Source organism: Onychostoma macrolepis, chromosome 11 (assembly GCF_012432095.1).
Source record: "Onychostoma macrolepis isolate SWU-2019 chromosome 11, ASM1243209v1, whole genome shotgun sequence".
In the NCBI taxonomy this organism is placed as follows: Eukaryota; Metazoa; Chordata; class Actinopteri; order Cypriniformes; family Cyprinidae; genus Onychostoma; species Onychostoma macrolepis.
In genome coordinates, this window is record NC_081165.1 from 18296690 (window position 1) to 18415797 (window position 119108).

Genomic DNA, 119108 nt, shown 5'->3' on the forward strand with positions numbered 1-119108 from the left:
TTTGGTCTTGGCCATGGTGGAGTTTGGAGTTGGACTGTTTGAGGTTGTGGACAGGTGTCTTTTATACTGATAACAAGTTCAAACAGATGCCATTAATACAGGTAATGAGTGGAGGACAGAAGAGCCTCTTAAAGAAGAAGTTACAGGTCTGTGAGAGCCAGAAATCTTGCTTGTTTGTAGGTGACCAAATACTTATTTTACCGAGGAATTTACCAATTCATTCTTTAAAAATCCTACAATGTGATTTTCTGGATTTTTTTTTTTCTCATTTTGTCTCTCATAGTTGAGGTATACCCATGATGAAAATTACAGGCCTCTCTCATCTTTTTAAGTGGGAGAACTTGCACAATTGGTGGCTGACTAAATACTTTTTTGCCCCACTGTATATACATTTTAAGACTTTGCCATACATCACCGATCAAAAGTTTGGGGTCAGTAAGATCTTTTTTATTATTATTATTATTTTTATTGATTGATTGATTGAAAGACATTTAGTACTTTATCCAGCAAGGATACAATAAACTGATCAGAAGTTACAGTAAAAGACATTTATAATGTTACAAATATTTCAATTTCAAATAAATGCTGTTCTTTTGAACTTTCTATTCATCAAAGAATCCTGAAAAAAAAGGACCACGGTTGGTTCCCATAAAATATTAAGCAGCACAACTTTTTTCAACACTGTAAAATGTACAAATGTTTCTTGAACACCAAATCATCATTTCATTGTGACACTTAAGACTGGAGAGTAATGTTTGCTGAAAATTTAATTTTGGCAGAATAGGAATAAATTACATTTTGAAACATTATTAAAACAGAAAACAGTTTTAAATTACTTTTAAATGCTAATATTTCACAATATAAATATTTTTACTGTATTTTAGATCAAATAAATGCCCTTGGTGAGCACAGGAGGCTTCTTTCAAAAATTTCTGAATGTTAGTATATTTACAATGAGACTATTGTAGGTATGCTAGTAGAAAAAGACTTGCTTGTAAAGAGGTATTTTGTTACTACTTACCAAATAAAAGTGGTCATTTTGTGAAACACAAAAATACATGTATGCGGTTGCATGTCTAAAAGCACATCAGTAAATCATGGCATTTGCACTAGAGTGCAATATATTGTGTTTTTTAAAAAAAAAGAGATGATAAAACCTATAAAACAAACTGAAAGCAAAGACAAATAACAAAAAGAAGATCTGTACAATTGTTTGACTGAGTAAAATGATTTAATGAAGTGGCTTCATTGATTTTCCTCAGTAATATATAGCAGCTCAAGGGAAGACTCAAAAAGGTAATGCCTTCAGCACGAGGCTACACAGGGAGCAAATCCACTTGAGGTATATTGAGATGGACGTCCATATCTGGAGTACACCTAAAATACAGAAAACACAGACAGCAACTGTATATAGCCATTATATGGCCATAAAGGGATAGTTCACCCAAAAATGAAAATTCAGTCATCATTTACTCTCCCTCATGTTGCTGCAAACCAAGTGAAGATATTCAGAAGAACGGCTTTTGCCCATAAAATGAATGTCAATAGGGTCCAAAACTATGGACAACGGACAAAAAATACTTCTTTTGTGTTCCACAGAATAATTTCATACAGGTTTGGAACAACAAATGATGACAGAATCTTCATTTTTTTTGGTGCAAATATCAAGTAAATCAGGAGGACTCCTTATAGGACATCTGCCCTTAAACACCACAGCCTGAGACAGTTTGTTTAAGACAGGAAACATGAGAACTTTCTCTGCTGGGGCTCAGTACATCTGCAGATACTAAAGCCATGTCTCTGTCACGAGCAGAGCAGGAAATCCCAGATCTGTTTATCATTATCTCCATTTAATGGAAACCTTTATAACTTGGTGCTCAGTGTGACATGATATGTGAATACAGTGAATGTTTTTTGCTTGTTTTCCATGTCCTTTGTCCCCTAGGGCAAAACACTTAAGGACCGAAGGTCCATATGAATAAATCTTATCTGTGATAATAACAGCTCCCATGGGTGGCAAGAGGTTGTGCATGCACTCGCAGGACCTTGGAATAAAGTGTCCGATTGTTTTGGAGATATGACTGATTGTCATGGAGAGGAAAATGACATGCTGTTTTGGAACAGACTGTTGGGAAATGTGAAACCTTCATTAACCTTTAATGGGTGCCAGGGATTCCATGAATGCACAGCAATCTCTTGTTCTTCATTTATCTTTAAGATGGCCTTTGGAGTCTTTTCCAAAACTGTGTAATATAACACCATCTCCATCAGCTCAATGCTTTTTCCAAACCAAGCATTTGTTTGAAAGTAGATAGGGTACTTTTTCCTCTAGTTTACAGTATCTGATTTGCAACGCTCCTCTCCAGTCTCCAAAAAAGCTTACTGGGTAGTGAACATGTTGCTCATCATACATATTTGCATGATCGTTCACCCAAAAATTTAAATTCAGCCATCTTGTACTCGCTCTCATGTCATTTCCAATATGGTCACACATTGTTTCAACAACATAGGACTGGTATTAATGACAACACATGAAAGTGGTGGAGATCCTGATGACTACTGTACTATACACTCAAATCTTAGTAATGGCAACCATAATAGACTAATGATGCTTTTAGGAAATTGTTTTGTTTGTGTTTTTACTTTATACAATGAAATTCAAGGGAGTCTAATTTGGTTTTGGACCCTATTGTCAGTTGCGAATTCCTTCAGAATTTCTTCTTTTGCAAAGAAGTCTTACAGGTTTGGAACAACATGATGATGACTAAATAATGCCAGAATTTTCATTTTTCGGGTGAACTATTTCTTTAAATTGTTTTTCAGTGCATTAAATGAGCATCTTATCTCATATTGGAAGTTAAATTCTCATGGGCTGTGAGCTGTCAGTATGTTTGAGAAGGCCCTTGATAGTGAAGTTCTCTAAGTGTTGCTGTTCTATATCTGTTTATGGGAGGGGTCGGGTCATACTAACACTGTTAGACATTTCGAGGGGTTTGTTGAACTTCCTTTCAAGTGGCCAGTTTTGTGAGAATGTTTCTCTGCAACTGCAATTATTGTATAACTTGGGAATGCTTGAGCTGAAGAGCTTGGCAATGTTCTTGTGTTAATTGAGGACATAAGAGGACATAAGTTTGTGATAAAGAAGCTGTTTGCCTCAATAACTTAATGTCATTATCTACTTACTTGTCTGGTTTCAGGAAAACATCTGGAAAGATCTCTCTCCTGATGTTTTTTGGTTTTGATAGTTGCAGTTCCTGAATACTCTTCCTTAGCTCTTCATTCTTTCGCTGCATTTCCATTACCAACTTAAAAAATATATAGAGTAAATTAAATTTACAATGTAAATAAGTGTAAAATTTTAAAATATTAATTCCACTTTAATACTCAATAATAAACTTTAATGTATATTTTTTAAATAAAAAATAATTACACTTTTCTGTTTATGAATCTCTTCCCTCATTGTATCATTCTGTGAAGCCATCAGTTTGACAATGGGAGGGATATGGGAAGCATGTTTCTGAAAATCAAACAACAAATGCATTTTTTTATGAAGCTCCTAAAGCAAAAAAAGATCTCCATTTAAAATAACATAAATCTAAAAATCAACACAGAAAAGCTTCTTTACCTCAACAACAGCAGACAGCACTTCTTGTTCTCTTTGGCACTGGCGTCTCTCCAAATTGACCATTTCTTTCTTAAAAAACAGATTCAAATCTTCTTGCTCTTTCTGTCAATTATAAAGGGGCAAATACACTACATTGTTATTGCACATTGAAGTGTTCTTATGGGAGCTGGAACCACATGTGTTTTTTAATAAATAAAGGATTTTCCTGGATATAACTTGGATTACTTTTTACTCAGTCATCCAGCAGTAAGCCCTGCTCATATTTTACCTGCTGAATCGCTTTCAGTCTGTCCAGCTTTCTTTCCATGTCTGCAATCTGCAAGGCCTTGACTGGGAACTCCATATCTTTGTATGTCTTCAGTCTGCGGAGCTCTTTCTGAGCCTCTACCACCTTCGCTTTTAGCAGATCCAACTGCTTCTGCAAACCTACAATTATCAGATGAAGTCAGCTGAAATTTGTTGCTGCAGTTTGGGGTTGTTTGTTTTTTCTTTACCATTAACAACCATTGCAGAAGCAACATTATATGGCCAAAAGGATGTTGATACCCAAACACGTGGACCTCTCTGTGTGCATAGGGGCATTACCATGCTGGAACAGAAGAGGGCCTCATTCTACATTAAATGTTTCTACATGCTTGATTTTAGGCACCTGCTTTGATGAACACTACAGTTCAAGTGAACTATAGTTCTGGGATCATTACAATTATTATTATTAATAATAATAATAATAATAATAATAAAGAAATGCTTTTATTTTGCAAGGATGCATTACATTGATCAAAAAAGAAGGTAAAAATAATTACACTTCCAAAGATTTTGTTATTTCAAATAAATGCTGTTATCTGAACTTTCTATTTATCAAAAAATCCTGAAAAAAAAAATATATATATATATTATGGTTTCCACAAAAATATAAAGCAGAAACTTTTCAATTTTCTTGTTTCTTGAGCACTAAATCAGCATATTAAAAAGATTTCTGAAGGATCATGTGACACTGAAAACTGGAGTAATGACTGCTGAAAATTCAGCTTTGCTGTCACAAGAATAAATTACATTATAAAATATATTAAAATTTTGGGCTGTGTAGTGTACATATTGTGTTTGAAAATGATGAAGACTAACTGATGAACTATAAACTAACCGCTGAGATGTGTCTGTGATGCTTCCTTTATATCTCTCAGCTCTGCTTTGGCACTTCTAATAAGACTGTCATTCCATCGTTTCAAAGCTACCGTAGATCTCTAGAAAGAACATAAAAGATCATGTTTCACTGGTTAGGGATACTCAATACTTTTGAGTTCAGTGCACAATGTGTGTACAGTAGGATCTAAAGACGCTTACCCTCTTTTGCTCTGTCTGGATGAGTAGTTCATTGGTTCTGGCGAATGAGCTTCTGTCTGTCTCCATTATGCTTCTGGCCATCTGCAGGTTCCTCTCTTGAAGCTGTTCACAGATCTCCTCCAGGTCTTTTATTGCTTCTTTCCTGGATTTGATGAGTAACTACAACAGATTGCAGCCGTTGACATGGCATATACACCAAACTAAGCACAAGTGAACTATTAAAGTCTGCTTTCCTTCCTTATAATACACACCATCAGTTCTTTGATGTTGTATTTCGTCTTTGAGGTGATCTGGTCCTGTTCCACTTTTTCAGCTGTCCTTCTCGAAGGGAATTTGGGGAGTGTTGTGAAATCATTGTGGACATGAGATTGAGATTTTCCTGTTCATAAAGCAGAGATAACAAAAGAATTCATAAAGACAGACATGCCTCACAACAGCAGAAGCTTTGATCCATACATACCCATGTTTACACCTGATTTTCCAGTCAGAGATGGTCTGATTTCTCCTTTGTTAGTTTTATGATGAGGAGTTGCCCAGAGCAGAGGTTTAAGTCTTGTATTTCGCTCCCATTTTCTGTAATCCTGGAAAAATATTTGTTAATTTTTACAGAAAGCAATACTCATACATGAAAGAATAAATGGGGTGTGTACTGCAAACCTTTTCATTATGCCAAAAAATGCCAGACCACTACAGTAACATTACAATACATGACCATAACACAGTCAGTCATACCACGGATTTGAAGTTATGCATATCTTGACCTTCCATGTTGATTTCTTCTTCAGAGCCGTCGACATCAAATTTACCGACAGTTCCAACATTTCACAAGTTTGCCATGGCAACCGGAGAAACACGCCTGGACAGCGTACTTCTGCTGCCATCTAGTGGACATTCTGAGCATGCGCAAAACTGCGCTGTACTATTATCATTATGTGGCCTAACAATAAAGAACATGTCTTTATGAACTTCTATAAATCCCTATATATTCTATGTGATTGTAGCAAAAATTGAGAGCATAAAGAATTCAGTTGTGACAATTATTTTTTCTGTCATTTGTAAAAACAAGTTCTTTTTACTGTTCTTTTTTAAAATTATTATTTAATGGGAAATTAATAAGTTTAATTAATGGCTTTGTATTGTCCAACTCTCTCTAAATACATAATTAAAAACTTTCATGATGTTGTAATGGAAATGATTTACAATATACTTGTTTTCAAAATACACTTTAATTGCTGTCATTTCTGCATTATAGATAAGATGCATGTTTATAGAAGAGAAGGTTATACAAAAAGGTCTATATTTAGTGGCACATTTACAACGCAAACAGTAAATATAAAATGTATTATAAATAGCATAACAATGATTTAAATGTCCAACTTTATAGTCAAAATATTAACATTAGGAATTATATTACTTTGTATAATGAACAGCAGTGCATACATTTTTTTCCTGCATAATTCCTCACATAAAGGTGGGATTAATATTATGAAAACATCAATATACAAAGGCATATACAGCCTTCACAGCACCAAAAAAAGACTAATATTTAATGAATAACATGTGGAATAGTCCAATGTTAAAAGTTGGTTGTTATGGCACCATCAAACTACATCATATTTGTGATCACTGCAAATAGTAAAATCTTGACATTTAATTATTTAAAATGTGTTATTGAAAAGTATAAAGAAATGAAAAACATGATCATAGTATAGCTGCAGATGTTCCTGGATGAGGTTTTGATTGGCAGTTACAGTGTTGATAAGATCATGCGGTGTTGTTGTTGATGTCCATGCGGTTGATGAGCTCTGTGACGAGCGCCTGCAGCGTCTCCGAACGCATTTTGCTCACTTCCAGCACAGCTTCATGATTGACAGACTCATTGTCCTCATAGCTTTTCACCACTTTGTTAGTGATGAGGGAGAGACCGAAGACCCTCATGCCACAATGACTGGCGACCAACACTTCCGGTGCAGTACTCATTCCTTTAAAGGCAATATAACAATATGTCTTACTATTTCTATACAATACAATTTTGCTACTGGCTTATTACATGGCTACTTAACAACTACAAATATAAATGCACTTGGAATATTGATTTAAGTTTAAGAAATTATTCTATTATGTCAGTAGAAATATTTGGCAACACTTTAGTATAGGGACCAATTCTCACTATTAACTAGTTGTTTATTAACATGCATATTATTAACATATTGGCTGTTTATTAGTACTGATAAAAACACATATTCTGCATGACCATATTTCTACATCCATAAATACCTAAACTTAACAACTACCTTACTAACTATTAATAAGCAGCAAATTAGGAGTTTGAGGCAAAAGTCCTAGTTAATGGCTTGTTAATAAGAATTGGACCTTAAAATAAAGTGTGACTAAAAATTCTATTATGACTATGATATAAACCTATAATGTCACTACAGAGTGACACAAGAAATGTGAAACTAACACAGCTGTGCAGGAAATCAGATGCTCGGCACAGCGGTCAATTATACAGTTTAATGGTCATTACAGAAAATTATGAGTCTGTGGAATGCAGTGATTGACCAATCAGAACCAAGCATTCCAGAGAGCCGTGTAATAAAGGAGCTCATTCATCAGGCAGTGAAATAACCTAAAATTCAGCACTTTCAAGGACATTAAAACATGAAAAGTAAAAACAAAAACTACGGATGCATGATATATTGGTTATTAAGTCAATATTAGATTATTATAATTCATTGGCAAAGATCGATGTTGGATATTTAATTGTGCATGCTCTATTTTTACAATTAATAAAAGACTAAAATTGTAATAATGCAATAAAATGTAACCATTAGTCAATCTCAATATAAATCAACATTAGAATGTTATTATATTAACTATAATTTCTGGTAGCCACTGATTTCCATATGAGACACCAGCTTACCAACTGCATCCACTCCCAGTTTGTGCAGAAGGCGGGCCTCAGCTATGCTCTCAAAGTTGGGTCCTCCCACCATGCAGTAGACGCCTTCTTGGACATACTGGGAGACGCCCATGCTCTTACAGATGTCGAACGCCATCTTCCGTAGGCTTTTGTCATAAACCCCAGACATGGGTGGAAATCGAGGACCAAACCTTGACAGCAACAGATAAATGATTCCATTCCTTGTAATGGTGATTCTAATGAATTAACGCTTTCCTAACTCACTTCAACATGTACATTGATACTCACTTATCATCATTAGGGCCATTGAGCGGATTCAGTCCAGCAAGTCCAGGGAAGTTAATGTGGTCACGTATGATCATAATATCACCACAGTTATAACTGTCCGCTAATGACCCTGCAGCATTAGTGACAATCAAGGTTTCGACACCCAGTAGCTTAAACACTCTTACTGGAAAAGTGACCTGAGGAACACAAGCGCAAATTCTGTCAATCCATTTTCAACATCCAGCACCTTTGTAATGAACTTTCAAAAGCTTGCGGGTGTACTGTACAGGGATACCTCCAATAAGCCATTTTAATCTAACCCTGTGTTATATAAACCACACAAAAGTTTCACTGAATAGTTCATTGTGCTCTGATTACAGCATGTGACTCAAATCAGCATGACCGGGATGGAGTGAATACACTGTGCGAGCATCCAAAAAGAAAAAATCTCCTTATTCTATCATCATTCTAGACTGCAGCATGACACAGCATGAATAGAACAGTGTTTTGGATTCACTTTTGGAATGCATTTGTGACACGTGAGAGATTTGTGAAACTATCAAGACACACAGATCCTGAGCCATTATGCAAATAAAGCCTGATGGGATATTAAAATGTGTTAGAAATTGATAAAAATGTACAATATCATTGAAAAGTTTAGGGTCAAGATGTTTTTAAAGAAATTAATAGAGTACTTTCATTCACATTAAAATGATTAAATGTTCCATAATTTATGGAAAAGAAGTGCAGCATTTAGTGCCACTGGTTTAAAAAGGTCACACCTTGCATAGTGAGTGTCCCTCATACATGTGGAATCGGCCCTGCATGCACACGCAGGTCTTCCCTTTGAGCTCTCCAAAAACCAGCCTTCCAGCATGACCCTTCACTGTTTCAATACACACAGCACATACAAGCATTACAACATAATTTCCCTCCATTTAACATCATAATAATGTCAACATTATTCAAGTTACAACTTAATTTTTTTTCTCACTAATTTAGTCAAAAATGGTGCAATGAATCTGCTTGTTGTAATTTTGTCACTTTAAAATGTAAGGCTTAAAATTGAAATTTTCTGCAGGCTAAAGATTTAACAGTGTAACGTGCTAGCACGATATACTATTTTTAGCTGATACTTTGTCTGATGCATGCTCTGAGCAGCATATTACCTGTGCTCTGAGGAAAACCAGGGATGTCAGAGTATTTGAAAGAGTCTTGGCATTTGAGCGCATCTGCCAGCATTCCCAGTCCAGAGCCGCAGATGATGGCTACTTTAGGTCTGTGTTGTGTCTGGGACAGCAACCAGTCTGCAGTTATCCGATAGTCTTCATGGCTGGTGATGAGAGAGAGAGAGAGAAAAAAAAAAACTTAATTAAACTAAAAGCCAGACTCCCTATTTAAACTCAGAGAAAATTGTGGAATTTAAAACATGATTTCAACAAAAATGAAACATGATTCATTTGCTGCACATTGTGGACTGTTCCATTTCAGGTCTATTGTGACTATTAAGAAGTATTATATTGGCATTATTGATTAAAAATGGCAAATACCCCTTTTCTTGACCAGAATCATGTTTTATACAGTAAAATGACATACAATATCCAGCATTAAACAGAGCTAAACTTTTACATTTTTGACAAAAAGTAGTTATGTATGCTATTTTCCTTCATACACACAATCCTAAGATATATTTTCAACCTTAAAATGGAAAGAAAACTTACCAGATTTGATCTTTACTATGCATGTTAGTGTTGTGTGTTCGTCTTGAAGAAAGTTTTCAACTGAAGAGTGATCCTGGATTTGAGCAGTGTGTGAATGAGAGAGCAACTCTCTCCATTTAAGTAAACCTAATGCCTGACCTCACTAACACACACAAACGCTCTGATTGGTTACAACTCAGTATTATAGTTTAGTCATGCCTAATGAAATGTTTTGTAATTTGTAGGTGTGTCTGTGTTTAAATATCAGATGCAAGCAAAACTTTCAATCAAATTTGGGGGATGTAAGATTTTAAAACCTACCACATGAGAATATCTGGCACTCGTATCAGTAGAGTTTTTTTTTTCTTCTTCTTCTTCAGTGTACTTACATAATGTTTTTGCCTGTGAATGCATTGCAAATTTAACTATTCACAAGGGGAGTTTTTTTTTTTTTTTTGACAATCATAATCATAGGACCAGAAATCATCAGTTGGGAAGAAAGCAGAAATGATTAACAAGAACAAGACCAACATGTGACTATAGATAATTTAGACATTAATTTCCTACTGCATTTGTTTCCTAGTTGTATTTTCTAATGTATGCTGAAATAGATGATCAGTATTCTTACTTTTCAATAAAAGTTTAATGCAGAATTTACATGTAAAATTAGGCCCACTTAATGCAACTCAAAAAATGTGTATAAATCCAGCATGCAGTATGATATCTGCCAATGGGTCGAACTCGAGTTCTTTCACAGGATCGGTAACATGTGAGGCCCATTACCAGAGGTACAGACTCCAACCCAAATCCAAAGCACGGGACCAGAAAAATTTAATTTGGGGACCTCACAAGATTTGTCTGATTGTAAGCAATTTTCTACTTTTAGATGCAGATCCAAAGGCTTGAAAAACATTTCATATGTATAATGCAACTTCACTTCTCTAGACATTCAGTCCCTCCAGGATTTCACGATTTTTTTGTGTGATTTTTGCGATCAAAATGACTGATTTTGTGGTGGTAATTTCCATAAATTTGTGACAAATTTGCGATTTTTTTTCTTTTCTTTTAAATTATGATATCACATTTACCAGATTAACTCAAGTGAAGTCACCTTTATTTATATAGTGCTTTTAACAATACAGATTGTGTCCAAGCAGCTTTACAGTATCAAATAGGAAAATAGTTTGTGCAGAAGGACAATAGTAAACACTAAATTTTCAGTTGAAGGTATTTCATTACTGAATTCAGTGATGTCATCATCCAGCTCAGTACAGTTCTAATAGTATTTGTGCAATCATGTAGATGATATCGCTGGAAATTAAGTGTCCCCATAGGGCTGCACGATTAATCGCATGCGATTTTGAACCAGCTGGAGTTTATTAAACGTGCAGATTATGTATTGTGTTAGATGCACAATATTCACAAATAACAAACAAAATGCATAAAGCTGGTTTATTTTGCTCTCTTAGTCAATTCTGAAACATTTTAACTTTTAAAACAACCTTAGGACCCTTTTTCCACTTTACCTATGTAAACATTAACAAATAAGTATTGTAGGTGTACATAATGCTTGTAAATCCAATTCATACATTTGGTATGGTCTCTTAATAAATTCTGATATATTGATATATTATATATTGATATTTAAAAAATAGAAAGGGAAAAAATTAAATAATTAAAAAACACTGCGTCGTCTGCGTTGGTATTGTATCAGACTTTACTGATCAGTGTGCACTTAATGCACTTAACATTATATGAAATTCAAGTTCAAATGGAGTTAACAAAGTTTTTGACCAGCGAATGACGGAGATGGAGTGTCATTAGAACGGCTGTAACTGTTGTCTGCGGCAGTAATTAATCACTTAAGTGCATCGCAACATATGCTTTCATCAACTTTTACAGGTTATATGACGTTTATTGTAGCTATATGGGCGCTTAGTTTTTCTTGTTGTTTAATACACTTGGTCAAAATCTCAAATTAAGCGCTTATGCACAGGATATTTAAAACGTACATTGTATATTGGCTAGACGGCAAATAACCTACTTCTCCGCTCTTCAAGCACACAAAAACATAGCCTTTACAGACGTAGTGTTTGAGTAAAGAAAACGCTGTACTATTCAAACATCAGTTATTTATTTACCCTTTCATTGCGAAAAAGCCGAGATCCGTCTCCTCGCCAAACCTGATATTGCCAAGTGCAACGTGTTCCTGGGTCAACATCTTTGTTGACCCTGGAACAACATTGTGATTAACCAATCAGATTTCAAGAACCAGTTTATAATTTTTGTGAAGTTTAGGATTACAATCAGTGTTTGGTGCTTGTACATCAGTGTAATCCATCTATCAGTTCCTCTGATTTTAGGGATTACTCATGGGTAAGGTTAGGTTTAGGTGTAGGAATATGGTTAAGATTATATTTTTGGATTTACATTTACATTTACATTTACATTTATGCATTTAGCAGACGCTTTTATCCAAAGCGACTTACATTGCATTCAAGTTACAGTTTTTACATTTTATCAGGTCTTTATCAGATTTAAATGTTGTTCCAGGGTCAACAAAATATGTTGACCCAGGAACACGTTGCACTTGGCAATATCAGGTTGTGCTGTCTCCTCCAGGCTGCGCGCGGCGCGTCAATCTGAATGGAGGCGGGGTGAAGTTACGAGGTTTCGCTGAGAGCTTGATGATCCAATGGCGTTACGAAGTTTTACACATGAACAACATCTGAATCCACGTAACGTAAAATAATTAAGTTAGATGATTATAATTTTATGTTATGTGAGGTCTTTTATTTATTTTTTTGCGGTTAAGTGACGAATTATGCAGGATCACAAAAAAATGCGACATTTTGCTTATTTTGCACTGTATTCAGCGATCGCGGAATCGCGAAAAACTGGAGGGACTGGACATTGCTTTTATTAAGAGTAATGCATTTCACACAGTGGTTGACCCAGCTTCTCATTGGCATGCATTGGCAGTGTATGAATTGTGTATGATACACCACTTGTTTCCATTCACTTTAAGAATCAGGATCTGTGAGAAAAAAAGAAAAGAAAAAAAAAAAAAAACACAGCAAGCATATTAACTTATATAATGTACAATTTGCAGGTCATTATGACAAAAATAAACACAGATGCACATGAGTGCAGCACACTATATTTTTCTTGATTATTATATGGCAACTTACAAAATGAATGAACAAGTAAATTAATAAATGCACATGGAATATTGATTCACAATTGATAAAATTGGTCTTTTGTGTCATTAGAGATAAACTAGAGTCATACAAGATATGTTAAACACATCTACAGCTGTGTAGGAGATCATTTGCATTAATTCTAAAGTTTAACGGTCATTACAGAAACATATTTGACTGTGGAATGCAGTGATTGACCAATCAGAACCAAGTATTCCAGATATGTAATAAAGGAGCTCATTCACCAGGCAGTGAAATAACCTAATATTCAGCACTTTAGAGGACATTTAAATATTAAAAAATATCAACAAAAACTAGGGTGTTCTATCAGTATCAGGTCTGGTATTGGTCATATTTAATTGTGCATGCTAATTTACTCTACATTTAGCAAAACACTAACCATATAAAAATGCTGTTAAGTGTAATCCAAATTTTAAAAATCTCAATATACATTTTGTATATTAAAATAGCGTATCATAATCATTAGCATTTAAAACAAATGATTCATTTTTTTTTTGTATTTTATTTAGACAAAATAGTACATTAGTTTAATATTTAGAATTTTTAAAAGAAAATAATTTTCAGCTTATTGTATCAACAAAAATTTAATAGTGCACCCCGAAACAAAGAAAAATTGAATCTGAAACGCCGTATTTTGATTTCAAGATTTCAAATATGGTCTCTCCTACGAGGAACATTCAGCTCTAGACAATAATATTTACATTTTCAGCATTGCTCTCTCACATACCATCAGTCTGACAATGTGCAACAGAGTCAAGATAGCTTTCTGGCACATGAAAACCTTTTGTCCCAAGAGGACATGGAAAAATGTGGAAAAACGCATACCGGGTTACATCTAACTAGGCTCATGTGAGTGATACAATGTAATCAGACAGATAAAGAGAAAGTCAGAGAACGACAGACAGAGAGAGAGAGAGAGAGAATCCCTCTATCTGTAACTACATTAAAAATGTTGAGTGCCAAGCATACCCTATGCATGTTGCTCTCTCTCCATCTGCTCAGACGTAATCTGTAGCATATGAGGCACATGTGATTTCACCCACTGGAATCTGATTGTCCAATCCTCTCATTATTAATGGATTCTAAAAAACTCCAAAAAACACAAAATAAGAGGAAATGAAAAATCTCGGTGTACAGTGTTAAGATTTTTTTTAAAGTGCATTCTGAAATAGCATCAGAACAGATTTGGAGAAATTTAGCATTACATCACCTCCTCACCAATGGACACTCTGCTGAGAATGGGTGCCGTAAAAATGAAAGTTAAGCAATATTATAGATAGAGGACACATATTCAGCCAGAAGCAACGGTCTGAAGTTAAAAACGTTTCAATAATGGATTTGTTCCGTACAAACAGGTACGCTTTACAAGACATTAACTAATGGACTGGAGTTGTGTGGATTATTGTGATATTTTTCTCAGCTGTTTGGACTCTCATTTTGACAACTCCTATTCTTTGCAGAGGATCCATTGGTGAGCAGGTGATGTAATATGCTAAATTTCTACAAGACTGTTCCAATGAAGAAACAAACTCATTTACATCTTGGATGGCCTGAGAGAGAGTAAATATTCAGCAAATTTTCATTTTTGTTGAACTATTCCTTTAAATGTCTTACACATAAAGTTAACTTCAACCAAAGCTTAAAGGGATAGTTCACCCAAAAATAAAAATTTGATGTTTATCTGCATACCCACAGGGCATCCAAGATGTAGGTGACTTTGTTTCTTCAGTAGAACACAAATGAAGATTTTTAACTCAAACCGTTGCAGTCTGTCAGTCATATAATGCCAGTCAATGGGCACACAATATTTGAGAGTAAAAAAAACATGCACAGACAAATCCAAATTAAACCCTGCGGCTCGTGACGATACATTGATGTCCTAAGACACGAAACGATCGGTTTGTGTGAGAAACTGAACAATATTTGTATCATTTTTTACCTCTAATACACCACTATGTCCAACTGCCCTGAGCGCGTGCACGGCATCCGGTGCGTGACGTCTGTAATTTAACAGTTCTGCAGTACAGTTACTAAAGTATGTAAATTCATTCATAAGGTACTACACTCACAAGCCAGGCTTAAAATGTAACACTAATAATTTTATACAATATGCAACAGGAGATCTCTGCTCTATCTATCAAGGTATCCTTGGCCTTAAAAAGCCTGAAGACCTCTGACCTAAACATAAAACATGAAAAATGAGCTCTGTAGGCTGTGTAATTTCTTAAACAAAAGCACAGTGCTTAGAACGTGCAAGGCATTTCTCATGCGCGAGGCATTTCACATGCTCCACAATACTCACTCTATGCTCTGACGTTGGGCTGGTCATGTGGAGGTGTGTAGTAATTCGTTTTTGGTGAATCCGCTGGGAAACTTGTGACTTGGGGAAGGGTCATGTCTGAGTCCTCATCCTAACCTTTACCTCACAACTGTTCTTTTTATTATTTGGCTTGTTATTTCTACGAATGAACACGTTTACAGTGTAGTTTACTACAATGAAGCTACTCAGTTTTCATTGATCAGTTGAAAACAGTGAAAATATTTCACAATTCATCCTTACTTGACCCAAACCATGCAAAAAGGGAACCCTTCTCCACTTTTGCCCTTTCATGGGCCATATGAAGGTGAGTCAGGGAGCCAATGTGGGCCTGAATCTTAAGCAGCTGACCCTAATCCTCTGAACACATATGGAGCAGGGTCATCCATGTACATCTGGCCCGACTGCCGGGTGCCAAGAGCCAAGGACAGCCAGCAAACATGTAGGGCGACAATCAAGGGCGCACTCTGGCCTGACTAGTGCCATACGAGGAGCTGTGACAGCCTCTATTACCATCTTAAAAGATGACTCTGTCCAACAGTAACACATCCTTCTGCTTGATTAATGTGTTGTTATAGCCTGATGCTACAGAGCATGCTATATTATGCAAATCTGATTTTAATGGACCCGCATTGATGATCGGCCATGTGAAAAGAAAGGACATAATTGCATTTCAAAGTGGGCGGAGAACAAAAGGGAAGTTAAGAGCCGCTTAATTGACCAATTGCAGAGAAATATAGTACACAAGAGGAGACCCTACAGTTGCAGATGTCCATGAAGATAGGACACACTTCACCTCTCACAGCTACAGTAAATCTACTCTATGCTCCCATCAAAATGTCCTGGCTGTAATTGCTGCTAATTGCTGCCATGGATGTCAGTCTCTCTGTTGGGGGTCTCAAAAATGGGGTGAAATGATGGCAAATATCCACCGTTATAAGCGTGACTGCTCACTGCACACACAAACAATCTCAACCGCACATCTGTGACACACACACACCGCTCAGCGATTGTGGTCCCAAACCATATGTGACCCCCTTTACTTGGGAGGGTTTCAAAGTTGACAGTCCGTCCTCATTGGGCCCACAAATACAAGAACTCGCATTGAGAAAAAGTGTTGTTAATCGGGTTGCCAGAAAATGATTACCTCTGTTATTATTCCACCCAACGGGGGGGATTTGCATTGGCGTTTGACTCGATGGGACTTCCTGATGCTCTGTTTTGGTATCGTTCAGTAAGCTGCTCTCATTGCCAGAATGTTCCCCTGAGCTGAGAGCATCGCAGCCTGGGCTGTGGATTATTCTAGATTAGCCGCGCTGGGCATAATCTCTTGCGCAGTCTGTAGATCAGTGTGGAGGTGGCAGACAGAAGGGCAGGGCTAACAAGGTCATAGCTGATATCTCGGCTAGCACACACATAAACAGGCATGTCAGGACAGTCTTGCTCCTGTGGGAAACTGCTGCTGAGAGTTACAAACTGCTAATCTAAAGATAAAAGGGTTTCATAAAAGGGCACCCTTCTCATAGATTCCTATTATTTGTCCTCAATGTACAAATGATTATAAGTAATTTGTGAAACAGTTCAAGAAAAAACTAAATATCGAGTAACTTGCATTTATTTAAGTTTACTTTTGTTTCACCAATGAGAAGTGTCAAACAAATGTAAAGCACAATCAGCTGTAGGGATTCACAGTAGCGGTGTTGACTTCCTGATTAAATATGAGTGACTTGTTAAAAAAAACAAAAACATATCTGTTGCATTCTTTAATGAATCAGTTTTTGAAACAAATTGGTTGAGTGAATGATCCAATGACTCCCTCATAAAGACATTCATACTTCATTGCTGTAGATTTGTTGTGTTGTAAAGTTAAAGTTTTGTGGCATTTAAAAGTGATTTGATCATTTCTATCCCGTAAGAAGCTAAAAAAACAAAAACATTCAAACTACTTTGTTCAAGTTCAAACTCATTAACATATTTACTGACATATTGCTCGAGACTTACTCATATAAAAGTTATATTTAAACTTTATTCGGAGTACTACTTGTGCACAATGCACATTTCTTAATATTAAGCCTAAAATGTGTTTTAGTCACAATCTATTTTACGATCTTTGAATAATCGGTCTTTAAATGCAAGACTTGCAATAGTTCCACTTTAACACAATTAAATATACTTGAGTATACATTTAGTTGGACTTCAGCACTACTTCCGCACAATTAAAGTGCATTAAGTACAAAATTATTTGTTTCAATTTAGCAGACTTTAAGTATACCAGTGTAACATTCAGTCCACTGGAGGCAAGCGTAGGGAAGAACCCATGTGCAGTTTATTTACAAACATGATCCAAAAAAAACTGTGAACATAATCCGAGACTTGAACAGACTTGACATAGCATAAACAAACTAGACTAACCAACAGCAGGTTACAACATCAATACGCAACGAGAGACAATGGCAACATGATGGCTACTTATAGCAAACAATTCCCGGTCACATGACATGAACCAACCAATGAGAGACAGGACACATGACACAATGAACAAGAGAACCCATAGCATTAATACATGAGGGTAAGGGAAGCATGACACAAACAGGGACCATGACTAAACTCCAGAATAAAAGACATGAAAACATGAACATAGAACAAAACCCGAAACAGGCGTGAAAACCAGTTTAGCATACTAAAAGTACAGTTGCAGGGTATTTTTTAAGTACATAAATTTGTAAATGTATTTGTAGCATACTTAGCATGAAATAAATACATTTCAAATACATTTTAGTATATTTATTTTTCACTAGGGAATGCCTGCTTGTTATTTGAACATTAAATTGAACATTTAAAAAACTTGTTTTGTTGCTAAATCAGTGTTTTTGAATGAATGGAATGAATGAATGGTTTAATGACTTACTCATAAAGACAGTCACTTGTCACCACCAACTGGAAAACGATATAACTAGCAGAAAGAGTCACTGAAATATCTCCACCACTTTATACATACTGTACACATATAAATTCATATTACAGTGTCGTTCCACATTGCACATATCTGAAGATTTGTTTGAATGTTTTGGTCTCTGCGGCCCCACCTCAGCTGGATCTGTGAATCCATGTGATGTGTGAGTGAATGCACCGTCGGTGTGAATTAAGAGGGGACTGCTGACACTCGGCTGGATGAGTCCAATAATGGGACCCCTGCTGTGAGGAAGGCCAACACAGGCAGAGGGGGGCCCTGCGTGGAGGTTACGCTCGGCTACACTCACAGTAAGGGGATGTGGCATTGTCGCTCAGAGATATGGAGATATTTCTCCAGACCTCTGTGAAGTCTGTAAGGGTGGCATGCAGTGTTATGACAGGACAGGTTTTGAGATGGGTAATTCTTGGTAAGTGTGCACACAGCAGCTGAGTACACCAGGAGCCTGTCAGTCCCATAACTCACAGTACTTTTTTTTTTTTTTAAGTTATACCCTTAAGCATGAATTTATACATCAAGCAAATGCTTCATGCAGGTTTCTCAAAACTTGGCATTTAATTTAGATAAAAAGTGAAGAAATTATTTTTTGTACTTTATACAATATAAACATCTATCTATCTATCTATCTATCTATCTATCTATCTATCTATCTATCTATCTAGTAAATTTCAGTAAAAAACAAAATTAAGAAATTAATACTTTTATTCTGCAAGGACACATTAAATTTAGCAAAATTGGCAGTAAAGATATTTATGTTTAATGACAGTTATAAAAGATTTCTATTCCTCAAGGAATTAAGAAAAAAGTATAATGATTTCCACAATAAATATTTAGCAGCACAACTGTTTTTAACATTAATATGAAGAAGTATTTCTTAAGCACAAAATCTGCATATTTTGTGACACTGAAGACTGGCATAATGGCTGCTGAAAATTCAGCTTTGTCACCACAGGAGTAAATTATATATTAAAATGTATTAAAATAGACAATTGATATTTTAAATTGTAAAAATATTTTACAATATTACTGTTTTTCTGTATTTTTGTATAAGAGAACAGTGTATAAATCAGTTTTTTAATTTTTTGATTTGCATGCTTGAACTCATCTCTATGCAATTACCTTGGAAACATTCACAAGCATTTCACTTCTGAGGCCTTTCTTAAACTGAATGGGCGAGTTCAACACAGGGTCACTTTAAGCAGGCAGTTATGCCTGATACTGTCATTCAGCATATATCAGCAAACAGGAATATAGTATTCAAACAGCATTAGTGTAAATCCAACAGTCAAGTTCTGTGTGATGCTACTTGCATCTGGGATTAAAGAAACATTTTGGTAGGAAGCTCTTAGTTTAATCCTGTTTAAAAGAGAGGGAGACGAGGAGAGGGATAGAGAGAAGAAGATAGAGAGAATGAATTACATTTTTTTTCTTACTCAGAAGACATTTTTTTTCAAAATTCAGAAAAAAAAAGCAAAATTCTGTAATGAAATTTGTTTTGTTGTTTGCTGGTCTTTTCCACCCACATTCACATTTTGTCATTGTATATGTGATTATTTTAACAGATAAATTCCTAATTTACATTTCCTGGCAATACTGTATTTCAGTAGCCATGCCAACGAGAGCGAGAGATGCAGAGATCACTCTGGGGAGTAGAGCGACTGTGGGGGGACCCTGGATAACTACTGACTCTAGTTTGATTCCTCTGCGCCAACTGTGCCCATTCACGCGTGGCGTAGTTCCTTGTGGCACTCCACAAATCACCAGAACCTTCATATCAGGGAGAGTCTGCTTCATTGCAGCCTACACTCTGTTACACCTGTTTTGTCTTTCTTTTAGTTTATGCTCTGCCTTACCACCATATGTTGCAGATATAGACTTATACAAATATATGTTGCATATACACACACACACACACACACACACACTTGTATCACTATCCTTGTGGGGACATTCATAGGCGTAATGGTTTTTATAGTGTACTTACTGTATGTACTATTGCCCTACACCAACCCTACACCTAAACCTACCCCTTACAGGAGACTTTCTGCATTTTTAGATTTAGTCCCCATGAGTCTGTGTGTATTCAGGTTTAAGTCCCCACCTGAATAGAAAAACAAGTATACACACACACACACACACACACAATATATTATATTATATATATATATATATATATATATATATATATATATACACACACACACTATACAGTATATACAGTACAGTATTAATAGTGCATTACTGGGAAATTATTTCCACTGTTAGACAGTAGATGTCACTACATTTTAACTTGTTCTCCAGGAATAGGGGTCACACCTGTTATACACTGAAGGGATCTCATAAATGTTCAGTACATAAACAGGATATTTTCATCATTGCTGTTATTTATGCTACGTGAAATTGCATTTTAAAGTTTATAACCTCATGATTAGGCAGTCAGACTGAAGAACTTATTTCCTCACATGAAGTACAGACACAGTGTTTTATATTATGTGTAACTGAGACTTAAACCAAGGAAGATTTATCCAATGTCAACATAAAATGTTTATCAAAAACAAACAAACAAACAAAAAAACAAACAAAAAAACAAACAAACAAAAAAAACAAAATTTTTTTTTAGCGCTAGTGACTAATAATAAACTAGCACTAGTAGTTTATTTTGGTTCATTATCACACTTGACTTACTCAAAAACATATTTATGGTTGCTCAGTTTCACACTTTGCTGTGATCTATTATTTGTCATTAATATTCATGACAGGGCTGCTATTACATTACCTTAATTTTTTTTTTTTTATGATTTTCAGATCAGTCTTTTTTCTTATTTACTATATATATATATATATATATACTGTATATATAAAATCATTACACACACTCTGATACTCACTCACAGATTCTCATCACTTTCAACATGCTTTCACAAAACCTTTACAAAGATCATTTTTACAATTGACACAATCCACTGTTTCTGAACACATAAAACTGTTTCATCATATTTACTAAGTAAAGTGTCCTTTAAAATGCTTTCAGCTGACAATATGAATCACAATTGATCAAATGCGAATTCTTCATGCACCCATGAATAATTTATCATCAAATGGGTGCTTGATGCTGTTTTTAAATAATTCATTACTCTGAAGAAGGCCAGCATCACACCAGCTATGATGATTAAAAGAAAACAAAATACATCTGAATCAATAGCGGACTGGAAGTGCTTTTAAGAGTTAGATATTGCAAACTTGGTTATGACTGAATGTGCCCCTAATACTAAGTAAGAATCCACTGCTCATTACATTATAGATGTCTGCTGTAAAGTAACTTTGTTTTACCTCTGAAGTTCTTGAAGTTGTGCCAGAGATACACAGGAAATCAATTGCAGACAGTGTCTGGCACCTGTGGTACTGCAAGTTATTTCTCTCTAGCTGACACTCTTTGGGAAACAGGTGGGTTTCTATGACAATGTCTTTTAAACAGCAGCATATTTTTAGCATGTTAAACCATATCCGTTGATTTAGTGCTCTTTGCAAACTTAAAGGAAAAGAGCAAAAGGGATGATGAAATGCATTATAAGAACCCATTTCACATCTATTATTCTTCTGGTAAGCTTCTTCATATGACTGACAAATAGTTTTGTGTGTCTGAAAGTCTCTTATGCTCACCAAAGCTGCATTTATTTGACCAAATTAGATTAAAAAACAATATTATTGCATTTAAAATAACTGTTTTTAATTTTTATTTATTTAAATTGTACTTTATACCTACTGAATTTTCAGCATTTTCAGCATCTAGTCTTCAGTGTCACATGATCCTTCAGAAATCATTCTAATATGCTGATTTGGTGCTCAAGAAACATATATTTTGTTTAAAACTAAGACAAATTAGAAACGTTCTGGTTGTCAGATGCTAGTGGAAGTTAGTGGAATTAATATGATGGACTACCTGCGTGAACTTGAACTTTCAGAGTTGATTCTGCATCCATTGTTCATCATATATCTGCCAAAAGGACGTGGGAAAGCAAGGTTAATGAAATCCGCAGTAGACTGAGTAGTCTGCAGTGGCTCGGGCACGTGTGGTTTTGGTCTAGGTCTCTGTAATGAAACGCTGGCCTCGATTCCCCTCTTACCCCCAGCCTGGTCACTGATTCCCTGACCCTCGCTCCTGCACAGCAGCGTTTATATGGACAAAGACCAGGGCCTGGAGAGATTGGACATGTCCTTCACCTTTCTTCAATCCCAGTTTCACCCTGCTAGACCAGTTCCACTCACCGAGACATTCAACTCAATTTAAGATTAAAAAAGAACTGATGACCAGCACATTGATGCTTTAAACTGACCTTTAAAACTGACCTTTAATATGGCTTTGTAGGTTAACTTAACTAATATTGTTCAGGTCTGTTTTCTCTCACCACATCAGTTTTGATCTTTGAACTCACACACTTGTCTGGGTTGAGGTTTACCGCGTAAGCACTTGGTTAAGGTCGTGAATCTTTGGACTTCTGGGCCTCAGGCAGCTTCACAGTGAGCTTAGCACTGTGAACCCCCAGAGAGACCATAACAGAACTAAAAGCAAACAGTTTGAGTTGAAGTAATGGAAGATTGTCCACAGAAAAGAACAAGGTCATCAGAGCATTGAATTGTATAATGTAATCTCAAAGAATAGGAATTATTTGTAAGACTGTTGTGAAACCACCCAAATCATCATTGGATAAACTATAAATTATGAATGGGAAAAGTATGCTGATTTGGATTGTCCTGATGAGGAATTTAAAATTTAATTAGCGGAATTACATTAAAACTCGGAATAGAAAATGCAAAAGTTAATGTAAAGTAAAAACTGCCTTTTAGTTTGGGCTCTGTTGTTAATTGTAACCTTGCTCCCTATATAGTTTATAGTATAAGATATTCTTTAACCTTAACGGGATGGTTCACCCATGAAAATTATTTCATTAATTACTCGTCCTCATGTCGTTCCAAACCCATAAGACCTTCATTCATCTTCAGAACACAAATTACATTTTTTTGATGCAATTCGAGAGCTTTCTGACCCTGCATAGATATCAATACAACTGACTCGTTCAAGGCCCAGAAAGGTAGTAAGGACATTGTTAAAATAGTCCATGAGACTTCAATGGTTCAACCTTAATTTTATGAAGCTATAATACTCAACAAATTCTGACATGGAAGAGAAAGAATTTAACAATGCCCTTACTATCTTTCTGGGCCTTGAAAGTGGTATTTGTGTTGCTGTCTATGCAGGGTCAGAAAGGATTTCTTGTATTTCATCAAAAATATCTTAATTTGTGTTCTGAAGATGAACTGAAGATTTCATTTTTCGGTGAACTATGTGTATAAAGGTCAAAAATCAAAACAGGGAGTGAGAACAGACCTGATCAATTTTAGTTTAATTAACATCCACAGTAAAAAAATAAATAAATAAAAATAATATACACATATTTTTTATATATATACACACACACACACACACACACACACACACACACACACACATATATATATATATGTATGTATGCATGTATGCATGTATGTATGTGTGTGTGTATAAAACAATTGAAATTCATGATTGCCATTCTCGATGTACTTCTGACCCCGGCGCACATGACCCTGCTGCATATTGTTTCTTAAGAAATGTGCTGTGTGGGCTGGGGGGAGTTCAGCACACTGTGATGGCACACCACATGTGCGCACCCAACTCTGGGGAGTAAATTTGCGGTTAGCAGCTCACCTTTAAAGACAGCACTTGCTCAATAAAGGCAGCAGAAGCTTCACAGTGCATTCAATATTTTAACAGCTATTTTGCTGATCAGAGTGAAATGGGAACAATTAGGTGAGTGAAACACTGCATAGATTAACAAGATGGAACCTCCCAGGGTCTGCTCCAGCTGTCATGGTTTTCACAATCTATCTGCCCCAATTCCTTTCCAAATCCCCCTTCGTCTCCCCACTTTTGGCTGCAGGGAAATGGAGGGGGAAGGAGCGGGGAGCAGACGGAGAAGGGGAAGGGGCAATGCCCATTTTAAAGGAGGAGGAGAAGGCTGATACTTGGAGCCCTGCCATCTTGATTCTGTCTGTTCACTCCGGTTTCTGTTTCTGGCTGACTGATCGCAAGTCCATGAGTCTGAGCAACTGATGCTTCACGAGACTTTTCTCAGACTGGGAGAGGGTGTTGACCAGGACTCCATGGCAACGGTGAGGAAAGAGAGGGAAGAGAGAGTAAATAGTGGCAATGAGTGGGAGAATTCACAAGACTAACATCTGTTTCATAAGTATGACTCACTGAGGTTTTAAATACTAAGTACACCCTTGAATTTCACACATACGCAAACACATCTTTGCGCGCAAACACACATGTCCTCCCACACAGCCTCACACTCTTAGATTTTTGGAATTAAAAAGGGCAAACCACAACAAACACATTTTCACCTACTCAAGACACAAAGATAATGAGTGAATGTTTCCTGGTGCAGAAAAAATTACAGTCAAAAGCAATCAGACAATGTCCTAGCTTTTAAACTACATTAAATGTTGAAACTAAAGCAACTCCTCATTTATACCGACCAGTCACTCTGAAATATGTACATAGTATGCTTACACACACTGTAACAGTACACTACAGTACACTAAAACTACAAACCATAACCACCATATATATATATATATATTCTTTTAATATGTTCCTGACTGATATATAAGGAATATATGGAGGTTTTATGATTGCTATATGTAAGCAATATTACATGAATGGGTGTGCTGAATAGTCACTGATGCCTTGGAGCTCAAATCTCCAAAAACAAAGTAAAATTTTCAATAGCCAAAAACATTATAAATACACACAGGTATTTGTAGTATTTGTAAAAATTGTAGTTGGTTTTCTCCTCTGCCATGATGCTCGTAGTGAGAAATGCTGCAATATACAAACGGTGAAACGGTTCCAATCCAAAACTGGTAAAATATCACAACTGGAAAGACCTCTCAGCCAATTAGATTTGACCAGAGGTACACACACACCAAAAATACTATAAAAAATTTGTAATGTGTTAATGGCCTATTAATGAATATTAACATTTATTTTATATACAAAAGTTATTTATTTCCCAATTAATACCCATACATTGATGGGGAGAAAAAACAAAAAACTTTCAAAATATTTTTGATTATGGCAAAAAAAAAAAAAAAAAAAAGACAATGTGTGGAGAGGAGGTTTTTTAACGTCCATTTTTTTTCTGTTGTCATGTCATACTGTGATGGGTACCGTCAAGCTATGAGGTTTGCCTCCCCTGATATCTTATGAATTATTCAGGCAAACCAGACGACTGTAATGTGCCGAGAACGAATGCTGTGGGGTGTAAAATTTAGGCTGATTTGAGTAGATAAAGGGACTATTGGGGGAAAAAAATCATAAGCCTCATTCTCACTTTAGTTTTTTCCTGAGAGATATTAGAACAGGCCTTGTTATTTTATTTATAGGGAGAAAATGGAACAAAATAAAATCTCATTTGAGTTTGAACTAGATTAAATAAAGAATTTCTTAAAGAGAACTTTTCTTTTCTCAGAGAACCCAGCTTTTCCTTCACCTGTTCAAGGCTAAATCAACCAAACATACAACAACAGGGATGGAGAGACTGAATAATCTGAATAATACTGAAGTGTTTGAAAGTCAAACTGAGCTGCTTGAGTTTGATCTCTGGAGTCATAATCAAAGACTCAGCGTTCGATAGAAGATGTGAGGAGAACTTTATGAATGCTTTTTAGATGAGCCTGAAAAAGTGCTTACCCCAGCACCTGTCCTCAACTTGATTGTTTTGCATTCAGATTCAGATACTACAGACTGCAGATGGCTCACAACATCTTGGCAGCAAGCTGTCTCCCCGTTTCCCGAAACGGTGTGAATTCAAAGGGACTTTAGTCCTGTGTTTCTATCTTCATCTGACAGGAAGAGGCAGCTACTTCAATTCCTTTGTTGTATTATACATTAGCGCCATTTAACTATTTTTATTCAATAATTTAAAAATGATTAAGTGCAGCTTAAAACAAGGCTACAAAGATTCACACCCCATTGTCCTTTATATGGTATTAAAGAGAGATTTCTCATGGTTAATATTTCAAAACCTTCAAAATCTAAAACCCTATAGTATTGACCTTGAAGCACCAGATTAGATCTATTATAATATTTAAAACCTCAAGACTTCAGAATATATATTTGCATTTTGTAATTTAAATTTCATTGATACTTTAGCACATTAAGATTTTACAAAATATATAAATATATGTATGTATTTAATATAAATATATGTGAGTGTATATATATTCTAATAAAGAGACCTGAGAAATAGTTGTTCTGTAATAACAGCTCTAAATGTTAATAAACAAATTTGATCCGCCAGGCTGCTCGCTCTGCGCCCTCAGGTGTGAAGAGCCGCTCTCTGTTCCGCCATATCTCTCGCTCACTGTATGGATAAACCAGTTCAGGATCATAGGCTCTGCCTCAGTATGCTGCATTCAATCTGACATTTATTCTTTTTTGATTAGCTGGTCTATCATGGCTTACAGAAATGGGCCACCATTTCCCAGTCCTGCCACACTGGGCTTTTTACATGGAAATGCATTGTAATTACTATGCTGCATGGCAGCGATATTTATTCAGGGATAAGTGAATGGCATGGGATTTGAAGCGGGCCGCTATTCAAAGGCGCTATGGCAAGATGAGATGAAGTGAGAGAAAAGAGGGGGTGGCATGAAGGGTAGGAGGGAAGAAGGGAAAGAATCTGTTTGGAAAAAGAAGAGTAGGTGCTAGCAATGGATGTACTGCTGTAATGAGCAGTGATGGAGCGATGGAACATCTGCTAAACAAGCGAGAGACACAGAAATAACCATTACAGGTGAAGTGCAAACTTAACTCTTTTTTCATATTATCAAGAACTGACTTCAAGGCAAGTTCACTTAGCAAACATTTTTGTAACACCCAAGGTAGTTAGTTCAACTCATGCACTGCTATCAACTTTAAACTTGAATGGGTAAAAATGGAAAACGATGTAACTTTTAGCCAAAAATAAATAAATAAATAAATATGTAATTTATTTACATATTTAATATGTATTTTTTTTCAGGACTCTGAAAATTATTCGTATTATTATTTTTTTGTTGTTGTTATTAATTTAAAGCATCATGGCTGAATAAATATAGGAACCCCTTGCCATCTCTGCTACTAAAAACTTTGGTATTACAATAAGACACACATATTTTCATTTCTATACCAACATATTCCTAAAATATTTCTATATATTCTAATATTCCTAATTTCTATAGCAAAATATTGATCACAGTCAGCTCTTTCCTAAGTAGGTCAAATGGTTTATTTAATTATTATTTTTTTAAAAATAGGACAAAATCGTAACCAACCATGTGCTTGTTTTGAACATCAAAAAATGCAGACACAAATAATACAATGAAAAAGGTTGAATATCTCCAAAACGATTGCATATAAAAGACCTTTCATTAACTATGAAGCATTCCTCTTCTTTTAATTATATGTGTAAAATCCCAAGTGAAAAAAAAAAAAAAAACACTTAGCGAGTAAGTAAAAATGCAAAACAAACCAGGCGACTTGACAAACGGTGAATCAATATATTGAACAGACACACTGATGTCAAAGCGATCAACTGATCCTACAGACCACAACCGCAAAGGCCATAATCACTCTGCCCAATAAACTATGTAACACTGTTTAACTTACAAGTCTAGATTGCATTTGCGATCTTTAATTGTCTGAAGCTGGTTATTTCTGCCATTTGGATGAACAATCAAAGCTTATTAGACACCCAGCCCACAGAAACTGCTCTACAATGACAGATTGACTGTGTTTAATGTCAATTATCAGGCTAGCGTACATGCTAGCATGTCTGGCAGTAGGACACCTGGGACTGGCAGTAAGAAGTGTGCAGTCTCTCGAGAACTAAAAGTGTTTGTGGTGGGGTTAACGAGCTCCTCATGTTTCTTTTTGCTAATTAACACATTAATCTTATGAATATATGTAAATTGACACTTCACTGTATAGCCGTGTATTGTGGTATCTGAGCTCCAATCATCAATCACACCCAGCAGGCGCAGCGGTGTGTACCACAAGATATTATGGGATGTGCAGTGACAGTTCACATTTAACCCTTACAAACGGATGTCATATGTGTGCTTATATTACAAAGGAGGGAAGCGCTAACTAACCTGTTTTTTTAAAAATGAGTTTCTATTCGTATTGAATCTGTGAGGTCCCACTGAACTATCTTGCATTTCTGCTTTAAGTGAGGTGAGACCTTGATGTTTCCAAAAGGACTACATTTTGGTCCCCCAAAACTGCTTTGTCCTTGGTACGGGCCCCAGGTGAAACCCAGTAAAAATCCCATTAAGCAAACCTCTCCCCCCAGTCCTGGCCATTTGGTCCAGAGATCACCGGCCAACTCCATCAATCCAAATCATTGGGGCAATCTGTCAGGTCCAGCTAGTGGCACTGTGCCTGGATTTCGCCTTAACATGACTGATTATTCGATCTGAGCCTAACTACATATTGCCCTAATCCTTAAGATGGATGAGGTTTAGCCTTTTAATGCTCCTACGAATGTAGTCCATTTGGGTTTGAAGGGATTCTACGTGCAAACCACTCAAACAATGAAAGAAAAACAATGAAGGCCAGACAGAGGCATGGGTTTTCTTTTATGTACAATTCAATTTTTCATATGACGTTCACGATCTTTCAGATGAGATTAAGGGTTTTATGGATTAGCATATTGTTTCTGCAGCGATGTCATAATCGTCTGCTAAGGCCAGACACAACATTGAGAAATCAAGGATTATAACAAACTGAATTTGCCGGACAAGGGATTGTAATTCTAAAAGTCAACATGAAATCAAAATTGACCCTATGGACTTTCCTAATGCATGTTCCAGGTCTAATTGCAAATGATGCATTGTGATTGTTATACCAAAGAAAAATACTTTGTCTCTATTGTTTAATAAAACTGCTGAGACGTGACACGACTTTTCTGCTGCTTTTTAAGCTGACATCATTGGATAATGTTACCAAAAGCCAAATAGATATTTATTTGTTATTTTAGTAAACTTACATTTTGGTCTGGTTTCATTCGGCATGTAACACTCACTTTTTTACCAGTGTTGTTATTGTTAATTAAAACTATCAAGAATTGTTTTTGTTAATTGAAATAGAGCTGAAATAAAATAAAATATAAATAAAAAAATATTAAACTATAAAACTAAATACATATTAGAAGAAATAATTAGAAATGTTGCCCTGGCAACTAACTGACAAAAAAAAATGTAATCAAAGAGGAAATATAAAAATATGACAAATCTGCATACTACAACAGAACAATTAAAACCTAAACTAAAATGGAAATATATATATAAAAATAAAAGCACATTCAAAATATTAATAAATATTATAAGAATATATACACTGTAGAAAATGACCGTAATTAAAAAACCGTAACGGTAAAAAACTGTGAAAATGCTACAGTAAAAACCTGTTAAATGGTTAATGGTAAGTTCCCCTAATATATATACGGTGAAAAACTGTAATAGACATTTCAGACAATTTTACGGTAAAATACCGTTTTTGGAAGTGAAAAAGAATATAAAATGTACAGAGAAATAATGTAAATTGACGTTCCAAGAATTCCCTGCATTGCATTTCAAATTTTGTTTGAATTTGATGTTTTTTCTTTGAAATAACTGTTTCTTCTTAGTTTTTTCTTATCAGTTATGTTTATTAGGGTTGTATGTTACATCTAATGTTGTTAAATTAATGTTTATTGCATATTTCAGTTTAATGAGTCTCACCATGATGGTGTTTAGTGTTTGTGTGAATGACACTGTGCATCATCTATATATGTTATTATTTAAAAGCTGCCTGTGATGGGCTTTGGTTCATCACCACCTGCATTTGGTGGTTATCAGTGTATTTCAAAGGTACAAAACAGATTTCAGTACTTCAATAGGTTGGTATATTGACATTATTTAAGTTAATGAAATTACGGTATTTGACTGTGAATTTAAGTTAAAACCGTAAAACCTAAAATGTTGCTACCGTATTATTTACGGTAGAATTCCGGCAAACACAGCTTTTACAGAATTTTTTTTACAGTGTAAATAATACTAAATTCACACTGCTTTTTACGATCCATTCAATTTCCAACTGAAATCAAATAGCACCCTATTATTGAAATATTTACTCCGATTTATTCCCACTGAATATCCTGTTTCACTTATGTCCCATTATAGAAGTAAATGAGTTTAGATTTTGATTTTAAAAAGACCTCATTGTACAAGAAATACATGAATGTTTTCCATGTTTTTTGTCCAACAGAAGTAATTTTTCTACATAAATTTAGTATCTATGTTCTAAAATGAAGGACCAAAAGCACAGATTTCCAGAGGTTAGATAAGTAAACTCAGAATTGCATAAAAAGCCTGTCTACTGCTTGTGTGGTGACATTTAGTGCTTAGCTACATGAAAAGGCGACAAAATAAAATCCAGCTCATATCAAATAGAACACAACCAGATTTCATGCTTTGCCTTAGATGCACCCTGCTGATTAGCGATTTCAGCAGACCCGCGTCTCCTGCAGCACTGCTCCCAATGGGTGTCTCAGAAGCAATTCGACACTGATGAGAGTCAGAACCAACAATTATGATGTTTGTTTGATGCAGTAAAACTGACCTACTTTGGCTTACCTGCTTATAAAACTACCTTTTATAGAAAGTAAAAGTTTTTTCAAGAACCAGCCAAGACAAAAAAAAAAGGTACTGCACTAGATCAATGAAACTGATTGCTTTGCAGTTTCTGACTGCAAGGCTTTGACAAACTGCAGACCCAGTGGTTTAAATCTGACTAGTCAGGAATGACACACAATCATTGCATATAAAGCTATGTTGTACATATACACACATAAATATCGGCATGCATGCATGTACTTTCATGTGCACATGAGTCTTTTCATCCCCTCAGGCGCATAGGCTTTCTGCCCAGCGCTACTGCCCTTTTGCATCTCATTCTACCACCTGCAGCTCTGGCCTCACCTTACCGGAAACGTCAAAGGCAGCAGGGACATATTTTCCACTAGATCAAGGAAGGTTTTCTGGGTGAGGCCCTATTTTCCAGCTCATTAATTCTAGAGGCAATCCTCACAGTGGCTAATCCACTCTTGCATCCTAAAATGTTATGACAATATTTACATACATTTTCGGGGGGAAAAAGGGCAGGACTGTAATAATTGTGTTTGACTCATTATTCTAATTAGCGATCAATATGGCAGAGTTTTAAACTTTTATAACTGGTCTTCTTCAGTGAGTGTGGATAATGCACAAGGTGTCAGATCTAAGCTAAAACATGATTATTGATGTTTAAGATGTTATTGATTTGTTCTGCACTCTATAAAAAATGGCCATGACACTGCAAAGAATGTAAGTCCCTCTTGAAAGTGCAAGTGTGTAGTAAGCTGACTGCAGGTGTGCTCTGTCAGCATGAGTGTGCATGGGAACTGCACTGCAGTGGTTGTGTCACTTTATATGTTTATAGTCCTTACAGTGGGAATGCGGCAGTTACCAGTGATGCAATACTCTTTGTAGCACTTCTAAATATACAGTGGCCTCAAAAAGTATTTGAGCACTTAAACCACATGTAAAAATGAATGAATGTCATTGCATCAGATAAAAAATAAATTAAAATAAATCATGGCAAACACTCTTTCAAGCACATTTTACATTTCAAAACAGTGTTCAAAATGAAGATAAAAAAAATATATATATATATAAACATTTCCTGGCAGTAAAATTGATGTGTCCAAATGTTATTGCAGCATTATTTATATACTGTTTTTTTTTTTTTCAGTCAAGTCAAATTTTATTATAGAGCAAGTTTAAGTTTAACACAACAGTGGTTGATCCGAAGTGCTTTGCAATAATTTTGTTGTGCTTTGGTTATATATCAAAACAAATATAGTGAGTGAGCACAGACCTGAACGATATATATTGTAGTTAACACAAAGTTCCTGCCCGTTCTGTTTTGTGCGGTCTGGTCTACTCGTTACTCCCCGGTGTTCCTGTCTGTGTGTCAACCTTGCCCTGCCTTGCCCTGCCTTGATGTCAACATTAAAGACTGTTAATTTGAGTTTATCCTCGTCTGCGTGTTCCTCGTTCCTCCCTGCTGTTGTGCACAGTGACAAAAGTAAAAATATCTAAGAAAAGTAAAAACATTCATACAGTGTGACTTAAGTATTTAAACACTGTTTGGGCCCACTTTATGTCTGTTGGTGTGCGTATACGTTCACTGTCTTGTGACAGCTGGTCATACCTCAAGCTTGAACTTCACATCAGAGCTCTCTGCTCAGCATGAGTTCCAGTTGTGCTTCATCTGCACGCCCTGACGCTGGCATTTCACAGGTCACCACACACACCGCAGGACCCTACCGCTTATAAAGAATCTCTGACGCAATGCCATGGGCCTCCAGCTGAGGGACCACATAACCAACACATAAGAAGAACTGCACAGGAGGAGCTCACACAGGGTGAAACGTCCTGATGTTAGTTTTGACCTGATGAATCAATTAATTCTTTTCACAACGCATGAGGAACATCAAAAAGAATCAATCAAGCAATCAATTAAAAGTTTAAACTGCCAGTGAATGGAAGGTTGAATGTCAAAGTGAACCAAAACCGATCAGGTGGTTCTATGTGTAATTTGAATATTTAGGAGGCTTTGTACAAATATGTCTTTGGAATTATTAGGTGCAGCCATGCAAACAGATCATGTTGTTCTGGTGTTAAACAAGAAAAAGCTTAGATTTCAAAATGCCATTAAAATGCGTTTCTTAATTTTCATTCTGTTTATTTTTCATCAAGAATATCCCAAGGACATTGAAAGAAATAGTTCAGCCTAAAATGAACAAAACTGTTTGATATTCATTCTACTGTGGAACACAAAAGATATTCTGAAGAATATTTTTGCCCATACAATGAAAGTCAATGGGGTCCAAAACAAAATTATACCGTCATTATGGCCATTTTTCAAAATATCTTGTGTTCCACAAAAGAGAAGTCATATAGGTTTGGAACGACATGAAATGTTCTTTTAAAGTCACTGCAGTGCATTTTTTTCTATACTGTATGAATGTGTGTGTGTGTGTGTGTGTGTGTGTGGACTAAGCTGCTTGGTGTTTGTGCAGAGCCTGCAGCAGGCATGTGTTTCTGTACTGATTTGGACACTGTATCACTAAACGGCTGGAGTTCTGCGGAAGAAAAAGGGTGCAGGGAGAACAGAAGAATTTCAAACGAAAAGGAAGAAAATAATCTGAAAGAAAGCAGAGGATGCTACTGCTCTTGGATCATCTCAAAAAAACCCTAAACTGAGAGCTCAAATTGCAAAGTAACTGAACACAGGGCAGATTTAATGTCCTACCTCTACAATCAAGGAAAATATTCAGTCTATATGCAGTGATCAGCTTCCTCTACATGTTCTCTCATGATGCATGCTGTGTCTTGGCACGGAAACCTATTGGAGCTCTACCAAGGACAATGCATTGCTTTAATGATGCTTTTAACTTTCATTGATGTAGTAAAATATAACTAGGCTGAAAAATGAAGCTACTTTAGCAAATAGGTGTCATAGAAACTCCAATTTCTCTGCTTTTCTATAAAAGGATAGTTCACCCAGGAATGAAAATTCTGTAATCATGTAATTCCAAATCTATGACTTACTTTACTCCGTGGAACATAAAATAAGATACTCAGAGAAATGTCTGAGTTCTTTGTCTTTACAGCAGAAGTCAATGGGATTGAATGTTGTTTGGTTTCCAACATTGTTCAAAATATTTTCTCTCCACAGAATAAAGAAAAGTTTGGAACGAAACGAGGGTGAGTAAAGGATGACATTTTTTTTGGCTGAACTATCGCTTGAAGTTCACACCAAGCCACATTTTGTACTTTTCCATTATTAAAATTGGGTGGCACATCAAATACTTTCAATAGAAGCACTGATAAATAATTAATGCTCTGTTTCCAAGAAAACAATAGGCGGGAAGGGCTAATTCCTCTGGAGGGGTACCCACGCTGAACATCAATCTCCCATGAGACCAAACAGATGTTTACAATAGTGGCATCAAAGAGCCGTCCTGGCGCATGTCAGCCAGCTCTGAAGACGGCACGGCTGCCAGTTGTCAGAACCGTCCACTTTGGTTTGTTGCTTGACAGTTCTGAATTCATTAATAAGCTCAAACGAGCTGATTCCAGGAGATGAAGAAAGAGGGCCCGTTTCCTAACGGGACAAACACTGGTGGATAATCTCTTACAATTCTTTTTGTATGTGTGCGTTTCAAGATAACTGTGAGTAAATATGTGCTCTAGACAGTGGTCCACACTTTCATCATTTTGTCTCTTGGCCCAAAATTTGAGCGCATCATATTTGCAGAAATTGATGATCATAATGAAGTGCCAAGCGTGAACCTACAGTGTGTAAATCCTAAGCCTGCACAGCTTGGAAGCAATGATAATACACTATTTTTTGTCTTGCTGTAATGGTTGTAAAAATATGCATGCAGAGGAACAGTGCCTAAATAACTTGGCCATCAGAAAAAAGGATGAAGGATTAGACATGGCCATTTTTGTATCTATCCTCGCCTCGTTTCCCAGTCGCCTGCCCCCCTTCACTTCTCTGCAAATTAGCATTATACCCATGAAATTAAAATGCAGTTCCCTGGAGATAGCCACTGAGATTAGGGTGTATACTGCAGGTATTTAGAGATACACATGTCAAGGCAAGTCAAATTAATTTCATGATCACGGACGATTTGAAAGGATTTCATACCACTCTGTCTGGCACTTATATTGTATTTACATTAATTGGGTTTTCCATGTCTGAGGGCCTAATAAATCACTGTTCAATAGACAACCCATCTAATAATTCCTGTACACCTGCCATTAAATTGAGTAGGTTGAGCGAGAGAAGGCTGGCAGATATAAAAAGGAGAAGATGTTTCTTCCCATCTCTCTTCAGCTGTTCTGAGCTGTGGTTCTTAAATACACAGCTGACCTCGTGCATTCGCTTTCAGTGTGGAGTCCTGGTTTATGAAACCTTGGAATTTTAAAATTGACCAGTGCATCACCTTGATGGCACATGTGAGATCCTTATGTCAAACATAACGTCTAGTGAGATCAAGGTTGCTGAAACATCAGGCCACATAGAATCTGCAGCTGCAAAAAGCTCTCAAAATTTTTGTAGAATCTGAATACACATAAGGTGCTCAAACAGAGTTACTAAATTTAATATGTAGTACTCTCAGCTCGGTTTACCATATTTTACCACATTTACTCCCAAATTTAGCACAGAAATTCTAATGAAGAGTTCTAATTGGTGAGTCAAGCAAGAGTGCTGTTCCTGAATAAATCAGCGTTTTTGGACAGATCAGTTAATTCGGTTACTTATTAAAGTTGAAAAATGAGTGGATTAAATGATTCGGCAACACTTTACTTAAAGCCTTTATGTAATCACGCAGGCAGGCCCCCTGCTCTGCACATTTTGCATGTCTCCCTTATTTAACACACCTGATTGAGATCATCACCTCGTTAGGACAGAGATCCATAAACTGAACTAACGAGCTGATGATCTCAATCAGGTGTGTTAAGTAAGGGAGACATGCAAAATGTGCAGAGCAGGGGCCCCCCAGGACTGGAATTGAGAACCACTGTCTTAAATGTCTTAAATAATTATTACCAAATTTAATGGGGGGTACAATGCTGTTTTATGCATTCAGAGTTGTTTACACTGTTAAAGAGTTGGATTCTCATTTCTAAGCATGGACAAAGTTACAAAAAAAAAAAAATGTGGAAGTATGACGGAGTATTTCTGTGCCAAAACTCTTCCTTCTGGGTTTGTACAAGTTTCTGAAAGTTTTTTTTCCAATCATGGCTCTTCCTGATGTAATGAAGGGTGGAACTGCTTATATGGGCATTTCTCCCGGAAGAGCATGCCTGCACACGCATTGATCAGCGCGAGAGCAAGAGTGCGCCCATCAACGCGCTTCATCCAGCAGCACTGCACGGGACCAGCATTGCCAATTTAGCAATTTTGTAGCTAGATGTAGTGACTTCCCCACCCCCTTTGAGACTTTTTTTCAAAAGTTTAGGGACAAATATAGCAACTTCTTGGACAAACCTTATCTAAGTTCTCATCTTGCCCGCTGATCTATATTCATCTTTACATAGATCAGTGAATTTGCCATTATGATGTCATCTAGTGATATTTAGCTATGAAAGCAGTTGGCAACACTGCACGGGACTCGCTCTGAAAGAATGTCTCTAAAGAAGTGTGTTTTTGGTTGTAAGGGAAAGATAACCTCCTTCTTCTCAAAAGTACCCAGCGTTACATAAACAGTGGATGCGGTTTGTTTTTCGGGCAGCAACGGAGTTTCTCAAGTGTGTTTGTTGATGAACGTTTTATAAACAAGGCCCAGTTCGATGCTGGATTTGCATATCCTTTGATACTGAAAGATGGAGCAGTCCCAGCTATAAAAGATCCCGGTCATGATTCGGAACTGCAGACGGTAAGTGAAACAGCATCAAATGTCTGTTTTGTTGGCAATCGGCGCTCAAGTGCTCGTCACTCTTTAGCTCCGCCCACGGTGTGCCTCCAGGAGCTTGGCTGTTTTCGGAAAGAATCACAAAGCTGTATCTTTCTTTTATAAATATGATAAAACTAAAGACTTTTTGGAGATATGAAGGATGCAATACTACTCTATAGGCACATTGGGTGAAACTGTGTGTTATGCCCCCTTTAAAATGCATAGTGTAACAATGAATTGATACTGTGATCTGTGATCACAATTATTAATGATATTGTACATTGCATTATAAGGTGCATTACAAGGCATAATTAATGCATTAAAACTACTTTTATAATGCATTATACAAAAAGGCTAAAAGTAAAGTGTTTCAATGATTCATCACTCAAAGATGAATCAGTGTTTTTGAATGGTGAGTTGATTCACTGACTCATTCATAAACTGAATTAGTGACTCGGTTAAGCAAATAGGTCAATGGGTGCAAAAACAGTGTGTGAAAAGAGTAGAAAGTCCACATTCACATTATTTATAAATGTAGATGAAAAGACTTCCAGATTCTATTAAACTGCTAGAAAATTTCATACGTACAATGAATCAGCAATTATCACACTGAATTAAACATTTAATTTTGAAGTAGAAAGACTCAAATAGTTGTCTGTAAAAAAAAAAAAAAAATTACTGAAACGGCTATAATTTTGCATGGTGCAGAAATTACATCACCAGGACCCACATATCGAACCACCATCATCAAAGTTATCCACATGATTTACAGCCTGCAGGATCTCACCAACCCCGGTCCTCTCTCTCCCTGTCCCCGCAGGTTCAAATAAGGTGATCGCTCGCGCTTCTCTATGCTCATCACTCTCAGCCAGAGGTTATCATCATTACCCCTTTCTACTTACTTATAGCCCAGTCTGTGCGTGCTGTCTGTCTGCTCCAGATCTATGGCTCCTTTCTGAGAAGTCAGTGTAAGAAAGGCCCCAGAGCCAGGACTGTGTCTTGCATTTAAACGGCTGTAAATTGCCTCTCTTTTTCCCCCGCGACTGCCATTTCCCATGTAATGGTGTCTGATGGGGGAGACTGTGATTTTGCTGTCAGGGCTGTCAAGGCTGGAGGCTGGTGCTGGATTTTAATGTGCTGAGATACAGATGAACCCAGAGGAACTGGAAAATGAAAGGCACCTATCCAGAATAAATGAGAGGAAGGAACTAGGGACTATGTATGTTTCATTTAGATTTGTGTTTAAATATAGCACATTTACTTTTTATGGATTTAATGTACTGTATAACCCCATAAATAAACTAATCTCATCCTTTTCATTTTAAAGAAATGTTTCAGGTGCAATACAACTTATACTGACAGCATCTGAGGCATGATGTTGAATACCAACAAAGAAAAAAGAAAAACACATCCCACATTAGGTAAAAATGTGTACAGTAATGTATTTACTATCGAAGTCTAAAGCTAAGCTTTTATTTATCTTTACCACAATTTAGATTTAACTTGATCAAATTTAATGGGTGTTTTCAAAAAGTGTCAAATCAAATGAACTGCATATATATGTAAATATATACAGTGGCGAAAAAATGACTTGATCCCCTGCTGATTTTGTACGTTTGCCAACACTGACAAAGAAATGATCAGTCTATAATTTTAATGGTAGGTTAATTTGAACAGTGAGAGAACAACAACAAAAATATCCAGAAAAACGCATTTCAAAAAAGTTATAAATTGATTTGCATTTTAATGAGTGAAATAAGTAATATTTGATCCCTTCACAAAACATGACTTTGTACTTGGTGGCAAAACCCTTGTTGGCAATCGCAGAGGTCATCTCTTCTTTGCAGATCCTCTCCAAGTAATTAATGTTTCGAGGCTGACGTTTGGCAACTCGAACCTTCAGCTCCCTCCATAGTTTGGGATTAAGGTATGGAGACTGGCTAGGCCACTCCAGAACCTTAATGTGCTTCTTCTTGAGCCACTCCTTTGTTGCCTTGGCTGTGTGTTTTGGGTCATTGTCATGCTGGAATACCCATCCACGACCCATTTTCAATGCCCTGGCCCTGACTGTACATGGCCCCGTCAATCGTCCCTTTGATGCTGTGCATTTGTCCTGTCCCCTTAGCAGAAAAACACCCCCAAAGCATAATGTTTCCACCTCCATGTTTGACGGTGGGGATGGTGTTCTTGGGGTCATAGGCAGCATTCCTCCTCCTCCAAACACGGCGAGTTGAGTTGATGCCAAAGAGCTTGGTCTCATCTGACAACAACACTTTCACCCAGTTCTCCTCTGAATCATTGAGATGTTCATTGGCAAACTTCAGACAGGCCTGTACATGTGCTTTCTTGAGCAGTGGGACCTTGCGGGCGCTGCAGGAATTCTGTCCTTCATGGCGTAGTGTGTTACCAATTGTTTTCTTGGTGACTATGGTCCCAGCTGACTTGAGATCATTGACAAGATCCTCCCGTGTATTTCTGGGCTGATTACTCACCGTTCTCATGATCATTGAACCTACACGAGGTGAGATCTTGCATGGAGCCCCAGACCGAGGGAGTCTATTTTGTGTTTCTTCCATTTGCAAATAATCGCACCAACTGCTGTCACCTTGTCACCAAGCTGCTTGGCGATGGTCTTGTAGCTAATTCCAGCCTTGTGTAGTTCTATAATCTTTTCCCTGACATCCTTGGACAGCTCTTTGGTCTTGGCCATGGTGGAGAGTTTGGAATCTGATTGATTGATTGCTTCTGTGGACAGGTGCCCTTTAAGAGAGTGCTCCTAATTTCAGCTCCTTACCCATATAAAAGACACCTGGGAGCCAGAAATCTTGCTGATTGATAGGGGATCAAATACTTTTTTCAGTCATTAAAATTTATAACTTTTTTTTAAATGCGTTTTTCTGGATTTTTGTTGTTGTTATTCTATCTCTCACTGTTCAAATAAACCTACCATTGAAATTATAGACTGATCATTTCTTTATCAGCAAACGTACAAAATCAGCAGGGGATCAAATCATTTTTACCCCCACTGTATGTGTGTATATGTGTATATTATATATATATATATATATATATATATATATATATATATATAAGACCGAGAGAGAAAAGAGAGATTTTAATATATCTCATTAAAAACAACTAGAGAAGAATTAAAAATAAATTAAATATCAATAATTTTTTGAAAATGTAACTCAAAATATTTTGCATTGTTCATTGGATTCATGAAAACCAACTGATAAGTCTTAAAACTCATATTAGAGACCAGTGAGTCATTGATGTTGATTACAAAGGTAATCAAAATAGGTGTTAAATTCTCTGTGAAAACAAGCTCTCCTTATGTGTTGCACCTATACACAAAAATCGTAATGATGAAACTGTGGCATCACATTCATTCATCTTTTACTTTCACTGAAGTTGTTCAAAAGTTGTATGCAATAGCACTGACTGCAACATTAAATTAGAAACAGTTTCCCAGAATACAAACTGAAGAACAAGAGAAAAAGCAGCTTTCTACTTGCAGCTTTCCAAATGCTATCACATAATTCAATGCTCAGCATTTACACGCTGTGCCGGAGGCTGCAGCACGGAAGAGTCTTTAGAGAATGAAACATTCCTGTAAAGAACCAGATGTCACACATCAGCAGAAAGGGTGCAGGCCGGGAACTGTCGCGTGGCTCAGTTGGCTTTTTGGAGAGATATCAAGAGCGTGACGCAGTACAGGTGCAGAGGGTCCCACAGGGCAGAGAGGCTAATGCTCCTTCACCCCACTTCCATGATCAAAATATCATAATGCTATTGGTTCAAGCTGCCTTGCAGGCAGGAAGTAATTGGTACAGGCAGGAAGAGTGTCATCTCCAGTGTTCATTGCATCAGAAAAAAAGGTTAGCATTTGTCGTAGCTGATGGGAAGGCTGACACAAACCCAGCTAAACAGAGTAGAAAATGTGTTAACAAAATCACTGGTCTTCTCATGCCATAAACACAACAAATAAAATGTAACTGAGAAAGAACTTTACATTGACAGTGCAGTTTATTGCCATTTGTTACTTTTGCACCCATTCTAGAAATTTGTAGAGTCATGTAGAGTATATGCTCTAAACACAGCAAGAACAAATTTTGTCTGCAATCATCTTCAGACTTATTTCTGAGATACTCCAACAGGAAAACTTTATTCTCTACATCCATCTAGAACATAAGTTTCGTTTGAGGCGTAAGAGACTCTTTTATCCTTCGTCAAAGAGTGTCTGCCAGGGACCAGGCAGATTTATTAATAAGGCTTGGAAAGAGATGCAACCTCGTTTGCTCTCTACTTATAACCTTGGGAATTGTAGTTTACTACAGCAGTGATTGAAATAATGATGAAGACCCTATTAAGAGAAGAGCGATGCTTTAGGATGCTGCCACAGAAACAATGAAAGATTTTAGTCTTTCACACAGTCTAATTCAATAAAAGTACAGCTCGTATCCCACAGCATGTTGCTCATCTGGAACAGATTGTTCCTAAGGAAAAACAAATTTCCTGCTGATATTTCACAGATTATTTTCATTGGCTATGAACAGACAGATGTCATGGAGCTGCGCTCAAAAGAAAATCTTATTGGCCATGATAAACATTTTTCTCTGTGCTAGTCAAGTGAACCGGTGAGTTACATCAGTTGATAATAATCTGCAAATCCTGTCTAATGCTTTGATTAACTTGTTTCCATTATGTTTACTCCCTGAGAAAATTATATTTGTCTTGAAAATCTATCAAAAGAAGAAAATGGGACTAAAAACGTATGCACAAAAGATGTGCATACAGTGTGCACATCTCTGATGCAGAGAGGTGCCAAAACATGTGGAGGTTCAGTGCCTGAGACCCAGACAGAGGAGGATAACAAATGTCAGGAGTGTTATGCTCATAATGATAGAGTTGGGGAGTTTGGATCATAGCAGAACAGCATGTACCCTGTCCTGACCTTCACTCCAAAATTCTGTTTCTATGGTTTGCCCTTGTCTGACAATATCAAAGCCAAGCTCGTGATTTGTTAAGGGACACTATGTAAACTCTACATATTCATATTCCTTTCACCTGACACCTACATTTTCGACTTGGTTTCTTATTGTTACCAACTGTCAAAAATGTCCATGGTGAAATGGAGGATTTGGGGGTTAAAGGGATAGTTCACCCAAAAATGAAAATTCTGTCATTAATTACTCACCCCGATGCCATTCCAAACCGGTAAGACTTTTGTTCATCTTCGGAACACAAATTAAGATATTTTAGATGCATTCCAAGAGCTTTCTGACCCTCCCATAGACAGCAAGGATCCTTACACGATCAAGGCTCAGAAACGTAGCAAGGAGATCGTTAAAATAATCTCTGTACTAAAAATAATCAGTGGTTCAACCGTAATGTTATAAAGCTACGAGCATACTTTTTGAGTATCACATATGTAAACAACTTATGCATGCAGATACGTTGTTTACGTTCAAATCAAAGCGTAAACAACGTAAACAGCCATCCGTGTACGGTGCTGCTGACACACAACAGCATATGTTGTTTACGTATGTGATACTCTCCAAAATGACGCTATAGGGTGACGCGGAGGAGACGAATTGTTGAATAAAGTCATTATTTTTTATTTCTTTGCACACAAAAAGTATTCTCGTAGCTTTATAACATTACGGTTGAACCACTTTTTTATTATTTTTACGATCTCCTTGCTACGTTTCTGAGCCTTGATCATGTTAGGATCCTTGCTGTCTATGAGAGGATCAGAGAGCTCTTGGAATGCACCAAAAATATCTTAATTTGTGTTCCGAAGATGAACGAAGGTCTTGCAGGTTTGGAACGACATGAGGGTGAGTAATTAATGACAGAATTTTCATTTTTGGGTGAACTATGCCTTTAAGAATAACACTGGTTGAATACTAAGAAACCCCTCTCTCTCAGGAAACAGTAAGGGTGGGCTACGATGGTTGAGAGTTCGTGGGGGAGACGTGATTCTCTAAAGTGCTCAGATGCAACCTTTTAAGGCCCTGGCCTGTCACTACCAATGCGCACAGACCTGGTCCCCTTTATTTATCTCATTCTATCGCCCCACTTAGTCACTGACCCCTCAGGAGATACTTGACCCTCAGAATCCTGGCCTGTGATTGGACAGAACAAGGGGTGCAGCAGTAGAGCGATGATCTTCCTGTTGACTTTCCATGTTGAGTGGGTGGACTAATTCTTACAAAACTCAAAGCAGGATAGCGGTGAACATCTCCATCGCTGATATCTACACATCAATGTCTGATAGACGAAACATGTCTTACTAAGTTTCTAAAGCTACAAGCTGTCGACTGTTTTTATTCACAATCTGGTGATGTAAACACAACATTTTTGCACCATAATGGAACCGCATCAACAACAGTGATTTCATGAAGAGAGTTACTGTCTGAATGCATCACAGATTACGATTACTATTTAATCAGATTCTATATAGTAAACCAACTAAAAATAGATGAGCAACTTACAGTATGTATGCATTTGGTTGTATGATGTAACAGTTTGATTTGATTTGGGTTTTGGGGCAATCGGGAATATTCATCTTTTCTCCTCTGGGGAGATTAGATTTTTACACTCCACTATAATAATCTGTCATCTCTGTTTGAGTTCAGACCGAGTTTCTATTCTCAGAAATGAATGGCCAAGGGGGGCAGGGGAGCAGTCTTAAACGGGTCAGGGGTTATAGTCTGGGAGAGTAGGAGTTCACGTTCATTTCTCTTGCTGCTGTCTGACAAAGGCCAAAGGTTACCAGCACAGGAAAAGGAGGAGGGGGTTAGACAGGCTAAAATCTCCGATTTGTGTCTGCCAGTGCAAGCAAGGATGTAATGCGTAATCTCCCCAGTCCCAAAAGTCCAAAAACAAACACAGACAATAACAAACACACAAACCTTTCTGCAGGACCACCACTGACCATGGAGGAGGATGCTTTTGTGTCAACAGTGTTCAACTAGAGTTCAAATAGAGTTGGACCTTGCAGAAAAAAAGTACTCTAAAAAGAGACCAGATCGAGTGAAAGCAGAAACATTCAATGGCACATACAAATAAATAAATAGTAAATAAACAAATAATACAAATTTGTAATTCATATGCCCACCATACCAAACAAACAAATAAATAATAAAACAATAAAAATAAAATTAAACGAATGAATAAAATAAATAAATGAAATGAATAAACAAAACAAAAAATAAACAACCTGCAAATCCACTGCAGACTTACACCATAAAGAACCAGGGAAGATGTGTATAATTAAAGTCTTAATTATAACCTGCCATAACTATAAAAAAAAATAAAATAAAATCAAATCAAACTGATCAAAATTGACCATAGATTTATGCAAATCTATTTAAACTTCCTCTTTATTAAAAATCAAAAACTGTCACCACAGGAATAAATAATATTTTTTAAATATAAAAAAATTTTTTTTTTTTATTTGAGTAGAAAGTGTAACGATATTTTAGAACACTTTTTTTTTTTTTTTTTTTTTAACCATATTTTCAAATTAATGGTGATCCTCCTTCCAAAAATACTGAAAGATCTTACTGACCCCAAACTTCTAAATTGTAGTATATATTTGTGTGGAATTAAGTTCGACTATTGCTTTTTACATTAAATATAATTTGGCAATAATGACAACAATAAACTAATGATATCATTAGTGTAGATTAGTACAAAATTGCAAAGTTCTTCAAGAAATACGCATACGAGAGAAAAGCATTTTATTTCTGCGCAACCATTTTACATGTCACCTATCACAGCGGCACTTGCCCGAAAACAAAGAATGTAAAAGATCGTTATAAGGTGGTGTCGTTCATGTTCATTCAGCCCTGCGGTGGCATCACTGCTCCCTCTTACACCGAAACTAGAGCAGCACTGAGATCAGGCGGTGCCCTCCTCCCTCTGCCCACTAATCCCTGAAAGATGATCTATCTGTGTCCCGCTCTAACACTCGCGGAGGAGGCCCTGTCCTTATCAGCCAGACAGACACCCATCCTGCTCAGGGGGTCCAATCCTCCCTTTTCTGCCTGTTCTGTAATTAGATGATGTGTCTAGGTCTGGCCAGGGATTTGGCCAGGGCCTGAACTAGGTCGGTGGGTGATAGTGTTGTTATCTTTTTTTTTTGTTTAACACCCCCGCCCCTGGTCTCTAGTGTCAGGCTAATGCCAGTTTTATTTGTCAAACGAATATGTCTGACACACCATGACGTGGCCCAGATCATTACATTAAGTGCTGGAGGACATATTGACACTGTTAAGAGGCTTCAATAGACTGATGTTCACTATGAACTTGACACAATAGGCCATGCAAACATATCTGTAATTGGATTTGATTTTTTGCTGATTCAGAGAACGAGAAAACCTGGCCTGCACACCTATATCAGAATTACATGAGTCGACTGATGCATGACTATATAATTTGGCAGACAAGATTTTGGACAGTTGCCCATTATATGGAAATACCCAGAGAAATGCAAGCTTGCACTTCAGCCCTCGGGTTCTGACGACCGCCCTTCATTGATTACTAAATGTGTATTACCATTATTGGCACTTTAGTGACAGTCTGCTTTAATTAACTGTTTTGGGGCATTTCAGCGTGTATCGATGCAATGGTGACACTGACCATATGGATCGACTGACATATTTCACTGAAGCATTAGTGGCTGTATCTATTCAGATGATGATAGCTCATTCTAATCGCCAGTTTTGTCAAGATGTAATGATGTCATGCCAGGACAGTTGCAGATGCTTTCAGACCTTCTCGTTTAATGTTTAAAGTCTGAAGGCACGCGTATTAAATGTTCTGTATTCCCCATGCTCCTTCATTAACATTTTACATTACAGAAGATATTGATGTGTGAAGCCACCAGAAAAAGATAATGCCCACTGCGTCAATGTCCAAGATTAAGAAAAATATAGATTGCAGCTAATTTATCTCTTTGTCCATATGCATTCAGCCATTAATCCGTCACAAGCATCTAATCCATGATGTTTTAGAGATGATACATGTTTATTTTCATTTAATATAAAAGGGCACCTTCGTAAAATACTTGAGTTGCATGTCCTGCAGTGAAACATTCTATATTCTATTGTAACATTTACATTTACTCATTTGGCAGACTCTTTTATCCAAAGCGACTACAGTTGAGGAAAACAACAAGCCATTCATCATAAGATGGCAATAAACACGAGAAGTGCCCATTATACAAGTTTTCAGTCATTGTTTAAAACAATAAAAGCTAGGACCGGAAGATATTATGGGAAGATAAGAGCATTGTTTTCAGTTGTTTCTTGAGAAACAAGAATTGTAAGAGTTGTTTCCATCTAGACATGCAATGATATTACAATTCTTAATAATTTTCATATTATAGGTAATAACCAATACATGGCCAATATTAAAATGATCTATGATTATGTCTAAATTAATGAAAATAAACACTAAAAACTAAAGTCAATGGTTTTCGAAGAGTATAAAATTCAATATTTATTTTGCTTATTGGATATTTATTAATTTGCCATTTAACAGTGTCAAAGAAAATCTCCAAATAAATTAAGCACACATAAAAAAACAATATTGGTTGCTACACAGTATATTAAAAACACACACAAAAAAAAGGTTTCTTAAAAATATATATAATGTTTATTTTGCTAATTATTATTATTATTATATAAAATAGTCCAAAATTAAATGGAAAAAATGTGAAAAATACACAGTTTTTCTTAAACACATTCAAAAACATTTAACTAAAAATCTTCATATTGATAAAAAAAAACCTAAAAAAAAAAAACTACATAAAATACCTAAAAACATACATATAATATACATTGAATACATGCCTGCAAGTGTGCTGGTTTCAGTTTTGAAAATGGAGAATTACATCACACAAACTCATGAATACCATGTTTCTACATGTACCAGACTGCCTTGAAGGTCTTGTCCTAATTTAAGTTTTTGCTTGTAGCATTTAACACCTCCTCAGTATAGCATCTCTCTCTCTTTCCATCCGCTGTAGCTGTGCCTCACTGCATGGAAACTTTCACCCCCCCATCCTTGACACTAACACACCCACACGCACACAAACACACACACCACGACTGAGAGCGGTGGGTGGAAGGGGAGGAGACTGTGTCTGGTAAGGTTGAGCTGTTTACAGTGTGGGTTTATAAAACAGCAGACGAGGGGGGGCGTCCCTACAAAGAGGGAACAGGGAGGAGAAACAGCAGACGAGGATAGAGAGAGTGACTGAGAGGATAGAGAGCATCTGAGAGAGAGGTTCGCATGCAGGACAGAGTGATTAAACAGCAGGAAGACGTTGGACAGCCTTTTTTTTTTTTTACTTCCACCACAACTGCTACAGCGGAGGAGATGCTTGTGTGAGGAGAACCAGTGATTGTGCATAGTAAGCAAGAAGCTCTCTTTGTTTTTATTGTAAGTACTAAATTGTATTTTTTAATAATTGTATTTTTTTAAAGTATATTTTTCATAAATATAATTAAATGTGAGTATTTTAGTAATATAAAAAAAAAAAAAAACTTATGTTATAGATAGATAGATAGATGTGTACATGTTTAAATAACTACATTTAAAGACTTACGCCATTATCCATTGAAAAGATTACATTTCATCCATTTAAAACAAACACTGCATTTTGGAAACAGTTGTCTTTGAAAAAATGAAAGTTTGTATTTAACAGATGAACAAGTTTATAAGAGGTCACTGAAGACATGTCTGTATTTATTTCAGGATAAAGGCAGGAATTGATGAGCTGCTGCATCTTAGAGTGTCTCGTCATGGATGACTCTAGGGAACCTACTGAATAGATCTCAGCGCTGCATCATGGTTCAGCAAAGGACCCACAAATACTCATCAGTCATGAATGGCAATTCTACCAGAGAGGTCTTTGTGGGACTGGCGGCAGAGGACGATGCTGAGGTGTTTGGACACGTACCTTCTAACAAAGACCCCAACTGGTGCAAAACTCCAACTGGACACATCAAGAGACCAATGAACGCCTTCATGGTCTGGTCCCAGATTGAGAGGCGAAAGATCATGGAGCAGTGGCCTGACATGCACAATGCTGAGATTTCAAAGCGCCTTGGAAAGCGCTGGAAACTACTGCCTGATTATGAGAAGATACCCTTCATCAAAGAGGCTGAAAGGTTGCGTCTAAAGCACATGGCTGACTATCCTGACTACAAGTACCGGCCCAGGAAGAAGAGCAAGAGCTCAACCCCTGTGAAACTTGGAGAGAAGTTGCCTATGAAATCCAGCAAGCCCCATTCAGGCAGATCTACTGGGCTGTCCTGCAAAGGGCTAAAGATCAAACCCACTTCTACCAAGCCTAAAATGAACTTCACTGGCAATAAATATAAGAGCTACAGCGAGAGCATGAGCGATGATGACACGATGGATGTAAACTTAGAAAGTCCAGTGACTCTGCAAGACGATCACAACCCGTCAGGTCACTTTGTCCTTCACCAGCAGGCTACCATTCCCTCTGAGGACCAGCAACCAGTTCCTGAGCTCAGAGTGAAAGTGCCCATCTCTCAGACCAGCAGCATCCAGAGTGTCTCCTCGGACAATGATTGCCAAGCTCTCCCAGAGTCCACCACGAGCGAACCACAAGGGTCAACATCTGTAAGATCCTCCACACCAACCTCAACCAGCTCCTCCTCTTTAGTGTCGTCAGCATGTTCGGATGAGGAACTGGATGAGGAACTCTTGCATATCATTTCTAACAGTATGCCTATGGACTGCTCCACTCTGGACAAAGACTTCGAAGCGTTTAATGCTAACTCAGGATCCCATTTTGACTTCCCAGATTACTGCACTCCAGAGGTGAATGAAATGATTTCTGGGGACTTGCTCGTGCCCAGCATCTCAGACCTAGTGTTCACCTACTAAAGTCGAGTCCTCTGTAATGTGGCCAGGCCTGCATAGCTGCCAATTTGAAAATATTTTGTTCATGTTGTACTTGGACAATTCCGTTTTCCATGTGTTTATTTTTCTCAATGAATTCCGTAAGTGCTATTGCTTTCCTTTCCAAGCATGTCACATCTTGTTGGTTTAGCTAACAGACAACACAGGGCTTTGCAGAGCTGTTCAGGACAGTAAGACATTCAGATTTTGAGTGTAATTCTTAGACACATACAAATAATTTTTACCAGCGGTCTCGATAAATGTCCTAAACTAACTGTTAACGTCTCCAAGTATCTGATGGGAAGAAGTTAGAGGCAACGATTCATATCTATTTGCCCTAAAATGAAAATTCTGTCCTTTACTCGCCTACATGACTGACTTACTACGAAACACAAAAGAAGGTACTTTGAAAAATGTGTCAGCTGTTTTTGTCCATACGTCAACCACATTTTTCAAAATATCTTCTTTGTCCACCGAAGCCAGAATGTCATGAGGGTGAGGAAATGACAACATTTTTTGGGTGAACAAGCCCTTTATTATACAGCACTGTCATTTTCATGACTGCTCATAATGTAAACACTTAATCAAGATTCAGTCAAATATGATTTCCCCTGTAAGTTTCAATGAGCATAAATATAGAGGTCTGCAGACAGTGCATTAATATTCTGAAACACTGAAGTAAAAATGATGAAATGGAAAAGATGAGAGAAACCATTTATTAAAACCTGCAGCACTTACTGTACAGCATCAGTAACTTTGCAGAGAAAATCACTGCTGACACATAATTCATATCATATTCTTTAATTAGGTAATAGCACTTTCATCACCTTGCCATTGCTGCAGAAGTTAAGACACGTGATTTAAAGGCAGCTCTGCATCGGCCCTGCGTGTAGGTGTGTGTGTGTGTGTGTGTGTGTCAATGTGTGCCTGAACGGTGGACTGTGGACAAAAGGGGGTTAAGGTTAGGGTTTGGGGGGGTTGGGATTGGTTCTTTCAGGGAACTGTGCATCTGTCCATGCAGGCAGCAGCTTTTATGCAGGGGTCAGACTCTGCGCTTACCGAGCGTCTGCCAGGGTGGGGTGGGGAGGCGTGCGAGGGGGGGCTCCCACACTGGTTCGCTGAAATGCATGTCATGTCTGCAGTCTGGCTGCAGCTGCCCCGATCAAGGCGAGAAATCTGTGTCTGCCAGCTGGCCCCCATTGACTCTCTCAGGGATCGTTTGTCTAGGTCCTAGTGCCTCCCGTAGGTAATTCATCTGTGATGATCTGTGTCTGTGTGTGTGTGTGTGTGCGTGTGTGCATCTCTTTCTCTCCCGGAGAAACCATCCGAAGCCAACCGAAGTGACAGAATGCCCCGATTTCTCAAAACAGGATCTGTCCTGTTTTTGTTTTTTTACCCACATGCTCTTATTAATTTCAGTTCAGTTGGCACCCGAGAGACCAGCATTATTTACCTCCCACCAACAGTTGTCAGAAAAGGGACAACAAACACTGCAGTTCATATCTTACATAAACTGTTAATCCTCATTGGTTTGCAACATCCTGTGAAGAAGCAGCGGCATGCTGTGCAAAGCGAAGGAACACAAAAGGAAAGGGACCTGCTGTGTATTTGCTATTGGTTTAACCTCATTGTTTGGACTGCATAATGACTACTTTTGTCGCGCTGACCACAGAGGCGTTAACAGTCTCGATCGTGTTGTGTTTCCTTATTGTAGGAAAGAGTTGACTGAACTAGTTCTGTACGATCAGCATTTTTTCTAATCCATGATAGTTTGCAAAAATCTTAGTTTTGCTAAGTGGTTTTTAGAATGACGCCACACTCGGTGGTCAAACTACACATGTAATTCAGGTATCTGTGTTTCAAGTGAAAAGGGAAATGACGTTAAACACGATAGGAAAGTTGGATGTGGTTTGTGATATGAGGCCTTCATTCATAAAACACAAAAATATGAGGATTTTCAACGTGTAAAAACATTGCCTCAACATATATGTATAGCGCAGAAAGATTTAGTGCTTTAAAACTGAAATGTTGGCATTTTAAATGCTAAAAATTGTAGAAACTGTAGTAATAACGCAAGTTACTGGAAACATTTGTTTCATAAGTGAGGCAACAGATGGCATTAATTTCATAATACGGTCATTTGTATTATGAAAAACCAAAATCAAGTTTGCATGTGCTATAAATAAGGACTTGTGAATAGGTAAACAAAAGGCTTGGGCCTTCAACAATCATCAGGGAAATGATTTCAGGAATCGACACGTTCACTATTTTAGCAGATTCTGTGCAACTGAAATTGTGAAACAGCTCACCGAACCTGAAGTTCACACACAGGAACAAGTCTTTGCATTAAGATGTATGTCAATCAAATCTGTCTCCATACACTCTAGAAATGTATCAGGTCACACACTGAACCAATACAGTACCAAACACCAGCAGTCAATTAAATGGACTCAGGACTAAAAACATCAGCCCACTGTGGATCTGCTTTGATTCAGCCATTACTAAGATGCACTCTGTTTGGCCATTGTATGTCATTGTAGATGATCTGCAAAAGAACTGTATGTAGCATCAAAGGTCAAACTGCAAAGTTGTACCTTTTTAAATATTAAATATTTTAAAATGCCACAACACTTTTGGGTGCGTTTTTCAACTGTAAATAAAACCATCTATTTAAATGTGTCTTAAAAATTGACATTTTCAATTTGCCAGTGTATATATATTTTTTATTTTCTCATTTTCTAATTGTTTGTTTTTATTTCATGGACTTATAATTCTGACGGTCATTTATTTATTTGATATTTTACTAAGAGCGCCAGAAAATAGAAACGACACATCACAGATGGGCTCAGGCAAATTAGTGTCAAAGTGATAAATGCAGAAAGCTGTATATAACTGAAGCAGTGTAAAAATACCCATCTGGTCGGCACCTCCTACTTCTGGGCTGGCGATTAATGAACAGCATTCTGTGGGATAGAAAACCAAGGACAATGCTAATTTCACACAGGTCAGACTCAGCTTTGGTAAACCCGTCATATGCGAAGCATGAGCTTCCTCATTTCCATGTCTGTCGGAAAGCTGCTGCCAAAATCAGTGATTCCCACTAAAGGTGTCTTATTACAGAAAATGGACCAGTCTTCCATAACTGAAGAATTTTCATAGCACTAAGCTGATCTAATCACAGAAGACTTCACAGACCAACACAGTGGTTTGTACAAACGCAACAAAACCAAGCTCCTAACCTAATACTTGCCAAAGCAACACTGTTTTTAGGCTCAAAACTCATTTATAATCTCTGCATGGTGCTATTTCAGCTACTACAGACTGTACGGTTAGGTAAGAAATCTTATGCCGGATTCCCTATAATAGGCTTTGAATGTGACTGATATAAAATGCTTGTGAAACATACAACATTAGGAGTCATCAGCTAAAGCATTCTTCAGAATCAATAAGTGGCCAAACTATGACCATGTTGCCTCAAATGCATTGTTTTACAATTTTTCATAGTTAGATGTCCAAATCTCTGATATTTTTTCAGGGAAAATAATATAAGGTTGCTATTTTCCACTAGTTTTATTATTATTATTATTATTATTCCAAATGCAATCAAAAGTTTAATCCACAGTATATGTTGTTTGAAATCTTGCAGTCTAGATCTTTCAATTCTAATCACTTTTGTATTATCCGAATGTCATCCAGGTCTATTAAAGTCATGCTGTACATGATTACACTGAAGCAAAAAGATTTTGTTGCCTTTACATGAATGACCGCATCATCTGTCTGATCTGATCAGCAAACATTGTGTTCGCTGAGTCAAACAGAGGCATATGCATAAAGTATGACTGTGTTGTGTTTGAGTTCACACAAAAATTGTGTTTATTACATGCAGAAGAGATGTTGACATGGTTGTATCGGTGCTATGTTCATGTTCTTAAAAGAAGAGTTCACCCCAAAATACCCTCAGACTTAAACATGTATGACTTTAAAAACACAAAAGGAGTTTTTTTTGTTTTTTTCCCCCAGCATGTCCAAGCTGCTCTTTTCCAATACAATGAAAGTGAATGGTGACTTTCAGTAAATGATGGTTTAAGTTTTACAACAATTTCTGCTTCTCACAAAAAGTTACCATGTGGCTTACTTTTAAGCTGTATAAACAAATTTTGTGATGCTTTATGTTTTTTTGTCTTTTTGGAGTTTGACAGACCCTTGTTTACTTTTTACTTTCTTCAAAACTGCAACTACAACTGTGACTACAACTTCTAAATGACTACAACTTTGTGCACAAAAACTTACAATGGACAGGAGTCTTCTACATGTTAGCTCAACAGAATTTTACAATTAGCATTGCTTAATTCATGTGTATGTCTGCTTCCGTAGTGTGCTGTAGTATCTATGTACGTCATAGCAGGTACTGAGCACAAATAGAAACGAAAGCACTTTTGTGTACATGATGGTAGCAGCGCAGTTTGTCGTTTTGATGGACTTATCAGTGTAATGACACCCTCATCAATAAACTACTTTATTGATGACACATGACCTTTTTGTTTGTCTGTGTGAGTGTGAGTTTAAAGAGATTACGGAGGAAATGAAATGCATGCATATCAGCACAATTACATACAGTGGGGCAAAAAAGTATTTAGTCAGCCACCAATTGTGAAAGTTCTCCCACTTAAAAAGATGAGAGAGGCCTGTAATATCATCATAGATATACCTCAACTATGAGAGACAAAATGAGAAAAAAAAATCCAGAAAATCACATTGTAGGATTTTTAAAGAATTAATTGGTAAATTCCTCGGTAAAATAAGTATTTGGTCACCTACAAACAAGCAAGATTTCTGGCTCTCACAGACCTGTAACAACTTCTTTAAGAGGCTCCTCTGTCCTCCACTCGTTACCTGTATTAATGGCATCTGTTTGAACTTGTTATCAGTATAAAAGACACCTGTCCACAACCTCAAACAGTCCAACTCCAAACTCCACCATGGCCAAGACCAAAGAGCTGTCAAAGGACACCAGAAACAAAATTGTAGACCTGCACCAGGCTGGGAAGACTGAATCTGCAATAGGTAAGCAGCTTGGTGTGAAGAAATCAACTGTGGGAGCAATTATTAGAAAATGGAAGACATACAAGATCACTGATAATCTCCCTCGATCTGGGGCTCCACGCAAGATCTCACCCCGTGGGGTCAAAATGATCACAAGAACTGTGAGCAAAAATCCCAGAACCACACGGGGGACCTAGTGAATGACCTGCAGAGAGCTGGGACCAAAGTAACAAAGGCTACCATCAGTAACACACTGCGACGCCAGGGACTCAAATCCTGCAGTGCCAGACGTGTCCCCCTGCTTAAGCCAGTACATGTCAGGGCCTGTCTGAAGTTTGCTAGAAAGCATTTGGATGATCACATATGGTCAGATGAAACCAAAATAGAACTTTTTGTTAAAAACTCAACTTGTCGTGTTTGGAGGAGAAAGAATGCTGAGTTGCATCCAAAGAACACCATACCTACTGTGAAGCATGGGGGTGGAAACATCATGCTTTGGGGCTGTTTTTCTGCAAAGGGACCAGGACGACTGATCCGTGTAAACGAAAGAATGAATGGTGCCATGTATCGTGAGATTTTGAGTGAAAACCTCCTTCCATCAGCAAGGGCATTGAAGATGAAACGTGGCTGGGTCTTTCAGCATGACAATGATCCCAAACACACCGCCCGGGCAACGAAGGAGTGGCTTCGTAAGAAGCATTTCAAGGTCCTGGAGTGGCCTAGCCAGTCTCCAGATCTCAAACCCATTAAAAATCTTTGGAGGGAGTTGAAAGTCCGTGTTGCCCAGCGACAGCCCCAACACAATACTGCTCTAGAGGAGATCTGCATGGAGGTATACCTATTATGAAAATTACAGGCCTCTCTCATCTTTTTAAGTGGGAGAACTTGCACAATTGGTGGCTGACTAAATACTTTTTTGCCCCACTGTATATGCACATAAAGCTATTTATATGAATTAAAGTAGTGTGGATTAAGCATGCGTGGCATACACAAGCTGTCCATATGTAGATTCAAGTTTTCTAACACGCATTTGACATAGACCCGTCACGTGTGTCTGTTTAACGCTGCGGGTTTCTCCCACTCTGTCTCTGACGTGAGTTTCAGAAAGGATGCAGATGTTCTTGTGGTCGAAGCGCACAGGCATGAAAGGTTGCAGCAGCCATGTAAGTGACAGCACGTTACATGCAAACACCCCATGTGACATATGAAAACGCTTTAGCAATAACAACAAACACAAGGCAAAACTCAACAGAAAATGAAGTGTGTGAATTGAAATATCATTATTGCCTTCACTCAAAAAGACACTGCTCTCACATTTATTTAAGGAACCATGATCATTTAAATTTTTTTTAAGTTAATTTTAACATATATATTGAAATACCTTGGAATGAGGGCCAATTGATAAGTCAACTAAACCTCAGCGAAGACATCCATGTGACAAGAGTTACTGTATATAAGAACCACATGACTGCTCAAGCCAAAGGGGACACTTAACTCATCATGACCACCGATTATGGCATTTTCCCCTTCTGTGCCCTGTCTGAAAACCATCACAGCATGTCTGCAGAGGGTCATACAAATACACTGTATACCAGCCACACAATACGTTGTGTAATATTAGGTGACAACAAATAACATATTCACAAGTGATCCTTTCTTCACAGAAATGCAGAATAAAGAAATCTGTGTACAGTATGTAATGATCCCAAATATAATGGCCTACATGATTATGATAGATGACTGTCTTGGTATATGCTTTTATATGCACTTATACGCCACCAAACAAATGCAAAAAAACAAATGCAAAAACAAACAAACAAAAAACTCTTTAGCGGGCGTCCGTTGTTATGAAGCACTGTGAATGACACAATAGTTAGTCTTCCTATGCTCTCAATCTACTTACATATGCTGTATGCATATTTAGCAATCAACAATCAAAAAGTTTCTCCATCATTTTTAATTCGACCACTATTCGTTTAGTACAGTTTTTTTTTTAGATTTTCAAATACCTTTTTGCTTAAAATCAAAGTTTGTAATGTTGTAATTCATCTTGTTGCTGGTTGGCTTGGTTCATGGCCTATAACTATTTAACAAAGACTTTTTTTTTAAATCTCAGAACCAATTCTGAGATTAATTAAAATTTCAATTAAAATTCTGACAGATGATCTTGAGTCTAAATTGTAAATCTATTAAAAAACTGTCTAAATAAATTAAAAAAAGTTGTGTTTTTAGGTTTAAAGCATTAGATGTGAAAGGTCAAATAAATGTAAAAATAGCAAAATAAGCATGCACAGTTAAATACTCCGCATCAAAAAAGAAAAAACACTTTATAAAAAAATACAACTCTATAATATGGGTCAATAACAAATATGGTAACAATTTGGGGTGTAACAGTACATATTCATACAGAAAATTTTCGGTACAGGATTTCAGTTCAGTACGCACGTGTACCGAACAAATACAGCATTGTTTTAACCACTGCACGAGTGATACTTCATTGGAAACTTCCAGTTTTGTTTATTGTTACTTTTGATAAGAAACAAAGTCTCATCTTTCATGTTATGTCCATTATTCAGCAAATTCAAACTATAAATGTTGTTTTGACGCTCTTTGATGTGGTGAGACAGATCGCTGTATAAACACCTCAGTTCAAACGGCAACACGGAGCATGAGTAAGCGCGATCATACCTTCCTCTTTACTACTTAACGTGAAATAAACATGAATGAGCATCTGATTAACTCAGTGTTTCAACCATGTCAAAACAAGATGTCACGTAGCATTTCATTTACCTCAGGCAAGTCATCAGCGTCTACAGTTCGTTAGTTCGCTAAAGTCTAGAGAAGAGCATTTCATGAAATATTAGACTACTCATTATATTTTACTTCACCTGTTAGTGATTTATTAATTATTTAATGTATGTTTAAATAAATCTGTTATGAAACAAGTTATGACAGCCACTGTGTAAATGAATATATTCAACAACAAATAAAAATTGTATATTTTAGAAGTTAATTTAAAGTGCCCCTATTATGGGTTATGAAAGGGTCTTTTTTTGGTTTAGGGAGTCCCCAACAACAGGTTAACACGCATGCAAGGTCAAAAAACACTTTCATTTTCTTATAATATGCATTTATTTTTACCTTATTTGTTCAACGACTCCCAAACGATTCGCTCAGTGATTAATTTTTCCAAACCCCTCCTTTGTGTGACGCTAATCTGCAGTGATTGGTCCGTTTGGTCGATTTCATTTAAAGCAGTGTTTGTGATAGAGTGGGGGAACTATGATGTCACTTTGTAGGCGAAAACCCGGAAGCGAGTTAGCACTAACATAAACTGTTTGGCGTGATGACGTTGAATGTCTCCGACAGCGCCTATAGTCCCATTTAGCAACTTGTTAGCAACCGTCTTTTTTAAGAAACGTAACAGCTTTAAAAAAAATCATGAGTGGGGTGTAACTGGTGTGTTTTATGTCGTAGAATAAAATGTGAAAGTATCGTGAGCCTGTGTGAACCACGGACCTTATTTAAGGGATTTAACCAAAATCCCATTCAAAAAACCCATTGACTCTGGGACGATGGAACCAGAAGCGCTAAAATGCACTCGCTTCTGGGTTTTTGCCTACAAAGTGACATCATAGTTCCCCCACTCTATTCCAGTTTATTTGAAAGGTACATGTAGCGTGGATTAACATTCATATACAGAGTAAATCCTTCATTGAACATGTTAAAAATAAGTTGTCGGGAGCGTGGTGGTGGTGACGCTGAAGGCGAGCGACCGTGGTGCTGTAGTTCGTTTATAGCCTAAGTTTACCTTTTTAGTTCTGGCGCTTTTATTTAGGCTTCAAAATTCGTCAAAGTTATATTGTTTTGTGAAGATTATCTTGAAGGACAAAACTTGTAAGTTTCATGAACTATGATTGAACACGGAGCTTATTTTTTGCGATTACCCAAAAGCCTATGGAAAAATCCCATTGGCTTTTTGTCGAGGAACCAGTTTCATGCTAACCGCCGATCCGCCTACAGAGTGACATCATAGTTCCCACACTCTATTGTGAGCAGTGCTGATTTGTGTACAGCAGTTACCGGGGAAACGGCTATTTTTAACGCCCTAAAAGCGGCACCTAGTAGCAAATAGTGGGCGGGCAATATGCTAATGTTTCATTTTTACGTCAACAAAGACTTTATACACGGTGCACTTTCAGATTTAAAACTTTGCAGGATGTTTTCATTCATTTAGAGCTGTGTTACACACTGCATGAAAGGTCATTTTCAAAAATCCATAAAACCGCACAATTTTTTATGTTGAGTGTTGATTATTATATTTAAAAATAAATAGTAATTGAATTTGGGCACTGTTGTTAATTGTAACCTTATAGTAATGAAAAAGGGCTCCCTAGATTTTTATCCCTAGGAAAATTTGTTATAATTGAATTTATTTAAAGAAAGAACAACCACGGTTTAATTTAAAAAATAAAAATAAAAAGTTTTATTTTTACTCCTGCTGTACTGAAACAATACCGAACTATGTCAAAACCGTAATGTTAGTGTACCGTTACTAATATATTGCCCCCCCCCTCCCATTTATTGAGGTTAAACTTCACCTATTTCAGACAGCTGTCAACCTTGCCCCTTTGCAAATCTTTGTCTTAAATAACACTAAATTGAGGAGGTTTGAGCACAGGTGTGGCACCCCCAGAGAAAATGGAGAATAAGTGCCTTTCCCAAAGGCTCAGTGGAGGTACTAAAAAGTGCCAAGGGCAGAATTCAAGATGGGATCTTCCTCCGTATCTAACCACTAGCCGTCTACTTCCTTTGTGGCAAGACTATGGGAACAAATACAATTGCGAATGCTGTATAACAGTTTTACAGTTTCACAGCTTTAAACAGCTTAAATCAACTCTGCCTGCACATTTTCCCCGGTGCATGTTTGATAGATGCCCTGGCCTTGATTCCCCATCACCAATAAGCTACCTTCCTGTGAGTAATGCCACACCTGAGAGGATTAGCAGGATTACAGGCAACGGCTTTCACACAGGATTTGAGGCATCCTTCCAATAGTATAAAGCAATTCAAACCCGATCGGTCCTAAAAAGTAATGCTCCCCAAGCAAAAAAGTGCATGCACGAGGCTATTATTTTCCAAATACAACATGCCAGGTTGGTCCACAATGTCTCACTTTAATTTTAAGTCCTGCTGAGAGAGCACACCATTTATTTCCCCCCCCCACCATCCGGTGCATTGTATTGGCAGACTAGTTCATCTGCACGACTCTGTGATAGATGCCCACAAAATCTGTGTCCAGTAAAAGCCAAGCCTCATCTGTGGAACAACTTATTGAATTTCCCTAGGTGCTTGGCTAAGCAGATAGGTGTTTTACAGTGTGAATAATTGGACTCTTATATTTCACTGCAACCCACTTTCCAGTGACCAGTACGAGTGAACTTGCCAATAATGGTGCGCATTTGAGCTACTTTTCTGAGGGTTGGAGAGTGAAATGTGCTGTTCTGTTCTTTCTGATTTATTTAGCATTCTCTTACACAGGCTGATGTCAGAATTAGCCCCATGCTAAACTGCTGCGTCAGTCCGGTGTTGTCCATACTTGGATCAATTAGAGCTCACTAATTGCTGTACCTCCAATTATGCAGTGATAAGCAAGAGATGGAATGATTACAGGCTGTTTCGGGAAGGTGAGTGGAAACCAAAGATCTGAATGACTCTCTAGGGGTGATTGGGGGCAGGTGAGCAAGACTGAGAGGCAAAGAAATAGGGATGTTAGACTTGGCTGACTTGGTTGTGTGAAGTTTCAGATGGGATGAAAAGACCCAGTCTTTCTTGTGCTGCATTATGCTATTTCTTTGACTTGCTTCTGCCCTCGCTGTTGGAGATACGACAGCCTACTTGAGTGAGTCAGCATCAACATGCACGGATTTAGCAGACCAGAAGCATTCTGCACTACTTAACATGTCTCTGGGTCCAAAAAATTAGTATTTCCAACTCGTTTTCTCATTAAATGACTAAAAAGATGGGTCCAAATGAAGCATAACAAACCTGAGATGAAAATGTGAGTAAATTGGTCTGAAATCAGCTCTCCACAGAGGGTCATCATATGTCCCCTCTTAAGTAGGGATTTGAGGGGCCATAGGGACATGCAGATGGACAGATCTGGACTGCTTGTCCCCTCCAGCCATGTCTCCAGACAGTTGGACAGAGAACGGTGTGGCACAGAGAGAGGGCCCCACAGTGCCAGGAGGAAACTGTAATGAGAGATTTTGAGGGGGTGTGGAGATACTTGGCCTCTCACACATTTATACATACAGACAACCACAAACACAAAAAGAAAAACACATAAAGAAATGTTCACAAGTACGCCTACACTTGTACACTGACCATGTTTACATGCACATGACTTTCCTATAGATCTAGAATGTTTACTCAGAAAAGATGATGTTTACATGTTATTAAGTTATTAGTATATTCTAAATAAATTAAGACTCTATGCTCATTTATTTCTGCTATTCTCTACAGGAAGTACTGCTTTTTTTTGGCAATTATGCACAGTAATTGAAGTCATTTTGACTCAATCCTCATTCATGTGCTTGACAACGAGGCCAATAAACAGCAAAATGTAGGTCATGAGATTCTTAAAGTGCTTTCACCCATCTGTAGTTTGATTTATAATACTTTGCATTTTCTATTCCTTCCAAAATATGTTTCCACAATTGCTTGACTGTTTAACCCAGAATTGCTCTAATTTGGACAGAAATAAGCAAAAATAAATGAACGGTCAGTTATAGTCTGTATTTTAAACAAGATGATTAGCATATCCTAATCAAAATTATGATATGCTCGCTGTTTTATTCAGGTATCTGGAAACAGTAATACATGCCTATTCAGATAATTATCAGGTTTATGCGTTTGTGTGACATACACAGTTCAAAAGTTTGGGGTCAGTACGATTTTTTTAACAGTTTTGAAAGACTTATGCTTTCCAAGGCTGCATTTACTTGATTAAAAATACAGTAAAACAACAATATTATGAAATATTACAATTTAAAAGAACTTTTCTATTAATATTTTAAGAAGAATGGAATGAAACAAATCTTTTTGTAACATTATAAATGCTTTAGTGTTAATTTTGGTCAATTTAATGCATCCTTGCTGAATAAAACTATTAAGTTCTTTTTAAGAAAAAGCCTACTGACTCCAAACATTTGGAGGGTAATCTATATATCAAAATCTGAATAAATTTTGATTCATATTCGAACATTTATGTGCATCTTAATGCAGTCATTGTGTAGACTCGGTTTTGGTGTTATGTGTTACTGTGACCCATCTCCTCAAGTTAGGGTTAATGTTAACAAGACAGGTCGACACTACAGCACAGAAATGAGGTGAGGCAGTTATGTGATGTGACTTTGTCAAGGGGAGAAGACAGAGAGAGTGAAAGCAAGAAAGATCTGACAGACAGATATATGTAACAGAGGGGGAAAAAAAGAACTAGAAAAGGTAAGAAACAGAGCGGGAACATTGACACTTTCAATCTTATGTCTTCAGAGGACACCTTTTAATCTGTTTAAAAGTTGAAAATGTACTATACATCGTGACAACTTCCTCTTTTATAATGGCACAAACTGCTACTTTTCATATCCTGGGGAGGCTATTTCAGTCCTGACACTTTATTTACCTATAAATAAACACTTTATTTATTGTGTGTCTAAAGCCTGGAATACACTACGCGATTTTTGCCCTGATTTTCCCCCGATTTTACAGTCTGAACAAGTTGACGCTAGTTGAGGAAAGTCGGAGCCAGTCTGCAGATTACAGCTGACAGATTCCACAGAAAATCGTGTGGTGTATGATGGTCACAGACTCCATCCAGTCGGAGGATATCAAACATGTTTGATATTTTCAGCCGATTTTAGAACACATATGTTTTCATTTGTCATGCGTCTCCTAGCAACAAGGCGCACATTTCTGCGTGAGTTCGTTGTGATCGGAACAACTTTAAAGTCTGGTAGTGTAGATCTTCAGTCGCGTAGTGTATGATGCCCAGTTTTCCTTTGTCACTATTTACAAAGTCGGTAAGTGTATGATGCCTAGTGTTTTAAAAATCTGTTCAGATTTTAAAAGTCGTGTAGTGTATTCCAGCCTTAAGTTGACTCACAATAGAAGCTTCAATAAAGTCTGCTTCAGTAACTTCTAAATTGGCAAGATGAATTATTACAAACTGAAGAACATGACTACATGTATTTATTTGTAACTGTCTGTAAGTACTGGTAACTGGAAAAAAGTTTGATAAATTACATGCTTAAAGGGGTCATTTGATGAGGAATCACTTTTTCTTAATTACAGTCTGGCCACAAATTATTAAAGTTGTGATGAAACAGAAGTAGACATAGACAGTTTTTTATATTGTTATGTACATCCGAGTGTAACAAATTATCAAAAAAGAAAACATGTCAGACAGGGACTTGTTTTTATCCACTGGTTGTTGATTGGATTTTGAGACGTGGGCCTTGCACTCGAAAGTGGAGGCAGATGAACACATGTTTGCAGAGTCATTTAAGTGGACTAAGGGTGTTTACACTTGGCAGGTTTGGTTTGAATATAACAAACTCATGTGCGTTTGCTCTGTTAGTTGCCTCAATTTCTCGTTTTGTGGAGCTCCGTATTTTTCCCCATTTACACATCAAAAATATCCTGTGTATTTGCATAGTTAACCAAAAACTAAAAAACAACGTTCATGTTGTTCCAGACCTTTATGATACAGGCCTACTTTCTACTGTGGAACACAAAACAAGATATTTTGAAAAATGTTTGGGCCTACACAACATTGAACCCCATTGACTTTCATTGTATGAGGGGGAAAAGAAATCCATACAGGTTTGGACATAAATGATGACAATTTTCATTTTTGCATGAACTATCACTTTAATTCAAAGGTTCAGAAATAGAGCACAAAATTATCACAAAAGATATGTTTAAACTTTAACAAAAGTGGACCTCAGGAGAAATAAATAAAAGTGAAGGATATGACCCCTTTTAAAGATTTCAGATGCCTCTCAGTTCAGTGGAAATCCAGACAGACAGGGTGGTTACTCTTACATTAGCATACCCTGTCTACTCACGCCTTGCGTCAACAGGATGGACACATGCAATCTGGCAACATGCTCCTGGCACTAACCCAGTTATTCCTTTCCATCACTGACCTTGTCACTGCATAGGGCATTTTCAGACAGAATCTCACCGCCACATAAATGTTCTCGCATATTACAAACACTGAAATACCGACTTACGCTAACACACACGCTAAACCATATTGTGATAAATGAGGAAGTGGCTAAATGTTCTGCTATCATCCTTCAAAACTAATAAGTCACATTAAAAGTCCCTAGAGTGGATGTTCATGTGATTACTGTTTTGTCCATGATACATGAGGGCAGAAAGTGGAGCGTTGCTGTGAATTCTCCAGGGCAATCAGCAAGACAAATTTAACCTCGGCGAATCCCTCACACGCATATAACTGCTTATGGCACGCCGACGAATGTGCTAAGAAAATGTTGAGGTACGTTCGGCAAGGACAGGGACTGTGAAGTCAGTTTGGCAAAGATGAAGTCTGGGGAATCGGCAGGCTTTCAACACCCCTCGCCACCAGAAAGACAGAGTGTGTTTTGATCGCTGGAATGCACGCAACCCACACACATATCCTCTCCACCTGGGTGGCTGGTGCTGCCGAAGATACGAGTCTTACTCTGAGAGGTTTGTAGGCCACAGCTTATCTTTTGCTCACACAAACCTGACTAAAACACGGTAGCTAAAAGACTTTTTCCTTTCTAGATACACTCACAGACACACACACGCACACAGACACATTCTCCCTGTGGTTACCAATTACATTGCCCCAAATGGAAGTCACGAACACTTTAAAGTTAGACTTTGGCTTTCTTTCCCCACAGAGAAACAGTTAATGACACAGCAGCAAGTATTTTAAATTGGGTATTGACATGGTGAAATTCGTATTAGCAGTCATTACATAGACCTAGTTGTAAGTAGTAGGTTGGATATCTAGCACTCCGAGTCCATTTGCCCATCCGTTCGGGGGCTTTTTCTCCGCAGCTCTCAGTGGATTCTTGCTAATCCTGTGTACTCTGTTGGGTTTATCTCCTTTCTCAATAGGTTTAAGCTAAAATGCAGGCTCTGGATTTCCCTAAACCAGGTTTAAGCCTCTGTAAAAAGGATGCTTCAGTTTTAGGCATCTGCTGAACGTACTCCACTAGTCTTATTAATAAAAAGGGACTAATTTAGCAGAGAGAGTGCTTTTAAGTGTTGATACCGAGGGGTTTGTGTTTATGTAAGAAAGTATGGAGTTACATAAAGTGCTTGCCTCATCTCTCATCTTCTCATCTCACAGCAGGCCACCATAGGTTTAGTGAGAGAGACAGATTAACCTCAATACATCCACAAACATTAAATCCTTAAAACTACTTGTTACACGGATCCCTGTTTTACACTTCACCCACATGGCATTAGCTTGGATGCGCATTTTCGAAATCAATTGGAAAATATATACTAGAGGCATTGGCTTGGCATAAGAAGCTGTTTGTTTAAGCAGCCCTCCTGCATCCCCTTCTGATCAAGTGTGGCATGTGATATAAGAGCAATTTCTGAGACCACTTATATGGTATTTTTAATAAGCCTGCATCTAGGGACTACTGGAATGGCTTTTACAATAAGGTCATATAGAAATAGAGCAATACAAAAATAATAATAATAATAATAATAATAATAATAATTGAACAAAATTAATTATAACTGTAAAAATTACACATATATATTATAGCATTTCATTTAAATAAAACTGTTATCAGGCAGATGTGCTCATCAGACAGATGGGAGTTTTTTTTAATTAATTAATTTTTTTTATTTAACTAGACCATTGCAAACCATCATGCAAGTATTAATTTGGCTTGTTTCTTTTTATACCAGGCACTGACAAAGGTCACCTTTTTTTCAAACCACATCCCTTCTGCTTGTTGTTCATCTGTATGAATTTCCTCTAAGATATAATCTTTTGATCTGACATATTCAAGGAGGTATGATAGTATATTAACGTGCAATGGTAGAAATGTGTCAGCTGGTCAGTGTTGTTATTGTTAAGTCTAAATCTAAAACTATTAAAAATCATTGTCATTGACTGAAATGAAGCTCAAATAAGTAAAACAAATTGCTATAAAAGAAAAATATAATAGCTGAAATCTCATCTGGGTTGGTGCTCATAACCCATGCTATAATGAACAAAAAGGCCACCATTTTAATTTCAGGAATGTGATATTCCCTTGACAGAGTTCTCAAAACCAGCCACTGTATATCAATCAGGTTTCTCGCTAATATAAAACCATTAAAAAATAGGGTGTGATATAGGCCTAAGTCTGAATATATAACTAATGAAGCTAAGTGAAGAGTGAAGTATAATTAGATTCCAACATATCAGCCTTGTGTCAGAGAGGACACCTCCAAAAGTGAAACTGTAACCTTGAACTCAGGAATGAGTGTGAGAAAAAAATAAATAAAGGTAAAGATGCTATTGGAGCCAGGGATTAAGGTTTTCAGTCACAGAGCTGCCAAGTGGAACGTGGCCTGAGAAGTGAATTGAAGTATACAAATTGCATATGTGCACCTTAAAAACAGGAACACATCTTCTGAAGGAAGGAACAGACAAAACATTGTCTGGAGGGCTTGCATAACGTCAAAATAATGTTTCTGCTCTTTTCTCTGGCAATAGTCATGCTGTTCTGTTCAATTACTAGATATCTGCATTGCATCACTGCTCCCTTAGGTGAACACGCTGAAGTCATTTATCATGCTATCCAAAGAAAGACCATACACTAAATGTGCACTTAATAGTTTCCACGAGAGCCCTGGCAAGCTTTTTGAACTGCCACATATGATTTGAACTTTACAACCAACATTCATCATGTTTTAGCAACAGAGCTATGGTTATTTATGGTGAGGGCCAATCGGTAGCTGACTCACCCATCATGCAACACTGGCGCGTTAATACTTTGTAATTAAACAGCCAACACGGTTTTTGCAGACCTAGCAAAAAGGTACTGAAGATGGGATCGTTCCAGTTCATGTTTTCTGAACCAATTTCATGCACAATTTGCTCTGTGCTGGATGAGAGTAGTGTGTGAGCGTGCCACTGAATCGCTGGCCTGTCTTTCTGAGACAGAAGATCATCCCGTCTGCTTTAGAATGCTATTTCACTCTGTGATGGTGCTCTCAAAGGACCGCAGATCTGATGGAGTGGAGAAAATACCTTTGGATCATGGAAAATAAGATACACTATCTAGTTTTAGATGTTTGGTCACTTAAAGGGATAGTTCACCCAATTTACTCCCTTCAATTCCAAAAAAGAATTTGTGAAAACGGTAACATCACGCGTATGCCTATTACATGTTCAGTCTATAGGCATGGGTGAATTTCTTCACAAAATTACATTGCCAACTACTTGCCTGGCAAACATAATACAGAGATTTAGTTGTTTTTTAGTCGGATCTGTGGGTCGTTGCCATCTATATGTGAAACATTTCTAAAATTCAAAAGAAAAACATTTCCATTTTGCAGTACATTGTTGTCATGTAAAGCCCCGTTCACACTACAAACGACACGCAATGACAAAGCGACACAATCCCATTCATTTAAATCAAAGTTTATAGAATACCCGAGAGGTGTCACTCATAGTTTTGAATGGGGAAAAAAAAATGCAACGCTCATTATGGCGGCTCTATTGAACGAAGCCCCGCCTTCTGAGTAAAAGAGCCAATCCCTAATCAGTAAAGTCAGCTCGTCACTGCAGCTGCTTAGAAGTCCCGGTTGCTATAGAAACACTAAGCATTCTGAGACTTTAACATTGTCCGTCATTTTGATGGACAGGGTCATAAAAATTCTGTCATAATCTATTATTATCCGTCATTTTTTATTTTCATATTTTAATTATAATAACACACTTAATTGCTTTTATTTTTGTTCACATTTTCATTTTTAATAATGAACCTACAGGACAAGCATATAGGCTTATGCATTTATTTATGAAGAGAACAGATAAACAAAGACTGTGCGTCACTTTTCATGTTCAACACCACACCCCACAGTGACAGCGGAGGCCACTAAAACAAAATCTGCTTGGGCTGATTAAAAAAAAATTGATTTCTCGATTTTAATTGATTCTCATTTTTATGAACCAATATTTTATGAACGATTCTTAATCCCAATTGATGCTGTTTTTAGTTGATGAATGAACAGTAGCCTACATATAGTGCACCTCCCATCCAATAGGCCTAAATTGCAATAGGCTAATCTTTATGCATTGATACTTCTGATATGAAAAAGTCTTAGATTTCAAATTCTGTCCATTTTATTAGGAAATTCAGGCAATAAATATTGTTTTGGTGCTCTTTAATGTGGTGGGATAGATCGCTGTAGCCACCTCAGATCAAGCGAAGCGGCAGCGCAAGTGAACTGATCATCTATTTTCACTTTACTACTAGTGGGTACTCACCTGTGCGTAATAAAACACATAAAAGAATCTGACAGTTTTATTTTTGCTCTGGAGCTGATGATCCCACGCTCTGCTGCCACACTGGAGCGCACTCGCCACCAACTGGACAGGGGTAGGAATTACAGTTACAAATTACAATAGCTCACCCTCAGTGTAATCTGTCAAAGCATTCAGATTTTTCCATCACTGCAAAAAAAAAATTGCATAAATGATGGAAAATTTTCGGTTAATGTGACCTCTGCTGCCGAGTGACATGCATTGCCTTAAAGGGACTTTGTTTAAATGGAGAGCTGGTGATTTCTGGCGACACGAGTGACGACCGGATGGGGCGTGTCCAGCGATGCGACAAAGTTTAGAATCCTTCAACTTTATGCAAATGAAGAGCGAATTTTGTGAGCAATGGCCAATAGGAAAGTAGACGGTAGAGCACATGTGATCATTCTCTCAGCTCTGGCAGTGACGGAAAGATGGAGGAGAGGCTAATCCTTGCCTTCATCATTCATTATTGTTGGGTATCGACATAGTGAAATTCATACTAGCATGCACGTATTGAATTTATATTTATATTATATTTAGTCTTTTGCCTCCAAAATGTTTGTATTTAGGCAAGAAAACTGTCAACAACGGCGTGGGAACAAAAGTCGCTGCTAATGTGAATTGCTTAAATGTTCAGCCAGTGTAATGTAATTAATGTAGCATGCTAATGTTAAGTTATGATATTCTGGTACTTGGGCTCAAGTCTATGGGTTTTCTTATTTACACACATATTTTGTCCATAATGCAAATATTTTGAGTCTGTTCACTTAGAAAGGTAAGCAAATCTCTTATACTCACTAAGGCTGCATTTTTTTTAAAATACAGTAAAACAGTAACATTGTGAAATATTTTTTACAATAAAAACTTTTCTGTTTTAATTGATTTTAAAATGCACATGATCCTTCAGAAATCACTCTAATATGCTGATTCTGTGCTCAAGTAACCTTTCTTATTGGTATCAATGCTGAAAAAAGTTGTGTTGCTTAATATTCTTTTGGAAACTAAACATTCATTTTTTTTCAGGATTTTAAGAGGATTAAGAAAGTTCAACATCTATTTGAAATAGAAATTTAATGCAACAATGCAAGTCTTTACTGTCACTTTTGATCAGTTCATAACATCCTTGCTGAATAAAAGTGTTAATTAAAAAATACTTACCTAATAATAATAGTAATAGTAGTAATTTATTTATGTTAACAAGCAGCACTAATTTGGCCTTGTAATACATGTAGCACGCATACTGCAATGTAAAGTAAAAGATTCTCACTTGTTTTTGTGGTGTGATCATAACTATACACATGCAAGTGTATGTGTGTTTCAGCTGCCTGTCCTGCTCGAGTGTGTAGAGAAGGAGGGTGTGCAGTTGGCCTCTGTGGTTAAATCTCCTCTCTTTTCTCCTCTCCTGTTTAGCAGCTGCAGCAACACAGTAGGGGAGGCCACAGGCAATCTGCTCCAAACACACCCTAAAATCCCAGCACTACATATTATCCAGCACACACACACACACTGGGCCATGAAATGAGCTTCCTCCACAGAGCCCACCCTTCATTTACTGCCTGTTTTATTTATTTATCTCCTAAAGCAGAACAACTAAAGGGCGTCTATCTCCTATAACACTGCACTGAAATCCGAAAAACTGCAGAATGAACTCTTTTGAGACTCATACTGAATGCGCAAGGTGGTCAGATCATTTCAGTCAGTTTTACATGATCTGCAAAGAGTTAACCACAACAACATTAAGACACATGCTACAAACGCACAGATACATACTCACACTGTGAAGGTTAGAGTGATTCAAAGGGCAAACAAACTTGCATCATTTAAAACACACAGGGACAGGGGTATAGAAGAAGACAAACCTACAATTAGGAGGGTTGAGCACAGTTGCCAAGTCATTCCCCTTGAAATCCCCCTTGAAATCTATCACGGGGGGGTGGGTTGTCGTCGAGAGGTGTTGTCATGACAGCTAATGAATTACCGACGCTCTGTTTAAGAAGACCTCACCTTACAATGTGTTTGTAGTTAGTAGCATGCGGGGATGATTTGGACTACAGAAAGAGGCCAAATTTATCAGTCGGGTCAGAGATCTCTAGTTTCACTTTTTTTTTTCTTCTTCTGCTGTCCACTACTGCAGGGGATTAAAACCCAACTAATGTCCACATATAAAGCTCCAGTATATGTTACCAGAGATTTGGGGCAGATTTCTGCAAGAATGTATCTAAACTGTGTCCACCTTAAAGGGATAGTTCACCCAAAAATGAAAATACTGTCACCATTTACTCAGCACAGAGTCGTTCCAAACCTATACACTTCCTTCTTCTGTGGTACACAAAAAAATGTTACTTTGAAGAATGTTTGTAACCAAACAGTTGACAGTAGCCATTGACTTCCATACATGTTATGGAAAAACATTCTTCAAAATTTCTATGCTCAACAGAAGAAAGAAACTCATTCAGTTTTGAAACAACTTGAGAGAGAGTAAATTACAGAATTTTCCTTCTTTTTTTCTTTATTTAAATGAAAATTTGTAATAATTTACTTGTTCCAAATCTGTAAGACTTTTATTTTATTTATTTTTTTCTCCATACAATAAAAGCTAATGGGATCGATTGTTATTTGGGTCCCCATTAAATTTCGTTACAGTCACATAAATAGCTCTTCAAATTAACCTATTTTTTCATTCAACTTTTTTTGGTGAACTACTGTATTGTTTTAGCAGTTATGGCCCTGCTTTAAAGTCTGCCTAGGAAACACAATTGACCAAACAACATTGATTTTTCTGATTGGGTATAGAAGACAGCTTTAATCAAGCCACACTTAAGACCGGTCGGCCAGATCAATTCAGATTTTCAAATTACTTTTTATTAGTTCCTTTCAATCCTTTAGTAAAACATACCTTGCTAAGTTGCTCCTAAACAGTAAATCCAAAAGAAAGAACCCCAAAAGACAGTAAACGCTAACATTTGTAACTCAGAAAAATTAGGTTGACAGTCAGGGAATTAAAAAAATATGAATCTATGCAGTGATTCAGGTGCAATTCATGTTGTGATTTTAAGCTGTTTAACGTCAGCATCAGTGCAGCACACTCTTGACAGTGTTTGGCTGGATTCTGCACGATAATCCATTTTCACAGTCACGCTTCACTGTGTCAGGGAACCATTTGGTGTGGCATTAAAAATATGCGCTCAATCCCTCCCTTTTCGAACTGCTTATGCTCCTCACTAATGGAAAATCACTCCATGCAGGTGATGGAGATGGAGAAATGAGAGAAAAAGTGAGGATGAGAGAGTTTGCTCACAAATAGGCTCTGTCCTAATGACAACAGCATCCTCTAAAGGTCAGAATGGTTACTTCATCCAGGTGGATGCTACACACTGGTAGTGGATGAGGAGATCCCCACAATGTAAAGCGCTTTGAGTGCCTAGAAAAGCGCTATATAAATGTAAGGAATTATTATTATTATTATTATTACTTCAGTTGAGGGAAAAAGGTAGAGGGTGCTGCCAAGTACACTCAGTATATACTCACTCATTGGAATGGAATAGCTGCCTGTGAAAAACATACTTCTACAATGACACTGGTAATCAAAATCTATTGTTTTTGCTTGATGCTAGGTTTCAGAATATCTTTAAGATGAATACCACATTGGCAAACATAAAGACTTACTGTATTTACTAAGTGCATTAATGCTTTAAGTCTTGGATGCTTTCACAAGGTTATTAGTAGTGCTTTCTAAGGCAAGCATCACTATTAGGTTACTATTGCTCATACTTGGGGATTTAACACAAACTTGATTGAACTTAGTGCGTAACTCATTCTGTACCATTTGTACTACAGACAGTCATGTGCTGTGTTGAGGAGATCAGACTTATTTTTGCCTGGAACATGATTCCATGGGCAGGGGAAAAAAATCTGCAGAAAGAAGGGTTAAAATGTCATAGGGACTTGGAACTGGGCTCTACTGAATTAAGACCTGTGCAGACCAAGGACAATAGCAATACCTAAACTAATAAAACTAGTTATAATAGTCATTGTTAGCAATGCACCAAAATGATTTTATTTATTTTTTTAATCACTCAAAACAGACTAGGTAAACAGCGCTCATTTGAAGATGAGTGTGTTTCACACAATCCATTTGCAAACAGAAAACGTTCAAATTCTTTGACCCAAAGATTATACGGGTTTTAAATCAAATTTAGGACCAATTTAAGGGGAAAATTGTGGCTGCAGGCCAATGTTTTCATATACTGTATAGTTTTCAGGTTGTCCAATGAATGTTATAAGTTGTTGTATATTACATTTTTTAATTAAGCCTAGAGAAACAAGATTCATTAAGGTACAAGGGACACAACATGATTTCTAAGACAGCAGCTTGGAGGCAATAATTAAATAAAACAATCATTAAACACAGCCTCATTAACGCAGAGTTGTGACTCTTTATATCATAATAATGAGAGTGTCCTTGAGTAAGTGATATTACAAGTATAGCACCAATGTTTGTCCATCGCCTGCACTGAGGGCACAGGAACCCTCATCAGCATTTACATAGGTAACGTCAAAGGTTAATGCGAATCTGCTCCACTAATTAACTAACAGTTTGACTTCTCTGCCTCCTCGCCTTTGTTCGGCTACAGACAGTCCTCCTCTCACCTCGTGCCAAGGTAATTTTCCTGCCACACAACTATTGAATGCGTAAATGGGTTCTCTTATGTGGAACAGATTGCTCGGTCTTGGTAATGAAGGCGCCATATTTGGCGATAATGGACATGGGTTTTGAGTTATCTCCAGATATTTCTTTTTATGTTATCATAATTGCTAAGCGTCACCAGGGGAGGCATGGTACCTTTGCAGGACCTTGATGGAAGTGAAGCAAGGTCACACTGACAAATGAGCATGTCAGCAACCGCTGGACTCCACATCACTTTAACATCCTGTGGTGTGTATGACTTACATATTTAGGTGTTAGGTGTTGTTTCTTTTTAAGTCACTTTCTAACATGCTGGCCAAGCGCTCATGTGGTGAGCTTTTACCATGAGATGTGCTCTCATACAATTCATCTGCGGAAATAATATATAATGAGGTCATAAAGAAAAGTTTTTTCAAATAAATGCTTTTCAATTTCTATTAATCAAAAAACAAAAGCAAATAAAATATGCCATGGTTTCCACATAAATATTAAACAGCAAAACATTGACAATAACAATAAAATGTTTCTTGAGCTTCAAATCAGCATATTAGAATGATTTCTGAAGGATCATGTGACACTGAAGACTGGAGTAATGGCTGCTGAAAATTCAGTTTTGCTATCACAGAAATAAAGTATTTCTGAAACATTAAAACATAAGAATTATTTTAGATTGTAATGTTACAATATTACTGTTTTATTGAATTTTGATCAACCTCTTTAAAATCGCACTGTCAAGCAAACATTAAAATGCTTAATGTGGCAACATCTCAATGAACTGGTTTTTATTTAAGTTAAAAAAACATAATAATGATAGTATTATACAGTTACATTTTAATTTAAGATAAAAATCCCTTTCCAATTACATGTCTTTTTATTAACACAGGTTGCATGCAATACAAACAGATATTGCATCAGCAATATTTCAATCTAGCAGCTCTGTTGATAAAAATGAGGCTGTATGCATAGGTTTAAATATTATTACAAAAAACAACCGTAAGTGCATACATGTTACTGTTATTAATATTTTTTGAGAAAACCAAATTACTGTTTTCAACTAAAACTAAACTAAAAGAAGTGCAAACATATCAAAATAATCATCCGTGTAATTCAACCCTACTGTTAAACCGAGTGCTGTTTCTAGTATTCATCCTGCACTCACTTATGCATGTGTATTTGTGTGTGTGTGTGCGTGCGTGTGTGTGCTGTCATGTGTCTAAATGTTCCTCGGGGCTTTATCTAGTGTCACCAGGCATCAGACAGACTAGGCCGTCTCAGAGCCATGCGCTCGCCCATATACACCCTGATTAGGCTTCCCCCATCTCCCAAATGTGCATACTGACAGAAGGAATTGGACAAGGTCACTGAATGTTACCATGACAACCAGACACGCAAGCTGGAAGGCTTCAAAGAGATCTCCACCCATTCTCCTGCATAAAAAGCTTAGCTTGTAAGCGTGTGTGTAAAGCAAGATAGAAAAAAATAATCAAAAGCCAATATTTAAAAGCATTTTGACATATCACATTGTGGTGAAAATTTTAATATACTCCATTTAATGAAGACTTGTGCTATTACATTTAATTTTAACCGCTTTAGACTATGTAGACTGCTTTGAAATGAATAAGCCGAATGCATTCTCTAGTTCTGTGTTTGCGCTGTTGACTACCAGTGAAGCGTCAGATTAGAGCTGATGTCTGTGTCTGTCTGATGTGATAGATGGAGCCAATCTGGATTGAGTCTGTCACATAGTTTGACTGATACAGCACCATCCACCATACACAAACCCAACATCTGTCACTCAAACTCAACAACCGCTCAGCAAAATACTATATAGCGATTTTGCAAATAAATTAGACACTGGCCACAGCACATGTCAAAATAAACATACACTGTAAACAATTATTTTTCGAAGTTGTCAATAAAACAAAGATAATTTGAGTATGCTTTACAAGAAAATACTATCACGGTTTTTTTACTTCAAAATGTCATGTTTAATGAAATTCATTACTTGCTGTTTCTTTGTGTTTTTTTGTGCAATTTAGTGAAATGAGTGAAAATGGTTTCGAAGTATTAAAAAAGTAAAAAAAATCAGTGTACTAAGCTATATCTCAGCAACTATGAGGTTCCATTTGTTTAAGTTCCAAGTCCTTGTTAAATTTGAATACTTAAAAATAAATAAAATAAAAACTAAAATTGAAAGCTAATTTGTTTTCCCTAGCAATCAGACCAGAGTTAACTACATAAAGATGATAAATTTTAACCAAAAGTTCAAAGTGAACTGTACCAAAAGTGAACTGTATCTGTTGTCTGGTGCAATAATGGTGGAAATTTTCAACATATTTAAAAAATAAATGAAACAATATTTCAAGGCTTATTTACTTTTTTTTGTGATTTACTGGATAATAATTAAGGATGAGGATTTAGTTTTTTAATTAATCACAATTTCTACCCATTAAAATACTTTAGTTTAGCTTAACTAGAACTTTCCCATAGCTAGATGTTAACTAGAACATCGTTTTACAATAAATTCACATGACATTTCCAACTTGTGGAAAGGTAAATAAAAATAATGTAATGTAGTGAATAAAAAAAAAAAAAAAGATCTTTATTTTTGTTTGTTTAATGCTTGATTTGCCGAAGATTTTGATTTTAATCCTTGAAAGTTTGCCGAAGCCCCTAGTGGACCCCGCCCCCAGTTATAACATACAGTTATGGCCAAAAATATCGGCACCCTTGGTAAATATGATCAAAGAAGGCTGTGAAAATTAATCTGCATTGTTAATCCTTTTGATATTTTATTTAAAAAAATAATTAAAAAAATAAATAAATTACAAAAATCTAACCTTTCATTGGATAATAAGAATTTAAAATGGGGGGGAAATATCATTATGAAATAAATGTCTCTCTCAAATACACGTTGGACACAATTATTGGCACCCCTAGAATTTCTTATGAGTAAAATATCTCTGAAGTATATTCCCATTCACAATTTTGAGCATTCCAGGGTGATTATGAACATGAAATTATCCAGCCATGGTTTCCTGTTTCACAGAAATATAAATAGGAGGGAAAACAAAGCCCAAATACCCTCAATCATCCATCACAATGAGAAAAAACAAAGAATATATTTCTGATGTGCAGCAAAAGATAATTGAGCTTCACAAATTAGTGAAGTGGCTTTAAGGTAAAAATTCCTATTTCCGCCATCAGAGCAATAATTAAGAATTTCCAATCAACATAAAATGTTATGAAACTGCCTGGAAGAGGACGTGTGTCTATATCGTCCTAATGCACAATGAGAAGGAGAGTTTGAGTGGCTAAAGACTCTCTAAGGACCACAGCTGGAGAATTGCAGAAAATAGTTGAGTCTCGGGGTCAGAAAACCTTAAAAAAAAAAAAAAAGTCAAACAGCACCTACATCACCACATGTTGTTTGGGAGGGTTTCAAGAAAAATTCTCCTCGCTCATCCAAAAACAAACTCCACCATATTCAGTTATCAGACACGACTGGAACTTCAAATGGGACTGGCTTCTATGGTCAGATGAAACTAAAAATGAGTTTTTTAGCAGCAAACTCTCAAGATGGGTTTGGTGAACACAGGGATAAAAAGTACCCCATGTGTACAATGAAATATAATGCTGTATTTTTGATGTTGTGGGCCTATATTTCTGCTGGAGGTCCTGGACATCTTGTTTAGACACATGGCATCATGGATTTTACCAAATACCAACAGATAAAAAAATCAGTGACCGACTCTGTTAGAAATCTTATAATGGGCCATGTTTGGATCTTCCAACCATACAATAATCCAAACACAAACCTCAAAAACAACACAAAAATGGGTTACTGAGCACAAAACCAAGCTTCTGCTGGCCATTCCAGTCCTCTGACCTGAACCCTGTAGAAAATGAGTGGAGTGAACTGAAGCACCACCAACATGGAGCTGAGAATCTAAAGGGTCTGGAGTGATTCTGGATGAAGGAATGGTCTCTGATCTCTTGTCAGGTGTTCTCTAACCTCATCAGGCATTATAGGAGAAAATTTAGAGCTGTTAAACTGGCAAATGGAGGTTTCAAAAAGTATTGAATAAAAGAGTGTCATTAATTGTGGCCAATGTGTATTGGAGAAAAACATTTATTTCATAATTATATTTCCCCCCCATTTGAAATTCTTATTATCCAATGAAAGGTTAGATTTTTTCCTACAACAGTAAACAAATGAAACCGGGTTATATGTCAGCTGTGCCATACGTATGCGTCATGGCGCTCTCATTAACACGCTTCCAAAACAGATGCGGAAGAGAAGAAAATATTGAAATAAGTATGTTTTTTCATCCAAAAAGTATTCTCGTTGCTTCATAACTTTCCAGTTGAACCACTGATGTCACATGGACTACTTTGACGATGTGTTTGGTATCTTTCTGGGCCTTGAATGTGTACGGACCTTGCTGTCTATGGGAGGATCAGAAAGCTCTCGGATTAAATCCAAAACATCTTAATTTGTGTTCCAAAAAGGTCTTACGGGTTTGGAACGACATGAGGGTTCATGTAATTAATGACAGTAGTTTTAATTTTTGGGTGAAATATCCCTTTAAGGTAATTCATGCTTGTGAGATGTCATAGCCAGTAGCCTCAGTCTCCCCTACATTTGTCAGAAAACAAAAATGACTTAATATCCTTACATTGCTTTAAAATACACGAGACCTTAAACTTTGGATGTGTTTTAAATCAAAGTTTATGAATGCGAGGATGTACAGCTGGGTAAAGAGTGCACATATGCAAATGATTTGACTTCTTAAGATTCAAAATGCCAAGCTTTTGTCATACCAGTGTTTGTGGTTTCACTGGGAGTTTTCCAGCAGGGCTGTTTGGGGACCGGCTGGGTTTGATCACTCCAACACATCCCTGAAGCCCAAGTGGATTTCAGATATAGTTTAAGCTTTAATGAGCCTGAGCTGCTTTCCCTCCCATCCTGCTGCTGAAAAGCATGCTCCATTATTTAAAGCCATTACTTCACGTCTGAAGCACTCGTCTCAATGAATACTGGTCTGGAAAGACAGTCAAGAGTTGGAGCCAACAAAATGAGCTATTAAAGCCAACACCAACTTGCTAAAGCTTCAGTAAGTCATCTGATACACAGTCTGGTGATAGATATTAACACTAAAACATCTGCCACTAAAAAGCAAAATGGCATGCATTGCAATATACTTAAAAAGTAGGCATGGTCCAAATGGATTTTATGAAGTAAAGCACAGTGCCATTGTGGTAAGGTCCTTAGTTGCTATTTGAAAGGATGATCCATGCAGGAAGGCTCAACATCTCTCTTTAGAGCTACCGCATTACAGGTATGCACTACACTAGGCACTGGACTGCACTAGCAAAGCAATGGGATATCATAAAATACACAACCTGGCAAAACTAATGATAATATTTTACAGGCCTGAACAATAAGGATGACCCATTGGCCTAGGGTCAGCAAGAGAGTGTTTCTATATTTCCACTGAAAATTATAATGTTAGCTGATCCTCAACATTAAAAAAAAAAAAAATTAAACATTTAGTTTTCTATAATGTATTTTACAGCATTGTAAATTTTACTGATTTAACATAATATTTGAATGAATAAACAGAGTTACATTATAGATGCATAATTTGCAGGTTGCTGCCAATTGCCTTTGTGAAGTATTGTAAAACAATTTAACATAAAAAAGTATACAAATTAAAAGACATGATGTTATTATGATATATATGGTCATTGACAGAATTGGCAGTCACCTCATTAACCTCAGTGCTGTAACTGCACAAATCTACTGCCAAAAAGCATCCAAAGCACCCACATTATATCTGACAAATGTGATTACTGCAAGACTGAGCTATTAAAACTTCTTTGAGGATTTCACAGACAGCCTCAACAGGGCTTATTTATTAGTTCATTTACCACTTAACTGAACTACAGGTGAACTTATCAGTTGTCTTTCCAGAGACATCAATTACTTCATCCATTACCCTTGGAACTGTAGGCAAAATCCAATTTTAAATCCAATCAAGGCAGTCATTAAACAGCTATTAGTGACCAGAATTGAGATCTCAGCAACAATCTAATCGGTGAGATCTTTCCTTAGATGACCCAAGCAATGACCCCATCAGTGACCCCTCAGAAAACTCTACTGGTCCCCTCACCAGCGACCTTGTATTTTCCTCACTGATGGTTTCATGTACGATCTTATTGATTACCACATTGATAAGTTAATTTAAGGCTTTCTCAGTTGAGTTACATTGTGAATCGAACTGTATGGCATTATCTTTATATGATGATTATCTAATGATGTCATAGATCATTTTATACCATATTTGTGATTCTTACCTGAACTTTTATAGATTCCATGCTTAATTCCATATGATGAGTGCCTGTGGACGGCAGGTGCAAACGTAGATGATGTTTAGAGGAGCATAGACTGCTGTGGGAATAGTGCCATCATGAGGACTTCGTAATGTATGCACAGAGGGAGGGCTTGTAAACAATCTGTTTCTAAAATACATATATAATAACAATGAGGCAAAAACCTACGGTGGCCGAAAGAGCTCAACGCGCTTCAAATGAAAAAACACCTGCAAATTAAGATTAATTTGACAACACGTGCTACAAACGCTCACAACACCACCAAATAAAGAAACGCACTGCAAATAGGCACAGACCACATTAGAAATATTTAAGGGAAATGGCAAAGTGACGAACATGGCTGAGACATTTAACAATTAAATCAGTTTATTTTAACATCCTGATCATACAATTCCTTAGCTTAAAAAATAAAATAAAATAAAATAAAAATAAGCTGACGAAATACACAATCACTGTATTGAAATGTTATGCAAGTTGGCCAATTACTTTTACAACTTCCCTTACAAAAATTAACCAAAGCCTATGGTAGGCTATTAAAATTAATTAATTAATAAATATAAATATATATATATAATATATTTATTATATAAAAATAATTAAAAACTAAAAATGGTTACTGGATTTACTAACCATAGTTCAACCATGGTATTTGTACAACTGTGGTTAAACAAACGGTAGCCTAATCAATACAGCAAAATAAATAAATAGCCTAAATAAAAATAAATATTTTTGAGGTAATTTATTTGTTTGTGTTGTGAACATTTGCAGCGCATTTTTTATTTGTTTGTGTTGTAAGGATTTGCAGCGTTTTTTGTATTTGGTTTTGTTGCGAGTATTTGCAGCACGTGCTGTCAAACTGATTCAATTTTTTTCTTAATTGACCATATGCACGGAGTGCTTTTTAGAACTTCCGGATAAAGATAAGCCAGCTCTTAATCTTCCGGTGAAGCTCATTTTATATGTGCTATATATAGAAACCTCTCCTGCCTCATTCTTATCAGAATCTGAGAAAAAAATAATTGACAGCGGCATTAACATACAGTTTCATGTTATTAAAGAACATATAATTTTATATGCAGTCTTGTAATCCCAGGAAAGTACCCAGATGCGTAACTGTACATTTAAATGCTGACAAATAAACACTATCGTAACTATTTAGGCAGTTAGGCTAATCTCTTCAACAACGTCTTAATGGTATTCTTGATAATCAATATCTTACCTTCATAGCCATGAACACATTTTTAAAATCTTATAAAATTTTAAAGCCTTTATTATTTCTCAACTCTGTGTGGTAAAATTCCCATTATTAAAGGTTCACTTTTCATTCATGAAGACGACATGAAGAAATGTGCCAATAACGTGCCTCGGCGAAAAAATAAAGACTTTTTAAGAAGAAAATGAAATTACCGTTATAACCAGGAGATGACAGTATAAGATCACTCATTGGCTGCAGCTGCCTGCCTAGTTTTTACACGTCTTCTGATTTATTATAAAATAAATATTACAACAAATTTAGTACTTTATCGCACTTAAGTATAAAGTATAGCAAGTGCAGGAAGTCACAAAGTCACTTGTCATTTAAAGAAAGAAATAAATAAGGCCAGAGGACAGCCTATAATGCCGAATTATTTAAATACCTAAATACAAAATAAGTTGGTATAATGTTCAATAATGCATTCAATATTTTGAAATGATTAATTTAATTTAATAACTACATTTTTTAAGTTTTATCCAACACAGACTTGCTGCTGTAGTTTTGTTAGTCTGAATCACTTAATGCACAGCTCTATTTTGACATCGGCTCGTCAGGTGATTCATTCCGTTGCTGCTGTCAATCATAGCAGTGACTCGCCGCATGATTTAACGGATTCACTCGCGTAAATTTAACATTCGCTTTTGTCATTCCTGAAACAGTATACGTGGATATTTGGTCCTCTTAGACAAATAAAAATGTTCTCCAAATTGTTAATGGATTATGTAGAGAAACCGAGCAAAGGACGTTCCCCTTTCGGCACAGTACAGTTGACCGGAAATGACTGAGCTGGCTTGTCTAAAACCAGGAAGTAATCGTGCATATGGTCAATTTGCTAGTGCTTTTTCTATTTGCATGTGTTTTTTTAAGTTGCAGCACGTTGAGCTCTCTTGGCCACCTTAAAAAACCGTTGGTTCTAATAAAATATCAAAAGCAAGCAATTACGGTTTTACTGAACAAAAGAGTTATGAATGCATAATGTAATAAAACTATATAATCTGATGGAGCCTACATTGTGTATTACATCAAATGCCTGCAGAGGGCGCTAAGGGACTGAAAATTGTTTTTACACTTAACAGCACGATCTAGTCCTTGTTGACTAAACAACATTTAATTCAAATGTCCACTTACTCTTTAATATTTGGCTACTTTGTGATAGAAATATTGCAGCTACTGTTATTTCCTGAACAAGAACATATGGAAATCAAAACATGCATACTCAGAGCAAGAGTTTAAACTTTTATTTTGAAATTGCGATCAGTTAGCCAGGGTATTTAGATGTATTCCCTGTGCTGGCACAGGTTTATAAAAAATAACCTTATAAATCTGATAGAATGGAGCACATTGTTACCAGATGAACAACTCAGACTCACAGCATAAGCAGAGATGGAGTTTGAGACGGTCTGTGCAAGTAAATGGTAACTGTTTGTGTGGAGCAGCATTTACTGTGAAAGGAGATGCACGTAACCCTCTACTGCATACATTTTGATGGTACAATTATTCCATTTTTTCGGTTTATTTGGGAACATTTTATTGATCAAACTTTTCTTTGACCACCCCTCGCCCCCAATTCCAAAATATTATTTTGTTGAGCAACAATGGTGCAGAATCACAGAGAAAATTCCCCATTCACATATCATAAGACATATACTTCTTGTATATACATGTAATGAGATTTTACTCTGTGTGAAACTTCAAAAAGCACGTTACACTTTTTGCACATCACTTTGGGTGTTCCTGCACAACCAGGAACCCTGCATCTTTCCTTTTTGTCACACATTATTTGCCCCTATGTATTGTCAATGGGAAATCCTGGTTAGGGATGGGAGTCGTGGGCCCCTGCTTCCTTACATCTTATCGCACAACGTTGCCCTGAGTCAAAGAAGAGAAAACTGAATTTCTGAACATGCAAAATAAAAAATAAAAAATAATAAAACCTGACAAAAGTCTTTTCTACACCTTCATACACACATATACATATTTTTTTATGTACAGTTCATGTCATTTTAAATAAGATTACTAAAGCAAATAATCTTGCCTTCTTCTCACACCATGTGCTCCTGTGACCATATGTATCAGAAAAGGAAGTCCTGTCTTTTATTATGGATTTTTATTATCTATTATGGATCTATTATGGATTTTTGAAAATGACCTTTCATGCCGTGTGTAACACAGCACTAAGTCAATGAAAAAACCCTGCAAAGTTTTAAATCTGAAAGTGCACCGTGTATAACGTTATTAGCTGCGGTGACGTCACCATATGGGAACACCCTTTGGTGTGACAAATGTCTGAAGCCCTGTACCATCCCGCCAATCTTATTGGCCAAATAGCGCTTGGCACCGCCCTACACATGCGTAAGCATAGTATACCTGCGTGCCGCGCGCTATTTTGCTCAGATTTCATGGACTAAGGAAATGCCATCAAAGGTACGGAACGGCCTGAACCGCAGCATCTCGTTCCCTATTCAGGGAACCATGGTTACATACATAACCGAGATGTTCCCTCTCATAGGTCACTTCGATGCTGCGGTGACGTCACAGTATGGGAATGCTATACCATCACGCCTGACGTACCTGAGATAGCTGGGATCCGAAGAAAGCATCTGCTCAGACGGAAAGAACCCGGGAGCCAGGGGCCATCCACACATCCATGCTGTAGAATTTGACAAAAGTGTTCGGTGAGGACCATCCTGCCGCAGCACATATATCATCCATAGAAGATCCACTAAGGAAGGCTCGCGACGAAGCCACCGCCCTCGTGGAATGAGCCCGGACTCCTAAAGGCGAAGCGAGCTCGCGCGCCTCATAGGCCAAGATAGCTTCAACCAGCCAGTGGGACATGCGTTGCTTTGTGACAGCACAACCTTTATTTTTACACCCAAAACAGGTGAACAGCTGGTCGGACTCACGCCATTGGGCTGAACGATCAACATAGATCTTCAGCGCCCTCACAGGACAAAGGCTCAAGGTGCGTTCCCACCAGACGCGAATGAAGCGTTAAGCGCGAGTGATTTACATGTTAAGTCAATGCAAAGACGCGAATAGACATCCTGCGGCGCGAATTGAGCGTTTCAGGCGTTTGACGCGCGTAACACGTGATTCGCGCGAGTTGAAAAATCTGAACTTTGGCGAAAATTCGCGCCGCGTTAACCAATCAGGAGCTTGCTCTAGTAGTGACGTGATTACGACGTACTTAGCGAGGGAGGCAGAAATCTGAAACAACAATGGAGGACAAAATCATCGTCGCTGTATGTGGATACCCGGAGCTGTACGATACATCTTTGTACTTTTATAGAAACAGGAATAAAAAGGATCTTGCTTGGTGTGTTACTTTGTGCACAACATATAGTAAATCATAATTTATATAATTTATAGCCTAATTTGTTACATAAAAATATTATTTCTATGTTAAGACTAGAATAGGCTTCATTCTAATTATATCCTATTGCAAATACACTCACAATAGTATAGTAAAAAATAGTTATTTGTGATTGGACCAGTATTGTGTAATGAGACTGGAGCCGCCTGGCAGAAGCCCCTCCTTGACGCGAATTCGCGTCTGTTGTGAAGTGAATTTCACGTGCGAATGAAGCGAATTTCACGCACGAATGAAGCGAGTAAACACAAAATGTTCAAGCGTCCAACTACGTGCGAATGGCTCGATTTATTTGCGCAAGTCACGTCTGGTGTGAACGCACAGTCAGATTTTCTGATCCCGCCTCCATGGGGGAGAAAGCTTCCAAGACCACCTACTGGAAGCGAAAAGGATTCGAAGCGACCTTAGGAACATAATCAGGTCTTAGTCGCAGCAAAACCTTCACCAATCCTGGTTCGAAATCCATGCACGAAGGTGAAATAGAAAGAGCTTGTAAATCCCCAAATCTCTTGAGTGATGATAAAGTTAATAATAGGACTGTTTTTAAAGTCAGGATTTTCACAGGCACAGTTTCCAAAGGCTCAAACGGATGTCCTGATAGCCCTTGTAATACAATGGACAGATCCCATGATTGAACTCTCGCAGCATGTCCTGTCTGAGGGGAATCTCCCACAGAGAGCCCGCTAACAGACTGATCAGTTTCGCAAACCATAGTTGAGTGGGCCACCACGGGGGTACCAGCAATAGTCTCTCCACTCTGTCTGACCGTATTCTGGATAGTACCGCTGGAATCAGCCGAATCGGAGGAAAGGCATACAAACTGGTTGTTGGCCATTCGTGGGCTAGAGCGTCCAGTCCCAGGAGCGATGGGGGGAATAGGGAGAACACTCACCATATGTAGCTCACCGTTGGGGGTGCAGCCTCCATTCCCCAGCCTCCAGGCTCTGTCTCAAGTGCCCCGGAACATGATCCGCTCGGATCGAAAGAAACCTGTCCTGAGTCCATAGAAGGACCTTCCTTGCCAGCCTGCACAGGGGGCGAGAACGTAACCCTCCTTGGTGATTCAAATACGACACAACCGTTGTGTTGTCTGTCCTGACTAACACGTGACGGCTGTTCAGCAGTCTCGAGAAATGTTGGAGAGCTAGAAAGACTGTTAGCAGCTCCAATCTGTTTATGTGCCACCCTCGCTGTGCCTCCGTCCACGTTCCGTGAGCTGGGTGTCCTTGACAAACAGCCCCCCAACCCGTCAACGCCGCGTCTGTCGTGACAGTCTCGCAGCGGAAACAGGTCCCCAATCGAACTCCTTTTCGGAGAAATTTGGGCGACGTCCAGGTCTTTAATGCCAGGACACACCGCCGTGTCACCGAAATCGTTCGATGCGGATGGCAATGGGGAAAATCCTTTGGCTCTTTGTCCACCATTGAAATGGCGCATGTGAAGTAAGCCTTGATGGATTACAGGGGACGCTGCCGCCATTAGACCCAAAAGTCTGAGGCACAAACTCATCGTCACTGTACGGCTTGCTTTGAAGTGGCGAAGGCATGACGTGAATGACTGCACGCGCGGGGAAGACAATTGTGCCCTCATTGCGCGAGAATCCAGATCTATCCCCAAAAAGGTTATCCATTGGCAAGGGATCAAAACACTCTTTTGGAAATTTGTGCGTAAGCTCAGGCTGCTTAGATGATGTAGCACGAGATCTTGGTGAGAGCGAGCTTGAGTCTGTGATTGTGCTAATACCAGCCAATCATCCAGGTAATTTAGCACATGAACGCCCTGGAGCCGCAACGGGGCCAAAAACTGCGTCCATGCATTTTGTGAAAGTTCGTGGAGCCAGGGCTAATCCGAAAGGAAGAACACGGTACTGATATGATTCGGTTGAATCTGAGACAGAATAGATTTTACCGTCAACATCTTGAATTTGCTCGTTCTGAGTGCAAGATTCAAATGGCGTAAGTCCAATATTGGTCGTAAGCTGCCAACTTTTTTGGGAACAACAAAATATCGGCTGTAAAAACCTGACTCCGTTTGAGAGGGGTGTACTTCTTCTATAGCCCCTTTCCTTAGCAGAGATGACACCTCTTGTCGCAGTACTACGGTTTCTTTTGAACTCACGATCGTGGGAAGAATCCCGCGGAAAGGAGACGGGCCTTTTCGAAACTGAATGGTGTATCCGTAACGAATTGTGCGTAATACCCATTGTGGAATGTCGGGCAAGCATTCCCAAGACCTCCGTCTGCGGCTGTGCTGTCTCCACATGCATTGGAATTTCCGAGCATGGAAAGCTTGCAGCGTCCGTAAGAACGGGAAATGCATGTGTCACGGTCGTTGTGTTTAGTCGTATAGGATCCTGAAGCGTGCTTACGGCGGGATTCCTTCCAACAGGATGCATATCGGGGCCCCGCTGCTAGTAACGAAACGGCAGCTTTGTGGGCCGTCATAAACGGGGTGTCCTTGCCAGACCCTTGGGCCATCCCTCGAACTCTGAAGGCTGACGCGCAGAGATTGTCTGAGGGGGCGCTCGGAGTGGTGGCTCGCTTCAATGCTGCTCGAGGCGCATTCTGCGGCGAGACAGTCAATGTTCGAGCCTGAGGATTGCAGTGAGAGAGTCGGATACGCTTTAGCAGTCCAACAGCGCTCTCTAGTGGAGGGCACAGTCCTCGACGAACAGCAGAATGATCAGGAACTACTGTTAGGAGCCCGAGGATGAACGGTTTTCGCCGTCGAGCTCAGGTCCAATCTTTTCCGCTGGCGTTGGCAAACCGGTGGAAAAGACCTAGGACCCCAATCCTTACGAGGGGGTGCCATAGGAGATGGCTCTTCTCGTGGGGTGCTCTGCTGACGGTGTAAGGACCGTGAGTGCGCCACCGTCTACGGTTGACGTCGCTCTATGTCCCTGGGTCTGCGTGGAATCAGCGGCCGATTGCTGCTTCGCTGCCCTAAATTTCTCCACCACCGCGGTTACTGAATCTCCAAACAGTCCATCCTTGGAGATCGGAGCAACCGCCACCATCCCTGCCATCGAACGGCCGCCTGCTCGGGCAGTGTGCTTGGTGGCATGTAGCGCCAAGTCTGTGGCCCACCGCAGTTCCTTCACAGCCTCCGGTGTGAAACCTCCTGGTAGAGATCCGGAAAGAAAGGGAGTGGTTTATGGGGTTGAGCAGGTGCACGACTGGTTAGGAAACGGTCGTCCAGCTTAGATTGGCACTGGGCCTGGGCCACTTCCACTTCCCAATCCAACCCCAGCTTATCCACCACGCGAGTGACCACATCCAACAGCTCGCTGTAGGACAGAGAGCTGCGTCTCTTCTGTCCGCCAGGAGGGTAGAGATCCGCATGTATCGGCCAGTAAATCCTCCGATTCCGAGGCCGCGGTGGACAAAACTTCATACAGCTGCAGCTGAAGGAGATTACACTGCAGGCCTCCGGGGTGGGCCGTAGATCCTCGTCGACAAAAACAACGGGTTCCACAAAGTTATTGCCGGCTTCTTGCACTCGAATGGGGGAGAGCGAGCGAAATGGAGAAAACTCCAGCGCAGCACTGTCCTCACGGTCCAGGTCACACATGTTGCCCCAAGCCATCACCTTTGATTGGCGGGATGGAACAGGGCTTCAGACATTCGTCACACCAAAGGGTGTTCCCATACGGTGACGTCACCGCAGCATTGAAGTGACCTATGAGAGGGAACGCATCCTACGAAGGCCTCATTTGTAGACTGATTGTGTCACAGCGGCGCGGCGAAGACCATCCCAATTCATGATGCATCCTCCGAAGGCTGCAGTCTTTGAATTGGGACGCAGCTATTGTCTCTCAAAAGAAAGAGTCGACTTGGAATCATTTAAACAAGTCGTTTTTAAAACCCAAGCAGTTTCATGTTGACTTCAACATAAAACATTAGCATATTGCCCGCCTTGATTTTCGCGTTGGTCTGAATAAAAATGCAAATTCTTTCTTTGCCACTAGGTGCTGCTTTTGGAGCGTTAAAAATAGCTGTTTCCCCGGTAACGGCTGTTGGGCAAATTGTTTGGGAGTCATTGAGTAAATAAGGTTAAAACAAATGCATATTATAAGAAAATTAATGTGTTTTTGACCTTGCATGCATGTCAACCTAACAACGTTGTCGGGGACTCCCAAAACCAAAATATGAACCTTTCATAACCCATAATAGGGGCACTTTAAAGGGGTCATATGATGCGATTTCAAGTTTTGCTTTCTCTTTGGAGTGTTACAAGCTGTTTGTGCATAGATAAGATCCCTGAAGTTGCAAAGACTAAAGTCTCAAAACCAAAGAGATATTCTTTATAAAAGTTAAGACTCGATCACGCCCCCCTAAAACGGCTCATTCAAACACGCCCCCACATGTCTACATTACAGTGTGGGGAGATTTGCAAAACACTGCCCAAATGTATATGCAAAGAAAGAGGGCAGGACTTTTAAAAATCGGAGCATTTCATAAAGGCGGGGCATAGAGGAGAAACAATAATGTACAGTATATGGAAAATAATGTGTTTTTTGAACCTTAAACCGCATAAACACATTGCATTACACCAAATAATGTTCTTTTTAGCAACGTCATATGACCCCTTTAATAATGACTCCCACACCTTATTGGACTGTTCTTTGATACTTTTCAAACATTTTAATTGGTTGCAATCATTTAAAAACATGCACTGAACATGGGCATATATTTATTTAATTGAATCGCAGCTTTTGTAAATTCACAATAGCACTATGCTTTATGATTTTTAAATTGTTTTAATATTTCGTATAGCCTTTGATATGCAGTTCATGGACTCTCGTCTGTGGAATACTTGCAGTATTTTGTTGGTTAATGGACACAGGCAAAATGCACTCGAGGATTTTCTTTTTTACAATGGTGTACTCAAATTTAATAGAGGAATTGTGACAGCTCTGAAGTTAAGATTAGATTCTTACCTATTTCTCCTTGTTTGTTTTCAGTGACTCCATTCATTTGATTCAGACCAAAAAGTCTTACAGATTCTTTAACTGATGTTACATTTACGCCAATAGGTGGCAACAAACGAGTGACGGTGGCAAGAAACAAGCATTATTATACTTTGTTAAAATTAGCTTGTCTACAAATCTACTAATGGGTACCAAATGACAACAAAATAGATATATTTCTACTTGTTCCTTTATTAATGAATAAACACAGTTTGGGATAATTCCGAGATGGGGTGGCAAAGCATTTTCAGCTGCCACCCAATACCACACTAGTAGGGTCTTCATGAAGTGTCTGTAACATAGTATGGTTAAAATTCATCATCAATGGTCATGTAAAACAACACCCTTATTACCTTGTCAAAAAACAGCTCCGTTCACAACTAATTTCATTGCATATCTCTTTAAATGATAATGAGCTACTGCTCATCCCAGCCCCCTTCTTCTGTGGGGCATGTCCACACTTGAATATATATGGCTCAGAGGTGGTCTTATTCAAATAGCTTGCTATCTGCATAGAAGCCAACTGCAAATTGAAACAGCTCACTGGATGACACAGTTTCAGACTCAGACAGTCCATAACAAACTGTCTGTATGTTTTATTTTCAACCTCTTTGAGCTGGCAGACTCACCAGAAACCTAACTCAATGCAAAAAATAAAATCCTACACAAGTGATTATTTCATCTGATGTCCCCTAAAAATGTAAATGTGTGTTTGTGTTTGTGTGTGTGTGTTTGCTGTTGGATATGGATATTGAGTATGGAGGAGTAGTGATCACATTGTGGCTGTGGGCTTGTTAGGGTAAGGCCCCATCCACTTCTCCCCTGGAACACAAAAGAAAGACAATGATTGGACAATGAACAGTACATCACCAAAGATTTTATGACTTTAAACAAGAAAAAGCCCAACAAATCAAGAAAATTGTATGGTAAATATAAAAATATAATAAAAAAATCAGAGTATTAATAAACAGAACACCTGTTCCTTCCTATTCGCCCGTGCAGTTGTCCATGATTTCAGTTTTTTCAAATATTAAATCAGTAGTCAGTTTTTCCACCTGCATGACATTATAGTGCTAAATATAGACCGTGACTGGAAAATGTAGACATAAATTAGCACAGAATATTAAATGACAAAGCATTAATAACATACACTACCTTGCTTTTCTTGCAAGAGATAACTGCTTTTCAAATAATTTTTTAATTTTTTTATAAAGACAGTAATTGGAATAACCTTTCTAAAAATAAAAAGGAAAATGTAAACATGTAAATAAAATGTGTAAATTAAGTAATGGTATTAGTTAGATAAATTGTTGGTTAATTGGTTAATTGTTTACATCCTTAGTCTATAATTACCGAATAAATAAGCCATGAGCTCAAATTTGTCAGAACCAAAGAAGACCTCAGCCTTCCCATTCACATGACACACGATGAACGGAAGACCAAAGCACTGCAAAAATGGGGAAAAACTGTGTAAGGAAGTTTTATGATATTTCTACTACAAAGACAGAGGGTGTAGAGGTGCAAGTAAAATTCACTGACTTTATACTCCAGTGCTTCCTGTGTGACACTCCTCAGCTTGTCTTTGATTGGCTAAGATTTTGAAATAGTCAAAAATTCCTCCACCTCATTGGCTGAGAGACCTGCCTTTAATCCTGCCTGAGCAGAAAGACACCAGAGTATCCTATTAATTATAGTTAAATAACTACGTTTGTTTTATTGTCTCAGCTTAGTATAGACAGTCTCCATCTTCGTGCTAAAATAAATAATACTTTTTTTTTATTATTCATCTCAATTATCTTAGTTGTAGATACCTCAGTGAGTGAGGCAAGCTGGATAATGTCCTGATGAGTGCGCCACATTCTCTTCCAGAGCTCTATAGACACCCTCTCCAGCATGTCTCCCTCTTTGTCCCTCTCTGCTACAGCTGTCACAAAACGCATCGCATTCAAAGAGTCTGATAGCAAGAGAGAACGTGAAAACAAAAAAAGAGAATAAAAGAGATGTGATTCACTTAGAAGTACATCAATTCTTTTTTAGACTGTAACAACAGTCTGATTGACGAGTTAAGTGCCAAAGTTTAACACGCACTTACATATATATATACAGTATATATATATATATAGCTCGCAATGCGCATTATAAATCTGATCCTAAGAAGCAGTAGCTTGAATACCTTTCTTAGAAAGGTCTGAAGGTCGAAACATAGGGACTCCAAAATACTTAGACAGCAGTATCAGATCTGAGACCATGTATAGAAGTTCATTAGGGTTCAATCCAGGGAGTGTGTTACCTAGGAAGAGAATAAACTTGAGAAGGGTTTCTCATCTGTAAATAATACAAATTTTCACATAGTTGACTACTGTATGTTACAAATTATACTTCAGCGGTTACAAGATTATTGCTCTAAGTAGAGATCCACATTTAGTGCATAAGAAATAAAATGATTAAATAATTTTAAGAGATCTGGAATATCTAAAAAGCTATGACCATTAATGTGACGTATTTAGATTAGTTGTAACCATGTCATTTCCCCATTACCTGAGCCGCGTATGATTCCTCCTAAATATACTGGTTTGAATTTGAGGTCAATATTCCAAACATTTCTATAGCGACACAGCACCTAAATACACAAAGTTAACACATACATGATATTGATGACACTACATTAGCACTGATGGCATGGCAATGAATACTATACTAAAAGCAAAAAAACATTACACACCTCAAATGCCAGCCAAGAATAAGGAGAGGTAACATCATAAAAGAGCTTAAACATTTTTCTGGAACTGGACATCTGTAATAGATCATCATTTAAATAACTTAAAAGCTTTAATATTTTTTCAAACCAAGAACTAACTCAATATAATGTTTCCTTTCTACTTTAATAACATTTAGGTCATTTGGTCTGTGCATACGGTATATTCCCGTAATTAGACAGAAATTATAATAAACACCTACTAATAAAATAGTAAAAGTGTTTTTACAGCAGATTAAGTATTTTAAAATGTTTTTCTCTTAACTTGTTATATATAGAATAAGTGCAATAACCACGCACATTTCCAAGTAGTGCACTCAAATCTTGATTGCCGTGACTCGAACTATGTTGGTCTATGTCAGAATCTGGTGCAAATCATGGGTAGATATGTTCCAAACCCATCCCCTTGACTGAAATCAGTATCACATACTATATGCTGCTTGTACTGTTTCTGTCATTGTATTTATATGGCAGAAATTGTGAGAATATTATGCAATTGTTTGGTATCAAAGATAAACAATTGAATACTAAGAAAAGTGAAACTTTAGACCCATACTTATGCAGATTCAAAGGAATATTGCAAAAAAAAATTGTATGAATAAATATTGCAAAGATAGAGATATACTGAAGAAGAATGAAATATGTCAGAGAAAAGAAAAGGGTCGTTTTTTAACTGTTCTTTGAAGTTAAATGCAGCTTTGTTTATTTTTTGCAAATATAAGTGCCATGATTTTGTAACTAGACTAGAATAAATGTAATTTACAACTTACCCTGGCTTCGGCCTCTGCTCCTCTTTCAGGTTCTATTTCTTCTTCTGATTCAATTTAATGGTGATTATCAGATGAGTTTATGGTGTATATATCTGCCACCCACTAGACCGGAGTGTCAAGTGACTGTGTATAGGGTACTGCAGTCAGGCCATATGCGCTTCTGAGAATCGTGGGCACGCCATCTACGCAGAAAAATTTGTTGTGCATCTATATGGCATTGCATTGAAGCCATGAAGCTTCCAAACATTTGCAAATCTTTTTTTTTTTTTTTTTTAAAGAGTGGGTCGGATCGCGTATCAAACTGAAACCACAGTCAATTAATAGATAATAACAGGCTGATTAAAAAACACTTTAGGCACTTCTTGTTTAATGGTATTTATATAGAGACATATATTAAAAAAATTCATAAACATGTAAAATCAAATTGTTTTCTACAAACTGCACCAGATTCTTGTTCTGCATCTCCCCAAGTACCACTGAGGTGATTTTCATGCTTCTTTACTGTATAATTCTTTAATAATTGCATACCAAAGTCATGACAAATGCTATTTACATTGCTATAATATAGACATATTTAAAAAATTCATGAAAATATAAAATCAAATTGTTTTCTAAAAACTCCACCAGATTCTTTTTCTGCATCTCCCCAAGTACCACTGAGGTGATTTTCTTTTTGTTTTACTATATCATTTTTTAATAATTGCATACCAAAGTCAAGACAAATGCTATTACCTCACTGTATCACATATTTTAAAAATTCATAAAAATATAAAATCAAATTGTTTTCTACAAACTCCACCAGATTCTTGTTCTGCATCTCCCCAAGTACCACTGAGGTGATTTCCATGCTACTTTACTGTATCATTTTTTAATAATTGCATACCAAAATCATGACAAATGCTATTTACATTGCTATATAGACACATTTTAAAAATTCATGAAAATATAAAATCAAATTGTTTTCTACAAACTCCACCAGATTCTTGTTCTGCATCTCCCCAAGTACCACTGACGTGATTTCCATGCTACTTTATTGTATAATTCTTTAATAATTGCATACCAAAGTCAAGACAAATGCTATTCATTACCTCACTGTATCACATATTTTAAAAATTCATAAAAATATCAAATCAAATTGTTTTCTACAAACTTCACTAGATTCTTGTTCTTCATCTCCCTAAGTACTATTGAGGTGATTGTCATGTTGTTTTACTGTATCATTCTTTAATAATTTCATACCAAAGTCATGACAAATGCTATTTACATTGCTATAATATAGACATATTTAAAAAATTCATAAAAATATAAAATCTAATTGTTTTCTGACAACTCCACCGGATTCTTGTTCTACATCTCCCCAAGTACCACTGAGGTGATTTTGATGTTGTTTTACTGTATCATTTTGTAATAATTGCATACCAAAGTCAAGACAAATGCTATTTACATTGCTGTATAGACAAGTTTTAAAAATTCATAAAAATATAAAAATGCTTTTAAATAGCATTAATGACTGCTGGGTGTTTGTGTCACTTGCATATAAAATATAGTCTTCAAAGTGTTCAATTATTTGTGAAATTGTCAAATAACACAGTAAACCCAAAAGCATAGGCTACCAAGGATCTTAAATACCATAAAAAAGTAAAAATGTATAAACAACAATAACTTATTTTAAAGGTTCTTTTTAAAATAAATGAATTTGACAAGAAAAATCTAAATCGACAATGCAGTGTCTATTCAAAGAGGCCACTGTTTTCTATCTTTAACCACAAGATGGCAGTAAATGCTTGATAATAACCAAGCCGAACTGAAATATTGGCCTGCATGTCAAACCCTAACATAATTTCATTATCAAATAATTTAATGCAAAAGGTTGTAGGTCATGTGGGTCGCATGCCCATCACATAGTCCATTCAAATACAGGATTAACAGGACAATTCCAAGATTAACTGGACAAATTAAGCTTTTTATATGTGCATCAAATGATCTTTACAAATATAACTCCATCTGCCTTGGGGATTTGTCTACTCCTCCCCCTTCTAAAAAAAAAACTAAAACTTGAAGGTGTCTGCTCTGCACACAGCTCTGATCCTGAGGGTCTGCTGATGCCTTGTGTAATGAGAAGAAAATGAGAGTGATTCATTGGAAGGGGTCAGTATTGAGTTGAACTGTGGATGCCCATTTTCCCCACTGACTTCCCATGTGAACAGTGAAGCCTCAGAGCTGCTTCTTATAATAACACACACACACAAAAACACATGACCACACACCCCTCACCACGGCCCCCACCACATCCTGCATCCTGCTGAAGCCCGACCGCTCCTGTCAGGAAGTAGCTCACTAATAAGCAAAAAAGGTCCTGTGGATGAGGGCTGAGTCTCTCTAGGGTAAAGGAGGGAGGCTATTGTGTATCTACGGAACTCAGTGTATCATCACCCTGTAATCACGATGAGTTTGTTTCCGCTGGTCTGAGATTAATGCTCTATTCTGCAGGAACTGCTACATCAGTGCTTTAACTGATTCATAGAGCATACATGATCATGTGTCATTCCATATCCTCATGATATGCATATTAATATATTTGATAAAATAGTAAATGAAAAAGACTTTAGAGTTGATTTTATCATTAAAAATGTTTTCAGTTTTAATTTAATTTAGAAGTATGAGTTTATAGTCTTAACACTGTACACAATATAGGGCCAGGGCAAAATAAATAAATAATTTTGTATTTATTTATTTTACATGGAACACAAAAGGAGAAGTTTCACAGATTGTTCATGCTCTTGTTATGTTCTGCTCTTTGCCATTTAGTGAATGGGGACTAAGGCTGATGAGCAACAAAGTGGAATTAAAAAAACAAACAAACATAAAAATAGTCCATATGACTTCAATTTTGGTCTGCCCTTGACACAAAACTATCATATAGTATAAGCACTTTTATTCAATTTTATTATTTTTAAAAAAGTTATTCACTTATTCAAAATTATCTAAAAATTACACCTACTAATAGATCAATCTGACATAAGTAAGAACTAAACTAAACTAAAAATTGTATTTGAAAATGTACAGGATATGCAAACATAAAATACAGACCTGCATTTATAAGACATGTATTTATTTTAAATCATTTTAAATATTTCAAAATTACATTAAATATTTGTAAATAAAACAAAACAAGAAAAAAACTTGCAAATTATTATTAAAAAATGCAGGTGTTTCTTTGTTTTTCCTTAAAAACGTGTATGATAAAAATCACCAAGATCATTAAAAGTACTGGTGATCTAAAAATATCAAAATTAATTTAATTTTGTGTCTGGTTCAGTGAGTAGGTGACCTTTGTGCATAACAGGTACTGCATAACAGGAATTACCCTCGTTGTCACTCTCTTCCTCATACAGGTGTGTACAGAAGCAAATTTAACATGATGCTCCAACACAAACACTGAATTTGCTGAAGTCACACTCGAACAAAATGGCACAATAATAGGCCCATTATGTCATGTGTTGCAGTGCAGTGGCACAGGCAGAGGCGAGGCGAAAGTGGGAGGGAGGGTGGAAACAAAAATGAGTGAGTGAGCATGTAAATGACTGAGTGAGAGAGTGAGTGAGTGAGTGTGTGCTCTGACTGCACGCTGAGGGCCAGAGCTGCACATCCTGTGCTCTGTTCCGCTCACATTTCACATGACCTGAGAGGATGTTGAGCAATCAGCAGGCTCTGCAGAGGTACAGTATAAATACACACGTATTCACATTCACAAGATCAAAAGCGCCTGTGAAACACACACATGCAGTAAAAAGAACATATGGACACATGCATGTCCACTAGCCCACATGCACATGCTAAAAAAAAAAAGTTAAAAATAACATCTGGACATTGCCTTGAATACACACCTTCCAAGACTATTTTCCATGAGCAACAAACCTGGCGGCATTCCCAGCCGAAGGTTTGTTGTCTCATACATATACACGCATTATGCTGACCTACTCTCCACATATCTCAGCAAGTGGGTAATTGACATCAAATTTCAAGCAGTGATGGAGCAGTGAGTCCTGTCACACTATATTTAATCTAGAACTATTTGAAGCATTTTTATTTCCAATATTTGTGCATTTATTAGCGGTGGATGCTGAGATAAACTGTTTCTATTGCTCATGCTTAAGGATCAGAACTAACCCCTAACACAAAATATAGCATAAATCGTCCTTCACCATTTATGCCACAGACATGAAAGACACCTCAGATTATTAGGAGATATGTGCTATAATTGTTCTAAGCAATAGAATTTATGTGGAGGTTTTAAACATTTAAAGACATTTTAAAATAAGGAAACACACACTTAAATTAAATTTATATATTTTATATTTAACAAAAAGTAATATATTACAAATATATTTCAGGTGCTTCTTCATGTTTTTCTATTAAAAAAGAGAACGGCAGCATTCAAAGGTTGTTAAAAAATATATATCAAAATAGCTTGCACAAAAGCACCACACATGCACACACTTTCAATGTTTAAAAAATACAATACATAATCATTTAGTAATCTTGATGTTGAAAAACAAGTGAAACAAGTTATATTTATTTTGATATCTGCATTACATCACTCCGATCTGTTCAGAAATGAGTGTTTCAGAAAATGAATGATTACAGATTAGATTACATTACCTGCAGCTCGTTATAAGTGCGGTTTATGTTGTATGGAATACATGTGAGCCTGTCTACAAAGCTGCAGTATGTGCAGATTACACAATAGTGTTTGTGCATGTGGAAATTTTTCCAGCAGGCCAAGGGCTGTGTTTCGGTTGACCACAAATAGTTTGCTGATTGTTTCTCACTGAGAGACTTAACGCTTCTGGCATGGTCCCACATTGAAGAAGGAAATACAATCATGACCTCACCCACCAGTTATTCCCCAAATGCCATTTACATTGACACAGAGCATATAATAATGTTGTTTTGCCTCTCAAAATGCCAGCATAAATGCTTTATACAGCTCTGAGACAATGAGCAGGAGAATACAGTCACGTTCATTAGAAATTGAACGTTTAAAACTTAATAAATCATGCATTATGGATTATTTCAGACAGTTGAATGAGTGCAGACAAAGGCTAGATCCACAAACCCAGGAGGAACTTGGGAGGAAGAACATCAAATGAAAAGGACACAACAGCATGACAGCGACAGGGAAATGTGACATGTTGAAACAGTCAGGCATTGTGTGGCCTTAACCCACGGGACACAAACCCCAGCAGGGAGGACAGAGTCTTAGGCAATCCTGACTCAATGGGCCATGACAATGATGGCTTTGTCAGCATGCAGGACACTCACGTATTGTGTGAACACTACGGAGGGTGCGTGTGGTCTGAAGCAGAACTGAGGTGGTGTTCAGGTTACAGGGGACACCACAGAGAATAAAACACACCGCCTAAACCGACCTAAAACTCCATCTTCTTGTCATCAGACACCACTCCACCTGTTTCCCCCCAACCTCCTCACATTTGCACATTTTCAACAATAGCTCCAATGATAGCCGCCTCCTTCGCTTTCTCTGTCTTCATCGGAGGAACAGGGAAAATAAATTGTGTTTTTCTCCAGAACAAACATCAACCTAAAGATAGTTCTTCAAAGGGAACACTCTGTGAAGAACGCACTGTGCGGTAATTGAGATAATAGCCTGACGAAGGGTACGTGAAGTCTTACTGCTAATCTTTTATGTGGGAGGACTATCAAGCAAAGGCAAATACAAGCATCTTGTCTTGGAAAACAGGTGCCTACCTGCAGTGGTAACACAAAAGGTATGATTAACATGCACTGATTTTCGTCAGTCAGATTTGAAAGTTCTGTTTATATGAACCCTAAACATTGCAATCTGATTCAGATTTTCATTTACATGTATGTTAAACAAACTTCAGATTATTGACTTTAAGAATACTGGAGTGCATTTTAAAAGAAATACTTATACAGTCTCTACTTCAAAATTTCACATTTAAACATTTAAATAACTGTTGACAAGCTCGTTTTTAAAAAAAATAAAATAATTGGCTGTCTATGCAGTATAAATGCATATAAATAAATAATAAATAAATAAATAAATATATATATATATATATATATATATATATATATATATGTGCAGGAAGGGTAGAGAAAACAGCCTGTGTCAAAAAAGGTAGAAAAATGTAAACACCCATAAGGCACTGGTCTTGATCAGACTATACATGAGGAAGTTCAATGTAGTTTCCACAAAAGGCCTTGAGTTGTGAAAAGTCCGCAGGATGACATAAAATTTTGCTGATAAATTAATGAGGATATCTTGGTGAAGGTAACAGAGAAATAGAATACAAAATAATAGTCATTGTTCATTTACTATTGTTTACAACACTGCTAAATACTATTGTAAGCATACTGGTTTAAAATTAGTACTACCCTTTAATTCAGTGTGTTACTTGCTGTTTCTTTGTAATGAATTGTGAAATGTACTAGAAATTTCTGACGCTCAGATGCTCAGAAACAGTGAAAGCTACAGATGCCATCAGAGCGACCACAAGTATAATAATTGTTTTTGTCTTGATATTATAGCATATCTAAGCTGAAGTTTATTGTCAGAAGTGGACTTGTGTATGATGTAAAAATGCATGTAACATGCATACAGTCGTGGCCAAAAATATCGGCACCCTTGGTAAATATAATCTGCATTGTTAATCATTTTGAATTCACAAAAATCTAACCTTTCATTGGATAATAAGAATTTAAAATCGGGGGAAATATCATTATGAAATTTTTTTTTTTCTCAAATACACATTGGACACAATTATTGGCACCCCTAGAAATTCTTATGAGTAAAATGATTATGAACATGAAATTATCCACACACAGAAAAATAAGGGTTTAAAATTGTACCTTTTTGGGTACAACAGCTTGTCTCTGGAGCAGTACCTTTAAAAGGACATATTTGTACCTGTGTGCAGCCATGGCTTCCTGTTTCACAGAAATATAAATAGGAGGGAAAACAAAGCCCAAATTCCCTTAATCATCACAATGAGAAAATCCAAAGAATATATTTCTGATGTGCAGCAAAAGATAATTGAGCTTCACAAATTAGTGAAGTGGCTTTAAGAAAAGAGCTAGAGCAGTGAAAATTCCCATTTCCACCATCAGGGCAATAATTAAGAAGTTCCTATCAACATAAAATGTTACGAAACTGCCTGAAAGAGGACGTGTATCTATATTGTCCTAATGCACGGTGAGAAGGCGAGTTTGAGTGGCTAAAGACTCTCTAAGGACCACAGCTGGAGAATTGCAGAAAATAGTTGAGTCTCGGGGGCCGGAAAACCTTAAAAAAAATTGTCAAACAGCACCTACATCACCACATGTTGTTTGGGAGGGTTTCAAGAAAAATTCTCCTCGCTCATCCAAAAACAAACTCCAGCATATTCAGTTATCAGACACGACTGGAACTTCAAATGGGACTGGCTTCTATGGTGAGATGAAACAAAAAAAATGAGTTTTTTAGCAGCAAACTCTCAAGATGGGTTTGGTGAACACAGGGATAAAAAGTACCCCATGTGTACAATGAAATATACTGCTGTATTTTTGATGTTGTGGGCCTATATTTCTGCTGGAGGTCCTGGACATCTTGGATTCTATCAAATACCAACAGATAAAAAATCAATAAGTGACTGACTCTGCTAGAAATCTTATAATGGGCCATGTTTGGATCTTCCAACCATACAATAATCCAAACACAAACCTCAAAAACAACACAAAAATGGGTCACTGAGCACAAAACCAAGCTTCTGCTGGCCATTCCAGTCCTCTGACCTGAACCCTATAGAAAATGAGTGGGTGAACTGAAGAGAAGCAGCACCAACATGGAGCTGAGAATCTAAAGGGTCTGGAGTGATTCTGGATGAAGGAATGGTCTCTGATCTCTTGTCAGGTGTTCTCTAATCTCATCAGGCATTATAGGAGAAAATTTAGAGCTGTTAAACTGGCAAATGGAGGTTTCAAAAAGTATTGAATAAAAGGGTGCCGTTAATTGTGGCCAATGTGTATTAGAGAAAAACATTTATTTCATAATGATATTTCCCCCCATTTAAAATTCTTATTATCCAATAAAAGGTTAATTTTTTTTTTATTTTTTAAAATAAAAGATCAAAAGGATTAACAATGCAGATTAATTTTCACAGCCTTCTTTGATCATATTTACCAAGGGTGACGATATTTTTGGCCATGACTGTACGAACCACTGCAATGCACATGTGCGCAAGGTATCTTTTTAATTCGGATTGATGGAGGTGTATAGATGAAGGCCAATTGCGTCAACAATCTGAAAATAAACAGATTATTTGGGTGCATGTAAACATAGCTAGTGATGGATAGGAAATCATGGTGAGTATAGCATCTCTGCTTTGCTCCACAGATGGGTCTGTGATGAAAATATAGCAGACAGACATTACCAAATGACTCCCTTGTCTAATGATAGGTCACATGCTGAGTTGTCGCAATACTGTCATCATATTGCCCCAGTGATTGCAGTATTCTCACAATCCAAAATCATGACTGGAATGCCTTTTTAACACAATCAAAGGAACTTTGTCAAAGAATTTTAAAAACGCGTTGGGAATTGCAGCTGATGTCAGCCGTTGCTTCGCAATCTAACGATAAATTATTCAGGTCAGCTACCTTTTTATGCACTTTTCTGTGCGATGTTTACAAAGCCTCAACGGGTGATAAATGGATTGGGTAAGTCTCCTTTGTGCTCTGGGAACTAGGAAGTCCAACACATCCATGGGGTCAAAGTTTGACGTACTGCATACAGTCGACCTTCTATGACACAGTGAGAGTGTAGACTGCTCAGCTTCCCACTATGGGAAACACAAAGCTTCTTTATTAATAGCCTGGACCGGAATGTATAAACACTGACCCCTTCACACTGTGCGTGTGCACACACACACACACGTACAAAATCCTGTCCATAAATCATCATGGTGAATTTAGAAAACTACATAATAAATACGTAATAGGAATAGTTTTGTTTTACAAACATATTTATTTTGGTAGAATTTCACCGTATGTTTAATATGTATCTGTTGTCCCTGTCCCATAAGTTTGTTTCCTCCTCTTTAATCTTATGATTTCCTGGACTAATCCAATCATTTCCTGTTATGATTTCCTGGACTTGATTTCCTTGTGTATATATATATATATATATATACACACAATATATATATACAGGTGCATCTCAAAAAATTAGAATATCGTGAAAAAGTTCAATTTTTTTGTAACTTATTTAAAAAAGTAACTCTTTCATATATTTTTGATTCATTACATGTAAAGTAAGACATTTCAAAAGTTTTTTTGTTTCAATTTTGATGATTAGAGCTTACAGCTCATGAAAGTCAAAGATCCAGTATTTCAAAACATTAGAATATTTACATTTGAGTTTCATTAATAATGGGGAAGACTGCTGACTTGGCAATGGAAGTAAATGGAATGGCAATGGAAGAAAAGAAGACTGGAGAGGCACAGAATCCAAGCTGCTTGAAGTCCAGTGTGAAATTTCCAAAGTCAGTGTTGAATTGTGTTTTATCAAGTCCAAAGTCAATGCAGCCATCTACCAGGAGATTTTGGAGCACTTTATGCTTCCATCTGCTGACGAGCTTTATGGAGATGCTGATTTCCTTTTCCAGCAGGACTTTAGCACCTGCCCACACTTCCAAGTGGTTTGCTGACCATGATATTACTGTGCAGCCAACATGCCTGACCTGAACCCCATATAGAATCTATGGGATATCTTCAAGAGAAAGATGAGAAACGGTCGATCCAACAATACAGACGAGCTGAAGGCTCAATAGTGCCCCAGCTGTGCCACAGGCTGATCGCTTCCATGCCACACCTCACTGATGCTGGAGTTTGTGCTAAACGAGCCCCGACCAAGTATTGAGTGCATAAATGAATATACTTCAAAGAACTTGAACTTTTCTGTTTTGCAAATCCTTTTTTTGATTGATCTTAGGAAATATTATAATATTTTGAGATACTGGATTTTTGACTTTCATGAGCTGTAAGCTCTAATCATCAAACTAAAAAATAAATAAATAAACTTTTGAAATGTTTTACTTTACATGTAATGAATCTAGAATATTTGAAAGTTTCACTTTTACAAAAAAAAAAAGAAGAAAAAAGGATTGTCATTTAAGTTGCCAATAGCTTTTATACATGTCAATAAACATGAATTTTAGTTTAATTTTAAACTTGAATTTGAGTTTTTACTTCTTCCACTTAACTTCTTCTTCTATTTTTCTTTTTCACCAATGAAAATAGTTTCAAACAAATCCAACGCTTGGTTTTCCTGAATAAATCATAGAGGTGTATTCAAATCATTGTATTTTGAATAAATCAATATATAAAAATAAATTATTATAAAAATATGTGCGAAGGTGTTAATATATAAAAAATAAATGACCAGTAAACCCATCAACTATCCCTTAAATATATGTGTTTGTGTAAAAATGAATTTCAGAATCATGTAATAACCATAGTCAGGGATTTGTTTAAGTGCACAACGTGACATAACTGTCTTTAAATATGAACAGGGAACAAACTTCAGTCTTGTAGTATGTGCGTGGCATTAGACATAGTATGCTTTGTGAGAAGGAAGGAAATAAGATAACGCATATCTATTTCATCCGTCATGTCCATAAGGAAATCTGATCCCCTAAATGGACAGACATCCATAAAGATCCATTATCCTCAATGGGCTGAGCAGTCAATGAGACATCATTGCATTTACTGGAGGCTCTTCAAGGTCACTATATATCTTTCCTGGAAGCGAACCAGTCCTTTATTGACAAATTAGCCTCTGAGAAAAATGATTAGGTGATAGAATGATTTCAAATGCTCTCTAAAACCCATTCACATGGACCCTACAATCACAATATCACACACAAGAATACGTTTACAGTGACTTCTCAGGATATATTTTCCTGTATAAGCAATTCTTTGCAGTTTTTGTGACTCTATATGAAGACAGTTGACCTGTACACTTCATCTTAGAAACTCAATCTCTCAGAATTAAGATAGCTAGCATGACATAATGTGACATTATGCATGTTTTATTTTATCTTATGAGTTAGTTTACGCTTTTTAATTTTATGTTGCCAAATAATGTTTAAAATTGTACAGCACTTATTACCCAAATGACACAACTGACATTGGTAGGCCAACATGATTACATTCATACTATATTCATACTATATAGAATGTAGTTTTTAAAGGCTGCAAAATACTTATTCAAGAAAAAAACCTACTTAGTGAGTATGTGATTTTGGGATGCAGACAGTCACTGTGTTTTTAATAAATTGGTTGAGCGAATTATTCAATGATTCAACGGATTTGTACCTCAATGAAAATTCCTAAATGATTCCTTTTTTTTTTTGTAAATGAGTCAATGACTCACACATAAAGACATGCACACACAGTCAAACTAACAATTAATAAAGATAAATATAATGTTAATTGTACTGTATTTCAACAATGCCATGCATCTATTGTCATCTAATCAGAGTCTAGGGAAATCACCATAAATAAGGTCAAAAAAATACTGCTGCTTGTAAAAAAAACACTGCATCAGAAAATGTGTTTCCCTGCATGGAATCAAATGCTATGTAAAAGTGAGATAAACTGATTTAATCTGTATCTCTACACAAAGTCTTTCCTATGTTAGTTTCAACTTGAGTCACATGAAGAGGCAGTCTTTGTGTGTTTGTGTGCTGCATACACCTTATGACAGAAAAAGCCCTATGGGCGGTGTGTGTGTACTGTCTGAACTGAAAGCAAGAGTGTGTTGGCGAACACAGCAGTGCTACATTCTACACTAATATGACATTTCGAAGCCTTTAGTGCTCCACAGATTATTCATATAGCGACAGCCAGGTCTCCGTAAATGCTTCTAGAATGACTCATACATTCAGGCAATTCTGCACAAATCACAAGCTGCCATCTTCAGGAAGGAAAGCACAATCTTAGAAACAAAACAAGGCAATAAATCAAAGCATACGACTGTTGCAAACAGTGTCTGCTATTTGAATTTTCATTCGCTCGATCGCTTATGAATGCAAACCCTGAGCCAAAAGAATCTACTGAGTTGCAGTTAAAGGGTAATTTTAGAGATTATCCAGGAAATAAAAGTCAATAAAATAGCCACAAATTGCAATGGAGGTCAACTAGGGTCGTGAAAAAGCCAAAGAGGAACCCAAAGTATGATTATTCATCCACTATTATGACACTGCGATTCATGGAATGACTAATGCTTTCTGACAGGTTCAAACAGCAGCCCACATAAAACTCCTATGCAACTTTTTCCAGTGAATGTAACCACTAAAACTAAGCCAGCCAGATTTAGACATGTCAGTCTTGATAGGGGAATACCAATCACTGTGAAGACTTCACTCTCAGAAAAAAAAAGCTTGTTCAGGCTTTGTTCATGAGAAGAAGGGAAACCCTGAATGTTTCTTTATACTTCCTTTTTCTGGAAACCACAGGAGCGACCTAAAAGGGCCGTGAAAAACAGAAAGAGATTTCCACTTTAGCCTGAGGTGCACTTCCTATGTACCTTGTGCTGTGTGAATTACTGTCTAAATTACCTCCTGGTATTGCTTCACTTTCCCGCCAAAGCTAAGTAAACAATTGTTCTCTTCTAAAACCTAGACCTGCAGTATTTAAAGTATCATAGGAGTTGTCATCTGATAGCTCTGTAGCTCAAACAGTACAGCATAGTGCCAGCAACACAAAGGTCATGGGTTTGATTCCCAGGGACAGCATGAACTGAAAAAAATGCATATGTTAAATGAAAAATGTAACCAATAACAATCTGTGTCATAGACACCATTTGCAAGAGCAAAGACCTGCTGCTTTGCATGCTGAGAATTTTTACCCTCGAACCTATAAAATGTTTCACAGATTCACTGATCTCAAATCAGCTTTTTGATTCTCAACTCTACACTGTTAAGAGCCATACACCCATCTGACTTCACATCGGCATCTGTTGCTAAAAGTGTCAACATCAATCTCACCTGACTCACATCCTGCAACTCCCATGCAATCACTTAAAAAGCATTTTTTCTCCCTGTTGTTACGTTTACCACATGACTGACCCTCCTTCATTCATCCGAGTTGGCTCAGTTTGCGTGAGTGTGCGGAGAGGTGAGCATTTCACTGTTGGTCATCGTTGCACAGTGATTGCAGATCGTTACGGCATGGTTAAAGACGGGCCCGCTTTTATTGCAGTGAGAGACAGTGCTATTGCCTGGAATTGCATATGATCACATATTGTACAGTGATATCTGCCTGTTGTGTCATCAGACAGATTTAATGCACGCACACTTTCTCACTCAAAGCACTCAGAGGTCTTTTTAGTTTGACATACTGTACAGCAAGTCATTTGCAAGTACTTTTGGGCTTTAAAAATGTCACACTGCTATTTAAATTGGACAAATAATAGCACGTGTGTAGCCATATATAATAATTTCATTGAACTTTTCTTCGTTCGGTGTCTCACCCTCAAGCTTTCCTTCATGCCTTTTTCTCTCTTTGATTGTCCAATTCCATGACTACAATTACAACTCATTCGCCTAAACCCAGTATTGCCCTCTGTTTACAGCCAAGGCATTATTACTGTGACCTCCTGAGCAGAAGCTTCTGAGATCCAAAGACCGTCGGTTGTGCAAGCCTTCCCCCTCCCCTGCCAAGCCCCCGGGGGCTGGATACACTGTATGTACACAGCATTACCTCACCTCCGCTAGCCGCATGTCTCGCGTGTCTAGAAGAGCTTGACTTACAGGCACGAACTGAAAGAGAGAGGGAGGGAGATCGCACCTGAGAGGGAGAAGGGCAGGGTTACGCAATGGCCCTGGGATTGCTCAACCTTCTCACTGCCTACAGGAACTATGTCGACACATCAGGCTGGGAAAAACAAAGCACGGTTGAGAGGTCACTATGGTGACTATCGGTACACAAACCTGCTATCAAATATTCCAAACGCCAATGGGAACAAATGACTGGCTTTAAAGGATTTGTTCACCCATTATGACATTTCTTCTGTGAAATATAAAAGGAAATGTTTTTAAGAATTTGTATTTAGTTACTGTTACTGTATTTTCATGAATTACAATGAATGGGAACTGGAGATTACAGGCCAGCATTGTTATAGTTAAATAGAACTAAAACTATTGCAAATCTTTTTTGTTAATTAGAAGAAAAACAATAAAATTAAATAATAAATTAATTAATAAAATGTTAAATTAAAAACTAAAAATGAACTTAAATGAATTAGAAATGACTAAAATACTTAACTTAGAAATGTAGCCTTGGAAAGTAAAATAAAATAAAAAATAAATAAATAATAATTTAAAATAAAAAATTAAGCTGAAGTTCTAAAATGGCTAAAACGCAAATAAAAATAAAAGCTAAACATTTTTAAAAAATGACAATAAAATGAAAAAAAAAACACATCAAATTATTAAAACTTGAAAATGAAAAAAATAAAATAAAAATAGAATAATTAAAAACTTTAATAAATACTGTAATAATTTAGAAATAATATTAAAATAACAGGTTTTAAAAATTATGCAAAAGCACCAAGACAGGTCATAAAAGTACTCCATATGACTATAATAACAAATACAAGCTTTGTGTGAAGAAAAGCAAATTAGTCATCTTCTCCACATATTCATTAGAGAAAGCATTGTCTGAATAAAAAAAAAAAAAAAAAAGTGGTTTTATGAACTAAAACTATATGAAATATCCCTTTAAGAATGCATCATACATAACATCTATAAGCTAATTAGTTGCTTTGTCATGGTGGTAAAAAGCATTTAGTCAGCCGCAGGGCAGTGTTAGGTAAGTGTTCTCTGGGTCAAAAGTTGAATGAGGCATTTGCACCGGGTTTGTTATGGACATGTTAGACCTTCACATCCACCTCTTCTTCTGTGTGTTGATAGCTCATTGTGAAACCGCTCTGGTTAAAATGAGGAAATTACTAGGAAGACAACATCCTGGAAACAGGATTCTACACAGCGCGCATATTTGCACCATCAAAATGGTTTGGTATTTCCATGAAGATTTCACAAACTATTTTTGAAAGTCACATAATTGGGAGGAAACTTTTTCTTAAAGGCCTCACATTTTTGGTGACTATCTTTCCCTGCTAATGGCAAAGAAGTGCAGATCCTTTCATGTTTTGTTGATCGTCTCTGTCACTATCATTTTAATCTCACTGATATGATATTTGGATTGCATCATACAAGGCATGCTCTGTTTTTTCCCAGCTGGAGCACTGCACTGGAAAAAGTATGTCTTTGAGAGCGTGAACCCGCTCAGATGTCACAAGCATGCAATTTTGATGAGCTGCAATGGGAAAAGCAGAATCACTCAGTGAGTGACAGAGAGTGCAAGAAAGAAAGTTGCAGAGAGAGTCGAGAACAGAAAGATTAGAGAGAAAGAGAGATGGAGAAGGACAGAACGGGAAAGTAAGACCTCCAATATTATAAATACCACCGTGAAGCGTTACAGAGAGTTTCATCAGAGATAGATACAATGTAGCCTGCTGCCACAACCCTAAGCTAACAAGCTGTTTTTGGATACTGCTGAGCCTCTGTTACATTTGGAGAAAGGATGATAAAAGCCTTCTGTAATACTATAATAGAGTTGAGAGGTGATGCAAAATAACATAAATCATAACAAGCGCCTTCTTAGCCAGTGGGCATAAACTAACATATAGTAAACAAATTATTTATAAATGTGAAAACTGTAAAAACAATTGTGTCCATGGAGTCTCTTTAAAGCAATAGCTCTTCCAAAAAATAACATTTCTGTCATAATTTACTAATCGTCATGTCATTTCAAAACCATTTGAGCTTCTTTCCTCAGTAGAACACAGAATGAGAACTTTAGCAGAATGTCCAAGCTGCACTCTTCTGTATAATGAAAGTGGATGGAGACCAATGGCTGTCAAAAAAAAAAAAAAAACACCAAAATATCATAAAAGTAATCCATATAGCAAGAAACATGAAATCTAAGATGGTATTCACAGTTATAAATTCATTAAAAAAAAAAAAAAACTTAATGTTGAACCACATTCAACATAAAAAAGTATTTAGCATGTAATTGTTTTAATTTAAATGAATTAATGAATACAAATATATATTGTTAAAAATACATTAATAAAAATAATACTACATATAATAATTTGAAACAAAAAATACATTGTATTAACTGTAATGTCAAAAACATTTGACATGCTCTTAGACATAAGGATGTATGTTAGATAATCTAATGTTTGTCTGAGATGTCTGTGTATCATTTATCTATCTCACATAGAGATATAAGCACAAACAACATCCTTCCCCTCCTTCCTCCCGATTGGCCGACAGGATCACAACGAAATGTCATGACAGGAAGACATTCCGCAGATACCAAAATAAACAAGAGCAGAGCGCCACAACTAACAAAGACACGCTGCCACATAGAGGAAGAGAGCTACACAAAAACACACATGCCAAATTGTCACTTTAGCTTGTTTCATTTGTAATTAAAGGGAAGACACATTTCAGACAATTACTTTGTATTTGAAACTGAAACCTTTCTGAGTTGGAAAGTCCCCGTGCATCATTCTGTGATGGTATCAACTAAATATTTATCAATCATTGACTAAGATGCCAGCCAAATGTTGGGGCAAAACCTGAAACTTATCTTGACTTTTGTTTTAATCGCACGTAGTACGATGAAAATGCACTCAAGCCTGATTTTCTGCTTTTCCAGGAAAGAGACAATCTATATGCCTGGCACACTGTGGTTGTGGTTGAATTGTTTGGGTTAGATACAAAATTCACTACAGATATAAAGAGAAATATTTGAAAACATAAATGTAGAGGAATGAATGTATACAGGCCTAAAGGAGCTAAAGGACTCTGTGGCTCCTTGCTTCCTGTTTCCCACTGACGCCTGTGGAAGTGTGGCCCTAGAGGAAATCCTTGTACTCTAGGATGGGCCTGTCTGAACTGGAAAGCCTGATAATTGTAGCTATCCTGAGTCTTGCCTGCTGTCCCGGCCCTGTCTCCTGGGTTCCCATTGACAAGATCTGGTCACTTCCCAAACATTCCTCTGCACTTGTACTATATGGTCAGTAGCAAAGGCTAATAGATCAGATATCTGTACTAATAAAATGCAAGCTCACGGGGGAATCTCCAAATGAGGGTATCAGCAACACAAGAAATAAACACTTTTAGATTAAACCTGTGGATTAGCTCTGCAATACAGCAGAATTTATTTTGCAATACTACATATACAAATGAATATGTCCAGAAACAGAACACGATTACCAGAAAAAAAATCCCTCTCAAGGGCGCATCAGTGTCAGATGTTTAAATACACACAGCGGAAGTCGTGGTTTCCCTACATTCTGAAAAACCAAACCACCCACCAAAAAAAAGTGAGAAAGAAACGGAAAAGCTGCAAAGCCCGTTCCTTGTTTTAACACTTCTCCTCTAATTTCCCAGCATCTTTGGTTATCATGTTTAATGATGGTAAGCAGAGATTGTTTTTTTGGCCAAGAACAAAATGGATAGAAACCTGTCTACACTGCATTCAAGCATTATTTCCTCATATAAAAATATTTAAATATTCTTTTATTTTTTTACATTTTAGTGGCATATTGTTTTTGTCTCTTTTATAAATCATTAACACTAAGGTTTCATTCGTTAACATTATTTAAGATGAACTAACAATGAAAAATACTTTTAAATCATTTATTAATTAGGTTACACATTCAAATTAAAATCAAAAGTTGTATCTGTTAATATTTTGTGATGGACCTGAGCTGACGTAAACTGACAATGAACAGTTGTGCTTTATTAACTAACGTTAACTAAATAAATAAACAAACACTGTAACAAATATACAGCTAATTCGTAGTTTATAATGTTAACTAACATGACCTTATTGTAAAGTGTTATCAATTAATCTGTTCTGTATGGAAACCAAATTTATGCTGATTAAGAAACAATTCTACAAAAACAATCAGGATTTTTTAGGGACTCCCAATATAAAATGCTGTCTAAGCTAGTACAACTTTCCAAATTTTGTAATGTCACCACAAAAGAATTTTTGCTTTCATGACAGTAACTGCTGAGCCACACCTTCCCTATGCGTCTCTCTCCACTAATGCTGGTCACCGGGGTGTGAAGAGTAAATCACATGAGCTACGTTGTGCTAAACCTTTGTGGTCTCACAGACTGGAATTCATACCAAAGTTCAGTCCTAAAAAAATAAAACTCAAACCTACAGCTGGCATTGCCTAAAAAACACACTCTGTGGTAAATGTATTAACGTTTAAATCCTCCAAAATAAACGTCAAACTTTTCGAATTCATTTCATAATGAGGAAAAGACCGCACTTTTGTTTTTTGCCCAGCTGCACGAGGAAGCAGGGGAAAACACAAGAGAAAGTGTCGAGGGACAATGGCAATTAATGAGGATGGGCTTGCTTGTGAAAGCCTCTCATGCTCCTTATCTCGGTGGGGTTTAGCAGGGCTGTAACTGTGACAACAACGGCTGCTTCCCTCTCCAGTCGAGGGAATTGAACATAAACTTTTACACTTTCTTTCTCTTTTCACCTTGTTTTGCTGTCTCTCTCTAAACTTTAACGTCAAGCAATGTTTGACTCATTCCATTTGGCCTCTGGTTTCATCACATATATTATGAAAGGCATGTGATTCAGAGAGAAACGGAGCTGACTCAAAAAAGCTGCTTACGTGTCTGGGAGTGGGATGGAATTTGCAATGTGTCTCGCTCAATATAGCCTTACAGCTATGGGCCGTGAAAGCAGACGAATATGATAAAAACTAGACCAGTTTTGTGGGATCTACTGCTGAAGGCCTGTTACATCTACAGTAAAACAAGTAATTGTATTGATTCCATATGAAGCTGGAAATATTACACTGGGATCACAATCAAAAGATACTGATCATTCATAAAACAATCAAGAGGTACTGTACTTGTTATGTATTGAACTGAAAGAATGAACTTTTTAAATGCCTCGTGAAAGAAAGTATAAGAAACAATGGATGACTCATCCAAGAGTCTGACAAAGAGAATATCCCACGCCTGTGCTCCGCAAAGGAGCAGTTTCTTAACAGTCATGTGCTTGCTCTTCTATATGATTGAAGAGAGAACACATTGTTAGATTTTTCAACTCTTGTGTTGAGTTCATGTCCTGCTTTCTGCAGGAAGCAGAAACATGGAGGTGCCCCTGGCAAGAGTGCGTGTGATTTCAGGGAAAACCTTACCGCACATACCACACCAATTATCTTCTTGATCTCAGAACGCTTTTGTAACAGCTCATCTTGATTGCAGGACTTCTGTGTCCCTCATTGTACTTTGCATAACTATGAAAACCTTATGTAATGTTACCAGTTTAACATGGTAATATTGGTATGATATAATTTTTTTCAAGACTGATACAGACTGACCATGTTCATGTTTCTTGAATTCAAAGACAGTCTGATGACTGTCGCATTTCCACCGTCTCTTTTGCCTGCCATAATCAATCTCTCTTAATTTGTTCCTGTTTTGGAAAGTCATGTGAATGCAATCGTTTTTTTTTTTCTTTGGAGCAAATGTTATCATAACAATCAGATTTCCTTTACTCTCTCATTCAGAGTGCAACATTCTGGTTCTGACAGTAAAAAATCCATTCATTTTATCCACAGGGATATTCATTTTCAACAGTATCTTATAGACAGAGCTACTGTGAGTTACAAGGTATTTTACAAGTAATATATTGTGTTTAAAAGTGGAATTCCTGGTGAAAAACTACATTACCCATGATTCTGCAGAGAAATTTCCACCAATCAGAGAATCACCCAAAAGCATGTAAATCTCACTTTACTTATATATTTGCATAATATACATATTTTGCAATTAACAAAAAATATAGTTTCTATAACAATCATTTAATTCAAAAGTTTTTCATTTGCAATGCTTCATGGGATTGTAGTTCTTTCCCTCATTAAATTCCTTAGATACACAGTCTGGTCTTTTTGACTGAATTTCAAATACAAATAATTTTTTGCTTAAAGTTTGTAATGTTGTGATTCACTTTGTAACTGGTTGGTTTGGTTAATGACTTATAACTCAAAAATTCTGTCTACAGCATTGCCATAGATGATAGGGAGTATTAGGCAATGCCACGATTGGCCATTCAGAGACAGAGAGAGAGACCCTTTTTCCATGTCTATTTAATATGTGCTTTCTTGAATTATATTAAACAGCTATAAATTATATTAATTTGAGGGCCTTTCGCGGCATATATGGGTTTAAGTGTGATCAACTCAATTAATTAATCCGCATATTTTGTAATTAAAAAAAAAAATTATTGTATATAAAATATGTCTAAAACGTACAGCTAACAGAAACCTAAAAATAGGTCATACCACAGAAAATGTATGGCACTTTTAAAATGACTCAGCAAGCACAGTTATGACTTTCCACTGTTGTTTCGCCCCCTGTCTGATGTACTAAATAAAGTTCAAAACCTCTGTGTTTCTCTGGAGAGTTTCGGTTATTTCACTTACATATCACTACAACATTAATGTGGAAGGACTCAGTGTTGCGTTGAGAAAGTTTGAGAAAACTGCTGAGGCAAGCGATGTGTCGTCTGCTGGAAGATTAAGTAATCGTCCTCCTTAAATTTCCTCTAAATAGAGACTTTCTACTCAGCAGAATGGGAAGTTAATCAATTAGGTACTTTTATTTAAAATAATTATTTAATAAAACAATTATTTGATAAAATAATTTAATTGATGTTCAAGACATGGTTAAGGTCTTAATTTTATAGATGCCAAGTGTGAAACAAGCATATAGTGTCATATATCAGGCATTCAGTTCTTTTTGTTTACTGGTTTTATTGCAGTAATTTAGCTGTATGAAACCACAATCTACCTCAGTGACTCAGCAAATTATAACGCAGTCTCAGTCTGTTTGCAAGTTCAGCAGGTTCACTGAAAACACCTTCATAATCATAATACTTAGGCCTATATTTGTGATTCACAATGAATGCAACTTTACATACATCTTTTTATGGTGTTTAGAACTATTCACCTAATGGTTGAGGGTCTACACCAATAAAACAAAAAGTTACCATAATTACAATCCGGCTATTATCTTTGTACATAGAAAGATTGAGACTATATGGAACTGGCCCCAACATTAGTGTCCTTTAAGTTGGATAACATTTGCAAAGTGCAACTAACTAACTGTAAATGCTGCTATCAGACTATTAGGTAAAAGAAAAGACATAACAGACAGGCTGATCAAAATAAATTATGGTTTCCCCTCACACATACACCCACCACATGCTGAACACCAGTTTCGACCCACTCACAAGATTACTGTGCAAATGACACCTCGGAAGCTTCTAAGAAGCTCGTTTTAGTACACATAAGTGGAGAAAGCCACAGAAAGCTAATAAACAACACGGTGACCTTTACATTAAGAACAGGCAACAGATACAGAGAAGCTGCTTTTTTACTTGTATTTAATGTCTAACAAACAGCACAAAAAAAAAAAAAAACATCAATCAAGCGAATACCTCTTAAGCAAGAAAGATTTTTTCAAACTAAAGATCTGATGTGCTCTGTTAAGGAAGAAATCTCAAAATCGTCCAGAGTGAAATACATAAACGGGTGTGTGCATGTGTCATTTGACGTTGTTTTAATTATCTCCATAGTGATGATATTTTTAATCATGTTGCATATTCAACTGTTCATCCGTGTATATCATGCAATCTACTATTAGCCTGGAGGGTATGTCATTAACACTACTTCCAGCAGGATTACAGACTGTGTGCACCTATGTTTAGATTCGAAACTTTAGAGTTTGATCACTGTGTCAGCTAGCTTGGGTTACAAGCTTAAGAGCCGTGATCATTTAAAGTGCACGTACACCTTAAAATATATTTATATATTTATATATATGGAAATAAATATACAAATATAACATATAAATACTTTGATTATTGTAGGTAATCTACTCACTCTCATGTCACTCAAAACTAATTACTATTTAAGTTGCTTAAAACCATATTTTTAAAACCATTATTTGGTCACATCTAATCTTGCCTAGGTCAAAAACGAACAAAGACCGCCGCTGGTGCTCACTTAAAACAAGTGCTCAAGGAGAGAGAGAGAGAGAGAGAGAGAGAGAGAAGGAGGAGGGGGTAAATGGGGGTGTTACATGAGAGATAGAGAGACACAAAGCCCAGTCCAGACGGAAGTATTCAATTTATTCAGGTCTCAGAACAGCTGTTTCCAAAATAGCTTAGTGATTAAGAGACCAAAGGCTTAACAGGACAAAATCTTCCAGAGCAGCCAGACCTGGTGGTTACAGTCAACAGACGGCTGGACGGAACAAGCAATATAAACATTCAAGAGGTCATTAGTAATAAACCTGTGAGCATTGTTCATTTCAGTCAGCACTGTGTTGATGTTTCACACTGAATCCAGTTTCAGCCTGATGGAACATTTCAGCAACAATGTGTTATCTATAATTAAATAAATAAATAAACCAAATATACATAGTAGTCAACATTTGAAGTGGATCAAAAAAGTTAATCAAAGTTGTCCTAAGACAAGAACGCATTTTGGTTTTGGGTTTTTTGATGAAAGGTTTTAATCCACTTCAATGTTGACTAGTGTGTGTGTGTGTGTGTGTGTGTGTGTGTATATATATATATATATATATATATATGCGTGTGACCCTGGACCACAAAACCGGTCATAAGGGTCATTTTTTAAATAAGCTTTCCATTGATGTATGGTTTGTTTGACAGTATTTTCTGTCCCCAGGCGCCGCTGCATAAATGGCTGCCCACTGCTCCGGATGTGTGTTCACGGTGTGTGTGTGTGTGTGTGTGTGTGTGTGTGTGTGTTTGTTCACTACTCACTGCTGTGTGTGTGCACTTGGATGGGTTAAATGCAGAGCACAAATTCCGAGTATGGGTCACCATACTTGGCCACACATCACGTCCTTTCCTTTCCTTGTTAGGACAGGACGATATTTGGTCGAGATACAACTATTTGAAAATCTGGATTCTGAGGGTGCAAAAAATATGAAAATATTGAGAAAATATTTTAAAGTTGTCCAAATGAAGTCCTTAGCAACACATATTACTGATCAAAAATTATGTTTTAGGAAATTTACAAAATATCTTCATGTAACGTGATCTTTACTTAATAATATCCTAATGATTTTTGGCATTAAAAAAATCTATACACTCTAAAAAAAAAAATGGTGCTACATAGCATTAAAAGTGGTTCTTGGCCCATAATCACAGTTAATGATCGTAATTCATTAATTCATTCATAAGAGGTGCCATATTGCATTGTATTTCTTCAACAAAAATGGTGCTTAACAGCACCAACAGTGGTTCTTTGGCTCATAAAGAACCTTTAAATGGGCTTAACAGGTTCTTTTTTTCCTTAACATGTGCTATATAGCACCTTAATTGCCCCAAAGAACCACTGTAGAACCGCTGAAGAACCATACAGGAGCTTAACAGGTTCTGTATATGGTAGCGGTGTTATATAGCCCCTCAGTCATGCCAAAAAACTGATAAAGAACCACCGAAGAACCACTGAAGCACCAAGATTTGGTGCTATACAGCACCAAAAGTGGTTCCCCTATGATTACGAGCCAAAGAACCACTTTTAGTGCTATATAGCACCATTTTTTTTAGATTGTATAATTTTGACCCATACAATGTATTGTTGGCTATTGCTACAAATACCTATGCAACTTATGACATAACATAAATGTATATACATATGCAGTATTTTCTGTTTTTTGTATTCTTTATATTAATATTTCTGTAATATTATCTGTTTGTCACAGTAAAAATAAGCTTATTATGCTAATTACACCATATACAAACGTAATTGCTTCAGTTAGACCTATTCAAGAACTGTTTAAAACAAATAAAATATATAAAGACTATTGATGGACAAAGCAAGAAAAAAAAGTTATAGCCATATTTAGAAATGAATTTCTTTCATCCTTTTGTGGATCCTTTAATGAGCCATTAAGAGGTCATTAAAGTCAATACACACACAATACACATTTAAGCTTTGAAATCAGATAGGGCTGTTGGGCCCAACTACACAGAGAACGCTTAACTGCTGGAAATGAAAGGACTTGCCACTTTACACTTGTGATCTAGAAAGATAGGGTGGAGGTCTGTTTACAGAGGATCTCATTGGAAACTTAAGCAAAATAAAGAGCATCCCTGAATACACACAGCAAAAACCGTTAAAGAGTTTGAAAGGATCAAATGACACAACGTTTGGAGTATTATAAATGCAGTTTCGTTTTTTCCCCCACAAAACCATTTAACGCCACTTTAAGACATCTGAAAAACCCAAAACAGGAGCGCAAAGCCATTTAATGTGCCATTAAGCACTCTGAGTAACTTGTTTATCTGAGAGACCGCTCACGGCTGAGGAATTCAGACTTTCACAATCTTTCAAAAACACTACGGATGATCCAGGCTTAAAAAAGGAAATAACCTGCTGACTGCTGTCTTTCCGTCTCTCTTTAAAACACACGTGATGGTTTCATTAAAAAGAACTTGCAACAGAGTGACACAATCTTCCAGACATGGCCTTATAGCAGTAGGCTAATAATCAGAAATGAGCTGATTTCTGATCCTCCTCTAGTCCAAGTTGCTCAATACTCTTCTACACACTTGCTGCTCTGTGATTTATAATTGGTATGCTGATAAGAGTATATTTTGGTTTTGGTGAGAAGTAAAATGAAAATCACCCACCCATACTCTCTGAAAACCACTCTGTATCTATTGTTAGTAATTACTTCAGGAGTTTCTTTATGTTTACATTTCAGAATCTTGACTGTGGCACCTTTTTCAACCTAAACTCACTGACAAAACATATTTCTACCTTCATTTTTTTTTTAAAACTCTTTCGCACAAATTTATCAATTAATAAAGACTTATATTTGCATGTTTCCTTGAAAAAATATGTTATGACTTCAAATAAAACAAACTAATACATTTTGTGTTACATAGCTTGCTGCATATGAATGGCTTTTCTGATGTAGTAAACTTGCTCGAAAGCTCACCTAGTACACTTGTGATACAGAGTGCTCAACTGTGAAATATGAGTCAAACAGCGTAATGAATCATAGAAACAGGCTAAAACGGCATTGATGCATCATCAAATGCACTTTTGTTAACATAATCAGCTATTTTTAGGGTAAAGTTTAGTGTAGGTGGTACATTATTTTCAAACGCATTAAAACATTATCGCCACTCACAGGACATTTTGTTTCTCTCATGATATGTACAACAAACTATGTAATAAAATGTTGCCAAATTCACTTAGTTTTTGATGAAACTGAATTTGCTTTTAGTGCCACTCACTAGAGATTTCAATTTAAAATTGCTGGGAAGGCTTATGTTTTTCAAAGTACCTGGGTTGATCTTTTCTCTAGTTTCACTGAAATTAAAATGTTAAAATTGTTCAGTACATAAGATAATAATATAAGATAATATTTGTGTCTGCTCTTACCTTCCGAAAGAGTTACAAGTTCAAATAGTCTCTTTTAAGTGTTTCTGTTATGCTAATGGCATTGCTACTAACAAGATTAGCCAGTTAGTTGCGGAAATGGTGTAGCACGTCCTCTAGAGAGACATCTGTGAGCTTATAGCATAACCCACTCAATCAGACAGCTAATCCAATTAGACTTTGATATGCAGGTCTGCCCCTTTTTGTAAACTAGGCTAATTCAGCAACGTGTCTGTGGTTGAGTGTATTTGTGTCTGCGTGTGAGAAAAACTGATGCAGAGCCAATAGGTCAGCATGTCTTTCATCAAAACCAACTGAGATATAAAGAGAACAAATGTGCCCTTTTTTGCCCAAAGGCTGTCATCAGCTAGTGGAAACTGGAGGGAGGATATTCATGACTTCCTGATCACTTTGGACCAGTGCTTCCATGGCGGTAAACCACCATTAGTGTCCATCAAGATGAGACAGAGCCTTTGTGAGGACATTGCCTGTTCCCATGGTGACAATATGTCTCAATCCAGAATGTGTGACATCTGTGTAGACACAGACAGGAAGGAGATTTCTTGGAAATAGAATGATATTCATTCTAACAATTCCCTCTCTGTCAACACGCAGAGAAGCTGTACTACACTTTTAACTTTCAGTTGGTGATATATTAAAATGTTGTGACTCAGCTATGGCTGTTAAACAGAAGGATTACATTTTAAGAAATCCCCTGAATATCCATCCATCTATTTAGCGCGTTTTGAACAGTTGCATCTGGTGGCTCAATGCACAAGATAAGCGATAAAACGCACCGTGCAGCAAAATCGTTTCCATTTTAAGGAGTGGTTGGTCTCCCACTCAGGCCTCTGACGGTGGAACAGCCCAGGAAACCTCTTTCCACCCACACACACACACACACACATGCATGAAACCTCTGACTCAACTTGAAACCATGAGCGCTGTGGAGGCATCTTGCTGACTGCCTGGTGCACCCTGCCTCAGGTTACATGGTTTGTCGCTGCAACCTGCTTAGTGTAGGTCATCTGTGAGATAAACATGCAGTGTAGGCTACTAAATAATCAGTACAACAGCAATAATACAGACTGAAATCGCACACAACACACAATGCAGCTGCAAAACCTAACTTAGGTTAAGATTAGCTCACTGAACATGCCTTCCAAGAGGAAACTTACCTCAAGGAGGTTTAAATGAGTTTCATGTTATTTAACATCTCGACTAAAACAGACCTAAAATGAGACAACTGTTGACCAACGGTGGTAAAATGTAAATGAACACCATAAAAATTGGGAAAATTTAATGAAAAAATGTTTGAATTCATATTGAAATGTCTGACTTTGGTATCTCTGCAAACCTGAACACAGTTTGAGGCATTGTTGAGACCTCTAGAAGAGACCGGAGAAAAGAGAAACATGTTAACTCCATGTAATATTATTTCTGTTTAGTAGAAACGAGACATATTTCTTTTATATGGGTTCATATTTCGTATTTTGCTCTATATCTGTCATCTACCTGCATGTCGCCCTGACAGACATTTAATGTGCAACACCAACACTGGTATTGAGTCATACACAGGGGTGGGGCATTAATCTTCACAACGGCAAAGAGAACAAACTTAACGTGTGTGTAGCCTATATATAGCAACACATAATAGTACGGTTTTCGCTCGCTTTAA

At 37.2% G+C, this 119108-nt stretch overlaps 3 protein-coding genes, 1 long non-coding RNA gene and 1 pseudogene across 9 annotated transcripts; 1 reads left to right on the top strand and 4 right to left on the bottom strand.

The window, feature by feature from the left end:
• Window positions 1-612: 612 nt before the first annotated feature.
• Window positions 613-5814, bottom strand: c11h20orf96 (chromosome 11 C20orf96 homolog). Of its 2 annotated transcripts, none has more exons than XM_058791796.1 (10): window positions 5624-5756; window positions 5427-5547; window positions 5218-5345; window positions 4967-5125; window positions 4767-4866; window positions 3894-4051; window positions 3626-3727; window positions 3431-3517; window positions 3184-3305; window positions 613-1377 (listed from the first exon to the last, which is right to left on the bottom strand). In XM_058791796.1, the coding sequence occupies exons 2-10, from the start codon at window positions 5428-5430 to the stop codon at window positions 1317-1319; spliced, it is 921 nt and encodes a 306-aa protein (XP_058647779.1). In that variant the 5' UTR covers window positions 5431-5547; window positions 5624-5756; the 3' UTR covers window positions 613-1316. The 2 variants fall into 2 exon arrangements, with proteins under 2 accessions (XP_058647779.1, XP_058647778.1); XM_058791795.1 differs by having other exon boundaries at window positions 614-1377; window positions 5699-5814.
• Window positions 5815-6179: 365 nt separating this feature from the next.
• On the bottom strand, window positions 6180-12086 carry pnp4a (purine nucleoside phosphorylase 4a). 4 transcript variants are annotated; one of them, XM_058792012.1, is made up of 8 exons: window positions 11998-12024; window positions 10178-10258; window positions 9878-9950; window positions 9326-9489; window positions 8939-9042; window positions 8178-8353; window positions 7890-8080; window positions 6180-6948 (listed from the first exon to the last, which is right to left on the bottom strand). In XM_058792012.1, exons 3-8 carry the CDS (start codon window positions 9898-9900, stop codon window positions 6731-6733), a joined length of 876 nt encoding a protein of 291 aa, XP_058647995.1. In that variant the 5' UTR covers window positions 9901-9950; window positions 10178-10258; window positions 11998-12024; the 3' UTR covers window positions 6180-6730. The 4 variants fall into 4 exon arrangements, with proteins under 4 accessions (XP_058647995.1, XP_058647993.1, XP_058647996.1 ...); XM_058792010.1 differs by lacking the exon at window positions 9878-9950 and having other exon boundaries at window positions 11998-12086; XM_058792013.1 differs by lacking the exons at window positions 9878-9950; window positions 10178-10258 and having other exon boundaries at window positions 11998-12064.
• Window positions 12087-12718: 632 nt separating this feature from the next.
• On the bottom strand, window positions 12719-78803 carry LOC131549651 (uncharacterized). Its single transcript, XR_009273455.1, has 3 exons — window positions 78640-78803; window positions 14047-14159; window positions 12719-12893 (listed from the first exon to the last, which is right to left on the bottom strand). It is a non-coding gene; the product is annotated as an uncharacterized LOC131549651 (long non-coding RNA).
• Window positions 47245-49902, top strand: sox12 (SRY-box transcription factor 12). Of its 2 annotated transcripts, none has more exons than XM_058792008.1 (2): window positions 47245-47461; window positions 47777-49902. In XM_058792008.1, exon 2 carries the CDS (start codon window positions 47828-47830, stop codon window positions 48935-48937), a length of 1110 nt encoding a protein of 369 aa, XP_058647991.1. In that variant the 5' UTR covers window positions 47245-47461; window positions 47777-47827; the 3' UTR covers window positions 48938-49902. The 2 variants fall into 2 exon arrangements, with proteins under 2 accessions (XP_058647991.1, XP_058647992.1); XM_058792009.1 differs by having other exon boundaries at window positions 47245-47432.
• A 10381-nt stretch (window positions 78804-89184) lies between the features above and the next one.
• On the bottom strand, window positions 89185-91700 carry LOC131549523 (glutathione S-transferase kappa 1-like; annotated as a pseudogene).
• Window positions 91701-119108: the final 27408 nt, after the last annotated feature.

Excerpts from the sequence above, each read along its gene's own strand:
- sox12 (XM_058792008.1), top strand. The coding sequence starts at position 47,828 with ATGACTCTAGGGAACCTACTGAATAGATCTCAGCGCTGCATCATGGTT.
- pnp4a (XM_058792010.1), bottom strand. The coding sequence starts at position 12,077 with ATGTTGACCCAGGAACACGTTGCACTTGGCAATATCAGGTTTGGCGAG. Across the intron at positions 8,081-8,177 it reads AATGGCCCTAATGATGATAA|GTTTGGTCCTCGATTTCCAC; the intron begins GTGAGTATCAAT and ends GTTGCTGTCAAG. Across the intron at positions 6,949-7,889 it reads ACTGGGAGTGGATGCAGTTG|GAATGAGTACTGCACCGGAA; the intron begins GTAAGCTGGTGT and ends TTGCCTTTAAAG.
- c11h20orf96 (XM_058791795.1), bottom strand. The coding sequence starts at position 5,734 with ATGGAAGGTCAAGATATGCATAACTTCAAATCCGTG. Across the intron at positions 5,126-5,217 it reads ACAACATCAAAGAACTGATG|TTACTCATCAAATCCAGGAA; the intron begins GTGTGTATTATA and ends AATCTGTTGTAG. Across the intron at positions 4,052-4,766 it reads ATCACAGACACATCTCAGCG|GTTTGCAGAAGCAGTTGGAT; the intron begins GTTAGTTTATAG and ends TGATAATTGTAG.